General features: G+C 46.0%; 7 protein-coding genes across 9 annotated transcripts; 2 read left to right on the forward strand and 5 right to left on the reverse strand.

Annotated features, from left to right (window-relative positions):
- Positions 1-1,463: 1,463 nt before the first annotated feature.
- LOC306758189 (potassium voltage-gated channel subfamily V member 2) lies at positions 1,464-7,242 on the reverse strand (the record flags this gene model as incomplete). The annotated part of the gene is made up of 4 exons (XM_079243420.1): positions 1,464-1,781; positions 3,708-3,833; positions 5,970-6,603; positions 6,698-7,242. 4 exons carry the CDS (start codon positions 7,240-7,242, stop codon positions 1,464-1,466), a joined length of 1,623 nt encoding a protein of 540 aa, XP_079099546.1.
- A 1,243-nt stretch (positions 7,243-8,485) lies between these two features.
- rps28 (ribosomal protein S28) lies at positions 8,486-11,972 on the forward strand. The gene is made up of 4 exons (XM_079244321.1): positions 8,486-8,562; positions 8,848-8,895; positions 10,107-10,229; positions 11,854-11,972. The coding sequence occupies exons 1-3, from the start codon at positions 8,524-8,526 to the stop codon at positions 10,227-10,229; spliced, it is 210 nt and encodes a 69-aa protein (XP_079100447.1). The 5' UTR covers positions 8,486-8,523; the 3' UTR covers positions 11,854-11,972.
- A 25,039-nt stretch (positions 11,973-37,011) lies between these two features.
- Positions 37,012-43,263, forward strand: angptl4 (angiopoietin-like 4). The gene is made up of 7 exons (XM_079244102.1): positions 37,012-37,718; positions 39,320-39,430; positions 39,517-39,601; positions 41,205-41,318; positions 41,394-41,489; positions 41,984-42,268; positions 42,379-43,263. Exons 1-7 carry the CDS (start codon positions 37,194-37,196, stop codon positions 42,558-42,560), a joined length of 1,398 nt encoding a protein of 465 aa, XP_079100228.1. The 5' UTR covers positions 37,012-37,193; the 3' UTR covers positions 42,561-43,263.
- Positions 43,264-48,199: 4,936 nt separating this feature from the next.
- Positions 48,200-74,247, reverse strand: LOC306758858 (dipeptidyl peptidase 9). Of its 3 annotated transcripts, none has more exons than XM_079244277.1 (21): positions 74,110-74,247; positions 71,274-71,364; positions 70,588-70,826; positions 70,382-70,494; positions 70,054-70,227; positions 67,235-67,403; positions 67,046-67,156; positions 66,849-66,977; positions 66,722-66,783; positions 66,543-66,643; positions 64,810-64,987; positions 64,529-64,688; positions 64,355-64,434; positions 63,054-63,206; positions 55,208-55,343; positions 54,788-54,933; positions 54,566-54,712; positions 54,335-54,487; positions 53,120-53,262; positions 49,921-50,032; positions 48,200-48,944 (listed from the first exon to the last, which is right to left on the reverse strand). In XM_079244277.1, exons 2-21 carry the CDS (start codon positions 71,327-71,329, stop codon positions 48,852-48,854), a joined length of 2,655 nt encoding a protein of 884 aa, XP_079100403.1. In that variant the 5' UTR covers positions 71,330-71,364; positions 74,110-74,247; the 3' UTR covers positions 48,200-48,851. The 3 variants fall into 3 exon arrangements, with proteins under 3 accessions (XP_079100403.1, XP_079100402.1, XP_079100404.1); XM_079244276.1 differs by having other exon boundaries at positions 67,235-67,406; XM_079244278.1 differs by lacking the exons at positions 71,274-71,364; positions 74,110-74,247 and adding an exon at positions 71,023-71,169 and having other exon boundaries at positions 67,235-67,406.
- Positions 74,248-74,724: 477 nt separating this feature from the next.
- On the reverse strand, positions 74,725-77,800 carry rps15 (ribosomal protein S15). The gene is made up of 4 exons (XM_079244314.1): positions 77,760-77,800; positions 77,331-77,416; positions 75,906-76,140; positions 74,725-74,888 (listed from the first exon to the last, which is right to left on the reverse strand). The coding sequence occupies exons 1-4, from the start codon at positions 77,760-77,762 to the stop codon at positions 74,775-74,777; spliced, it is 438 nt and encodes a 145-aa protein (XP_079100440.1). The 5' UTR covers positions 77,763-77,800; the 3' UTR covers positions 74,725-74,774.
- A 7,114-nt stretch (positions 77,801-84,914) lies between these two features.
- On the reverse strand, positions 84,915-98,794 carry cnn2 (calponin 2). Its single transcript, XM_079243345.1, has 7 exons — positions 98,614-98,794; positions 96,355-96,476; positions 96,213-96,279; positions 89,094-89,231; positions 88,907-89,023; positions 86,580-86,726; positions 84,915-86,429 (listed from the first exon to the last, which is right to left on the reverse strand). The coding sequence occupies exons 1-7, from the start codon at positions 98,671-98,673 to the stop codon at positions 86,124-86,126; spliced, it is 957 nt and encodes a 318-aa protein (XP_079099471.1). The 5' UTR covers positions 98,674-98,794; the 3' UTR covers positions 84,915-86,123.
- A 5,243-nt stretch (positions 98,795-104,037) lies between these two features.
- On the reverse strand, positions 104,038-107,583 carry crsp7 (cofactor required for Sp1 transcriptional activation, subunit 7). The gene is made up of 3 exons (XM_079244156.1): positions 107,313-107,583; positions 106,313-106,387; positions 104,038-106,222 (listed from the first exon to the last, which is right to left on the reverse strand). The coding sequence occupies exons 1-3, from the start codon at positions 107,382-107,384 to the stop codon at positions 104,579-104,581; spliced, it is 1,791 nt and encodes a 596-aa protein (XP_079100282.1). The 5' UTR covers positions 107,385-107,583; the 3' UTR covers positions 104,038-104,578.
- Between the last annotated feature and the right edge of the window lie 12,168 nt (positions 107,584-119,751).

Below are 119,751 nucleotides of genomic sequence, written 5' to 3' on the forward strand. Positions count from 1 at the left end.
TTTCTCTTCACCAGAAGGACAAAGATCAGTCCAGTTGCTGCAGGCGTCCGTCGTCCCATTTAAAAACCATTTTATTTGCCTTAATGTGGCCTTTAGCAAAAGCAAGGCAGCAGCAAACAGAGCCGTGTTAAACAGAAAGGGAAACTATCAAACCAGGGCGTGTGGCCAGCATGGCGTTTTTGGGTTTGATGGGGGGGGGCATTTTCCTCCTTTAATCGTCAGAGGCAAGTGACAGGTTAAGCTACGAATGTGCCCTGTGAACACATATGTTACTAATGGTCTGAAAGGCGTTGAGTTTGCTGCTGCATGCATGACCGCAGCACCCCTCCCAATCCTTCCATCCAGCAGATCTACTCCACATCAAAGGAAAAGCATCGTCTGCTTAAGCAGCCGGTAAGTCCTTAAAAAGGACCTGATTGACTGCAGCTGATCTGATTTTCTGCTACTGAAATAGCTCAGAGCATGAGTGACTTTTACCCAGACAGGAAGTGCAGGAGCAAATCCCAGTAATCCCAGGAAACGAAATTAAACTGTAGAGCTCCTGATTGCAGTTCATCCACCCCTTTGGTTTCATTCGTTCCCATGACGACAATTCAGGCCCAAAAAGAAAGTATGATGCATGTGATGTAGACAAGCTTTGGAAATGACTGGACTGTGAAGACAATGACTAAACCAGCACTACCAGTCCGTTTCAATGTTTTACATGTTTAACGTGTAGAATAAACTGGTCATTCCCAGTAATTCCCACACCAACCAGTTCGTTTCCATGTTTTATGTGTTTAACATGTAGAATAAACTGGTCATTCCCATTAATTCCCACACCAACCAGTCCGTTTCCATGTTTTTCATGTTTAACGTGAAGAATAAACTGGTCATTCCCAGTAATTCCCACACCAACCAGTCCGTTTCCATGTTTTTCATGTTTAACGTGAAGAATAAACTGGTCATTCCCAGTAATTCCCACACCAATCAGTCCGTTTCCATGTTTTTCATGTTTAACGTGAAGAATAAACTGGTCATTCCCAGTAATTCCCACACCAACCAGTCCGTTTCCATGTTTTTCATGTTTAACGTGAAGAATAAACTGGTCATTCCCAGTAATTCCCACACCAATCAGTCCGTTTCCATGTTTTTCATGTTTAATGTGTAGAATAAACTGGTCATTCCCAGTAATTCCCACACCAACCAGTCCGTTTCCATGTTTTTTGTGTTTAATGTGTAGAATAAACTGGTCATTCCCAGTAATTCCTACAGGAGGTGCTCAGGTTTCCTCAGGTTTCCTGTGAGGAGGGAATCATCACCCTGGCACGCAAGCAGCTTGGCCTGCAGAGCTGATGCTTCTCTCCGCTGCCTTCCCTTCCAGACCAGGCTGAGACTGGGAGGCAGACTGGGTCTTCCACTTTCCAGATCCATGCGTGATAAGGCTATTTGGTGTTAGCGAGGTTCCAGCCACTCAGCTCCGCTCAGTCTTCTGCTTCATGGTTCGTTTGTCTTCCTCCAGGTCGATAATGTATCTCATCGTCGGAGTCTTCCGGCTGAGGCTCAAAGCATTTGTCAAACTTGCGCCTGAGACGTTTCCTGAGCTGGAAGGTGCGCACGGTGTTTGAGCATGTGTACTCCTGCTCTTTCAGCTTGGCGTAGTAGTCAGAGAACTTGTTGAACAGAATTGAAATGGGCATGCCGTTCAGGATTATCCCGAAAGAGATGCAGCCAAATGCGACGCAGCGACCGAGGTAGGAGATGGGGACCACGTCTCCGTATCCCACAGTGGAGATGCTCACCTGCAGGGACAAAGAGAAGGAAGCAGCTCACGCCAAGTTGTTTAAAAGCTGAGAACAACATTTACAAATGTTCCTTTTTCTGCACAGCTTAATTAGAGTTCAGTCATAAAAGCTGGAGTAGGTAATGTCGAGGAGCTAGCTAGATGTGAAAGTAGTGCACTGTCTTGGCTCCTCCCCCTCTATTGTCCCTCCCCGCATTGGCCCCTCCCCCAGTCTTGGCCCCTCCCCCTCTCGTTCTGCTCCTTGCGTGATCCGAGGCTTTTTTATTCGCACCTTTTTCCACCAACGATTTTCTCTTTCTCGGCTGCTTAGCGGGAGGAGGCAAATAAACCGAGCCAGGTCGGGAAATCCTTCCTGTATTTTCTCAGCCATGTTTGCCTTCAGAGTTTCTTATTCACTACTTTGTATTTTCATTGAATGCCAGACCCCTTTGCACACTGTGGTCAGCAACCAGAGGAGCCTGTTCAGTGACAGGCTGCTGCTTCCGAAGTGTAGAACCAACAGGATTATAAGCTCCTGGCTCCATCACGCCATCACACCCTGCAGCTCCTGACTTGTGGAGATGAGGACATGAAGGACATAGAGGACAGAGAGTGTAGAGGCCATTTATGTGGTTTTGTTTTCTTTTATGAGAAATGGTTGTTATACGAGTTAAATTATTTTTTTGTATTATATTTTAGTATATTACACAGATAGATTTTTATTTAAAGTTTGTTATTAGTTTTTTGATGAGTGTGAGAATGGTGAGGGAAGACAGGTAATTTATGTCATGTATGACTTACTGTACCAGCCTTTTCCACGTCACTTTCAGGTGTTTTGTTGGTTTTTGTTAACTGAAACAAATATATAATGATCCATCTGAATTTAAATTTTTTGTTTAAAGAAAAATAAATTATTTGTAATTTTCTAAATTCTAATTCTAATTCTAAATTATTTTATTTGAGTTTTGGAAGTGCGTACAGAAATCTGACAGTCCACGCTGCCACCGCCTGTAAAACTAACATGGAAAAGGCTGGTTTATAGAGGACATAAAGAATATAGACCAGTGTTTTTCAACCACTGTGCCATGGTACACTAGTGTGCCGTGAGAGATTATCAGGTGTGCCCTGAAAAATGACCCAATTTCACCTAATTGGACTAAAAAGCAATTCTGTGTTCATCCAAACAGGCCCCAGTGAAAGATAATAAAATTCCATCTTCTTGTGTTTATCTGATTTCTATTCAAGAGGCTTTGACAAGATGGACTTTATATTAATAATATGGACTTAAAAAAACATATATATTTTGGTTTGTGGTGTGCCTTGGGATTTTTCAGTGAGAAAAAGTGGCCTTGGCTCAAAAAAGGTTGAAAAACACTGATATCGGGGACATAAAGAACACAGAGTATAGATGCAGAAGAGAAGGGGGACTAGTACGTCAGTTGTTTATTTGTGCATTTTATTATTGTTTCTTTAATTTGCTTACTATCACTTATTATTATTTTTACTTGTTTACTTTTTTATCTGCATGTTACTTTTCTTTTTGTTGCTGGAAATGTTTAATTCCCTGATGGAGTCATCCCACAGGGATGAATCAGGTCAAGTCTAAACAGAACTACACATGAAGGTTGATTCCAGTTGTTGTCATGAGTTCACAGCCTCCCACTTCCCACAGAAGAAGAAGGAGAAGAAGAAGAAGAAGAAGAAAAGGAGAGCTGGGCATGACTGGTTTGGACTTTAGCGCTTTTGTCTCAGCGTGAGAAAACAGGCGACACACGTCCTTAATCCCTGATCGGCAAACACTGCAGTGCTGATCATATGATAGGAATGTCAGACATGTAACGAGGTCGTATAAAATCACATGTTTGGGAATAATAACCACTTAGTTATGCTAAAAAAAGAGTAAAAAGTATGTCGAGACATCCTGTTACACCAGAGCCGTACTCACCGCAGCCCACCACCAGGCATCTGGGATGCTGCTGAAGGGGGTCCCGGGCTGATCCACCTCCACAGAGTGCATCAGGGCGGAGAAGGTGAAGATCCCCATGGCGATGAACAAAAACAAGCAGCACACCTGCAGTGTTACAGCAGAGAATACGGTCATGTTTTCTGAGAAATCGGATCTTTTTCTCTGCTTTTCTGACCATCTGTTGGCTTCATGAATGTTTTAAGCTTCATTACAAAACATCCGAGATGGTTCTGGGTAAATGATGAAACGTGTTAATCAGTAATCTGTTCAGCAAACTGCTTGACGAGTTGGAGCGTAGTTTTACGTTCATCTGACAGGATTTCACAGAAGAAGAAGAATCATCGCTATAAAAACCCCATCAGCTGGAATAAACTGATAGAAACAGTTTGTCTAAAAGTAAATCTTGACTTCAAGCTCATGGCGTTCATGTTACGTGGCCACGTGAGGTCCCACGGCTCGCCTGGAGCAGGTTGCTGTCCTCTACTGCCCTCCACACCAGCCGGGGGTGATAACATACAGTATAGGTGCCAGTAAACAAGACGAAGAAGAAGCAGTGATGTCTGACCGCGTCACTGACAGAGTTGTGTATAGAAGGGAAGAACAAAAGAGGTTATTTCGTGCTGCAGTGCGTCCTCAGCTTGCAGTAATGGTTAGTGGAGATGATGTGCTGGTGGAGCCTCATAAAGTCCTGACGTTCCACCTCAGGAGGGGACGGTTTAGTACGATAAACTCTGGTCTGTGTTTCATTTCCATGGCAACCACATCCTTACCTGACAGGCAGGGAATCAGCCGGATAGCGATAGATGAGTCAGCTATGTAACAGCCTGATGTCATAGTGGCATGACGCCATCTGTGATTTCTCAGGAAAAAAAAACACGACCCAGAACCAGAGGAGGAGGATGGACGTCCGGCAGGTCGTCTTCTGTCTTCTTCCCTACATTTGTGTGTAAACATGTAAATGTTCCGGATTTATTTTGATTGCCGAGTCACACAGGAAGTCATGATGGTTTTCTACCAATCAGAGGATAGCAGTGGGTCAAGTCCCGCCCCTTTCTGCATGAGGGGAGGACTCCAATCCAAGGAATGGAAAAAAAAAATCCAGGTCCAGGCACTCAAAGTGGTCAGAATTAAAAGGCCTTCATTAAAAAATGGGCAAGAATCATAAAAATACACTAACATGTATTGGCTTAAGCCTTCCTCAGGGTGTATAATATACATATACCATATGTACCATATTAAAAATAAAGGCCTTTTAATTCTGACCACTTTGAGTGCCTGGACCTGGATTTTTTTTTTCCATCCCTTGGATTAGAGTACTCCTCTCATGCTTAAGCAATCCCTTCCATGAGCACCAGTGTTTGAGGGATACCTGCAGTGTACCTGCCATCTCCTTTTACCCCCCTTTATGTCGGTGAGATCAGGACCTCAAAAATGTGTCCCTAAAGAGTAGGACCGGTTGGACCATAAATAAAGTTTTTGGCCAACCTGTCCCACGCCAACCTGTAACCTTACAAAACTAACCCCGTCTATACCAGTCTGTCCCATACCAACCCATCTTGTACAAACTGTTCCATACTATCTTGTCCTGACCTGTACCAACAGTTCCCATACCAACCAGTCTCATACCAACCGTTCCCGTACCAATCCATCCTTTACCAGCCCATCTAGAACCAACCTGTGCCATACTGACTGAGACCTGTTGGTGGAAATGGGGCTTATTAGTTGTGAAAGACTCCAAGCCTGCAGATGATTGGATCTAAACTAATCGCAGCAACATCTGGTGGCCACCTAAAGCCAAAGCAACCTCTCAGGAGGAGGAAACAGTAGTTTGTCACTCTGAGTTGAGTGGTTTACTATAAAAAAAAATTAACAAAATTTTGTCTTAGAAAACTTTTTGTTTCAGTTGGCCAAATTCTGAACAACTGTACTTGTACTCATTAAAACTAGGTTTTTACTAACTGACTACATTAATCAAAATATGGTTTGAGAAAAGTAATAAATTTGGCAGTAACATATCAGTCAATTTTTTAAGCTGATTAAAAGCATCAGATTATGCCAGTATATAGTAATGCTGAACCTCCATTAGATCTGTACTGTTGGATCTAAGTTCACGGTGATGCAACAATTCCCATTTTGTTGATGCTTCATGAATGAAACAGATGAAGCAGATGAACCAGGAAGGAAGCAGATCCTCCAGCTATGCAGACGTTGTTGTCAGTGTAATTGTGTTTCTTTCCATACCTGCTCAGAGCACTGGCGGATGGTAAAGCCGAACGCCCTCATACCGGTGGAGTGACGGGCAAGTTTCAAAATACGGAAGATGCGCATCAATTTGACCACTTTGAGCACCTTGCTGACTTTACTGACTCTGGACATGGCCTTCAGGTCTTCCTGTGCACTTGCATCTTCTAAATCTATGACAAAAGTCTCAAACATGATCTGTATGAAGTAGGGCATTACAGCCACCAAATCAACAAAGTTGAGGGCGCTCTTGACGAAATGTTTGATATTGGACGTGGTGACCAACCGCAGAAAATATTCCAAAGTAAAAAAGAGGATGGAAGCAACCTCCACCCACTCCATGCAGGGTTTGCCAGCAAACTTGTACTCTCTAAGCTCCTTGACTGTGTTCATTGTCATGGCAACAATAGAGATGAGGACGAAGAGACTGGAAAACACTGCAAAGGCTTTGGCCGACAGAGAGGAGTATGGATTCTCCATCAGGTCCCACAGGGCTTTGCGAAAGTCTCCAAGAAACATGGTCTTGTAACTTTCATTGTCATGGTGAGGTTTAATCTCTTCTAGCAGCTCCTGGTTAACTTTCAGCTGGTCTCTTATATCATCCAGTTTCTCCTCAAACAGAATGCGACAGCATCTAAGACGGAGAAAGTGATACAATACGTGATTTTCAAGAGTCTAAAGCACACAAATATCAAGAGGTAATAGAGTACTGAGTATCTAGAGCATACCTTGGAGTGTCCTTCAGTTGGAGTCCCCAGAACGACATCTCTTCCTCAAAGCTGACAGGACAGAGACTGTCCATCACCCAGAGGACACTGCTGCAGTAGAAGTGAAATATGTAGTGGAAAAACATTGGGTCCCTGTCGAAGAAGAACTCGTTGTTCTGGACGTTGTAATCGTCACAGAGTGTCTGGCGCTTAACTGGATCGTCACAGAGAGCAAGAATTCCAATCCTGGTTTTTGGGTATCGAAGGGCAAGATGTTTGGGGATGTGAAACACCTTTCCACCAATATTCAGGTTGACAATGTTTGATTTCATCGGGTTTAGTGCATCTTTGACCTTTGGTGCCACTTTGACCTGCTCCTTTTTGTTATCAGGAGTGTCAAGGTTATCCATTGAAGTCCAAGGTTTTACTGAGCTGTCTTGTGAAAAGGGGAATTCAGGAATTTCTTCTTCAATACTCTGTGAGAAGCTCATATCCCGTTTAATGCTCTCAAAAAGGCTGGAACGGCGTTTCACCAGTTGTTTCATCCTGGGCTTAACGGTCGTCATTGTGCTAGCCCCTCAGTAGACCAGTCAGGAGAAAAGTTTTGTAACAAAGTTTGGAATGCGTCAGCAAAAATCTATAAAAGCAAAAATATTCCACAAGACTTTCATTTTCCTGAATATTTTCCTCTAAAAGAATTGTGCCTTGAGTTTGAATAAGAATAAAGAAAGTGATACAGACCTTTTCAGTCAGGGCGCAAGAAGATCAGCTGCATGAGTTAGGGATTCAGTCCCTTCTCTGATTCTCTAATCCTATTGCTGTTCTTTCTGTCCCAACTCAAGTTAAAAATACTGTTCACAAGGATTAGTGCTGTGATTTAAGGCTTTGAGCTCTTAGAGAGCAAGACGGGCAGAGAGAGTGGTGTGATGACAGAACTACACTGCTAATGAGGTTATGGATAACTTTCACACCAGCTGTTCATACTAACACTGCACATAGATTTACAGATAGATCCAGATGACTGTTGGTTTGCTGTCAGGAAAGATGATTGTTAGTTTTAATTTTTTTTTTTTGTAACATGGGACATTTTTTTTACCATTTCTAAACCCTTTTGTTATTTTTAAAATTCGGTCAGATTGTATTTTCTCGTGACCAACTTTTTTCTTTTAACAGATTATTAAACAAAGAAAACCAGATTCAAAATAGCAACCTCATCCCCTGCTGCTGAAGTCAAATAGTTGATAATAATCATGTATGAGATAAATTCATGGAGGTTTCCAGTGTGTAGCTACTTATTAAAATTTTCTGTAGTAAAAAAAAAAATATATATATATATATTAATAAGATAAATACGGAATAGTTTTCAAACAAAGGCGGGCCAAATAAAGTTTGTATTCTCACCACTAAGAATTGGGATTTTAAAAAAGGGAGGTATTAACAAACAGCTGCTAAAAAGTTTAAAATAAGCTACTAAAGTATGCATACATCTATATTTTGTAAACATGCCAGTGTGGTCGAGTAGATTAAATTGAAAACGACTGTAAATTCAGTTTATGAGTCACAGTCAGAAGTGGTTTAAGCCCCTTTCCCCCCCGCCCCACAGCGTCACAGATGGTACGTCTCAATTCACCGGAAAAGGAAATTAATATAAAACTTTTTTTTTTTTTACTGTTTTTTAATTTTTTTCGCTAATAAAGTCTTCTTTAAAGCAACATTATGTTTTAATTGTCATTTTAAAATATGTTCAGATTGAAAAATATATCAAACTTTGTGAAATACCGCGATATCAGCCGCCATATTTGCGGTCGGCGCACCACGTGACTTCCTTTCCCGTCTAGCCTGACAACATGGACGCCAGCCGCGTGCAGCCGATCAAGCTTGCCAGAGTAAGAAAACCTATCAGACTGCCAAATTAACCTTCTGGAAATGCATGAACAGTTATATTATCAAATAATGTTTGAAATGGGAATTAGCTTTTAGGTTAAATGAACGTATTTGCGCGTGAAAGTGAACATCTGTTTGGCTCGCGGTTCCAACATGGAGGCCTGTTCACGCCACCAGTCTGGCGGATAGATCCTGATCGTTGTGTCTGGTTTTAATCTTTCCCTCCTCGCAGTTACAGGTAGATCCATCAGAAGAGACTGAGTTAAACATGTCGGTTTTCTGTGCAGGTCACCAAGGTGCTGGGAAGAACTGGTTCCCAGGGACAATGTACACAGGTATGCCAGCATCCAGGATCTTTACCATCATTTCTTTATTCCATGTTACTTCAACTGAGACAGAAATGTTGGCAGTTTTAATCTCCTCAAGCTTTTAATTGTTCTGTTGAAGTGGTTAAATGTAAATTACCTGTAACTCTTGGTTCTTCACCTCCTGGTGAAATAAAAATAAATAAAAACCTCAACGTTAATTTTTCTGTTTAGTTGTTTAGATTTGTCTGCATATTAACTCAAAAAAGAGATTTAGCTTCCAGAACTGTGCCTGTGATTCTAGTGTTGAAGTAAAACCAGATAAATCCCCTCTAATATCTAGTTAAGGAGTGGTACACTCCAGTCCTACCCTGCAGGTTTTCATCTCCATGCTCCAAAACACCTGAACAGGTTGGATCCATTTGGGTTGAATCAGGTGTGTTTGAGCATGGAAACAACAAAAACCTGCTGGATACCGGCTGGAGTTTGACACCCCTGCTCTAGAGGATGTTTTCCACTGCTGTTTCAGCTGATTCTTCTACTAAACTCCTTTCAGGCAACTTTCCATAAAGAGAAATTCTCCTCAAATGTAGAGTCGATGTTTGTCTGTAGAGCTGGTTATTTTCTGCTCAGTTACCACTTGATCGCAAATTTCAGATTTTTGTTTTTGCTTCAAGCTGATTTTTTTTTTTTTAAAAAGCTTTTCATGGGAATAATACAGATCTAGGTTTGTGATTAACCCTTTATGGGGCAAGAAACTATTTCTGATCACTTTGTTTCCTTTCATATTCAGCATAAAAATATATTTTTGTTAATGTAGCAACAGAATGGAGGTCTTGGTTCATATCAGGACAATTTTAGGTTAAAATTTCTAATTTAAAGGCATTTCATTGAGTGCCATATAGGTGCAGACATCTAACCAGGTTATTTTAATATAAAAGGTTTCAGTTTATATTTGTGCTATATTTTATTACAACTTATGAAAAAAAAAATTTTTTTTTAATGAAGGTTTAATGATAATCTTATATAGTTTGTAGATCTTTTTGGGCCCTTATCAAGTCGTGGGGCCTTTAGATCTTCCTAACTTATATCCCCCATATGGCGCCTCTGAGTTACCAAAAGATGATTCAGTTCCGAGTTGAGACTGATGCAGCAGCTGTGAACGTGTCTGAACGTTGGTCATGAAAGGGATGAAATATGGTGAAATAAAGCCGTGGTTTTTGTGTCCTGCTTGCTTCCAGGTCCGTGTTGAGTTCATGGACGACAGCAACCGCTCCATCATCAGGAACGTGAAGGGCCCAGTCAGAGAAGGAGACGTGCTGACGCTCCTGGAGTCTGAAAGAGAAGCCAGGAGGCTGCGATAGGTGAGAGGAGTTGGTCTGCACACCGTTCAGTCAGCAAACATCGCCTCTTAACACGGCAGATGGGACAGAACGTGGTTCTGTCTTCAAAATGCAACTTTTTTACAGAGTTAATACTTGAAAATGCAAAACCAAAGAAAGTCTTGGTGCTGTAGGAACATGGTGGAGCTCTGAGGGTCTTACTACCCCCGTTTTGGTGGGAATCTCTGGATGTGAACCTGTTACTGCTCAAAGAGCTCAGATGTGACTTAAAAGTTCTGAATTTGGCATTTAAAAGTATTTGCAGCAATCCAGTTATTTATTGTTAAGTCAAAGTAAACTGGTCAGATACGCTGAACTGGGAAGAAGCAGCCTGAAACTGGGAGCATCGTGCTGTATGTTGGTAAACAGCAGAGTCACAGATGTTCAGCTGTAAGGAGAAGTCGATGCTACGATGACATTATTCTGTTTGTGGGACATTTAAACTGGACGCTGTGGTTCGTTCATGTGAAATGATGGGAAGTAAATCCACCAGCGGCGGTGCGTAAACGCCGGCGTGCCGTCCTGGTCTGATGTCTGCATGCGGCGCCGTCTGGCTGCGACGGCGTGATTTTGTCCCGATTCGATTTAAATTGCGATTCTCACGATTCCTTGATATTGCTGATTTTCGTAGATAAGACAAAAAAAAATGTACAAAACTTTTGTCATTTTTTTCTTGATTTTAATGAGGAAAAAACAACCCAGTATCCATCATCCTGCTGCTTTAATGCCCAAAAGACAAAAAGATCAATAAAGACCTTTTTTTTTTAAAAAAGTGTTAGAAGCGTTTGGTAAAGCGGGACGTCTCCGTCGTGGTTCAGACGCTTCTCTAGGTTTGTTTTGAGATGTTTGTGGAATAAAAACTGGTCTGAGAGAATCTGGATCTTAGCTTCGGCCCTCTCTACACGGCTGGAACACGGATGTAAGATCGGTGCCGAGGGTCGCTCCAACACACGACATGAAGTCGATCCAGTTTGGCTTCGTGTTGAAGCATGTAAAGTCGGCCGGTTTATCCCTGATGATGCGCGACGTAGTTTAACGTGGACAATCTGCACAGAGTCGTACACAGCAGTGTGAGTATTTCTGTGTGTGTCATGGTGTGTATAACCGCCTGAGGAGGTGAGCGCCGCGTCACCTGACAGGACTGTCCCTCAGCGCCACACGCAGACAGGAATACGGTGGCCTGTTTGGTTCATTATTGAGCTAGCAGCAGCTCAGAGGTTCATCCTGGAGGTGGATTAGACCTTCACCGCCACCTGGGATGATGTCACCGTCTGCAGAACGGTCCTGGAGATCTGCTGTCCTGCAGCGTTGATGCAGCTCTCCTCCAACACGCCCCCCCCCCCCCCCCCCCCCCCCCCCAACGGCTGTGCAGAGGCCTGGAACCAGACCGTCGTCTGATCCGGTGTGTTGGAGCTGCAAGCTGCAGGACCGGATCTGAACAGTCCGTTTAGATTCCATCTTCTCCGTCCTGAAACCAGCCAGGTGTTGTAGCCAGTTTTACGAACCCAGTTTGTCCCCCGGAGCCGGAGACGTCTGCGAGGTTCGCCGTAGCAGCAGGAGGCGACGACAGGCTGCTTGTTTCTGACGCGTCGTTCTGTCTCCACAGTTCCAGCTGAAGCTGAGCTGTTGATCCAGCGGCGGGGAGAAGAGGACGTCCGGGTCTCGCTCACAGTGGACAACACGTCTCGTGTGCTGATGTTGTGGAATAAAGTTGTTTTGAAATGAGTTCGACTGCTTGTTTTTATTCCTCCTCACACGAGTTGATGGAGATTATTCCCGTAAGAGTCGATCTGATACAAGGCGGACCTCCATCAGATACCCGACGTCCCTCTTCCACCACCAGGACCAGCAGTGTGTAACTCTGTGATGGTCATGTGACCCTCCAGCTGGTCTACGGAGGTTTTCCAGCGTTTCTATCCGTCCAGGAGGTCTACAATCCAGACACAACATGTAGTGTTTATTCAGAGACTCTAGATGGTAAATCCACCATTATTTATCACATCTTCATCACCATCACTACCATGTTGCTAAGAGACCTCTATTTTCACCTGGACATGATGATGAAGACACTTCCTGTCAGACTTTCCACCAATCAGAGAGCTTAAACTGACGGTAACGTCCAATCAGGAGCAGCCAAAGATCAACAAGTGATGAGAAAAGCAGGAAAATAATGATCCTCTATGGCTGGAATAAAGCCAGGAAGAGGTTTGGGATGCAGCTGAGGTGGAGGTGCTGCAGTGAGGAGAGCAGGTACGAAACGATTCAGCAGGTTTATCACAGGAACGGCGACACATCTGGACTTTTCATGTTGATCCACTGAGGAGGGAGAAGTTTTCATATGGGACTGACAGATAACCTGCATGCCTTCTGCAGAGAGGAGAGTTTCCAGGTGGTTTCCAGATCATGCTGTGATAAAGATGAAGTTGTGGAAGGTTTGGACCTCATGTCCAAGCTGCAGCTGCACGCCGCGTCCAGCAGGAGGCAGCAGCGAGCTTTCACTTCCAACAGGTCCTCGACAATAAACTACAGCAGCAACATCCACAACTTCACACATTCAGTAAGCACAGAGGAGCCGCGTTGCCATGGCAACACGTGGTGCAACCCGCTCCAGCTTCCATCAGCTGGTTTCCTTCATATCTCCTGATCCTGGAGGCAGTTTTTCCTTTTCATCAGCGGCCTCGGTGGATAAAACCAGTCAGAAACCAGTCAGTTCTTCAGTCTGGGAACCAGCCCAGTATGATCTCCAGTATTTCAGTTTATAACAAAGGAAAAGCTTCATCCGTCAGTTCTGGTTCCTAAATCCAGACTGGGATCCGGTTCTGCTTCTTGAAACCAGACTGGGATCCGGTTCTGGTTTCCAAATCCAGACCGGGATCCGGTTCTGGTTCCCAAATCCAGACTGGGATCCGGTTCTGCTTCTTGAAACCAGACTGGGATCCGGTTCTGGTTTCCAAATCCAGACTGGGATCCGGTTCTGCTTCTTGAATCCAGACTGGGATCCGGTTCTGCTTCTTGAAACCAGACTGGGATCCGGTTCTGCTTCTTGAATCCAGACTGGGATCCGGTTCTGCTTCTTGAAACCAGACTGGGATCCGGTTCTGCCTCCCAAAGCCAGACCGGGATCCGGTTCTGGTTCCCAAATCCAGACTGGGATCCGGTTCTGCTTCTTGAATCCAGACTGGGATCCGGTTCTGCTTCTTGAAACCAGACTGGGATCCAATTCTTCTTTCTGAAGCCAAACTGAGATTTGGTCCTGGTTCTCACACCCAGACTGGGATCTGAATCTGATTCTTGAAGCCAGACTGGGAACCAGTTCCACAGAGGGGTTCTGATGACTGAAGGTTCTGCTCTAGAACCGACAGGAACCAGCAGTAAAGCTGCACCTCTGACCTTACTGAGGTCAAGCTGTGATCATGATGGGTAAAAGTGTAGAGATTAACGTACCTGATGAGTTTTCATGTTTATTTCCTCATGTTGATCACATTGTTATACATTTTATAACCATTAAGTTCATATTTTCAGCTCAAATAGAACATTTGATCTAAATTATTACGTTTAAATGTTTATGTTCAATATTTACACCAAACAAACCTTATTTAGATTAAATACATTTTTATTTTAGATCTAAATGATAAAACTGATAGAAAATATTTATATCATGAGGAAATGGGAGTTTTCTGGTCGTCCCAGTTTGCTGGTCTGGAAATCTGCAGAGCTTCTGCTGCTTCAGTGTGTCGACCAGCAACCAGAGAGGAAACCTGACACCTGGCGACAAATCCATTCCTGGAAGATGTTTTGTGTTTTAGCTGCAGAGTCAGACATGTTGCTGCGTGTCCGTTGTTCTCAGAGAACGGGAGGCAGATGGTGAAAGAGGAGAGATAAAATCAGATACCAGCTGTATTTAAAGCAATGTGGGGATGAATCTGATAAATGTCAGTTTGGTGTGAAAATGAAAATGTGTCTGCAGAAACGGGACATGTCTGAAACAAAACTTCTGTCTTTCACTGCAGTGGGAATAAAACAGGAAAACGTGGAAGTTCACCTTGTTTTTCAGCTGATTTCACCGTCAACAACAACATATCTGTGTCACCAAGGTCCAATCCTGTCAAACACATTCCACGCCTGCCCCTCCAAACCTGGGGGTGGCATGTGTTTACCCCCCTCCTCCGTCTGCACCTCCTCTCACTCAACCAAAAATACACCAGATAGAAAACCATCCAACCAAGGCTGCTGTCTCCAAGGTCTAACCTCAGCAGGGAAAACAGCAGCGGGAGGGGGCAGGATTACAGAACCATCAAACATCATGTTGCATAAAGTCAACGAGGTTGGAAGAAACGTGTCACGAGGAGAAAAAAGCTCATTTTCTGCCAAATAAACATGAAGCTACCAGGTTCACGCCATCTTCCATGAGCCAGTATCCAGTGGAGGAAGAGCTCAGAGATGGTGGACCCAAGCGGTTAAAAGTGAAGCTAAAACGTGCAGTTCGCCCCTCATCCACTAGGGGCTCCAAACGGGAGCCCATGTTAAAAAGACAGACTTCATAAATAAAAAACTACTGCATAAATAAACAGGGTTATAGCAGAAATAAACATGTTTACTGCAGAAATAAACATGTTTACAGCAGAAATAAACACGTTTACAGCAGAAATAAACATGTTTACAGCAGAAATAAACATGTTTACAGCAGAAATAAACACGTTTACAGCAGAAATAAACATGTTTACAGCAGAAATAAACACGTTTACTGCAGAAATAAACATGTTTACAGCAGAAATAAACACGTTTACAGCAGAAATAAACATGTTTACAGCAGAAATAAACACGTTTACTGCAGAAATAAACATGTTTACAGCAGAAATAAACATGTTTACAGCAGAAATAAACACGTTTACTGCAGAAATAAACATGTTTACAGCAGAAATAAACACGTTTACAGCAGAAATAAACATGTTTACAGCAGAAATAAACACGTTTACTGCAGAAATAAACACGTTTACAGCAGGAATAAACACGTTTACTGCAGAAATAAACACGTTTACAGCAGAAATAAACATGTTTACAGCAGAAATAAACACGTTTACAGCAGAAATAAACACGTTTACTGCAGAAATAAACATGTTTACAGCAGAAATAAACACGTTTACTGCAGAAATAAACATGTTTACAGCAGGAATAAACACGTTTACTGCAGAAATAAACACGTTTACAGCAGAAATAAACATGTTTACAGCAGAAATAAACACGTTTACTGCAGAAATAAACATGTTTACAGCAGAAATAAACACGTTTACTGCAGAAATAAACATGTTTACAGCAGGAATAAACATGTTTACAGCAGAAATAAACACGTTTACAGCAGAAATAAACATGTTTACAGCAGAAATAAACATGTTTACAGCCTGGTACAAAGACATTTTAGGTTTAATAGGTCAGGTTTACCTTCATGACAACTCTAAGGGTGCTACTTAATCTTGAAATTAGGCATAATAGATGTGTGCCCTTCCAACTAACAGGTAGGCCTCTTTTAGCTTGGCAGCTTCAAGTTAGCTCAATTAGCACTTAGCTACAGGCAGCTAGTAGTTGGGATGGTGTCAATCATCCATCCCAACACTCACAGCCCCCCTCTCACTTTCACGTCTTTCCTCCTTTTTGTATTTTTCAAAAGTGACGACACGCTGCGGCTCTGCCAAGTTGGCGACAGTGGGAACCATCCAATGAGCTTCAATTTATCTGAAACATGTAAACCAGCTGCAGAAATATTGTAAAAAAAAAATGTTCAGAGCTGTTATGAACTGATCCGAAGACAGAAACCTTTGCAGACCAGATAATCTTTCAGGGCTCATAGCTCTGAGTCAGACAGGCATGGTGGAGGTGGGGTACTGGTATGGGCTGGTTGTATCACAGATGAGCTCAATGGACCCTTTCAGGACCTCTTCCACACATTCTGATTTATTTTTAGAAGTTTTTATATAAAATATCTTGTCAGGGAGCTTCACTCTCAAACTGCAGGTTTACTGATGGTTCCCAGAGGCTCTAAATGTAGAACGCCAGATGTCCACCATGTTTGTCTACATCACTCCTGAGCTGCGTCCCAGTTCACCGTCTGCAGACGACGTAGGCTCTAGAGTGTCTTACATAGTCATCACACTCCGACGGTGCTTACTGTTAGTGAAATGAGACAGCCGACATATATGAGAATTACCCATAGTGCTCCAGTCCCTTGTTGCCTAGCAACTGCAGATGCAATAGTTATCCAGTTAAAGTGTTCCCATTCTTCCATGAAACAGATGAAAATGTAAAAAATAGAAAGAAAACAGAATAATGACCTTTCTGTGTAGAGTTTGCATGTTCACCCTGTTTTTTCTCCAGGTAGGCTTCTTTCTCCCACCAAAGCCAATGATGGGTTACTTCAATCCCAAACTTGGAGTGTTGGCGCTGGACAAATTTATGAAAGTAGCAATGAGAACCAATAATGATGAATCAATAAGAGACACTTCAGGTACTAAAAAAGAGAAGAAAATATAATGGGTTATATCTGCCGCTGGGCTTGACCAGGTATTGTTCAAGTATCATCTGACATTGGCTTCATTCTTCATAAACATGTTACAGCACCACTGGGGAATTTTCATCCTAAGTAAAGCCCGATTACATCAGAAAGAAACCACCCAGCTATAAATGTAGAGCTGAGATTTTTCACTAAAGCAGAGTACATCTAATAAAAAGATCATCTAATGGTAAACTCCAGCTTCCCTATGAGCCTGGACTGGACCAAGTGGTTAAGAACATGGATGGATGGATGGATGGATGGAAGGATGGATGGATGGATGATGGATGGATGGATAGATGGATACATGGATGATGGATGGGTGGATGGATAGATGGAAGGAAGGATGGACGGATGTGTGGATGGAAGGATGGGTGGATGGATAGATGGATACATGGATGATGGATGGATGGATGGATAGATGGAAGGAAGGATGGGTGGGTGGGTGGATAGATGGATAGATGGATGGATGGATAGATGGATGATGGATGGATAGATGGATGATGGATGGATGGATAGATGGATGATGGATGGATAGATGGATGATGGATGGATAGATGGATGATGGATGGATGGATAGATAGATGGAAGGAAGGATGGACGGATGGGTGGATGTGGGTGGATGGATGGATGGATGGATAGATGGACGGATGGATGGATAGATGGATGATGGATGGATGGATAGATAGATGGAAGGAAGGATGGACGGATGGGTGGATGTGGGTGGATGGATGGATAGATGGATGATGGATGGATGGATAGATAGATGGAAGGAAGGATGGACGGATGGGTGGATGTGGGTGGATGGATAGATAGATGGATTGATGGATGGATGGATAGATGGACGGATGGATGGATAGATGGATGATGGATGGATGGATAGATAGATGGAAGGAAGGATGGACAGATGTGTGGATGGGTAGATGTGGGTGGATGGATAGATGGATGATGGATGGATAGATGGATGATGGATGGAACTTGTGTTGGAGGAAGAAGACTGTATCCTTCAGCAGATGAGGGTTTCTCCAGGTCCTGAACATGTTTATCCAGTGAAGGAAGGACGACATGAAGGTAAAAACCTTCTCAAACGGCAGATTTCCGGTGAACGGAAGCCGCCTGCGTCTCTGAGCCGAGTCAGACTCTGAATGAAGGAAAACCGTCTCTCTCCACACATCCAGGTTTGAGGTTTGTTTCCATGCTGGACCGACGGAGAGCAGCTGTAGCTCAGTTATGAAATACTTTCTGATGATTGTCGGTGTTGGAGCCGTAAACCGAGCAGCTTTTGGACCTTGGTTCTGACATGCTGGGTAACAGGATGTGCAGCAGGAAGGCCACAGATCCTCCGCGGAGAGCAAAGCCTCTGATTTATACACTCTGAACCCAGAGACTTGGGTCACAGCCCAGATATTTTACAAATGGGGCCCACAGGACATAAAAGAAGACGGTCAGCCCAGAGAGGTAACTAGAAGTCGTTCCCGGCCCCTCTGCTGGTTCCTGTCCTCTTTTCTCATGGCCAGTAAAGCATCTGGTTATTGGCCTTTAGTGCACTCAGTCTTTCAGCAGATTATCAGTGTGTCCTGAAGGTAACTGGTCTGTTTGCAGGCCGACTGGTTTCACATTTCACAGTGAGAAAATGAAAAGGAAGAGGGGAAAGTGTTGAAAGGATAGATCAGAACTTCGAAGCGTGCACATCCTTAGGTTTTCCATTTACAAGAGCAACAAGCTGGTTTAGGAGAAAAACAGAGTAAAACGCAAACGGCGTGTACGCGCTGGGCTTTGATGTGAGCTGAAGTGCAGAAGGGGAAGACTACACTGTGCGAAGGTCAGAAAAACAAGTCATTTATTTATTTTTCAAGCCACCGTCTCCTGTGATGCAGGCGACTTGTGAAATATGTCGTGCACAACAGCAGGTGCACCGTCTGCAACAGTTCTTCACATCCAGCTGAAGATGATGAAGGTGTTGTGCAGCAGAACCTGAAACAAACAGCAGAATAATGCCGTCAGTGGCGAACGCAGGAAGGCTGCATTGCGCAGCTGCAGCAGGTATTTTCCAGAGGTGCAGGTATGTGGGGCGCTGCGGGGCAAACCTGATGAGATCAGGCTTGTTTTAAGACTTTAATGGATGAAGCTGGGGAAATTAGCTCCAGGCTGAACCTCATCTTACAAAGATAGCTGGCTGTACATCTGCTTGTCACCACTGCAGAGGAAGGAAAGCTGTTTGAGGTCTGAATATGAGATTAAATCCAACCCTTTCATGTTCTGAACAGTGAAGCAGACATTCCCCGCAGTTCCTTTAATATTCAGTGGTGAACAGTAAAACCAGACCGAGTTTTTTTTTCTCATGACAGGATGTGAACGACGGCGTAAGCTGTCTGCTTTGACCGCAACGTAACAAAACCTCCCTTTAAAAACATTTTCTGTGTGAAAGGTTGTGATGCTGGGTGTGTTTTGCCCGCGCAGGCTGTTATCTGGCATTTCTGCAAGCCTGCATCAGATCAGTGATGTCACTGCAGCACCAATCCATAACATTTCACAATCATTTCATTTTATTTTTCTGCCTAAAATATGAGCTGATTGTGGATGTGATGCAGCAACACATGCAGGAGCTGCAGCTGGTTTAACTGGGAACTGATTGGTAACATAACTGGGTATAAAAGAAGTAAATCTCTCAGATGGAAAGATAGACAGACGTTCAGCAATCTGGGACAAACTGGATGTAAACATTCACAAACATGTTGCTGAGACTTTGAAGATCCATCATCTACAGTGTAGAATATCATCAAAGATTCTGGAGGAATCCCTGTATGCTGGGGAAAAGGCTGGATGATGGAGATCTTCTACATTAAAATCAGACTCAGAAACTTCCTTCACATTTAGCAGATATGACTGCAGAAAGAAACACATGAATACTGACATCTATCTATCTATCTATCTATCTATCTATCTATCTATCTGTCTGTCTATCTATCTGTCTATCTGTCTATCTATCTATCTAAAAAAGCTCCCACATCAGCACAGCTGAGGTTTATTTTTAGCTTGTTATTCATGTTTAAGCAATGTTTGCAGGTCTTTCCAGACCAGTACAGACTGCAGGTCCAGTGTTATTCAGTCCGGTTCTGAAGTTGCACAGATTTCCTCTCTTTGTCCTAGTGTCGTCCGGAAGCTGGATTTACAAACCAGAACGCGGTTTACAGACAGGAAACATGGTTGAGGGAGTTTTTTCCTTCCCACTGTCGCCAGTGTGCTTGCTCAGGATGGGTTTCCTTATATAGGCTGTTATAAATTGGCTTTCTTTATGTTTCCTGTCAGTAAAGCGTCTGGAGATGGCGTTGCCGTGATTTGACACTATATAAATAAAGTTGAATTGAATTGAAGTTGAAAGTTTACAGACAGGAAACATGGTTTACAGATGGAAAAAGGGTTCTTAAAGTAAAATTTACAATGTCAAACAATAAATCAGAATAATAAATATTCTATTGATCCCAGAAGGGAATTGTTGCATTTTTCCTGATGCAGTTTAATACTGACACACAGAAAAAATATAAAAATGAAACTACACATGAAAAGCTCAATAAAAGAACGGAATTAAGAAAATATATATGAAAATAAATAAAACCAAATAAAAAAATTAAAAATATAATTTAAATGACACAACACAAGGTGAATATCTCCAGCATTTACAGTATTTATAAGCGGTTATGGTTTGGAGTTACAGAGTTTGATGGTCACAGGGAGGATTTCCTGTAGTCGTATGGTGGAACAACTAATTATCCAGAAACATCTCCAATCTGCACATCAGACATGACTTTCCAGTGAAATCTCTAAATAAAAAATACTCGTCATAAACAAGAAACACAAGAATGAGATCAGTGAAAGCCAGCAGGTCGACTGCAGCGTGTCTGAAAACTACAAGGCCGTGTAAGAAACTTCAGAGGACATAAAAACTCACATTATTGATCATTCTGATCAGAGGATGTCTTCCTCTTCCAGAACAGCCTCCAGAAACCTTCATCAGGTGCGTTTCCCTCACGCAATGGTGCAAAAACTAAATGTTGCAATTAAAAAAATGCTGATTAAACACCTCTGTTTTGAAAAAACTTCTCAAATATCGCTAAAAAGTTTTTAGGCTCTCACGAGGAAGTTTTTCAGACGTTTCGATATAGAAATATATCGCAAAAGTGTAAAAGAAACAATTTTCATATTCACGTGTCCCTGTACATGACGTGGACGGTCGTGACCAGTTTATTTCCAGTAAAGATGGCGCGGTGCGGAAACGACAGCAGTTTTAGAAAGGAGGGAGAAAAGTTTCAAAAAGACGTTGCAAATTTTCTGCAGCAACTAGAAAACCCCAAAATAACTCTGCGTAGCTACCCTGCATGGGCCGCAGTTCTCGTAGAATCTAATCGACTGAGGCTCATGAACACTGTTCAGTGGAAACACCTGTTATTTCAGTTGTTGGTCAAAAACTTCCATAAATTACTTTTATTTAGCAAAACAACGCAGGTAACGTCCAACACGAAGCTGAATCTACTGAAGCCACTTCCATTCCATTAGGATTTGAGATTAATGTGGATCAAGGCGCTCGCTTGAGATTATCGGGTTTATGGCGTGACCCAACAGATGGATGGGGATCATGGGTTTAGCGCGGGGATCCCCAACCCTGGTCCTGCTGGAACACACCTGACTCTGACTCAGACCAGCTCTGCTCGTGTCTGCTACCTGCCAGACACCGGTCCTGGAGGAGCAGGATTGGGGATCATTGGTTTAGAAGACATGATGACGTCTCCTTTAGACGTCTCAGTGGAGTTTTTGCTGGTTCATCTTGTTGGTTTCGGCTGGTTTTCCTGAGCTGCAGAGAGGTTTGTTAACTTTTAACGGACTGGCTGTTCTCCATTCGCCGCTAAACATTTCCAAGCTGTCATTAATATTTAACGTCTGCACCTGGGCGCGGTGTCAGCCCTGAAACAGTCCTCCAGCTGCTGACTGCTTTCCAGGCGTTTTGTCTCTCGTCAGGAGAGCACAGCTGCTGGGCTACAGTCTCAGGTCAGGACACTTTGACCAGAAATGTTCTCTTCATCGCACCCAAGAGGAATTCTGGAAATCCTTTTTTTTTCCTTTCACATCTCCAAACCATTCAGAAGAAACTGTCTGCCAGGACCCAGATCTTTCCCAGATCTTTCCCAGATCTTTCCCAGATCTTTCCCAGATCAGGCCTCTTTCACAGCCAGAATCCCTCTTCAGTTCCAGAGTCTCCTCCACCCAAACGCCACTAATTAAAACGATGAGGCAACGAATCAGAGGCGTTGTGGTGAGGAACCCACACCCACTGAGTTCCACTGTGGTGAACTCGGTATTCATGCTTGGATGTTGAACATGAGGCCGATTAGTTCATGAGAACTGGGTTAGATAACTGGGGGACACACCGAGGGGCTCATTTCAGAGACGAAAACGGAGCAAAGCTGCGTCCCCTGACACGCTTGGGATTCTTAAAGCTCCAGTTTCTCAGGTTTAGTATATAGATTGAGGTCTCTGGGGTCTGTCAGACGGGTTCTGGAGAACTCGTTTGGCACCTACAGCTGCGTCACTCGTTCAGAATCCCAGATGTTGTGTGTGTGATATATTTACAGCCCCCCCCCAGCATGGGACTCCATGTTGACCGTGGCAACTTCATCTCCAGGGAGATTTCATCCCGTACTTGTACATGTTTAGGAAGACTCGGTGCAGGATTGACCCGCAGCTTTCTGTCAGCGGACGTGTTCAATCGCCGCGGTTTAAAGCAGAGAAAAAAACGTCATTTTCTGATGATCAGCCGCTAAACTTTCCGTTTCCCAAACAAAATGGCCGCTGTTCCTCTGAAAGCAGGTTGGCGAGTTTGGTCCTCAGGTTTTAGAGGTTTCCCTGCTTCAACGCACCTGGTTTAAATGAAGGCAAGCCTGATAGTCGGATGGATCCATTTCTCTGGAACCTGGTGTTTCAGAGCCGGAAACTTCCAGAACCTGCAGGACTACAGGTACATGAACCAAAATGGTTCATGGTGCATGTTGTAGAATATTTAGGCCATTTGGTCAGAAAACAGTATTTTATTTATAAAATAAATTATAAAAAAAAAAAAAAAAACATAAAATGTCAAATATTACTAAATAAAACAGAAACATCAACCTCGGCCTTCAGCAGCAGGACTAAGGGGATGGATCCGGCCCACCAAGCCAGCCGTGGTTCTGGTTCCCTACGCCAGACTGGGAGCACGTTCTAGTACCAGTCTGGGTTCCAGTTCTGCTTTCTAAAGCCAAGCCGGGTTCTGGTTCTGCTTCCTGAGGCCAGACCGGGTTCCGGTTCTGCTTCCTGAGGCCAGACCGGGTTCCGGTTCTGCTTCACAGGAGGACTGAAACAGGATGTTTGTCTGTATTTTACTTTAGTAAATGTTCTGACTGTTTTTATGTCTGTTTCCTTTTAATGATTTTTTTTTTAGTCAAATTTGTGGGAAATTCTTCAAACCAATGAGAAAAGCCTGAATTACATGTTGGGATGCATCATATCCCAGTTTAATGATTGGTTTTCTACTGAATAATACCTGATCAATGTTACATTCCTGATTTTCTTCCTGTCAAAGTGATTGACACCTTGTTGCATAAACTCTGGAATTGTTGATACCATCAGGATTGATACAGCATGATTCCTAAACCAGGACAGAAAGACTGGTGGACAGATGGAAGGTCAAACAGGAGGACGGACAAAACTCATCTTCAGTAGAAAATAAAGAAAATGCATGATGCTGCAAATCAAACCACGATGCTGCAAATCAAACCATGATGCTGCAAATCAAAACATGATGCTGCAAATCAAACCATGATGCTGCAAATCAAAACATGATGCTGCAAATAAAACCATGATGCTGCAAATAAAACCATGATGATGCAAATAAAACCATGATGCTGCAAATCAAACCACGATGCTGCAAATCAAACCATGATGCTGCAAATCAAAACCATGATGATGCAAATAAAACCATGATGCTGCAAATAAAACCATGATGATGCAAATAAAACCATGATGCTGCAAATCAAACCACGATGCTGCAAATCAAACCACGATGCTGCAAATCAAAACCATGATGCTGCAAATAAAACCATGATGCTGCAAATAAAAACCATGATGCTGCAAATCAAAACATGATGCTGCAAATAAAACCATGATGATGCAAATCAAACCATGATGATGCAAATAAAAACCATGATGCTGCAAATCAAAACATGATGCTGCAAATAAAACCATGATGATGCAAATAAAACCATGATGATGCAAATAAAACCATGATGCTGCAAATCAAACCACGATGCTGCAAATAAAAACCATGATGCTGCAAATAAAAACCATGATGCTGCAAATAAAAACCATGATGCTGCAAATAAAAACCATGATGCTGCAAATCAAACCATGATGCTGCAAATCAAACCATGATGCTGCAAATCAAAACATGATGCTGCAAATAAAACCATGATGCTGCAAATAAAAACCATGATGCTGTAAATAAAAACCATGATGCTGCAAATAAAAACCATGATGCTGCAAATCAAACCATGATGCTGCAAATCAAAACATGATGCTGCAAATAAAACCATGATGCTGCAAATCAAACCATGATGCTGCAAATAAAACCATGATGCTGCAAATAAAACCATGATGATGCAAATAAAACCATGATGATGCAAATCAATCCACGATGCTGCAAATCAAACCATGATGCTGCAAATAAAAACCATGATGATGCAAATCAAAACATGATGCTGCAAATAAAACCATGATGCTGCAAATCAAACCACGATGCTGCAAATCAAAACCATGATGCTGCAAATAAAACCATGATGCTGCAAATAAAAACCATGATGCTGCAAATCAAAACATGATGCTGCAAATCAAAACATGATGCTGCAAATCAAAACATGATGCTGCAAATCAAACAACGATGCTGCAAATAAAACCATGATGATGCAAATAAAAACCATGATGCTGCAAATAAAACCATGATGCTGCAAATAAAACCATGATGCTGCAAATAAAAACCATGATGCTGCAAATCAAAACATGATGATGCAAATAAAACCATGATGATGCAAATAAAACCACGATGCTGCAAATCAAACCACGATGCTGCAAATAAAAACCACGATGCTGCAAATAAAAACCATGATGCTGCAAATAAAAACCATGATGCTGCAAATCAAACCATGATGCTGCAAATCAAACCATGATGCTGCAAATCAAAACATGATGCTGCAAATAAAACCATGATGATGCAAATAAAACCATGATGATGCAAATAAAACCATGATGATGCAAATAAAACCATGATGCTGCAAATAAAACCATGATGATGCAAATAAAACCATGATGCTGCAAATCAAACCATGATGCTGCAAATCAAAACCATGATGATGCAAATAAAACCATGATGCTGCAAATAAAACCATGATGATGCAAATAAAACCATGATGCTGCAAATCAAACCACGATGCTGCAAATCAAACCACGATGCTGCAAATCAAAACCATGATGCTGCAAATAAAACCACGATGCTGCAAATCAAACCACGATGCTGCAAATCAAAACCATGATGCTGCAAATAAAACCATGATGCTGCAAATAAAAACCATGATGCTGCAAATCAAAACATGATGCTGCAAATAAAACCATGATGATGCAAATAAAACCATGATGCTGCAAATAAAACCATGATGATGCAAATAAAACCATGATGATGCAAATAAAACCATGATGATGCAAATCAAAACCATGATGCTGCAAATAAAACCATGATGCTGCAAATAAAAACCATGATGCTGCAAATCAAAACATGATGCTGCAAATAAAACCATGATGATGCAAATAAAACCATGATGCTGCAAATAAAACCATGATGATGCAAATAAAACCATGATGCTGCAAATCAAACCACGATGCTGCAAATAAAAACCATGATGCTGCAAATAAAAACCATGATGCTGCAAATAAAAACCATGATGCTGCAAATCAAACCATGATGCTGCAAATCAAACCATGATGCTGCAAATCAAAACATGATGCTGCAAATAAAACCATGATGCTGCAAATAAAAACCATGATGCTGTAAATAAAAACCATGATGCTGCAAATAAAAACCATGATGCTGCAAATCAAACCATGATGCTGCAAATCAAACCATGATGCTGCAAATCAAAACATGATGCTGCAAATAAAACCATGATGATGCAAATCAAACCATGATGCTGCAAATAAAACCATGATGCTGCAAATAAAACCATGATGCTGCAAATAAAACCATGATGATGCAAATAAAACCATGATGCTGCAAATCAATCCACGATGCTGCAAATCAAACCATGATGATGCAAATCAAAACATGATGCTGCAAATAAAACCATGATGCTGCAAATAAAACCACGATGCTGCAAATCAAAACCATGATGCTGCAAATAAAACCATGATGCTGCAAATAAAAACCATGATGCTGCAAATCAAAACATGATGCTGCAAATCAAAACATGATGCTGCAAATCAAAACATGATGCTGCAAATCAAACAACGATGCTGCAAATAAAACCATGATGATGCAAATAAAAACCATGATGCTGCAAATAAAACCATGATGCTGCAAATAAAACCATGATGCTGCAAATAAAAACCATGATGCTGCAAATCAAAACATGATGATGCAAATAAAACCATGATGATGCAAATAAAACCACGATGCTGCAAATCAAACCATGATGCTGCAAATCAAACCACGATGCTGCAAATCAAAACATGATGCTGCAAATAAAACCATGATGATGCAAATAAAACCATGATGATGCAAATAAAACCATGATGCTGCAAATAAAACCATGATGATGCAAATAAAACCATGATGCTGCAAATCAAACCACGATGCTGCAAATCAAACCACGATGCTGCAAATAAAACCATGATGCTGCAAATCAAAACATGATGCTGCAAATAAAACCATGATGCTGCAAATCAAACCACGATGCTGCAAATCAAAACCATGATGCTGCAAATAAAACCATGATGCTGCAAATAAAACCATGATGATGCAAATAAAACCATGATGCTGCAAATCAAAACATGATGCTGCAAATCAAAACATGATGCTGCAAATAAAACCATGATGCTGCAAATCAAACCATGATGCTGCAAATAAAACCATGATGCTGCAAATCAAACCACGATGCTGCAAATCAAACCATGATGCTGCAAATAAAAACCATGATGCTGCAAATCAAAACATGATGCTGCAAATAAAACCATGATGATGCAAATAAAACCATGATGATGCAAATAAAACCATGATGATGCAAATAAAACCATGATGCTGCAAATCAAACCACGATGCTGCAAATAAAAACCATGATGCTGCAAATCAAAACATGATGCTGCAAATAAAACCATGATGATGCAAATAAAACCATGATGATGCAAATAAAACCACGATGCTGCAAATAAAAACCATGATGCTGCAAATAAAAACCATGATGCTGCAAATAAAAACCATGATGCTGCAAATCAAACCACGATGCTGCAAATAAAAACCATGATGCTGCAAATCAAACCATGATGCTGCAAATCAAACCATGATGCTGCAAATAAAAACCATGATGCTGTAAATAAAAACCATGATGCTGCAAATAAAAACCATGATGCTGCAAATCAAACCATGATGATGCAAATCAAACCATGATGCTGCAAATCAAAACATGATGCTGCAAATAAAACCATGATGATGCAAATAAAACCATGATGCTGCAAATCAAACCATGATGCTGCAAATAAAACCATGATGCTGCAAATAAAACCATGATGATGCAAATAAAACCATGATGCTGCAAATCAATCCACGATGCTGCAAATCAAACCATGATGATGCAAATCAAAACATGATGCTGCAAATAAAACCATGATGCTGCAAATAAAACCACGATGCTGCAAATCAAAACCATGATGCTGCAAATAAAACCATGATGCTGCAAATAAAAACCATGATGCTGCAAATCAAAACATGATGCTGCAAATCAAAACATGATGCTGCAAATCAAAACATGATGCTGCAAATCAAACAACGATGCTGCAAATAAAACCATGATGATGCAAATAAAAACCATGATGCTGCAAATAAAACCATGATGCTGCAAATAAAACCATGATGCTGCAAATAAAAACCATGATGCTGCAAATCAAAACATGATGATGCAAATAAAACCATGATGATGCAAATAAAACCACGATGCTGCAAATCAAACCACGATGCTGCAAATAAAAACCACGATGCTGCAAATAAAAACCATGATGCTGCAAATAAAAACCATGATGCTGCAAATAAAAACCATGATGCTGCAAATCAAACCATGATGCTGCAAATCAAACCATGATGCTGCAAATCAAACCATGATGCTGCAAATAAAACCATGATGATGCAAATAAAACCATGATGATGCAAATAAAACCATGATGATGCAAATAAAACCATGATGCTGCAAATAAAACCATGATGATGCAAATAAAACCATGATGCTGCAAATCAAACCACGATGCTGCAAATCAAACCACGATGCTGCAAATAAAACCATGATGCTGCAAATCAAAACATGATGCTGCAAATAAAACCATGATGCTGCAAATCAAACCACGATGCTGCAAATCAAAACCATGATGCTGCAAATAAAACCATGATGCTGCAAATAAAACCATGATGCTGCAAATCAAACCATGATGCTGCAAATCAAAACATGATGCTGCAAATAAAACCATGATGCTGCAAATCAAACCATGATGCTGCAAATCAAACCATGATGCTGCAAATCAAACCACGATGCTGCAAATCAAACCATGATGCTGCAAATAAAAACCATGATGCTGCAAATCAAAACATGATGCTGCAAATAAAACCATGATGATGCAAATAAAACCATGATGATGCAAATAAAACCATGATGATGCAAATAAAACCATGATGCTGCAAATCAAACCACGATGCTGCAAATAAAAACCATGATGCTGCAAATCAAAACATGATGCTGCAAATAAAACCATGATGATGCAAATAAAACCACGATGATGCAAATAAAACCACGATGCTGCAAATAAAAACCATGATGCTGCAAATAAAAACCATGATGCTGCAAATAAAAACCATGATGCTGCAAATCAAACCACGATGCTGCAAATAAAAACCATGATGCTGCAAATCAAAACATGATGCTGCAAATCAAACCATGATGCTGCAAATAAAAACCATGATGCTGCAAATCAAAACATGATGCTGCAAATAAAACCATGATGATGCAAATAAAACCATGATGATGCAAATAAAACCACGATGCTGCAAATAAAAACCATGATGCTGCAAATCAAACCATGATGCTGCAAATAAAAACCATGATGCTGCAAATCAAACCATGATACTGCAAATAAAACCGTGATGCTGCAAAAAAAAAACATGATACTGCAAATAAAACCGTGATGTTGCAAATAAAACCATGATGCTGCAAATAAAACGATAATACCATTTTCTCCACAGCAGTTGTGTGGTTCTGTGTGTCCCGTCCAGAACGTCCAGATTGCGTAATCTGTCCTCATCAGGCGCCATCTTTTATTCGGACCCCGAATTTTCTGTGGTTGGCGTTCTCGGACCGTTCTGTTGGGCTCAGACAGCCAAGGTGACCCACTGCCCACCAGCTGTGATGATCATTCAGCCGAACGGAACCAAGGGACGCACTTGCATAACCACATGGCAGTGTTTCATCGTAGTCTGTCAGGCGGGGGTGCAATGAGAAGACTCGGATTTTCCCGGTGCTGTACATGTCCACGCATGTGGACGCGGGCAGGTGATGTGAGGAATGTAGAAGAGACAATGGTGTGTGTGTGTGTGTGTACGTGCGTGTCATAATGAAAAGAGGGGATGTTTACATTAGTGCAGCTGCACAAACAGGCCAAACAGGCCAACTGGGCCACAGTGGCGAATCTTACATAACCCGTCTTGTGCTTGAAGTTTCATGTTTTATTTTTACCCCAAACAACAGAAATGTGTGTGAACGGCCGGGCTAAGAGGATGACCCCGGTCAGAACAGGACCACGCTGTAGGCTTGACCCGTTTTGGGTTCAGTATGTCGGCCCCGGAGCCGTCGCCGGCAGGGCCCTGGAAGCGGTCCGGCTTCGTTGTGGACCACTGGGAGGCAGCAGCGTCGCTTGCAGACATGGAGGGAAACTGGTTCAGGACGGGACCTGGCAGCGAGCCGGAGAGATGAACCCTGGACTCCAGAGAGGACTTATGATCCATAAAACTGCTTATTGATCAGTCTCCATCTGATCGAAGACGCTGCAGGCAAGTTCTGATGAGGATCATCATCACAGATCATCTTCCTCCTGGTGAATCCAGACCAGAATCTAAAACTCTGCGCACACGTAAAACTGTTGGAGACCAGGATCCACTGGATCCTGAAGAGCTCAGAGTTCCGGGTTTTCCATCAGACTACAGGTCTACTGCTGGTTCCTGGAGGTTCTAAAGCAGAACCATCAGTTATCAGACCCTGCTAGGTGGAGCCAGATCCCAGTCTGGATCCTAGAACCAGAACCAGATCCCAATCTGGGTGCAAGGACCAGAACCAGATCCAAATCTGAGTACTGGAACCAGAACCAGTTCCCGTTTGGGGTGCTAGAACCAGAGCCAGATCCTAGTCTAGGTCCAGGAATCAGAACCAGATCCCAGTCTGGGTCGAGGAACCAGAACTAGATCCCAGTCTGGGTCAAGGAACCAGAACCAGATCCCAGTCTGGGTCAAGGAACCAGAACCAGATCCCAGTCTGGATGCAGGAATCAGGAGCAGATCCCAGTCTGGATGCAGGAATCAGGAGCAGATCCCAGTCTGGATGCAGGAATTAGGAGCAGGTCCCAGTCTGGATGCAGGAATCAGGAGCAGATCCCAGTCTGGATGCAGGAATTAGGAGCAGGTCCCAGTCTGGATGCAGGAATCAGGAGCAGATCCCAGTCTGGATGCAGGAATCAGGAGCAGGTCCCAGTCTGGATGCAGGGATCAGGACCAGATCCAAGTCTGGGTGCTGGAACCAGAACCAGATCTCGGTCTAGGTTGAGGAACCAGAACTAGATCCCAGTCTGAATCCAGGAACCAGAACCAAATCCCGGTTTAGGTCCAGGAACCAGAACCAGATCTTGTTCTGGGTCCTGGAACCAGACCTTCCTCCTTTGCGAGTGAAACAGTTGCTTTTCACGCTGGGCTCTGGCTGCTTAAACACCATCAGTCAGTTCCTTTAACTGAAATATTGGTGGTTTTGACCCAAACCTGCTGTCTTAACTGGACCGATGACTGATTTACTGCCAGTAATCTACTGTGTGATGAAATCCACCTCCCTGTTTGAGATCATATTAGGCTGGCCTACATATCTGACAGATAAATACAAAGTTGTGTCATCTGCATATACTCCATGTTTCAGTATAAGTATAAAATCATTTGTTGTGACTGAAAATAAAAGGGGACTAAGGTGCTACCCTGCGGCACCCCTCAACTCTTCTGTTTCACCACAGGTTAGCTTTGTAGATGTTGTATTGATGAATACTAAGACAGCTTTCTCCCGGCAGACGGTTCAAATCCAGAACAAACTCACTTTTTCAGCTTTTTCAGACTTTTTCAGAAGAAAAATGTAGTTTATGTCAAACAGAAACAAACCAACACCTGAGAACATCCTGCTGACTCATTTCCTTCTCTTCTGAGTCCAGATCTTATGGCACCAGACTTAATCTCAGATTTGTCGAGTTCAGTGAGGAGGAGAAATTCTGACAAACACGAGCAGGAAAACTGTCCAGTAAAAGTCCAGAAAGCCTCTTAAAGGGAGGCAGAGATCATGTCTGTCCATGGGAACCAGCGCTTGGCTGCTCTGGACGCCTCCAGCACCTGTTTTCCTTTTCTTCCTCCTCCTTTCCACCCTGCAACATGACTAAATCTGGGGGCTGTTCTGGGATTTACAGATGTTCTGTGTTTGGAATCTGGGTAAAAGGTCGCCATGCTGGCCAGCGATGGGAGCGGCCGTTTTGGGGAAATGTGGTGAGGTGCAAATCTGATGATCAGAAACATACGGCTTCAGCAGACCAGACGGATTCCCACCGACCTCCAGCGTTTTCACAGACTTTAAATAACTTTCACTGCTCCGTTAAATAACTGTTATGGCATTTTTATCTGCTGGTGATAAAACAAAACAAGCTGCTCAGCCTCCTCATTTAATATTTAATATTTACATTCAAAACTCTTTTAAAACTCATCTTAAACCCATTTTTATTCCTTGGCCTTTAACCCAACGTAAGACAGTTTCCAGTCAGTGTGCTTTAGTTTATTTTATTATTGGTTTTTACTATTTATTCAGTTTGTTTTATTGTTTTATTTCCGTATTCCTCGTATGACCTGTTGTTTTATTTATTTTATTTTATTTGCACTTGAACGGTTTTATTCTGTTTTTATTTCAGCTGATTGTGTACAGCACTTTGTTCATAAAAACAACCAGAGTGGAAACAAAGTGGAGTTGAGTTAAATTTCAAACTGAGACAAATCAGAAGAAAATGTCTGGTCGCATGTTTTTAGTTTCTTTTTTGAAAACTAACAAAGTTTTGTGTGTTACCACCCAAACCAAGACGTAGCAGCTTAAATTAAAGCAGAATGTGCAGTTTAAAGGTTCTTTTATATCCGGTTTGGCTGCTTTGCACATTAAATCTCTCCTGAAATACGTTTGTTTTAGAAGAATATGGTGCAGCAGGATTGCTCTAATCTCGACTAATGTCGATAAAAAGTAGAAATAAATCATTTCTAAGGAGGCTGCAGAGAGTAATGATGATACTTTTCACACGACAAAAATATTCCTGTTGCAGTGTCATTACACTACAACCAGTTAGCAGGACACTGAAACGTGGCTGGAACTGATCTGAATTACAGTAATCTGATTACTGTTTTGGCCAGATATTTATATTAAGTTAACATGAGAAGATTTTTGTCCATTTATGATTAAATGAGCTATTCCAGGTTTGTCTTTCTTCCCTAACGGTGCTCATCCAGCCGTACAGTGCTTCTTCTTGTCCGACTCACTGAGAGGATCCGACTCTCCGGGAGGATCCGACTCTCTGAGAGGATCCGACTCTCCGAGAGGATCCGACTCTCCGGGAGGAAGGATCCGACTCTCTGAGAGGATCCGACTCTCCGAGAGGATCCGACTCTCCGAGAGGAAGGATCCAACTCTCCGGGAGGATCCGACTCTCCGAGAGGATCCGACTCTCCGAGAGGAAGGATCCGACTCTCCGAGAGGATCCGACTCTCCGGGAGGATCCGACTCTCCGAGAGGATCCGACTCTCCGAGAGGATCCGACTCTCCGAGAGGAAGGATCCAACTCTCCGGGAGGATCCGACTCTCCGAGAGGATCCGACTCTCCGAGAGGAAGGATCCAACTCTCCGGGAGGATCCGACTCTCCGAGAGGATCCGACTCTCCGAGAGGATCCGACTCTCCGAGAGGAAGGATCCAACTCTCCGAGAGGATCCGACTCTCCGAGAGGATCCGACTCTCCGGGAGGATCCGACTCTCCGGGAGGATCCGACTCTCCGAGAGGATCCGACTCTCCGAGAGGATCCGACTCTCCGGGAGGATCCGACTCTCCGAGAGGATCCGACTCTCCGGGAGGAAGGATCCGACTCTCCGAGAGGAAGGATCCGACTCTCCAGGAGGATCCGACTCTCCGGGAGGGACCGATTCTGAGCAAACGCAGCAAACAGGGAAATCTTTATTTCACACAGAGTAAACCTCTGTTTGACGCTCCTCCCGGCCAGGTTTAGCACATTCTTCACAGCCGATTTTCCCACCTCAATGACCTTTCACCCAGTCAGGCAGGAGAGGGTTAACCCCGTGGTCTGACCCCCATATCACTGTGGACCAAATCGGCTACTCTTTACCTTGTCAACTTTCCCCTAATTCTCACAGTGGTCCAGCCTGTCAGGAGCAGATCTGACCCCCCGAGTCCCCCCCCCCCCCCACACACACACAAGGGGAACAATCTGCATGTGGAAGAAACGGCTCTTTATCTGCTCTGTGCTGCAGAAATGAGAGGATTATTTTCAGCTCAACATCACAGGAAGCTGCTTGTTGATGAGTCAGAAAAAATATTCCAGGAGTTTCAGGAAGTTCATTATATTTATGCCCTATGATGGACTGAGAGCTGTCCAGGGTGCACCCCCCCCTTAGCCTAAAGACTGCTGGGATAGGCTCCAGCTTCCCTACGACCCTTATTGGACCAAGCGGTTAGGATGATGAATGAATGATTCTTTTTTGTTATTTATTCATTTATTTATTTATTTTCTATATAATAATTATTATTATTATATTATCATTATTATCATCATCATTATCATAAACATTATTATTATTATTGCTGTTGTTGTTGCCTTTAGCGCTGCAGGTCATTCATTTCTTCTTCTCTTTGTCTTGAAACTGAATAAATTTCTGACAGTAAAAATCTTCTTGGTCCTGCTTGAAGTGAACTTCTGGGATATTTACTTCATGTTTAATGTAAAGATACAGGATGAATCTTTTCATTTCCTTCTTTAAGTGACTGTAATGATTTTAATTTAAGAACAGTAAATAAGTCCAGACCGCCGTCATCTCAACTGCTGTAGAAAACGGAGAAGAAAAGAAGATTTTTCACTTTCTCAGAGAGAACGTCACAAAGAGGCCCTGCATGGTAACTGGTCCCAGTTACAGTATGATTAACAGTTTCACTTCCATAAATCTCTTTTTTCTGACAAGCCTCAGCAGGAGATGCTGTGGTCCTGTCCTGGTGTCTTCATCTGGCGGTGGTCCTGTCCTGGTGTCTTCATCTGGCGGTGGTCCTGTCCTGGTGTCTTCATCTGGCGGTGGTCCTGTCCTGGTGTCTTCATCTGGCGGAGGTCCTGTCCTCGTGTCTTCATCTGGCGGTGGTCCTGTCCTCGTGTCTTCATCTGGCGGTGGTCCTGTCCTGGTGTCTTCATCTGGCGGTGGTCCTGTCCTGGTGTCTTCATCTGGCGGTGGTCCTGTCCTGGTGTCTTCATCTGGCGGTGGTCCTGTCCTCGTGTCTTCATCTGGCGGAGGTCCTGTCCTCGTGTCTTCATCTGGCGGAGGTCCTGTCCTCGTGTCTTCATCTGGCGGAGGTCCTGTCCTGGTGTCTTCATCTGGCGGAGGTCCTGTCCTGGTGTCTTCATCTGGCGGTGGTCCTGTCCTGGTGTCTTCATCTGGCGGTGGTCCTGTCCTGGTGTCTTCATCTGGCGGAGGTCCTGTCCTGGTGTCTTCATCTGGCGGAGGTCCTGTCCTGGTGTCTTCATCTGGCGGAGGTCCTGTCCTGGTGTCTTCATCTGGCGGTGGTCCTGTCCTCGTGTCTTCATCTGGCGGAGGTCCTGTCCTGGTGTCTTCATCTGGCGGTGGTCCTGTCCTGGTGTCTTCATCTGGCGGAGGTCCTGTCCTGGTGTCTTCATCTGGCGGAGGTCCTGTCCTGGTGTCTTCATCTGGCGGTGGTCCTGTCCTGGTGTCTTCATCTGGCGGAGGTCCTGTCCTCGTGTCTTCATCTGGCGGTGGTCCTGTCCTGGTGTCTTCATCTGGCGGTGGTCCTGTCCTGGTGTCTTCATCTGGCGGTGGTCCTGTCCTGGTGTCTTCATCTGGCGGTGGTCCTGTCCTCGTGTCTTCATCTGGCGGTGGTCCTGTCCTGGTGTCTTCATCTGGCGGTGGTCCTGTCCTCGTGTCTTCATCTGGCGGTGGTCCTGTCCTGGTGTCTTCATCTGGCGGTGGTCCTGTCCTGGTGTCTTCATCTGGCGGTGGTCCTGTCCTCGTGTCTTCATCTGGCGGTGGTCCTGTCCTCGTGTCTTCATCTGGCGGTGGTCCTGTCCTGGTGTCTTCATCTGGCGGTGGTCCTGTCCTGGTGTCTTCATCTGGCGGTGGTCCTGTCCTCGTGTCTTCATCTGGCGGTGGTCCTGTCCTGGTGTCTTCATCTGGCGGAGGTCCTGTCCTCGTGTCTTCATCTGGCGGTGGTCCTGTCCTCGTGTCTTCATCTGGCGGTGGTCCTGTCCTCGTGTCTTCATCTGGCGGTGGTCCTGTCCTCGTGTCTTCATCTGGCGGTGGTCCTGTCCTCGTGTCTTCATCTGGCGGAGGTCCTGTCCTCGTGTCTTCATCTGGCGGTGGTCCTGTCCTGGTGTCTTCATCTGGCGGAGGTCCTGTCCTCGTGTCTTCATCTGGCGGTGGTCCTGTCCTCGTGTCTTCATCTGGCGGTGGTCCTGTCCTCGTGTCTTCATCTGGCGGAGGTCCTGTCCTCGTGTCTTCATCTGGCGGTGGTCCTGTCCTGGTGTCTTCATCTGGCGGAGGTCCTGTCCTGGTGTCTTCATCTGGCGGTGGTCCTGTCCTCGTGTCTTCATCTGGCGGTGGTCCTGTCCTGGTGTCTTCATCTGGCGGAGGTCCTGTCCTCGTGTCTTCATCTGGCGGTGGTCCTGTCCTCGTGTCTTCATCTGGCGGAGGTCCTGTCCTCGTGTCTTCATCTGGCGGAGGTCCTGTCCTCGTGTCTTCATCTGGCGGTGGTCCTGTCCTCGTGTCTTCATCTGGCGGAGGTCCTGTCCTGGTGTCTTCATCTGGCGGAGGTCCTGTCCTCGTGTCTTCATCTGGCGGTGGTCCTGTCCTCGTGTCTTCATCTGGCGGTGGTCCTGTCCTCGTGTCTTCATCTGGCGGAGGTCCTGTCCTCGTGTCTTCATCTGGCGGAGGTCCTGTCCTGGTGTCTTCATCTGGCGGAGGTCCTGTCCTCGTGTCTTCATCTGGCGGTGGTCCTGTCCTCGTGTCTTCATCTGGCGGTGGTCCTGTCCTCGTGTCTTCATCTGGCGGTGGTCCTGTCCTGGTGTCTTCATCTGGCGGAGGTCCTGTCCTGGTGTCTTCATCTGGCGGAGGTCCTGTCCTCGTGTCTTCATCTGGCGGAGGTCCTGTCCTCGTGTCTTCATCTGGCGGAGGTCCTGTCCTGGTGTCTTCATCTGGCGGTGGTCCTGTCCTGGTGTCTTCATCTGGCGGTGGTCCTGTCCTCGTGTCTTCATCTGGCGGAGGTCCTGTCCTGGTGTCTTCATCTGGCGGAGGTCCTGTCCTGGTGTCCTGGACAGCTCATGTCTCAGAAAGTCCTCTGATTTGTTTGCGAAGAGTTGGAGGAGGACCAGAAACCTGAGATGAGGCCCCGCCCCCTCAGCTCGGCTGGCCAATGGCAGGCGGGCTGCAGGGCTGAGGGACTATATAAATGTGGATCTGCGGCTGATCCTCCAGGAGCTGAGATCTCGGATCCACGGAGGAAAACCTGATCAGTTCAGCAATGAAGACAGCAGTGGCGAGTGCGACCCTGTGCCTGGTGGTCCTCATGGCCACAGCCTTCCCCCTGGAGAGGAAAGGGGCTTCCGCCTCTGGGGGGGCTGCCAAGGAGAAGCGCGTCCACGCAGCGTGGGATGACGTGAACGTGATCGCCCACGGCCTGCTGCAGCTGGGACAGGGCCTGAAGGAGCATGTGGACAAAACCAAAGTCCAGATGAGGGACATTTTCTCCAAGCTGAAGGTCTTCAACCGCACTGTGAGCGAGCTGGGGAGGGAAAGTCAGCGGCTGCGCGCGGAGGGGGAGGCCCTGAAGGCGCGTGCACAGGGGCTGGAGGAGCGCGAGGGCCAGCTGCTCAACGTCACCGCGGAGCTGCGGGAGAAGGCAGAGGAGGTGCAGCAGGAGAGGAGGACCATGGCGGAGAGGGTGGGCCGGCTGGAGGAGAGGGTGGACAGCATGCTGCAGGGCCACGCCGCGCGGCAGGGCGTGCACGCGGGAGCCAAGAACCATAGCGACATGCACGTCATCCAGGTGAGCGTCATGGGTTTGTGTGGAGGCAGGAGGGGGAAACAAAGTAGAATGAGTTGCGCGTGGGATGCTCGCTGTGTCTCCACGAACACGGGTGGAGACACAGCTGGCAGCCATGCACAGGGCGCGTGCAGTACGTGCAAGGAAAGCCTGCAGACTGCCAGACTAGGCTTCTGCAGGATCCGCGGCCAGAATGGGGAATAATTCCTCCCAGCGGGACAGATCCAGGTCTGCAGAACCAGATCCAGGTCTGCAGAACAGATCCAGGTCTGCAGGACCAGATCCAGGTCTGCAGAACCAGATCCAGGTCTGCAGAACCAGATCCAGGTCTGCAGAACAGATCCAGGTCTGCAGGACCAGATCCAGGTCTGCAGAACCAGATCCAGGTCTGCAGAACCAGATCCAGGTCTGCAGGACCAGATCCAGGTCTGCAGAACCAGATCCAGGTCTGGAGGACAGATCCAGGTCTGCAGAACCAGATCCAGGTCTGCAGGACCAGATCCAGGTCTGCAGAACCAGATCCAGGTCTGGAGGACAGATCCAGGTCTGCAGGACCAGATCCAGGTCTGCAGAACCAGATCCAGGTCTGCAGAACCAGATCCAGGTCTGCAGAACCAGATCCAGGTCTGGAGGACAGATCCAGGTCTGGAGGACAGATCCAGGTCTGCAGAACCAGATCTAGGTCTGCAGGACCAGATCCAGGTCTGCAGAACCAGATCCAGGTCTGCAGAACCAGATCCAGGTCTGCAGAACCAGATCCAGGTCTGGAGGACAGATCCAGGTCTGCAGAACCAGATCCAGGTCTGCAGAACCAGATCCAGGTCTGCAGGACCAGATCCAGGTCTGCAGGACCAGATCCAGGTCTGCAGGACCAGATCCAGGTCTGGAGGACAGATCCAGGTCTGCAGAACCAGATCCAGGTCTGCAGAACCAGATCCAGGTCTGCAGAACCAGATCCAGGTCTGCAGGACCAGATCCAGGTCTGCAGAACCAGATCCAGGTCTGCAGGACCAGATCCAGGTCTGCAGGACCAGATCCAGGTCTGCAGGACAGATCCAGGTCTGCAGGACAGATCCAGGTCTGCAGGACCAGATCCAGGTCTGCAGGACCAGATCCAGGTCTGCAGGACCAGATCCAGGTCTGCAGGACCAGATCCAGGTCTGCAGAACCAGATCCAGGTCTGCAGAACCAGATCCAGGTCTGCAGGACAGATCCAGGTCTGCAGGACCAGATCCAGGTCTGCAGGACCAGATCCAGGTCTGCAGGACCAGATCCAGGTCTGCAGGACCAGATCCAGGTCTGCAGGACCAGATCCAGGTCTGCAGGACCAGATCCAGGTCTGCAGGACCAGATCCAGGTCTGCAGGACCAGATCCAGGTCTGCAGAACAAGAAGACGGTTCCACTCGTGGGAACTCAGTCTTCTACGTTGGGACGGAGAATGTCGTGTTCTGCGTGTCGCATCAGGACCCAGGGCCGGTTGGGAAGGCCAGATGTTGGGCAGTCCGTCCCAGGCGGCTCTTTAGAGTCACAGCTGGATTCTACGTGCCGTCATGGCGCCAAATAATGCGTCTGAAAGCTGAACGTGGTGTCATTTCTCTGTCAGCTGATGCTGGAGACGCAGAGCAGACGCATCGATGATCTGATGGAGCGGATCAGACTTCAGCAGGAGAAGCTGGACAAGCAGAACGTGCGCATCCGGACCCTGCAGAGCCAAGTAAGCGCCGCTTCTTACACATTCTGGGAAGTCTCGTCTTTCTGCTTCCTCCTGTTTCTGACATTTAAAGTGTGCGTCCTCCTCAGATCCAGCAGACCAGACAGCGGCCCCCGTGGCTGAGCAGCACGGCGGGGCCCACGCAGGGCGCCGAGCAACACGACTCTCCAGTCGGTGAGTACATCTGCAGTCTTTAAAAAATCCTCTCCTGACACCGACTTAAGTCGATTGTACAAAATCTGACGCCAAACGTGGGGAACCATCTGCTGAGGGAGGCCAGAAAGAAGCTTAAATCAGCAACAATTAAAATCTGTTGGAGCTTCTCTCAGCGAGGCGCCAGGAATAGCATCAGGTTCTGCAAAGCCATGAACATCCTCCAGCATCAGCACGCAGGCTGCAGGAAAACGTGCCTCAGGCTGGCTGGTCTGCATCAGGCTGCTCACATCTGACCAGTATCAACCAGTATGACTGCCTGCACTGCACTGGGTCCAGACCAGTTCTCCCAACACATTTCAGCCCCTGTTGTAACCCTTTCCTCCCCACAGAGTTCCGAGAGGAGAATGAAGTCAATAGCTCCCAAAAATCCCACATTAAGTCAGTTCCAGTGAGATTAAACCAGTAAAGTGTTGGGAAGGAGACGGTTGGGTTGCTGGGTGAGGACTGGGGGAGGACTGGGGGAGGACTGGGGGAGGACTGGGGGAGGACTGGGGGAGAGGTGAACACCTCTGAGGCAACAGTTGTTCAGTCAGCCGTGAAAATCCCAGTAATGCCACAAAGCTGTGACATCAGCAGGGCTTTGGGATGGAGAGGAGGGAAAAGAAGGAACTTCTCTGGCCAGTGTTCAACTGGGAGAAAGTTCACTGGTTTCCAGGTTTCACCAGCCTGACAAGCCGTGTGTGTGGAGGTGTGTGTGAGGACACACACACACACATCTCAGATGTTGTGTTTCTGCAGATAACCTCCAAGTCTGAGCTGAGATTGGGTAGAAATGGGGAGAAAAGTGGTCTAAATGTGGACTCTGCAGACCCCCCCCCCCCCCCCCCCCCCCCCCCCCCCTCTGGCCACGTCCCATTTCTCTGTTTGTGTAAAACAAACATTGGGAGTAACCTTTCCCCTACATCAGTCAGTCAGACGTCCCCCCTCCGTAGACCTCTTCTCCTCCCCCATCCTCCGTCTTTCTCATTGTGATGATGAGGAAGTGTGCCAAAGTTCAGGAGGACCCCCGACTCAGACCCCCCCCAACGACCCGCTACAGAACACCCCGAGTCAGAAAGATAGTTAAAGGATTACCAGGAGAGCTGCTTAAAGGCCCGTCCAAGCGGCTGTGGAGCCTCCCCCATGTGGAGCCCCTGCTATGCGGACCCCCCCTCCCCCCCCATGTGGAGCCCCCGCTATGTGTCATTCCTGGCTCTGAGCTCCCCCCATCCCCCTCCTCCACAGCAGCACTCCCCATGCATGCAGCAGCCACGCAGCGCTACGTCACCAGCTGGCTGCTGCACACGTGAGGGAGGTGTGACGAGCTGAATGGAAAGGGGATCACAGACGTGGAGAGGGGGGGGGGTTAGGAATGTAAAGGGTCACAGTGTGGAGCTCCATTGCTTGGAAGCGGAGCAGCTGGAAGAGGGAATTCTGCTTGGGAACTGGGAGAAAGGTCAGGTCCAGAGCCAGGACAGCCGAGGACCTGATGGAGGGTTCAGCTTCGCTGCTGGGGAGGGAAAGTCTGGCTGTGTTGATGGGGGCTCCTTCTCTAACGCGGTCTCCTCCCACCTCCTTCCAGACATGGCGGCGGACTGCCACCAGCTGTTTCTGCGAGGCGAGACCACCAGCGGGGTCTACACCATCCAGCCGGCGGACTCCGAGCCCTTCAGCGTCTTCTGCGAGATGACGGCCGGTAAGCCAAGACTCACGTCTGCTTGTCGCTCCGCAGGAACTTGTTTTCTGATCCGCCGCTCGTCTTTGTCTCCAGATGGAGGTTGGACAGTCGTCCAACGGCGCCAGGACGGCTCAGTGGACTTTGACCAGCTGTGGTCGGCTTACGAGAGCGGCTTTGGCAGCCTGAGCGGTAAATGCACTTCAGTTTTATGTGGAGCGAGCCGCTCGGTCCAGGGTCAGAACGAGGGGCGGGGAGTCCAATGGAAAAATCTGGATTCTTTTTAGCTTCATAATTTTAAAATAATTTTTTTTTTTAAATGAATAAAAATAATCCATTATACTTTGTCATTTTTATTGTTTTTATTGGTCTTTTTACTCGTCTTCTTGGACATTATAGCAGCAGAATAATCTGACTACTGGGTTGTTTTTTCCTGATTGAAATCAAGAAAAATGACGAGCAAAAGAAAGTTTTATACATTTATTTTGTTTTTAATTAACAAAAATCTGCAGTATTGAAGAATTGTGAGAATCTCAATTTAAATGGAATCTGGACAAAAGCGTATCGTCACAGCTGTAGTCAGAACCGTCCTTTAGTTTCACCCACAAACGCCCACCGCTGATGAAAAGACGAGGCCACGGCAGACACGGGATGAACAGTTTTCTCCTCTCTTTCCGTTTGTCCAGGAGAATTCTGGTTGGGGCTGGAAAACATCCACGCCATCACTAAAGATGGCGGCTACATCCTGGACATCAAGCTCTCGGACTGGGCAGATGATTCCGCTTCCATCCAGCTTCCTTTCCAGCTGGGCGGGAAAGAAACCAAGTATCTGCTCCTGATGCAGGACGCCGGACCTTTCAGCACCCTGGAGAGCTCCCTGGGGCTGGACGTCGCCTCCGGTCTGCCCTTCTCCACCCGCGACCAGGACAACGACCGGAAGGTGGACATCAACTGTGCCAAGCACCTGTCAGGTGAGTAACCACTCGCTGCTGATCCCTCCCGGTCCGGCAGCACGCCAGATCCGGCAGCACGCCAGATCCGGCAGCACGCCAGGCGCTAACCAGATCTTCCGTCCTTCCAGGCGGCTGGTGGTTCAGCAACTGCGGTCACTCCAACCTGAATGGCAGATACTTCCAGAGCCCGCCTCCCAAACAGCGGCACCAGAGGAAGCAGGGCATCTTCTGGAAGACCTGGAGGGGCCGCTACTATCCTCTGAAGTCCAGCTCCATGATGATCGCTCCGGCTGCAATCATCAAGTCCTAAAGACAGCTTGGAGACAGGAAACAGACTCTGGAGGGTTTGGTTTCCACGGCAGGACACCTCCCGAGTCCTGCCAGAGCAAGTCTCGTCCTGCCGCCTTCACTCTGAGTCGTGAAGCATTTCCAGCGAGTTGAGACTCGGCGTGAGGCGGCGGGCTGAGCGGCGCGGGAGTTCAGACCAGCAGAGTCCACGCTGGACAAGCCGGCTGAGAACGTCTCTGCAGCCTGAGATCAATCCAAGCAAAACGAATCATTTTCCTTCCGAGAAGTTTGGTGTGAAGCTGCAAACTGGGCAGACGCTGGTCATACTGGTTTTTCTCCCAGCAAAGTTAAAAGCAACTATTCTTCACTGCCTTTTATTTTCTAGTGGAGACGACATTCAGTCATATTGACTCTTTGTAAGATTAAAACACTTTTGTACATAATATTTGAAGAAAACTTGTGTTCAGAAACATAACTTCCTGCTCTGCTGTAAAATAGTTTTTGTCTGTCACTTCACTGTAGATGTTCCTATTTAAGAAGCTATATATGTATATCAATATCTAGATGTAAATACCTGTGTATGTACATATACATATATATATATACATATATATATATATATATATATTTCTGCTGCGTTCTGTTTGTAATTTATATATATTTTGTTTTTATAAGAAGAAACCACATTTGGCCGTAATGAGCCAATAAAACTGATTTACACAAAAGTCTATCGTCTGTTTTATGCACCGGAAAGTTTGTCTGCAGCAACGTCTCACCTTCCTCTAAACAATGAGGTGATAAGTTCCTCTGCAACCATTAGACATACATATGGAGTCTCACATCCATCCATTTTCTGAACCACTTGTTCCAGTTTAGGGTCAGTGGGAGCTGGAGTCGGTCCCAGCAATCACTGGGTGGGAGGCGGGTGTCCCTGGACTGGTCTCCAGTCCATCGCACCGCATGGAGGAGTAAACATCAGCACATGCTTTACTGGTGAAGAGTAAATAAAATGGCAAAAAAACTGAGGATAAATACATATTATCTCCGATCAGTAGAATAAATTGACAGTTTTGAATTCAGGAGGTCCAGGAGAGGTCCCTGAAATCAATTTATCACCCAGTTAGGAGGTTTTAGCAAAGGAAGAATAAAATGACAATAAATTTGCAACAAAGAGAGACAAACTCGCTGCGAGGTGTTAAAAACTGAATGGAAGCAGCTGAAGCTGTCTGCAAAGATCAACCAGAGAGAACAGGAAACTCCTTCCTGGCTTTTAATGTTGGGTGAAATCGTGGCGAAAGCTGCGTGTTTTTACTTTCTTTGGCCACGCTCAGCTCAGCTCTCGTGTTAGAGGCTTCATCTGATTAGTCATATTACCTGGAAGCAACCTTCACTGGCTTTAAGGTGTCAGCTTTGATTTTCCCTCCAACACTTGGCGGCTTCGTGTCCGGCTTACAGGTAATCTGGTTCAGACAGCTGATCTGATGAGGCGTGCGCTCAGAGGCCTCATCCTGCAGCCAGGAGTTAGAAGACATGCCCAATGTTTTACAGGGAGCATGTTTCCACCTCACGCCTAAAGACCAGTTTAAAACTGAGCCACCAGTCAGGTGAGAAGCTAACTGTTAGCTCAGCACGCTGAGGGCAGGAATGTCGTCCCATTCCGGTCTGATGCAGGATTCCAGCTGCTTCCATGATGCTCCAGATGTTTTGCACTGGTGAAAGGTGTGGACTGACGGCAGACCAGTTCTCTGGTGCATCCATGCCGTTGTGATGGATGCAGTTCAGCATCGTCTTGCTGAAATTTGCAAAGCCAAGCTGGACGATCCCTGTCCTCTTTAGTCTGCAGGACACGCCGTCCATGCTTTTTCCTCCAGGTTTACCTCAGAACATTGAAAACAAACTTTGGTCCAGAGAAGTCGGCGTGTTTCTTTGCATGGTGGAGCTTTCACCTACCTGTGCATACAGAGATTCCTCCAGATTCTCTTCTTATGCTCTGTAAATGATGGGATCTTCAGTTTTGGGAATGTTTAAATGCAGTTTGTCTCAGATTGGTGAAGCGCTGTCCTTCTTTCTATCTGAGAGACTTTTCTACTCTGAAACACAAATACAGGGAGTACTCTGTGTGTACAGGTAACTATACTGCTAAAAACAATAAAGGGAACACCTAAACAACACGATGTAACTCCAAGTCAACCAGACTTCTGTGAAATCAAACTGTCCACTTAGGAAGCAACACTGACTGACAATCAGTTCCACCTGCTGTTGTGCAAATGGAACAGACAACAGGTGGAAATTATAGGCAACTGGCAAAACACACCCAATAAAGGAGTGGTTCTGCAGGTGGTGACCACAGACCACTTCTCAGTTCCGATGCTTTCTGGCTGATGTTTTGATCTGAATGCTGGCGGTGCTTTCACTCTAGTGGTAGCATGAGACGGAGTCTACAACCCACACAAGTGGCTCAGGTAGTGCAGCTCATCCAGGATGGCACATCAATGCCAGCTGTGGCAAGAAGGTTTGCTGTGTCTGTCAGCGTAATGTCCAGAGCATGGAGGCGCTACTAGGAGACAGGCCAGTACATCAGGAGACGTGGAGGAGGCCGTGGGAGGACAACAACCCAGCAGCAGGACCGCTACCTCCTTCTTTGTGCAAGGAGGAACAATTCAACTTTATTTATATAGCGTCAAATCACGGCAATGCCATCTCAAGACGCTTTACAGACAGAGAAAAAAAATACAATGAAATGCCAATTCATAACAGCCTATATAAGGAAACCAACAGATTGAGTTGGAGGTCCAACTCAATCTCCCATCCTGAGCAAGCACACAGGCGACAGTCGGGGGGGGGTAAAATAGAGAGATAAAGAGAAAAAGAAAGAAGCTCAGTGTATCAGGAAATGTCCCTCAGCAGTCTAAACCTATAGCAGCATAACTAAGGGATGCTAACCATCCCTAGCTATAGGACTTATCAAAAAGATAAGTCTTCAGCCTAGTCTTAAAGGTGGGGAGGGTGTCTGCTTCCCTAACACTAACTGGGAGCTTATTCCATAAGAGAGGGGCCTGATAACCAAAGGCTCTGCCTCCTGCTCGGCTCTTTGAGACTCTAGGAACCACAAGTAAGCCTGCAGTCTGCGAACGAAGTACTCTGCCTGGTATATAAGGAACTATGAGGTCTTTGATATATAGTGGTGCCTGGTTGTGGAGGGCTTTATATGTAAGGAGAAGGATTTTAAATTCTATTCTAGATTCAACAGGCAGCCAACGAAGAGAGGCTAAAACTGGAGAAATATGATCTCTCCTGCTGGTTCTGGTCAGGACTCTGGCTGCAGAATTCTGGATCAGCTGAAGGGTTTTCAGGGCATATTTAGGACAGCCCAGTAATAGAGAGTTACAGTAATCTAGTCTCGAAGTAACAAAAGCGTGAACCAGTTTTTCTGCATCACTCCGAGACAGAATGTCCCTAATTTTGGCTATATTACGTAAATGAAAGAAGGCTGTTTTAGTAACCTGCTTAATATGTGGGCAAGACACTGGACACTTTGGTGAAACTATCTGGCTTTTATGGACATTTTGTTTCATGTCCAAACTGCTGGTGTTTTCCCTACGTGGGTCCCACATGGTCCCCAAGTGGGCACGGGCCCTTGGGTCTGTGCCCATAATGCCCATTGGATAATCTGGCCTTGCTGTTAATGTACAACATTCTGTGTAAAAGTTTATATTTGATTTTGAACAAATGTCTCAAATTTCACACCTTTTTTTTTTTTGTTTTATTTTCTACGTTTGGTGTTGCTGTTTCTGCAGACGTTGTGGGTACGCCAGGGTCAGAGTTGGCATGGAGGTAGGGACGTTTTACCTCCAAGTCGTGTTTTATAAATCCCAGAAGTGGACTAGAACTGGCGTAAGCCGGGTTTTGTGACACAGCTTTCAGTGTGAAACAAACCACACATGCAGAGTCCAGCGGGTCGCGAAAGGAGCCAAGGCCACTTCACAACTTCTACCTCCAGGACTGGAACTGCAACATGCAGGGATGGATTATCCTGGAAACACGTCAGTTCTAAACCAGTCACGTTACCGACCCGTTCCCAGTTAAACCGGTCACGTTACCAGTTAAACCGGTCACGTTACCGACCCGTTACCAGTTAAACCGGTCACGTTACCGACCCGTTACCAGTTAAACCGGTCACGTTACCGACCCGTTCCCAGTTAAATCGGTCACGTTACCGACCCGTTCCCAGTTAAATCGGTCACGTTACCGACCCGTTCCCAGTTAAATCGGTCACGTTACCGACCCGTTCCCAGTTAAATCGGTCACGTTACCGACCCGTTCCCAGTTAAATCGGTCACGTTACCGACCCGTTCCCAGTTAAACCGGTCACGTTACAGACCCGTTCCCAGTTAAATCGGTCACGTTACCGACCCGTTCCCAGTTAAACCGGTCACGTTACCGACCCGTTACCAGTTAAATCGGTCACGTTACCGACCCGTTCCCAGTTAAATCGGTCACGTTACCGACCCGTTCCCAGTTAAATCGGTCACGTTACCGACCCGTTCCCAGTTAAATCGGTCACGTTACCGACCCGTTCCCAGTTAAACCGGTCACGTTACCGACCCGTTCCCAGTTAAATCGGTCACGTTACCGACCCGTTCCCAGTTAAACCGGTCACGTTACAGACCCGTTCCCAGTTAAATCGGTCACGTTACCGACCCGTTACCAGTTAAACCGGTCACGTTACCGACCCGTTCCCAGTTAAACCGGTCACGTTACCGACCCGTTCCCAGTTAAATCGGTCACGTTACCGACCCGTTCCCAGTTAAACCGGTCACGTTACCGACCCGTTCCCAGTTAAATCGGTCACGTTACCGACCCGTTCCCAGTTAAATCGGTCACGTAACCGACCCGTTCCCAGTTAAATCGGTCACGTTACAGACCCGTTCCCAGTTAAACCGGTCACGTAACCGACCCGTTCCCAGTTAAACCGGTCACGTTACCGACCCGTTACCAGTTAAACCGGTCACGTTACCAGTTAAACCGGTCACGTTACCGACCCGTTCCAAGTTAAATCGGTCACGTTACCGACCCGTTCCCAGTTAAATCGGTCACGTTACCGACCCGTTCCCAGTTAAACCGGTCACGTTACCGACCCGTTCCCAGTTAAACCGGTCACGTTACAGACCCGTTACCAGTTAAACCGGTCACGTTACAGACCCGTTCCCAGTTAAACCGGTCACGTTACCGACCTGTTCCCAGTTAAATCGGTCATGTTACCGACCTGTTCCCCGTTTAACTGGTTTTCCAGCCTGTCGTTGCTCTGCAGGTTGTCCTGAGTAAACGTTGCGGTTCTCTCCATCCTGAGCCGGGTTCTGTCGGAGGTTTTCCTTCCCACTGTCGCCTTGTGCAGCTCAGGATGAGGAACTGGTTCCCAGTCCAGATTGGATGCAGTCTGTTGGTTTACCTTAACCAGGCCGTTTGTTATGAACTGGCTGGAAGTGGTGTGTGTGTCTGTGCGCGCGCGCGCGTGTGTGTGCGCGTGTGCAGTGTCCTGACATGCCATTGTTGTGAAGTGGCACCGGCGTGGCAGGAATTCTGCAGCAGGTCCATGAAACACACCAGACGTGACGGATTCATACATTTATTCATCATCATGTACAAACTGTATTCCGGTGGTACAAAGCTGTTGTAAGACTCCAGTACTCGCCCTCCTGTTGTCTTTATTGCAGTAAAAAAAGGAAATACCAGCATGATCAAGAGTCAAGAGGTACTTTGGCAAATATAAATTATATATTAAGAAGGCAAGCAGACATCTTGAGCAATGTAATGTGAGGGGAGAAAACGGCGCTAAGTGATCGCCGAGCGCCTTCCATCAACACCCGTTAAAAAAAAAAAAAAAGAATAAAAATCCATAAAAATATTTTATTCTAAACAACACACGTTTAAAACAAGTGGATCAGGAACAGCCTGGATGTTCCTTCACATGCGACCGACTCGCAGCATGTCCGGATGCGTGTTTCCGTGGAGATCAGCTACATGTAGTGTTGGAGCTCATGTGTCTATGTGTCTGTGAAACACATGGGGGGGGGGTTTGGCAAAAGAAAGCACAGAGATGAAGATGCCATGAGTCGATTTGACAGAGCAGAAATATTTCACCACGTCTTCTTCCTGGCTCTGCTGTCAGGGTGAGAAACGTCCACGCTCCGACTGCTGCGCGGACCGAGGGGCGAGCCGGTGGGGGGGGGTACTTTCTTCAGACAGAACAGTGAGACGTAGAGACTGGTGGAGATGGGGGCGCTGCATTCTGGTTGGAGGATGAAGGGAGGTTTCAGAGGTATTGTTGTAGAAAGTGCAGCAGCATTATCTCGTAGTGCTCCCCAGACTCAGGGCAGCGAATACTGTGCCGCTCGTTGGGGTAGACCTGCAGCGTGAGGAGAGGAGGATGTTTACACGTCATGGCCACAAGCAGCCAATCACACAGAAACATGTTTACACGTTCAGGCCATAGACTGTTTATAAAAAGATGGGCGGAGCCTCCGTGACGTCACCCGTAGGTTTCTGAAGAGCTGAATTGAAGCTCGGTGGGCGGTTCCTACCATCACCATCTTGACTGGGGCATGCGTAGCGTCTTGCCAAGAAAATACAAATATGGGCAAAGAGGTGGAGCTGAGAGGGGGGCTGTGAGCGTCATGGTGGACGATTGACATCGAGTGAACTCCAAGCTTTCTGTAGCTAAAAGCTAATTGAGCTAACCCGGAGATAACAGGAGCTAACCAGCTAACAGAGGTAAGCAGGCTAAAGCAGAGTCATGTTGTTAACCGGCTAAAAACCGCGGTTGTTCTACGTTCTTCTGACTTGAAGCGGGAGATCGGGTACCTGTCAATCAAAAGTACACGCCCCTAAATATGCTGAACTTCATGATGAAATTACTTTTAAACGGGCAAGTTAGAAAAAAATTCACTCCCCCTACAGTTGTCATGAAGGTAAACCTGACCTATTAAACCTAAAATGGATTTTTGAACCAGGCTGTAAACATGTTTATTTCTGCTATAAATGTGTTTATTCCTGCTGTAAACGTGTTTATTTCGGCTGTAAACGTGTTTATTCCTGCTGTAAACATGTTTATTTCTGCTGTAAACATGTTTATTTCTGCTGTGAAGTTGGTCTTTTTAACATGGGAGTCTATGGGGATTTGCTCTGTTTTGCAGCCCCTAGTGGATGAAGGGGGAACTGCAGTTTTATCCACTTCCGCATAGGCTTCACTTTTAACCACCGAAGGCTCCGTCCATCTTTCATATACGGTCTATGGTTCAGACCACAACCAGCCAATCACACAGCAGCATGGTGAACATGACATGCTGATGTTTCAGGAGGAGGAAGAAACCTACGACACCAACCTGAAGCTGGTACGGCTTTCCAGCTCGGATTATCTGGGACACCAGGAAGTTGGTGTGGAAAAAGTGCACGTTCTCATCGAGAAAGCCGTGGAGAATCAGGAGACGGTTGGGCCTGCAGAGACAGAGGTTGACACTGCTAGTTAGAGAGGGATGGGAGACCCGAACTCAGACCAGTACTCAGACCAGTACTCTGCAGGTTTTCTGCATTTATCTTTAGTAGACTGGACTCCTGAAACCAGTTAGTTTAGAACCAGTTAGGCCAGAACACTGCTGCTGCAGTCCTCACTAAGACCAGGAACCTGGATCATATAGTAGCAGACCAGGCTCCTGGAACCTGGTCCAAACCCGGTCATTAATCCTGGAAGTACGTGTTAGTTTTAACAGGACAAACGTTTTACATGTTTACTAGAACCAATCAGATGTTTCTGATCCCTAACCAATCATATGGTTCTGATCCCTGACCAATCAGACGTCTCTGATCGCTGACCAATCACGTCTCTGATCCCTGACCAATCAGATGTCTCTGATCCCTAACCAATCAGACGTCTCTGATCCCTGACCAATCAGATGTCTCTGATCCTTAACCAATCAGACGGTTCTGATCCCTAACCAATCAGACGGTTCTGATCCTTAACCAATCAGACGGTTCTGATCCCTAACCAATCAGACGGTTCTGATCCCTAACCAATCAGACGTCTGTGATCCCTGACCAATCAAATGGTTCTGATCGCTAACCAAACAAATGGTTCTGATCCCTAACCAATCAGATGGTTCTGATCCCTAACCAATCAGATGGTTCTGATCTCTAACCAATCAAATTGTTCTGATCTCTAACCAATCAAATGGTTCTGATCCCTAACCAATCAGATGGTTCTGATCCCTAACCAATCAGATGTCTCTGATCCTTAACCAATCAGACGGTTCTGATCCCTAACCAATCAGACGGTTCTGATCCCTAACCAATCAGACGTCTGTGATCCCTGACCAATCAAATGGTTCTGATCGCTAACCAAACAAATGGTTCTGATCCCTAACCAATCAGATGGTTCTGATCTCTAACCAATCAAATGGTTCTGATCTCTAACCAATCAAATGGTTCTGATCCCTAACCAATCAGATGGTTCTGATCCCTAACCAATCAAATGGTTCTGGTCTCTAACCAATCAGACGCCTTGGATCCCTAACCAATCAGACGTCTGTGATCCCTGACCAATCAAATGGTTCTGATCGCTAACCAAACAAATGGTTCTGATCCCTAACCAATCAGATGGTTCTGATCCCTAACCAATCAGATGGTTCTGATCTCTAACCAATCAAATGGTTCTGATCTCTAACCAATCAAATGGTTCTGATCCCTAACCAATCAGACGGTTCTGATCCCTAACCAATCAGACGGTTCTGATCCCTAACCAATCAGACGTCTGTGATCCCTGACCAATCAAATGGTTCTGATCGCTAACCAAACAAATGGTTCTGATCCCTAACCAATCAGATGGTTCTGATCTCTAACCAATCAAATGGTTCTGATCTCTAACCAATCAAATGGTTCTGATCCCTAACCAATCAGATGGTTCTGATCCCTAACCAATCAAATGGTTCTGGTCTCTAACCAATCAGACGCCTTGGATCCCTAACCAATCAGACGCCTCGGATCCCTAACCAATCAAATGGTTCTGATCCCTAACCAATCAGACGTCTCTGATCCCTGACTAATCAGATGTCTCTGGTCCCTAACCAATCAGATGGTTCTGATCCCTAACCAATCAGACGTCTCTGATCCCTGACTAATCAGATGTCTCTGGTCCCTAACCAATCAGATGGTTCTGATCCCTGACCAATCAGATGTCTGATCCCTAACCAATCAGACGGTTCTGATCCCTAACCAATCAGACGGTTCTGATCCCTAACCAATCAGACGGTTCTGATCCCTAACCAATCAGACGGTTCTGATCCCTAACCAATCAGACGGTTCTGATCCCTAACCAATCAAATGGTTCTGATCCCTAACCAATCAGATGGTTCTGATCCCTAACCAATCAAATGGTTCTGGTCTCTAACCAATCAGACGCCTTGGATCCCTAACCAATCAGACGCCTCGGATCCCTAACCAATCAAATGGTTCTGATCCCTAACCAATCAGACGTCTCTGATCCCTGACTAATCAGATGTCTCTGGTCCCTAACCAATCAGATGGTTCTGATCCCTAACCAATCAGACGTCTCTGATCCCTGACTAATCAGATGTCTCTGGTCCCTAACCAATCAGATGGTTCTGATCCCTGACCAATCAGATGTCTGATCCCTAACCAATCAGACGGTTCTGATCCCTAACCAATCAGACGGTTCTGATCCCTAACCAATCAGACGGTTCTGATCCCTAACCAATCAGACGGTTCTGATCCCTAACCAATCAGACGGTTCTGATCCCTAACCAATCAGACGGTTCTGATCCCTAACCAATCAAATGGTTCTGATCCCTAACCAATCAGATGGTTCTGATCCCTAACCAATCAGATGGTTCTGATCCCTAACCAGCTGTCTCTGATCCCTGACCAATCAGAAACGAGGTGACTAAGACTTTACACCAGTGGTTTCCAACTCCGCTCCTGGAGGGCTGCAGTCCTGCAGTTTTTCCATGTATCCCTGCTCCAAAACACCTGAATTAAATTAGTCAGTTATTCTGCAGATTCATTGGCTGTTGGATCCAATTAATGGAAGTCAGGTGTGTTGGAGCAGGGACACATGGAAAACCTGCAGGACAGCGGCCATCTAGGACCAGACACCGTGTAGAAGCACCGCTATGACCGTCTGAGTACGTCCAACACGACTGTCACAGCTTCTGAAAGTCCAAGCTGTCTTTCCAGACATGGAAGGTCTGGTTGTTCCTGCTCCAGCTTGGATTCCAGCCTCGTTCTCTGTGTCATCACATCCAGAAGCTCCCACAACAGTTTAGTGTGTGTGTATGTGTGTGTGTGTGTGTGTTTATACGTGTTGTTAAGTAGCTGTGTTGCGTACTCTGGTGTGTGAAGACGTGTTTTACCTCAATCTGCACTTTGTGCTGCTTTTGGCATGAAAAGTGTTTTAAATAAAGTTTGACTGGTTGCAGATGTGCAGAGCAGCTGTACTTGTTGCGTCACTCAGAAACACAAGGGAAAAACGGTATCTTAGCGTGGTAGTCATGGAGACAGGCATGTACTGACTCGCTGGGCAGCTTGTCCACGTGCAGCGCTACAGATCCTTCCTCGTAGCCCTGCTGGTTGTTCTCAGGCAAGTCCATGTAGCGCTCCGTGTATCCCGTGTCGTAGGCCATCCACACGGTTACTGGGGCGCCGGCGATGGCCAGCTGGGGACGAAGCGTGAACGGTTAATGTCATGATGGGAAGTACGGAACGTCGGGGAGCACTTTCTCACAGTGCCAGCTGCAACAAAGTGCTGAACAGTGAAGACATGCAGGGAGATTATAACAACAGAAGTTGAGGGAATAAAAGATAAAACAATAAAAGCACTCAAAAGTAGAAGAAATTAAAACATTAAAACAATAAAGCAGTACATAAGAGAAAAGCAGAGTCTCAGATCATAAAAATGGGTCTTCAGGCGTGTTTTAAAAGTTGGCAGCGATGTGGCTTCTCTAGTTTCTAGCGGCAGAGAATTCCACAGTTCTGGAGCAGCAGCTGCAAACGATCTGTCCCCTCCCAGCTTCCGCCCAGATCTCGGTACCTCCAGGAGGCGCTGATCAGCTGATCTGAGGCACCGGGCTGGAGAGTATGGGGTGAGCAGCTCAGAGAGGTATGGAGGGGCCAGACCATGTAGGCCAGGGTGCCCAAGTCCAGTCCTGGAGATCTACCATCCTGCAGCCTTTAGATGCAACCCCTGTCCAGCACAGCTGAGTCAAATAGCTGAATTCCTCTTCTGCATGTCATCCAGCTCTGCAGAGGCTGCTAACCAGACACTTATTGGATTCAGGCGTGTTGGAGAAAGGTTGCACCTAAAAACAGCAGGATGGTAGATCTCCAGGACCGGACTTGGACACCCCTGATGTAGGGACTTAAAAACAAATAAAAGAACTTTAAAATGAACTCTAAAATGTACGGGGAGGCAGTGAAGTGATGCTAAAATAGGTGTCATGTGTTCCCTCTTACTTGCTCCAATCAGGAGACGAGCGGCGGCATTTTGGTTGACTTGGAGACGAAAGAGACGACCGGCCGACCCCCAGATAAAGTGCATGTGGAGCGGTTATAAATGACTTCATCTCTGCGAGTTGACAAAGGTTAAAAAAGCTCGACTTTCCCACTGATCAGATCTGCTTCTCTGTCTGCGTCCTCCCGCCACCCTGCAGGCAGCGGCGCGGCACCGACACCTAGTGGCGGGACGGGGCAGCGCACCATGTCTGCAACAGAACCCGTGGAGCGGCTCACCTTGAAGACGTTGGGTCGCTGGATGAGGCCCATGAGGGACAGGAAACCCCCGTAGGACCACCCATGGATGGCGACACGGCTCAGGTCCACAAAGTTGAACTTCTCTGCGACGTACTGCAGCCCCTCCACCTGGTCTTCGATCTCCACCTGACCCTGGATGGTTAAAGGAAGCCGACGTGAGCCGAGCTCCAAGCATCTTATTTTCTGTCATTTCTAGGATTTTAACGGCACCATTTTGTTTTTCAGCGCTCCTTCGAATTCCAGCCCCCTCTGACAGGAACCCCTCCCGTCGATGACGACCACGGCGTAGCCCAGAGAAGCCAGCGTGTTGAGACGCAGGTACTTCATCCCCTTAAAGGAGTTGTTCACCAGTTGCACCTGTAGGCAAACACAGCATGGTGAGGGAGGGGGTCGCACAGAGAGGCGGGCTGCGGCGGGCGCGACGTCACACACCTGCGGGCCGCCGTACACGAACAGAACCGTCGGGTGTTTCCTGCCGGGCTGCAGGCTGTGAGGCTTGTACACCATGCCGTACAGCTGGAAGCCAGACTTCCCCGGAAAGTCGAAGACCTCCGGCGGATTGTAATCTCCGGGGCAACCTGGGAGAGACATGCAGGTGAAGAATCTGCTGAAACTGGGAGGTTAGTCCACCGTCACAGCTCGGTGTTCGATGCCCAGAACTAGTCACAGGATCTGGATCAAACTTTTCCATTTTACCAACCGCTTCCTCCCAGTAAGGGTCGCGGGAAGCTGGAGCCTATCCCAGCAATCACTGGGAGAGAGGCGGCGTGACAAACACCTTGACGTCACGGAGAAAGGCCTGTCAGCGCTGGCGGGACACATTCGGCCCGGTGTGTGCGTGGGATCCGTTACCTGGCGACTCCATCATGCTGGCCCAGAACTCCGGAGCCATGTGAAGCGGATCGTCTTCGCCGTTGGTCAGCTTGTAGAGGTGGACGCAGGGAGGCGTGCTCACGTTGCTGTAGTGGCTGACGAAGAAGTCGAAGTTCTGCGGAGGGAGAGAAGAGAAGCAGCAACGTTAGGATGATGCAGAAACAGGAAGCCAGACTGAGATGGATGATTTGAACCGGACTGGAAAGTTTCTAGATGTGAGGAGAAAAACAATGCGCTCCATCCCGCTTTCCTTCCATGACTTCTGGAGGTCAGAACGGAAACGTTCTGTTCAGTCGGGAAGCAGCTGCTGTGTTTGTATGGAGATGCAGGGAAAAAAAGTGGCTTTTGGTAGTTTTGAGCCGATGTGTGGAGACACTCTGGCTGCTGGTAAACCTGCAGAAAAACAGCAGTTTACCAGCAGAACCAGAACACATACTGGTTTACTGCTCTTTTTATGTAAACTGGGAAGTCGCCGCCTCGTTTTTCTTTCTTAAACATTTTAATTCGTTTCAGTGTGTCTTCACACTTGTCCTCTACACCCAGCATAACACGCAGCAAAACACCCAGTATAACACCCAGTACAACACCCAGTACAACACCCAGTACAACACCCAGTACAACACCCAGTTTAACACCCAGTACAACACCCAGTACAACACCCAGTACAACACCCAACACCCAGTACAACACCCAGTACAACACCCAGTACAACACCCAACACCCAGTACAACACCCAGTAAAACACCCAGTATAACACCCAGTACAACACCCAGTACAACACCCAGTACAACACCCAGTACAACACCCAGTATAACACCCAGTAAAACACCCAGTACAACACCCAGTACAACACCCAGTACAACACCCAGTACAACACTCAGTACAACACCAAACACCCAGTACAACACCCAGTAAAACACCCAGTAAAACACCCAGTACAACACCCAGTAAAACACCCAGTAAAACACCCAGTACAACACCCAGTACAACACCCAGTACAACACCCAGTATAACACCCAGTAAAACACCCAGTTTAACACCCAGTACAACACCCAGTACAACACCCAGTACAACACCCAGTACAACACCCAGTACAACACCCAGTTTAACACCCAGTACAACACCCAGTTTAACACCCAGTTTAACACCCAGTACAACACCCAGTACAACACCCAGTACAACACCCAGTACAACACCCAGTTTAACACCCAGTACAACACCCAGTACAACACCCAGTACAACACCCAGTACAACACCCAGTTTAACACCCAGTACAACACCCAGTACAACACCCAGTTTAACACCCAGTTTAACACCCAGTTTAACACCCAGTACAACACCCAGTACAACACCCAGTTTAACACCCAGTACAACACCCAGTACAACACCCAGTACAACACCCAGTTTAACACCCAGTTTAACACCCAGTACAACACCCAGTTTAACACCCAGTTTAACACCCAGTTTAACACCCAGTTTAACACCCAGTACAACACCCAGTACAACACCCAGTTTAACACCCAGTTTAACACCCAGTACAACACCCAGTACAACACCCAGTACAACACCCAGTTTAACACCCAGTTTAACACCCAGTACAACACCCAGTACAACACCCAGTACAACACCCAGTACAACACCCAGTTTAACACCCAGTTTAACACCCAGTTTAACACCCAGTACAACACCCAGTTTAACACCCAGTTTAACACCCAGTTTAACACCCAGTACAACACCCAGTACAACACCCAGTACAACACCCAGTACAACACCCAGTTTAACACCCAGTACAACACCCAGTACAACACCCAATACAACACCCAGTACAACACCCAGTTTAACACCCAGTACAACACCCAGTACAACACCCAGTTTAACACCCAGTACAACACCCAGTACAACACCCAGTTTAACACCCAGTTTAACACCCAGTACAACACCCAGTTTAACACCCAGTTTAACACCCAGTACAAAACCCAGTTTAACACCCAGTACAACACCCAGTACAACACCCAGTACAACACCCAGTTTAACACCCAGTACAACACCCAGTACAACACCCAGTACAACACCCAGTTTAACACCCAGTTTAACACCCAGTACAACACCCAGTTTAACACCCAGTTTAACACCCAGTACAACACCCAGTACAACACCCAGTACAACACCCAGTACAACACCCAGTTTAACACCCAGTTTAACACCCAGTACAACACCCAGTACAACACCCAGTTTAACACCCAGTACAACACCCAGTTTAACACCCAGTACAACACCCAGTAAAACACCCAGTACAACACCCAGTACAACACCCAGCATAACACCCAGTACAACACCCAGTACAACACCCAGTTTAACACCCAGTACAACACCCAGTACAACACCCAGTACAACACCCAGTTTAACACCCAGTTTAACACCCAGTTTAACACCCAGTACAACACCCAGTACAACACCCAGTTTAACACCCAGTACAACACCCAGTACAACACCCAGTTTAACACCCAGTACAACACCCAGTACAACACCCAGTTTAACACCCAGTACAACACCCAGTACAACACCCAGTACAACACCCAGTATAACACCCAGTATAACACTCAGTATAACACCCAGTACAACACCCAGTTTAACACCCAGTACAACACCCAGTACAACACCCAGTTTAACACCCAGTACAACACCCAGTTTAACACCCAGTACAACACCCAGTACAACACCCAGTTTAACACCCAGTACAACACCCAGTTTAACACCCAGTTTAACACCCAGTTTAACACCCAGTACAACACCCAGTTTAACACCCAGTTTAACACCCAGTACAACACCCAGTACAACACCCAGTACAACACCCAGTTTAACACCCAGTACAACACCCAATACAACACCCAGTACAACACCCAGTACAACACCCAGTTTAACACCCAGTTTAACACCCAGTACAACACCCAGTACAACACCCAGTAAAACACCCAGTACAACACCCAGTACAACACCCAGTACAACACCCAGTTTAACACCCAGTACAACACCCAGTACAACACCCAGTACAACACCCAGTTTAACACCCAGTTTAACACCCAGTACAACACCCAGTACAACACCCAGTACAACACCCAGTTTAACACCCAGTAAAACACCCAGTACAACACCCAGTACAACACCCAGTTTAACACCCAGTTTAACACCCAGTACAACACCCAGTACAACACCCAGTACAACACCCAGTACAACACCCAGTTTAACACCCAGTACAACACCCAGTAAAACACCCAGTACAACACCCAGTACAACACCCAGTTTAACACCCAGTACAACACCCAGTACAACACCCAGTACAACACCCAGTACAACACCCAGTTTAACACCCAGTACAACACCCAGTACAACACCCAGTACAACACCCAGTTTAACACCCAGTACAACACCCAGTACAACACCCAGTTTAACACCCAGTACAACACCCAGTACAACACCCAGTACAACACCCAGTTTAACACCCAGTTTAACACCCAGTTTAACACCCAGTACAACACCCAGTATAACACCCAGTATAACACTCAGTATAACACCCAGTACAACACCCAGTTTAACACCCAGTACAACACCCAGTACAACACCCAGTTTAACACCCAGTTTAACACCCAGTACAACACCCAGTTTAACACCCAGTACAACACCCAGTTTAACACCCAGTTTAACACCCAGTACAACACCCAGTTTAACACCCAGTACAACACCCAGTACAACACCCAGTACAACACCCAGTTTAACACCCAGTTTAACACCCAGTACAACACCCAATACAACACCCAGTACAACACCCAGTACAACACCCAGTTTAACACCCAGTTTAACACCCAGTTTAACACCCAGTACAACACCCAGTTTAACACCCAGTAAAACACCCAGTACAACACCCAGTACAACACCCAGTACAACACCCAGTACAACACCCAATACAACACCCAATACAACACCCAGTACAACACCCAGTACAACACCCAGTAAAACACCCAGTTTAACACCCAGTTTAACACCCAGTTTAACACCCAGTTTAACACCCAGTACAACACCCAGTTTAACACCCAGTTTAACACCCAGTACAACACCCAGTACAACACCCAGTACAACACCCAGTAAAACACCCAGTACAACACCCAGTACAACACCCAGTACAACACCCAGTTTAACACCCAGTACAACACCCAGTACAACACCCAATACAACACCCAATACAACACCCAATACAACACCCAGTACAACACCCAGTTTAACACCCAGTACAACACCCAGTACAACACCCAGTTTAACACCCAGTACAACACCCAGTACAACACCCAGTTTAACACCCAGTTTAACACCCAGTACAACACCCAGTTTAACACCCAGTTTAACACCCAGTACAAAACCCAGTTTAACACCCAGTACAACACCCAGTACAACACCCAGTACAACACCCAGTTTAACACCCAGTACAACACCCAGTACAACACCCAGTTTAACACCCAGTTTAACACCCAGTTTAACACCCAGTACAACACCCAGTTTAACACCCAGTTTAACACCCAGTACAACACCCAGTACAACACCCAGTACAACACCCAGTACAACACCCAGTTTAACACCCAGTTTAACACCCAGTACAACACCCAGTACAACACCCAGTTTAACACCCAGTACAACACCCAGTTTAACACCCAGTACAACACCCAGTAAAACACCCAGTACAACACCCAGTACAACACCCAGCATAACACCCAGTACAACACCCAGTACAACACCCAGTTTAACACCCAGTACAACACCCAGTACAACACCCAGTACAACACCCAGTTTAACACCCAGTTTAACACCCAGTTTAACACCCAGTACAACACCCAGTACAACACCCAGTTTAACACCCAGTACAACACCCAGTACAACACCCAGTTTAACACCCAGTACAACACCCAGTACAACACCCAGTTTAACACCCAGTACAACACCCAGTACAACACCCAGTACAACACCCAGTACAACACCCAGTTTAACACCCAGTTTAACACCCAGTACAACACCCAGTATAACACCCAGTATAACACCCAGTATAACACTCAGTATAACACCCAGTACAACACCCAGTTTAACACCCAGTACAACACCCAGTACAACACCCAGTTTAACACCCAGTACAACACCCAGTTTAACACCCAGTACAACACCCAGTACAACACCCAGTTTAACACCCAGTACAACACCCAGTTTAACACCCAGTTTAACACCCAGTTTAACACCCAGTACAACACCCAGTTTAACACCCAGTTTAACACCCAGTACAACACCCAGTACAACACCCAGTACAACACCCAGTTTAACACCCAGTACAACACCCAATACAACACCCAGTACAACACCCAGTACAACACCCAGTTTAACACCCAGTTTAACACCCAGTACAACACCCAGTTTAACACCCAGTAAAACACCCAGTACAACACCCAGTACAACACCCAATACAACACCCAGTACAACACCCAGTACAACACCCAGTTTAACACCCAGTTTAACACCCAGTACAACACCCAGTATAACACCCAGTACAACACCCAGTTTAACACCCAGTACAACACCCAGTACAACACCCAGTACAACACCCAGTACAACACCCAGTACAACACCCAGTTTAACACCCAGTTTAACACCCAGTACAACACCCAGTACAACACCCAGTACAACACCCAGTACAACACCCAGTTTAACACCCAGTACAACACCCAGTACAACACCCAGTTTAACACCCAGTACAACACCCAGTTTAACACCCAGTACAAAACCCAGTTTAACACCCAGTAAAACACCCAGTACAACACCCAGTTTAACACCCAGTTTAACACCCAGTTTAACACCCAGTACAACACCCAGTTTAACACCCAGTACAACACCCAGTTTAACACCCAGTACAACACCCAGTTTAACACCCAGTTTAACACCCAGTTTAACACCCAGTACAACACCCAGTACAACACCCAGTACAACACCCAGTTTAACACCCAGTACAACACCCAGTACAACACCCAGTTTAACACCCAGTACAACACCCAGTACAACACCCAGTACAACACCCAGTTTAACACCCAGTACAACACCCAGTTTAACACCCAGTACAACACCCAGTATAACACCCAGTATAACACCCAGTTTAACACCCAGTTTAACACCCAGTTTAACACCCAGTTTAACACCCAGTAAAACACCCAGTTTAACACCCAGTACAACACCCAATACAACACCCAGTACAACACCCAGTACAACACCCAGTACAACACCCAGTTTAACACCCAGTACAACACCCAGTTTAACACCCAGTAAAACACCCAGTACAACACCCAGTACAACACCCAGTTTAACACCCAGTTTAACACCCAGTACAACACCCAGTACAACACCCAGTTTAACACCCAGTACAACACCCAGTTTAACACCCAGTACAACACCCAGTACAACACCCAGTACAACACCCAGTTTAACACCCAGTTTAACACCCAGTACAACACCCAGTACAACACCCAGTACAACACCCAGTTTAACACCCAGTACAACACCCAGTAAAACACCCAGTAAAACACCCAGTACAACACCCAGTACAACACCCAGTTTAACACCCAGTTTAACACCCAGTACAACACCCAGTACAACACCCAGTAAAACACCCAGTAAAACACCCAGTACAACACCCAGTACAACACCCAGTAAAACACCCAGTTTAACACCCAGTACAACACCCAGTTTAACACCCAGTACAACACCCAGTACAACACCCAGTTTAACACCCAGTTTAACACCCAGTTTAACACCCAGTACAACACCCAGTACAACACCCAGTACAACACCCAGTACAACACCCAGTTTAACACCCAGTACAACACCCAGTACAACACCCAGTTTAACACCCAGTACAACACCCAGTACAACACCCAGTACAACACCCAGTTTAACACCCAGTTTAACACCCAGTTTAACACCCAGTACAACACCCAGTACAACACCCAGTACAACACCCAGTTTAACACCCAGTTTAACACCCAGTACAACACCCAGTTTAACACCCAGTACAACACCCAGTACAACACCCAGTACAACACCCAGTTTAACACCCAGTTTAACACCCAGTACAACACCCAGTACAACACCCAGTTTAACACCCAGTACAACACCCAGTACAACACCCAGTACAACACCCAGTACAACACCCAGTTTAACACCCAGTTTAACACCCAGTTTAACACCCAGTACAACACCCAGTTTAACACCCAGTTTAACACCCAGTACAACACCCAGTACAACACCCAGTTTAACACCCAGTACAACACCCAGTACAACACCCAGTACAACACCCAGTACAACACCCAGTTTAACACCCAGTACAACACCCAGTTTAACACCCAGTACAACACCCAGTTTAACACCCAGTTTAACACCCAGTACAACACCCAGTTTAACACCCAGTACAACACCCAGTTTAACACCCAGTACAACACCCAGTTTAACACCCAGTTTAACACCATGGCGGTGGCAGTATCATGCTGGTGTTGCTGGTCTTCAGCTGGAACTGAAGTCAAGATGGACGGATTGCTAAAACAATCCCAAAAACCATCCAAAACCTTCAGGCGTCCACTTAAAACCTGCAGAGGATTCTCATCCTGAACAGAAACCCAGAGTCCAGGACCTGAGTCCACTAGAAAACCTGATCCCAAGAGAATCCAGAGGACTGACTGGTTGCAGCTGTGACTGTGTGGAGAAGACGGTGAGTCTGCAGATGTTGGGCGTGGAAACATGTTGGTACCTGGCTAACGGAGCAGCTGTGAGAGAAGCCGGGCTTGGTCAGTCGGACCGTCTCCCCCGGCGACTCGTAGCTGACCACGTACAGGTGGTGCTCCAGAGGCGTGTCCCTGGTTCCCTGGAAATACACCAAGCTGGTGGCCTCGTTGACCCAGATCTAGCAGGAGAGAGAACGCTGCTGTTAGCGCACGCTCATGTTCAGGGAACAAAGAGAAACAACCTGACATGTCTTCACACCGAGAGCTTCTTCCTTCTGCAGCTTCCAGGAGGACCAGCCGCTAGGAGCTACTTTTTACACCTGAAACCTTCACATGAGCCAGAAGTTCAAAAACCTTTTAAAGTTTCACCAATATAGTTCATGAAGGTCACATTACAACCTATTTTTGGAGCAAACTGGTGTGGGTTGGTAGTTTAACCCCCACACAACGTAACACTGGTAGCTGCTCGCAATCCCAAGCCGGGAACTCGGAGAGAAGATTCCAGATTAAAAGACGTCTGCAGGACCACCATCGCTTGTTCTTTCAGTTTCTCATGCAAACAGCAGCAAGTTGTTGTTAACGATAACTATGTTGTTGAAAAATCACATCAATATGTGGTTTATTGATCATAACCACCTAAACTGGCAGCTGTCGTCATGGTGACGTGTGATTTTACATCTGCAGATGCTCGCTGATGGGTTGTTCTGGAGGCGTTTCCTCCCAGCTTGGTGCACCTGGAACACGGACTACCTGGTGATGACGTCACCTACTCTGTAGACGACTTGAACGCACCACGACGCCTCAGAGGCAGAAAACACAGAATCACAGCCTGATTACGGCGATTTACTGGATTTTATGAATAAAAACACCAGTTTAAAGGAAACTACTGGAGAGTTTGACACTTCTGTAGAGTGCAGTTTCCACAGGAACACGACAACGCAGCGTCTGGAAGCTGCATGAAGAATTCAGAACCTGGATGAGGATCGGGGTGATTTCAAGACTTTTTGAGGCCTTTTATTTAAACTTCTGAATTTTAGACATTTTTAGCTTCACAAAAAGGAACCGTGTTCCCAAACAGACGTGTGGACGCATGTTTTCACCGCTGGTCTCCAAGGTAACGACATGCTAACTCTTTTCCAGCTGTAACAGTGAGCGGCGGTTTCGGTGACCACGCTGGTTCATAAACACATTAGTTCACATATTCCAGCAGTTTCAGGCTAAATGCGATGCAGAACTGGAGCAAATGAACTAATCCTCTGATTAACAGGTGACTTCTCATAAGGATCAGGTTTTTCCTGCAGGGCCTCCCCGACTGCCGGCGTTTCACCTTGGAGCCATGTCTTGCCAGCACCTCCCATTCGCCGCTGGTCAGCATCACCTCCTCTTTGATTGCACATTTGAAGTTTCCTGTAAGAATCAACACGCGCTCTGCATTACGGCTGTTAAAAACAGACTTTTCTAAAAGAAGCCTCCTGTTAAACAGTGGCTGCAGATGTCTTACCCTCCAGGTGATGGTAGGGGTCTGACCAGTGGTGGCAGCCGGGCTGGAACTGCGATGTGATCTTATACAGGTGGCTGAAGCCCGTTTTAGACTCGTTCACCCAGATGAACGTAAACTCATCGTCTGTTGTTTGAATGAATGGATAAAATATATCATGAACCTGCATGGAGAGAGACAGAAGGTTGGACTTACTGAGACAGAGCCGGAGAAACCTCACAGCCTTTACAGGGTCTGGTTTTGTTTGGAACTGGACCAGGAGACCACGCTAGCCAGAGACTTACATTGATCCAGACATCAGTCGTCTCCTCGTAGATGATGTAGGGCTGAACGCTGCTGGGCACCGCCTCCAGGTTCTCCTGCCTCACAGCTGGGTCGTCTGTGACGGGAACGAAGAGGGCTGGAGGCAGCAGGACCAGCTGCAGCTTCCTCTGACTGCGATCCAGCAGCACCGCCCAGCCACTGGGACAACACAGAGCAGACGATGCTCACACCACCAAAACACACAAACCCAGTTCCAGAAGCATCGGAGCGCCGCGGAAAATGTAAAGAACTTTTCAGCATTGATGGAGCTTCCCAGATGTGGAAGCTGCCCACGCCATCGGCACTAATGCAACCCCATCCCATCAGAGATGCAGGCTGATAACAAGCTGGATGCTCCCTCTCCTCTTTAGTCTGCAGGACACGCCGTCCATGCTGTCCACAAACTATTCCACATCTTCATCCAGGTTTCCACTCAGAACATTTTAAATGAGCTTTGGTCCAGAGAAGACGGCGTGTTTCTGGATCCTCTTCACGTATGATGGAGCTTTAACTACGGCTGCTCGATTATGATGAAAATTATAATCAGGATTATTTTGACTGAAATTGAGATCTGGATTATTTAACACAATTATCCAGTATTTATAAACAACGCTGCGCGTCGTGGTGTTCTAGACTCTGTGTCGTACATTATAACCGTCTAATGGACGGTTCCGAGTTGTTTAATCTGCTTTTACCGCTTATATAGGAACTATTATACGTTGGCCTGGATGTATGTTTTATACCAAACAACCGCTGTCAGGCTGCAGCGCGTTTCTCTCATTCACCTGTTAAAAGACGGCTGATCTGAACCAGCTGGTTAACGCGTTGCTATGGTAACGCCCCGTAACGGAGGGATGTTACAGTGTTTAACTGGCCGAACTATGTATAGGAAAATAAAGCAGCCAGTTGTCACTGACAATGGTATAAACTATGTTTAGGTGAACTTCCACAACCTACTGCAGTTATTCTACATTGACCTGCAGCCGGAGCCGACTGAGACTGGCCGCCTGGGAGTGCTTTAGGACGGGAGAGGCTCCCGCTGCTCCTTCCTTACAGTAACTGCAGAACAATATGTGCCTTCAAGTCTGTCGCCAAAACACCAGAAAACTCTCTAATAACTCCAGTAAAAGCTGCTAGATTTGTCGCTTTTAACAAAAAAAGTCTCCAGATTTAGCGAGAAAGCATACAGAGATTCCTCCTGATTCTACACCAGAGGAGCCTAAAGTCGCTCCTCGAGGTCCGCTGTCCTGCAGGTTTTCCATGCGTCCCTGTTCCACACACCTGGCTTCCATTAAACGGATCCAGCAGCGACTGAAGTTCTGCATGATGATTAGTGTGAGTCAGGTTTGTTGGAGCAGGGACACATGGAAAACCTGCAGGATTGCGGCCCTCGAAGACCAGAGCTGAAGACCCTTTTCTCCTCTGGAGATGGTGGATCTGAGGAACATCTTTCTGCATGTTTTGGTCCAGTTTGTCTCAGACTGGAGAAGCTCTGTCTCTACCCAGTTATGTCACCGACTGGTTCCCAGTTAATCTGATTAGTTGTCCAATGTTCCTCCACTTTTCCAGCCTTTCGTCGCTCCTGTTCCAGCAGTTTACAGATGTGTTGCTGCATGTTGCTGATGGGAAACTGTCTCGTGTGCTGTTTGTCTTCTACTGGGATGAAAATGACTGGATTCTGGTTTGATGTCTGTGGAGCTGGAACAACACTTACTACGATCCGTCACTCGTCCATCCTACTCGGGCGATGTATTCTGTTCCAGGGAACAGGGAGCTGAACGGGACCAGCAGCTCCTTATCTTGTGTGTAGACGATCTGCAGGAACACAAACAGTTCAGGAACGTTAAAGGAGCAGGAGAAACCCCGATCAGCCAGACAGAACAGGGAACTTACTCTTCCTTGATGGTCGGTCCTGATCTCCGCCAGCTTCAGGGTGGCCCGGGGGTTTTTGCTGCCTGTGAAACCAGCAGAATGAGGCGAGCGTCGGCTTCAGGGAGTAGACAGCTGATGCTGCACTCACCTGTTCGAGGATATCTGTAGGCGTCTGCTTTCCTCTCCTCCAGCGCCGGAGATGGAACATGAATGATTTCTACTTCCGTCTCGTCCACCTCCTCATACAGAAGGTACATGGTTTTCCCTCCGTCCACATCTGAAGGGAAAAACAAGCTGAGAAGAGGATTCTGCAGACGAGGCGGTCGGCTGGTGGCCTCGGCTCACCTTCTGCTGATGAGGGACTCCACCAGTAACCGGTAAAACGGTCAAACTCCTCCTGGATGACAAACGTTGCTACGCCTGCAGACTTGGGATCCTCCTTCACGTTGTCTAAACCTGGAAGGAACACAAGGCGAGGATTTACCCAGCAGGGTCTGAGAGAACCAGAGACCAGACCATTTAACCGTTTCAGACCTTTATGGCAGAAGGTGAGCCTCCTTTCCTCCCCGGTCTTAATGTTGGCGATCCACAGGTCGTTGTTGTTGATGAAGGCTATGAAGTCAGGGTGTCCGGGGCAGATTTTGGGGTCCATGCGGGTGCCTGAGCACTGAGTCTTGATCTCCACAGGCTTCACAGGAGCAGACTGCTAAAACCAAGAACCACAACCGTCCCAAATGATCATCATGAGATCTTTTAAACCTGCTTTTAAAAACTTCTACAAACTGTTCAAGTTTTTACTTAATAAAAAAGAAAAAGATTTAATTTGAGAAACTTCAGACCAGAATTAGGTGAACCGTTCCGCCAGTGCAGGAAGATAGTTCCACCCGCATGAGGAAAACTCTCCAGACTAGAGACCAGTATCTCATAGTAACTCAGACATTCAGTCTCGTTCACATCAAAAAGACCTAAAAACCCGCCGGTCTGTGCTTCTTTCAGTTTTTCTTCCTCAGGAAAATAAGAAAACAAGATGATTCAAGAACTCCCTGCAAGTCCAGTTTCCCATGAAAGATGAGACGGAGCAGGTTCTGGATGCAGAGATGGACCGGCGCCGTCATGCAGCTGATGGCAGGTTCTACAAGCTTAAACGTACGTTTGGTGAGTTTGTTTTTTTTTTTGTTTTTTTTTTTACAAGTCATATGTTTAGATGTTTTTAGTCTTTAAATTTGACCCATTTAGGGGTGTGTCCTTTTGATTGACAGGTATCTGACGTCCAGCAGCAAGAAGGCAGGATGCAGAAAAACCAGTTTTTAGCTGGTTAGCAGTGTGACTTAGCTTTAGCCTGCCTACCTCTGTTAGCTGGTTAGCTCCCATTAGCCTCCATTAGCTCAGTTAGCTCATAGCTACAGGCAGGTAATAGATGTCAATCATCCACCTCCACGCTCACACCCCCCTCAGCTCCACCTCTTCGCCCATTTTAGTGTTTTTCCAGCATGACAGGCCAGATGCTGCCAAGATGGCGACGTTGGGAACCACCCACCAGGTGTCAGTAACATAGACCGTATATGAAAGATGGGCGGAGCCTCTGGCGGTTAAAAGTGAAGTCTATTCGGAAGTGTATAAACCTGCAGTTCCCCCTTCATCCACTAGGGGCTGCAAAACAGAGTGAATCTCCATAGACTCCCATGTTAAAAAGACCAACTTCACAGCAGAAATAAACATGTTTACAGTAGAAATAAACATGTTTACAGCAGAAATAAACATGTTTACAGCAGAAATAAACATGTTTACAGCCTGGTTCAAAAATCCATTTTAGGTTTTATAGGTCAGGTTTACCTTCATGACAACTGTGGGGGGGAGTGAAGTTTTTCTAACTCGCCCGTTTAAAAGTAATTTGATCTCAAAGTTCGGCATATTTAGGGGCGTGTCCTTTTGATTGACAGGTACCCGATCTCCCGCTTCAAGTAAGAAGAATGTAGAACAACCGCGGTTTTTAGCCGGTTAACAACATGACTTAGCTTTAGCCCGCTTACCTCCGTTAGCTGGTTAGCTCGTGTTTTCTCCAGGTTAGCTCGGTTAGCTCTTAGCTACAGAAAGCTTGGAGTTCGCTTGATGTCAATCATTCACCATGACGCTCACAGCCCCCCTCTCAGCTCCACCTCTTTGCCCATATTTGTATTTTCCAGGTGAGACGACATACATGCCCCTGCCAAGATGGCGATGGTAGGAACCGCCCACCGAGCTTCAATTCAGCTCTTCAAGAAACCTACGGGTGACGCCACGCAAGCTCCGCCCACCTTTCATATACAGTCTAGAATTTTTACTTTCCTAAAACGCAACAGGAAGCTGTCCAGCCGCCACTGGTTGGACTCCCAACAACGTGACCAGTTTGTTTACAGACGGTTCGGTTCTACAGATACTTTGTTACAACAGGTCCGACTGGACTGCTGGTCTGTGGCAGGAAGCAGATTTCATCCAGATGTCTGCTTTAGGTTCATTATTACTGATGTGTCCAACAGCAGCTGGAAGTCTAAGCTAGCCAGATGTTGCTCCTGTTTTCTGAAGAAGGATTTGTTTTTATCATGAAGTTTCATGAAGGACCAGGAACAGGACCAGGACCAGGTAAAGAACCAGGAACAGGACCAGGTTCAGGTCCAGGTCCAGGTAAAGGACCAGGTTCAGGTCAAGGACCAAGTCCAGAACCAGGACCAGACCAGGTCGTCTTCCCATCTGGTATCTGAGAGTCTACTCCAGTGTTAACATTTAGAGTCTGTTTGGATTTAGAAGGAATTGACTTTGTTCTCTTATTTATTGGTGTTGCCATGGTAACAGACGGATCGTAGAGACCTGGAGGGATCGTTGATGTGGTTTCATACATTCATCATGTTGGGAAATGAACAAATAGAATAATAATGATGTAAAGAGAATCTATAACCGTGACCTCTCTGGAGGAAGCTAAACCACCTTCATGAACCCGGAACGAACCAGAACCTCCTCCAGGAGAAATCTGCTGACGGTTTGTGGATCTTCCAGCATGATGGAGAACCACGTCACCAAACAGCTTAAAGACCATCAGAGTGTACGAAACACATCTCAGAAAGCCGGACCAAGATAAAACCCAGAAACTGGGACCAACTGGAGGCCCAGAGGAGGCCAGAACCACGTTGGATCGCTCCCAGAAACTGGAGAGTAGTCTGAGTAAATCATAGAAGGTGTGAAGAAGAAATCTGCACTTTCTGCTCAACTTAGATTTTTAGTTTTTACGTCTTTAAGTGTAGAAATATCAAAGTCAGCGCTCTCACCGTACCAGCAGAGCGGCTCTGGTCTGAGCATGAGACAGAAAGGAAGGTACTCACGATGAAGCCGTTGTTTCCTCCGTCCTGACAGTAAAACAGACTGTTACTGGCTTGGAAGAGGAAGAGGCCGCTTTTAGAATGGTAGTCATAGGATGTGATGCCAAACGCACCCAGACGTTTCCGCTCCCTGAGCAGTTCCTCCTCTCGAGAGTAGGCGCCCTGATGCGGCGTCGCCTTCAACACAGCAGGAGGAGACCTTTTAGTCTGACTGCAAGTAGAAAACGCTGGAAAACGCTGACACACAGGCTGTTTCCTTCGTGTATGAGGGGTAGGAAAGATCATGTTGTTATTTATCAGAGCGATTCCTCTGACCCCATTCACCATTTACCTGGAAGTGATCCAGCATCTGTTTCCATGACAACACTAAGAGCGCCTCTTTCCGAACCTTCTTGGGAATTTCTGAGTAGAGTAGTGAGTTCTCTCTGCTTCCGTAAGGCATTCCTGTTTAGCACACGGTGGAAAACAGCCTCAGAAACAAACACCGGCTTGTTGTTTGTTTACACAATGTGAAGGCAACACGTCGCAGCATCTTACCGAGGTAGTACAGCCGGTGGGAGTGGGGTCCGTTCTCATCACTCTTCTGCACAAACTGAAAGTCATGAGGAGCCTTGTTGGAAATCATGCCCGAGTACTTCCTGCTGCAGTGGATTATATCTCGGAGTCCCTCCCAGGAGTGTTTCTCCACAAAGAACTGAGATGGGACGTCCTCCATCTCCACCACCTCCGTGCTGTCCGATAGGCCGTCTATAGCCGTCATGCTCACACTAACACAGCTGGATGGACACATGACACAGAAACAATGACAAACCGCCGTTAAACAGTTAACCTCATCATGATTAGCTCTGACGTCGTAGACCTGAACCACAAAGCATGTATCTATAATCCTGGTTTCTACAGAAAGCTGAAACATGTAAGGTTACTACAGATGTGTCAGAATCAACATGTGTCACTATGTCGGAATAAATTCACCTGAGTAGAACATGTAAATATTATCTCCTGACAGAAAACCAGAAGACAGCAACCCATCCAGGAATGAGTAAAGCAACTAGAAAGGCGTCATCCGTGATGTCTCATGTTTTCTGTTGTGTCTGGTTTGGCTGATGATGTTTGGTAGAGTCTTCTCCTCATCGTGTTCCTGCTGTCTGCAAACATCTGCTGGACAGTAGCAACTCAGCTAAACTAATAAAGCCTAAAAAATGCTTAAAACATGAATACAATACCTTTTCCAGATACCTTCCTTTTTATTACAAAGTTTGACCTTCTTGACTCTATGCATTCACCGGTCAGCACACCTGACTCCTACGCTGTCACCTGCAAAGCACAGCACAGATGTCAATTATCAGACTACAATAGAAATAATAGAAACATGCTTCACAGATAGAAGAAAACAGCAATCATTGCAAACCAGCAGCTGGTTTTACAGGACTGAGGAACGCCACTTACTTTCCAGTATAATCATAGTGGGACAGAGATTAGTGTGAGAGTGGACACCTTTACTGTACTGCATTGTAATTATTGTTGACTGGTCTCAAACTGGTGCTGCTTCAGGAACACCAGCATGCCCAGCAGCTGACACACCCCAAAGCATTTAAAAGAACTGGAAAAGACAGTTTATTTACAAAAGGGAGGAAACCAAACCAACCTGTTATTTTTGTGAAATGAAACTACGTGTTAATTGATCAGGAACCAAACTACGTGTTAGTGGATCCAAACTACGTGTTAGTGGATCAGGAACCAAACTACATGTTAGTTGATCAGGAACCAAACTACATGTTAGTGGATCAGGAACCAAACTACATGTTAGTTGATCAGGAACCAAACTACGTGTTAGTGGATCAGGAACCAAACTACGTGTTAGTGGATCAGGAACCAAACTACGTGTTAGTGGATCAGGAACCAAACTACGTGTTAGTGGATCAGGAACCAAACTACGTGTTAGTGGATCAGGAACCAGACTACGTGGTAGTGGATCAGGAACCAAATTACGTGTTAGTGGATCAGGAACCAAACTACGTGGTAGTGGATCAGGAACCAAATTACGTGTTAGTGGATCAGGAACCAAACTACATGTTAGTTGATCAGGAACCAAACTACGTGTTAGTGGATCAGGAACCAAACTACGTGGAAGTGGATCAGGAACCAAACTACATGTTAGTGGATCAGGAACCAAACTACGTGTTAGTGGATCAGGAACCAAACTACGTGTTAGTGGATCAGGAACCAAACTACGTGTTAGTGGATCAGGAACCAAACTACGTGTTAGTGGATCAGGAACCAAACTACGTGTTAGTGGATCAGGAACCAAACTACGTGTTAGTGGATCAGGAACCAAACTACGTGTTAGTGGATCAGGAACCAAACTACGTGGTAGTGGATCAGGAACCAAACTACGTGTTAGTGGATCAGGAACCAAACTACATGTTAGTGGATCAGGAACCAAACTACATGTTAGTGGATCAGGAACCAAACTACGTGTTAGTGGATCAGGAACCAAACTACGTGGTAGTGGATCAGGAACAGAACTACGTGTTAGTGGATCAGGAACCAAACAACTGTTAGTGGATCTGAAACCAAACTACATGTTAGTGGATCAGGAACCAAACTACGTGTTAGTGGATCAGGAACCAAACTACGTGTTAGTGGATCAGGAACCAAACTACATGTTAGTGGATCAGGAACCAAACTACATGTTAGTGGATCAGGAACCAAACTACGTGTTAGTGGATCAGGAACCAAACTACGTGTTAGTGGATCAGGAACCAAACTACGTGGTAGTGGATCAGGAACCAAACTACGTGGTAGTGGATCAGGAACCAAACTACGTGGTAGTGGATCAGGAACCAAACTACGTGTTAGTGGATCAGGAACCAAACTACGTGTTAGTGGATCAGGAACCAAACTACGTGTTAGTGGATCAGGAACCAAACTACGTGTTAGTGGATCAGGAACCAAACTACGTGTTAGTGGATCAGGAACCAAACTACGTGTTAGTGGATCAGGAACCAAACTACGTGTTAGTGGATCAGGAACCAAACTACGTGTTAGTGGATCAGGAACCAAACTACATATTAGTGGATCAGGAACCAAACTACGTGTTAGTGGATCAGGAACCAAACTACGTGGAAGTGGATCAGGAATTAAACTACATATTAGTGGATCAGGAACCAAACTACATGTTAGTGGATCAGGAACCAAACTACGCGTTAGTGGATCAGGAACCAAACTACACGTTAGTGGATCAGGAACCAAACTACGCGTTAGTGGATCAGGAACCAAACTACGTGTTAGTGGATCAGGAACCAAACTACGTGTTAGTGGATCAGGAACCAAACTACGTGTTAGTGGATCAGGAACCAAACTACGTGTTACTGGATCAGGAACCAAACTACATGGAAGTGGATCAGGAACCAAACTACTGGCTGCATTTAACAATAAATCCCTTCCTGAACACCCAGATTTCACTAAACGTGGCCTTTACCCTTCTTAAATATCAACCAGTCTACACTGACAGAGCTTATTTGGTTCTGTTAGGTACATAGAATTAGGATCTATCATGTCAATGGTGAGGTTAGAGGAAAACTGAAGTGAAATAGTAACATGCCGGTGATGTTAAGGATCTATCATGTCAATGGTGAGGTTAAAGGAAAAGTGATCATATGCCGGTGATATTAAGGATCTATCATGTTAATGGTGAGGTTGGAGGAAAAGTAAAGTGAAACAGTATTATATGCCGGTGATGTTAACAGTTTCACGTTAGCTAGCCTACAATGGATCTTTGTTCTCCAACTCCTCAGTAACACCGGCAAATAATCCCTTTTAAACTACCAGCTTCTCATCGTTGACAGTGATTGGGGAAACTAGTATTAATATGACCGTTTCTGTTTAAATAATCTCGCTTCAGCACATTTTGACAGGACAGCCCTCCTCTGTCATTTTCACTGGAATGCTAACCAGTTAGCAGCGATGCTAAGTAGCGGCAGCTGGCTTCCTTTAAAAGCAGCCGCTCGTTCAAGCGACGCCTTCAAACTACTTTACAAAACTAAATGAGGTACTTACCAATCAGGCCAGTTTCTTTAACCGGGTTACACGCGTTATTAGCTGGGTGTCAAACAGATTTTGCGATTGCTAAAGGTTGAATCCATGGCCCAGAACGGCCACACAAAATACAGCTGGCTTTCAGATGGGAAGAGAAGCGGAACCTTTGTCCTGACTGAATACACCCCGGTACTTTCACACCGGCGCACTACTCAAAGAAGCGGCTCCACCTAGTGACAGCAGCGATAATATCGATGATTTATCGATATTCTCCACCAGTTTCCTAGCGACAGCAGCAATATCTTGGTTTTATCGATATTTTCCATCAGTTTCTGAGTGACAGCAGCGATAATATTGATTTTTTATTGATATTTTCCATCGGTTTTACGAGCCGAATGTTTTACACCAATAGAAAATGTAAAACACTTGTAGGTCTGTCTCAAAACAACTACAGTATTAATTTCCTTTGAAATACAATTATCTTAACATTTACACTAAAATTTCAAATACAGTAATAATGATTGAATCATCTCAAATCTAAAAATATACCCAAAAAACAAGATCCACAGTATGTTACCCCATAAAAATAAACATTTTTGTTTTATTATTGAAAGAAAAAAAAACAGACACGTTAGAGAAACCCAGTTCCTTATTTTATTTTTATTTCTACAAAGAACACAGCCATTCTACTTCAGAGGGATGAAACGGGAAGAATGTGTGGCTCCAATACCAGGACGACCGTGCTTGACTGGCTTGTATGTGATGGAAAACTCTCCCAAGTAGTGACCACACATCTCGGGCTGTGGAGAGAAAAATCACTTGTATTAATCAAGCAGACTGAGAAGGTCGATCAGACGCTTAAAGTCAATGACGCCGGAGTAAATCATGTACCATCAGATTTTAATTCAACAAAACCAACACTAATACCAAAGTCCAGGGAATGGTTCGTGTCTAGCCTTTAATGGACAGCAGTAGAGGAGAGCGCACATGTACCTAAAACTAGGAGCCAGAGGGAGTTAAGTGTCTGGTAATAAATATGTAGATGCAGACAATGTGTTTGGTGAGAATACATTTCTGTAGAGCATCCTCTACTAACATCCATACCTGTGTTAATCTCATTGCTTAATGACTTGAAGGCTTTTCATTTCTTTGCAGAGTATTTTACAGAAACACTAAAGTTTTACTTCCATCCATGTAATAACGCATCTGCATCTTACTGGTTTCTGACATCATGTCCCTGGATCAGGAATCTACATGACTGATGGAAAAATCCTGTAATTCTGATATTGTGAGCATCTGTACAGGACACATGGTTGGAATCTCAGCTGCAGAAGTTACGTCATACTTCAAAGTGTCTCTGGAATGAGAACAACTAGAAAAGGACAATCTAACCCCCTGCAGGAGACTGTCGTCATAAACCTCTAGAACTCTGGGGGTCTGACACCACGAAAGATTTTTAACAACCATGTTTTACTACAGAATGACAAACGTTGAAGATTCTCAGACTTCCCCCAGTTTAAACCTGCTGTCAGACGTGCTTATGGGAGATGTGGGATGGTGCTGGTGCTTTCCTGCATCGTAAACTTTAACCTCTAGTTAGGATCTCTCTAGTGTGTTGTTCTGTGTGACTGCCGCTCGTCTGTTCATGCAGCTACATTGGCCATGAGCAAAGTGAACAAGAAACATGAAAGGCTGAAAGTTTACAGCAATTATGTCACATATTAAACAAGAAGTACAGAAGCAAAAACAAAAGCCTGCAATAAGCCAAAACTCTAAAACAGAATGATCTCCATCCCAACGGACCACCAGCAGCTTACCTTGATTTCAACCTGGTTGAAAGTTTTGCCGTTGTACACTCCAACCATGGACCCGACCATCTCAGGCAGGATCACCATGTCCCTCAGGTGGGTCTTCACCACCTCGGGTTTCTCCATGGGAGGAGCCTCCTTCTTGGCCTTGCGGAGACGCTTGAGGAGGGTCTGCTGCTTGCGGCGCAGGCCACGGTTCAGCCTCCTCCTCTGGCGAGCACAATACAGCTGCATGAGCTGCTCGCTGCAGAAGCAGAAGACAGTCATGTTAACCAGTGGAGTCATACATACCAACCTCCTGCTCATGAGGAAAGTCACATCTGCTAACATATGGTCTACTGTCCAGTAGGTCTGGGCGATTAATCGGGTTTTAATCTCAGTACGATCTGGGTTTCCAACAATGATAAAAATAAAAGGGTGTGATTATTTTTCTCTCTGCAGTTTCCTCTCCTGCTGTCTTCAGCTGCTAATCGAGCGTCTCTGGCGTTGCAGCGCTGTGCTGTAAACTCCTCCCACAGCCACTTTGCTTTCATTCAGACACTGTTGCCAACTTGGAGACTTTCTCGCTAAATCTGGAGACTTTTTTTGTTAAAAGCGACAAATCCAGCAGCTTTTACTGGAGCTATTAGAGACTTTTCTGGTGTTTTGGCGACTGACTTGAAGGCACATATTGTTCTGCAGTTACTGTAAGGAAGGAGCAGCGGGAGCCTCTCCCGTCCTAAAGCACTCCCAGGCGGCCAGTCTCAGTCGGCTCCGGCTGCAGGTCAATGTAGAATAACTGCAGTAGGTTGTGGAAGTTCACCTAAACATAGTTTATACCATTGTCAGTGAGAACTGGCTGCTTTATTTTCGTATAAACACACGTAGTTCTGATTAACCAGCTGGTTCAGATCAGCTGTCTTTTATCAGGTGAATGAGAGAAACGCACTGGAGCCTGACCGCGGTTGTTTGGCATAAAATCTACATCCAGGCTAACGTAAAATAGTTTGTATAATTTAGTATTTTTACCAAATGTTTTAAAAAAGAAATACAACTTAGTTATAAAATGTTTCCTGTGTGTGACCATGATGGTAAAAGCAGATTAAACAACTCAGAACTGTGCATTAAAAGGTTATAATGCACGACGCACAGCGTTGTTTAATCCTTATATTTATTCAGTTTACATCAGTATTTGCACTTTGTCCAGACAAAGCTTCACGTTGTTTGTTTTCTAAAATCTGTGGAATACTAAAGACATTGTTTAAAAGTCAAAAGTTTAATGTTAAACAAATTCATGTTAAGGATAAAAGGATAATCTGTGAAATAATTCGAGATTTCAATTTCAGTCCAAATAATCATGATTATAATTTTTGTCGTAATCGAGCAGCCCTGCTGTCCAGCATGTTTACTGTCAGTGACGACTACACCCCCAGTTGTGCTTTCTGTGAGACTCACTAAGACATGTCCAGAAGCTGGTCCAGGTCCACACCTCTGTAGGTGAACTTCCTGAAGGTCCGTTTCTTCTTGATCTCTGTGTCCGCCTGGAAGACATGGCCGGTTAGCATTCACATTATGTCACCAAAAAATAAAACATTTCTAAAAATGATTGCGAGATTGAAACGGCGTTACAAACACACAGTCCACGTTCAACTACATCTCTTAATGAAACACTGGTTTAGCTTAGCCACGAACGGCCTTTACAGAGGCTAAAACCGAGCTAATAAACCATGTTTATCTGTTATTATCAGCATAAATTTTCATCTGATTGGCTAGTACACATTAATAACTGCTGAATGGTGTTAATAAGAGTCCGATGTAGCCACTTGGCAGCTCAGATGGCAGGAGATTGCAGTTTAAAAAGCACTAGCTTGTAGTAACACCTACCATCTTGCCTGATGATCCGCTGGAAAAGAACGGCCCGAAGTCTCGTTAGGCCTGATATCGCGAGACTTCGGAGGTCGTCTTCCGGCGTAATTCCCCACTATGAACAGCAGGGACCGCAGTTTCACCGCTGGGCCAGTGGTGGGTTTTCATAAACAGTTAAAAAAAAACTAGAAGAAAAAAAAAAAGTTTTTTTTAAAAACATATTTGAACACACAGACATCATATATACGTAGACGCCGCATTGTATCACGCCGCCTATACGAGCTGACGTCTCATCGCGCCGCCATCTTGGATGGGTCTCCCATGCGCCTCCAATGCATTTATTTTTAAGGTGTAGGTCCAACCACAACAATAACTTCACGGATTTTTACCTGTTTTTCCTCACAGTTTGGTTTGTTACAAAGGGCAGAGATATTGTTATGATACAGATCACTGTAAAACATTAAAAAACAACGTGCTTTTAAGTTAAAATATTTTGATAAGTCCAATAGTTAGCTATCTAACTATCCCTTAGTTATGCTGCGATAGGTTTAGACTGCTGAGGGACATTTCCTAGTACACAAGGGCTGCTAACTTTCCAAAAACCTTGGAGTAAGACAATCCAAATTTTGCTGTGTACAGAACAGCAACACATTAGACCCAGGATGTTTCTTTTTTTTTTTTTTTTTTTTTTTTTTTTTTTTTTTTTTTTTTTTTGTCTTGTCCAGCATTTAGACAAGCAGAATGATGGTCTGGATGTTCTGCTGAGCAAATTTTCTCTGCCAAGGGAAGCTTTATAGATATAATGATCCCCTTGACTTTCTGAATTTTTATTTTATTTCTATGTTTATTTTGTATTGTTGTTTGAATTGTAGAGTTTGTACTGCTGGACCAGAGAGGACAGACGAAAGACAGAAAGAGAAAGGAGAAGAAACACCTCATAAGAAAAGGGAAAGAGATAAAGGGAGAGAAAAGGGAGAGAAAAAAACAACAACTAAAAAATAACCCAAAAACAAAAAGAAAGAAAACAACCTACAGATGTATACATATACACATACAGGCACACACATACATATACACACACATACACACGCATACATACACATACATATACACACATAATATATATATATACACAAATATATACATATGTACACATATACATATACACATACATACATTTACACACACACCTCTATGCACACACATACACACACATACATACGTACAAACATATACGCACTTGCCAGTATGAACACATATACATACACATACAAGCCAACTTTAGATCATAGTAACTAAACTATGAATCTAAAAAGTGAAATATAAATGAGAAACAAACAGAAATGAGAAAACTAGCTGCTGTTAGTGAATAAAACTGCGTGACGACTCGGTGACTGTGTCACATGCAGAACATGCAGAGTGGAACGTGTTCCGGAAAAGGTGATCATGCCAGTGTGACCCCTCCCACACAAAGGCAAGAGGCACGCCAGGAGGACCCCCGAGACCCGGGCCATCGGCAGCCATCCCCAGGCGCAGACCCCAACCGCCCCACCCCGGAGCCAGCCATGCACCGACCCAGGAGGAGGCAGAGGGGGGTCCCAGCCAGAGTCCCCCGCAGTCAGGGGGAACAGGCCCCAGCAGGCCCGGACCAGCGAGGACCGGCCCCGCCGGGCACCGGCCACCCAGGGCAGACAGAGCGCGGGCCCCACGGCCCCAAGAGCCCAGAAGCAACCCCCCACCCCCGCAGGCAGAGGGCCCAGCCCACACCGACGGAGGGCCGGGATCCCCAGACCGCCACCGAGCGGCAGCCAGGCCGCACCCCAGTTCACCAGCAGCGCTCCCCGAGCACCAAGACCCTCCACGCACGCACACACACAAACACACACACACATACGCACACACACACACACGCACACATACGCACACACGCACACACACACACACACACACACATGCACACACCCACCTACCCACACGCATCCACACTTCCTCCTTAAACACACCCTATCCACCCATTCTCTTACACACGCTCAAACTCACACTCTCCTACCCCCGTTCTTTATACACACACACCCCCTCACACACACATCCCTGCTCCCTCTATAATCACCCATTCTTCCATACACGCATACCCCACTCTACACACACACACACACACCTCCCTACACCCCTCTATCCACATTCACACTCCTCATTGTACACCCACCCCATCACTTCCCTGTACCACCAACATAACCCCACATACGCACCCCCACCCATCTGCATACACCCCCCCTTCCTCCTATCCCAGCGGCCATCCACTTTCCTAAATTCTTTCACCCTGATCCCCCCACCCCCCCTCTACCCTAACATTCAGTCACCACTTCATCCATTGGCTCCTGCACGCCCTCACCTTTCTTTCCCAACGTGTCCCCTGTGAGATACCCCCGGGGGAGCAGGGGATAGGAGGGCCCCGATCAGGGCCCCACAACTACCCCCCACCCCTGTCAACGCCCCCCCACCACTCCACACATGCAGCCGATCCAGCACCACCCAGGGCCAGCAGCAGTCCCACCCCCGCCAGGCCAGCCCAGACCCAGGCCCCCTGAACAGCACCACTCCCCCGCCCAAACCCCCCCGGCACAGCCCCGGAAATAGGGGCGTGGCAGGACCCCATTGTCACCCCCTCCCTCCCAGCTTATGAATGATTGTGAAGTGTGTGTTGTTTGCAATTAATATTGGGAAGAAGTAACCACATCATGTTGGGAGCGGGACCACCAAAGCAGCCCCGCCCACCGCACACTGCATGGCCCGCCCCCCAAAATATGTCCATGTGTTGTCAGGATGTTTCATTTTATGTAGGTTTAATAATAAAATATAGCACTCAGAAGTAACATGTATACCTATATATACATATATATATACATATATATATACATATATATATACATATATTTACATATATATATATATATATATATATATATATATATATAGAGAGAGAGAGAGAGAGAGAGAGAGAGAGAGAGAGAGAGAGAGAGAGAGAGATAGTGTTGCATTTCCAGTCCAGTTTGTTGTCCAGCTGAACTCCAAGATACTTGTATTCCTCCACCACCTCCACCTCCTCTCCCAGGATGGAAACAGTGCTTTGTTTATTCTTCTTCCTCCTGAAGTCAACAATCATCTCTTTTGTTTTGCTGCTATTTAATATGAGATGATTGTCACCGCACCATTTAACAAACTGACTGACCAGTTCTCTGTACTCTGCTTCTTGTCCATCCCTGATATATATATATCAGGGATGGACAATATATATATATGTATATATATATATACAAATATATATATACATATATATATATATATATATATATATATATATATATATATATAAATACATATATATATATATATATATATATATATATATATATATATATATATATATATATATATATATATATATATATATATACACATATATACATATATATGTATATGTGTATATATATATATATATATATATATATATATATATATATATATATATACATACACAAATTATGTATGTATATATATATGTGTGTGTGTGTGTGTGTGTGTGTATTAGTGTTAATTTAGGTTTATTTTTTTCTTTGTTAAATGTAATGTCTTCTCCCCACTTGTTGTCTCATGATTGTCCTTTGTGCAGTACATTAAATCCTTCAGCGCTCTGCTTCGTTACTCATATATGAAGCTTTGCTTTTTTTCTACTTCTACTTTTTAATCCTGTGTTGCCTCTACTGGGTTCTTGGAGTGCAGGAATAATTCTAATAATAATATCATCATAATTCTAACAATTCGCTTGCATTCAGGAGATTATTCACTGTGTTATTATTATTTATCAACCAATTATGTGGAAAAGTGTTTTTTTAGTGTGTAATATTTACGCGTTGTTCCACAAAAGAGTTTTGTGGGGAAACTACGTTGACGCTGCAGCAAAACTCGACAGCGGAGACCCATCCAATATGGCGGCGACGCTGGTTCACTCTCCAGCGCTCAATGAGGCGTCTACGTATATTTGATGTCTATGTTTGAACACTACAAAGTAATGTCTAAAAGTAAGAGTAGCAACTAGGGACAGAATTCCTTGCTAATTATTGATGGGTAAGGTTTTATGTGGGTTTTGAGGGTACTGAGCCTACTGAGTGCTGATAACTGGTCCAACCAGATTTTACTTATTATAAAAAGATCCAATTAAAAAAAGAAAAGATTATATTCATTTTCCATCATTGGCAATGTACTGATCTGATTGAAACCACTTTGCTAGTCTATTGCTGTTTGCATGTTGCATATCTTCTATAAGTCTGTTGTGGAGAGTGCAGTCAGCTTTGCAGCATCTGCTGGGGTAGTAGCATCAGAACCAGAGACTTGAAGAGAATCAACAAACTGATCCAGAAAGCTGCTTCTGTGCTTGGAGTAACTCTGGAGCCGCTGGAGCTGATTGTCCAAAGAAGAATGCTGCACAAGCTGATGAAGATGATGGCGGATTCTTCACACCCTCTCCACAACACAGTGATGAAACAACAAAGTGTGTTCAGTGAGAGGCTTCTTCAGGTCCGATGTAAGACTGAAAGATACAGAAGATCATTCCTGCCAGCAGCCATCAGCCTCCGGAACAAGACCTCCTCTAGTTATTATTATCTACTGCAATACTGAAGTTCCCTTTGGGGATTAATAAAGTATTTTTCATTTCATTTCACTGAGATTGGATTGATGAGGAAACTGCACTATGAAGAGGCTTACCTGATGCACCAGGCTGCTTGAATCCTGCAAACTTCAGCTGAAGTAAAGGCCTTTCACAAGTGAGCAAACCACATTTCATGCAGGTGAAAGATTATCCTACAATCAGAAAAACAGAAAACTTTATGATTGGTGACAACATGATAGTTCAAACTGTGAACTCATAGATGATCCATCTTCCTCCACAACTCCCAAATTATTATTGTATTGAAAATATAAATATTAATAAGCCACACACTTATTAGGACTTTATTTACCCTAATGTGTGGTGATTATACCGTTTCTACCTGTAGCTTGTTCCACAGAACATCAGGACCACGTGTGGAATAATGAGAAAATGTTCTTTAGTTCAAACAGCTGATGAGGATTTCCCTCAGACCATCCAGCCCACCTGGAGGAAGATCGGGTCAAAGCAGAGGAAGAGCCTTGTTCCATCACACACCATCCACAGCGTCACCACCTGCTGAACCAGGATCACCATGGAAACCTGCATCAGATCTACAATCCAGTTACGTCAAACGTCACTTCAGACATTACTGAGCAGAAACAAGCTGCGTGAGGACCTGGTCCAGAGTCCACTTCTCTGGACTGGGAGCCACCTGGGATGGACCATCACACACTTCTTCTGGTTCTGATGGAGGTTTTCCTTCCGGTTCTGGTCCTTACAGAGCAGACGAGGCCAAAGTCGGTCGCTGAGTGCCGCCGTCCTGCAGGCTTTCCACAAATTCCTGCTTCAACACATCCAAGCCAAATTAAACGGATACAACAGCCTATGAAGTTCTGTCAGGTGTGTTTGAGCAGGGATACATGGAAAACCAGCAGGATTGTGGCCTTCAAAGACCGGAGCGGGACACTCATTGTTTGGATGGTTTTTATCAGTGTTTTTCAGCCTTTTTTGAGCCAAGGACACTTTTTTCTCACTGAAAAATCCCAAAGAACGCCACAAACCAAAATGTTTTGTTTTTTAAAGTCCATATTATTAACAAAGTCCATCTTGTCAAAGCATGTTGAACAGAAATCAGATAAAAACAAGAAGAAGGAATTTTATTATCTTTCACTGGGGCCTGTTTTAATGAACACAGAGCTGCTTTTTAGACCAATCAGGTGAAACTGGGTTATTTTTCAGGACACACCGGATGATCTCTCACGGCACAGTGGTGGAAAAACACTGGTTTATATGAACAGTTCTAATAAACAGGACTGATGTGGATCAGAACCCCTTTAATCGCCATGTTTGCACAAACAAAACAAGGAGTTTGACTCCGGAAGGTTTTTCTCCTCGTTCTTACAATGAAAACGATAAATAAGCAGAGAATAAAAAGAGAGAAAAACTCAAATAAATAAGTATAAATGCAAAGTAAAAATGAAATAAGAATTATAATAGTAATATAAATGCAACAATGAATGTGGTATTCTCCAGTTATTTACATGCTTTTCACACCGTATTTGACAGTAATTACAGGTTGAGGTTACACAGATGTGCGACGGCCTGGAGGAGGAAACTGTTCCTGTATCTACTGGTTTTTAAGTGCAGAGCTCCAACAGATGGGAGAACAGTGTGTGTGCAGGGTGTGAGGGCCCAGGACAGATAGGGATATGTGTGGAGGGCAGGTCGAGTCTGATTATCCTCTCTGCAGACCTGATAGTCCAGTTTGGTGTTGGATCCGAACTGGACTGGAAGTGCAGCGTACGGACTGGATGATGGCGGTGTAGAACGTGATCCGCAGCTCTCATGGCAGGTTAAACTTTCTGTGCTGTCGCAGAACGTCCGACCTCTGCTGCGCCTGTTTCCTTACAGAGTCTATGTGCAGAGACCCCTTCAGGTCCCAGGAGACAGTGGTTCCCAGCGGCATCGGGGGGACTTATCACATGGTGGATCTAGTTTAAGGAACTGTATTTAACTGCTCTGTAGCTGTAAATATAAACAACTGTATAAATAAAGTTAAACTGAATATCCTGTACGAGTAAACCATCCTTCAGATCCTCAGTCCTGGTCGTGGAGGGCCGGTCTCCTGCCGGTTTTCCATACGACCCTGCAGTAACACACCTGTCTCAGACTCAGACAAGCTCTGCTAAATACATCAAGAACATCAAGTGTGTTGCAGCAGGGATACTTGGAAAACCGGCAGGACACCGGCCCTCGACGACCGAAGGATGGTTTACTCGTACAGGATTTTCCGTTTAACACTGCCCTGCTTTACTTTTTATCACCGTTGCTGTGAAGAAGGACCAACACTGTTTAGTTTAACTACATGGAAAATCTCAGCTGTGGTTTGCTGTTTGGACCAGTTAGCACCAGTTTGGACCAGATTACCTGCAAATATCAGCGCCCAGAAATGTTCCAGAAAATGACTGAACCGGTTGACGGGACATCTAGCGGTTAAAATAAGCACTGCAGACACAGTAAACACATAATGCGTACATTTTTTATTAAACCGTTTCACATATTTAATTTTTCCCTGTTGGTGTAACTATTCCCAAAGGAAAATAATAATATAAAAAAAAAAGAAAGCATAGTCCAATATGAAATGCTATTCTGTGTACAAAACAGCCCCCCTTCAGATCCTAAACATGTGCATAAATAACATCATACATGATGAAATAGAACATCAGGACTGATTCACAGATCAACGTTTCAGAATGATTCGTTTTAACATTGTTCACAGACCACAAGCAGAGAAACGGGAGGAAATTTCCAGTATTAATTCATTGGAATGTAGAAAACAGGAGTATTTTATCCACTCTTCCTCCTCCTCAGTCCAAAGAACACACACCTCCTCCTCCCTCCAGTTGGACTGGTTATGCAAACAAAGCAACTATTTCCTTTATTACACACACACACAAAGACAGTTTAAGGAAAAACATGTTTTGTTCAAACAAAATCCAGATTGTTCGCTTATCAGCCTGAAAAACGACACGTCCACGAGAAATACTGAGGGAATGAAGACGCCGTTCATCACACACACACACACACACACACACACACACACACACACACACACACACACACACACACACACACACACACACACACAGACGACAGAAACACAGTGATGTTAAAGCAACATGTAAAAAGGAGGAGGGGAAAAAAACTGCCTGGGCTTCGATTTCCCTTCATGCAACAAACACCTGCAGGGGAAGAGAAGACTGAAAGAGTGATGACAAGGTGGAGAAAGGGCGGGGCATAAGCAGAGAAAAGGCGGGGCATAAGCAGAGAAAGGGCGGGGCAAAAAGCAGATAAAGGGCGGAGGAAACTAAAGGGTGGGGAAATGCTAAGGAAGGGCGGAGCCAGGTCATAAAGGGGGCGTGGAAAAGTGAATGGGTGGAGCAAAGGCGGGGCTTTGGCACATATATTCTAAAAGAAAAAAAGAAAAAAAAAAAGCCAGTCTGTGATTGACAGCTAGCAGAGCCAAACATCTGGCTTCTGTGGTCACTTTAAATAGAAAGATGAGAAGAAGAAAAGCAGTTTGATATGTTTTCCAACGCTTCTGCTCGCTCAGGACGCCGTTTCATACAACACTAAAAGGGATATGCCCTAAAAAGCGGAGCTGCATCATCCTATGGATATAAAAACAAACCTCCTTCCTGCCTTCAGGCTTCCTAACGCCTCACCCCCACCGCTCAGTAATCTGTCCCGTCCTCCCGGTACACCTGCTCCTCCTCCTGGTAACCTTGGTAACCCTCATCCTGGTAATCGGGAATGTAGTCGCGGCCGCTGCCCGCCCCGTTCTGGTCCTCTGGGACCTCTCCGGCTTTCGGACAGTACTTGGCGTCGTAGATCTGCCGTCCCAGCCCAAAGTTCTGGCCGCTCTGATTGGCTCCCTGGCTGTAGCCCATCTGCAGAGACATGGTGCTGTTGTCGCACTTGTCCGTGCCCAGCTTCTGGTCGTAAATGGCCCGCCTCGTCCCGGGAGCCGTCATCCCCGCCTGCAGGGCAAAGACCGACAAACATCGTTAAGGAAACATGATGCTGGTTTACAGCAGAAGCACTGGGAACGATGGGAACGATGGACCCTGCAGCTTCTTTCCACTGCAGTCCCAAAACAACAGATTTACTGGGAATTTTCCCTCCAGTACCTGACTCGCTCCCTTGTTGGTCCCCATCTGCAGACTGATGGTTGTGTTGTCCATGGGAGGCTGGATTTGAACTTTGGGGTCGTATAGATGCCTTCTGGTGCCGTAAGCGTTCATACCTGCCTGACTGGCACACTTATTGGTCCCCATCTGCAGACAGAAGCAAAAGGGAACTCAAGCGGTGACATTCTGAAACAATGTGCTGGTTGTTTAGAGAAATCACGTGTTGATCCAGTAAAACCAGGAAAATACGACCGACACACACCCAGTTGTGCTGCTGTTGTTCCTGGCAGCAGAAGTAATAACAGGATTAAGCAGCAGCGAGAACAATGAGCAGCTCCCACACCGACGCTTGTACAGAGACATTTGTTGTTGTTTTTTTTTAAACCTTGCTAGAAATTTACTATCTGGATATAAAATCTCAGTTTATCTTTAACATGAAGCTTTTGTTCGGTCAGGAGGCTGAACAGTAGAGCCGGCCGAGTCTAACCGATCCAACATGGCAGGAAGTAGGGTTGGGCGATATGACCTTTTAGTAATATCCCAATATTTTTATGACATGTCACGATATATATCTCGATACTTACCTTAGCTTTGAATTAATGCTTTGGTGCATACAATCACATCAGTAAGATGATTTTGTGTCTACATTAAAACATAATTGTTCATACTGCATCAAGATATGCTGATTTTAAACATTTATGCCAAAAGGATGAAATTGTAACGAAGCAAACTGATCAAAACCGCATTTATTGAACAGTTAAAGCAGCGGCAGAAACATGTCATTTTAAAACAAAATAAAGTGACTTTTCATGATGTGATAAATGCAATGTATGAAAATATAAATATAAATACAAGTGCACATTTTGTGCAGTGCATAACAGCAGTAAGAAATAAAATGATAAATAAACTAAAGTTCTTTCTTGTATATTTGAGCTGCAACAATAAAAATGCACAGATTTTCAAAAAACAGGAAAATGAAAATTAGCTGCCTGATAAAGTTCACAACATTTCTGGGGGAGGGGGGAGGGGTGTTCTTCTTGTGGCATAAATCAAAAGTTAAAAAAAAGTCGCATTTTGTGCATGGTGTGTTGTACCGTTGTGCCAACAACAATCGTACTGGTTGTTCATTGCATACGACAGTTGTTTGGTCAACATCCTCTCTCCGGTATCCAAACCACCGCCAGATGAAGGATCCTGTACTATTTTTCTTCTGAACAAATTCTTCCTCCATTTTCTGTAACTCACGCTGCTACTGGAGTTCTCTGCTAGAAAAGCTGCTACAAGCTGCCACTCATGACGTAGCACGTAGCTCACGTTATGTACGTAACTAGGTGCGCTTGCTTTAACTCTCTGTGCAAAGCGGTGCAGAGAGTTGAAGAGAAGGGAGAAAACTAAAAACAACTGTGTGACAACAAGATACTCGAATATGACGAATATAGACATTTTCTATTTCCCACAGCGGACTAGCCACCATATCTCGAGTACATTCGATATATCGCCCAGCCCTCGAAGGAAGTGTCGCTGCCTGCGTCTTTTATTCAGAATGTTTCACCTCATCCGCCTCACCGCGACGCCTTATAAAGATCATTTCAGCAGGATTGTTCCACAACCGTGGAATTTGGGGTAAAAATATTGTTTTTCACCAAGTTCCATCCATTTCTGCTGCATTTAGGCCGTGAAACTCCATTTCTGCTTCCTTACGTACGCAGTGTGGTCATCCATTACAAACGTTATACGCCGCCATGGTCATACTTTCATGTTGCCATGGTTGTTAAGTCCGTTCCTCCTCTAGGGGGCAGTGATGGGTTCTGAGTTCACATCCTGACAACGGTTGGAAGCGGTAATGAGCCGCTGTAAAGTTGTTCATAAACATCTAAAAACACCAGAAGAAGATGTTCTCGACTTCTTCTGCGTGTTTGTCAGGCGATCTTTTCATGGTTTCTGCGCCGTCTTCTTCCTATGGTTATTTAACTCAGCACTGCCCCCGGTGGTTTACGGTGGTATTGTTCCGTTTTTCTGTGTAAAGTGACATATGGCTAAGCTCCTGGAAAAACAGACCAAATTATGAACAAAACCGAAGCAGAATATGGGATAAAACCTTTGTACGTCTGGTTTCCAGCAGCAACAGCAGGACCGTTAACGAGCAGCGTTTTACCATAAACCGGACGCACCATGGAGAACATACTGGTGAATCTGTCACCAGTAAGGTCAGAGAGGACAGATGCAGGTCTGCTCATTACTAAACATGTCAGATAATTAAGCTGCAGATCTGTACGTAACATTTCACAACAAGTGAACACTAGAATAAATAATAAAAGGCTTCCTACCTGCAGTCCAATCACACACTGTCCAGCCTTCATCTTCTCCTCATCAAACATCCTCTCCTGCTTGTCGGCGTACTTCACTCCGATGTCCACCCGTGACTGGCAGCCCTTGGTCTTGGCCTGGCAGAGAAACCGCACGTTAAGCTTGGCCGCAGCCAGACGGCAACCAGAGTGCCCGTCGGGGACTCACCATGCTGGCGAGAGCAAGCAGCGTCGTCTGGACCTGCGTCATGTTGCCGTTCTCAAACAGGTCGTTGGCTTCGAAGATGTCATGAGGCTTTAGGCCGTACGTCGTGGTGGCTTTGATGAAGTTCGTCAGGTTCTCCAGCTAAAATCACAACAAACTGGTTTACAAACATCACACGGACATTTTCCTGCCACGGAGCGGATTCATCAGCAGCGATGAAATGCGGTAAGACATCATAACGCATCATAACACAGCATGCCGCATATGGATGCAGCATGGCGCATCTGGATGCATCATAACGCAGCATGACGCATCATAACGCAGCATGACGCATCATAACGCAGCATGACGCAGCATGACGCATCTTGACGCATCACGACGCAGCATGACGCATCTTGACGCATCACGATGCAGGATGACGCATCTGGATGCAGGATGACGCATCTGGATGCATCATAACGCATCATGACGCATCTGGATGCATCATAACGCAGCATGACGCATCACAATGCAGCATGACGCATCACAATGCAGCATGACGCATCACAATGCAGCATGACGCATCTTGACGCAGCATGACGCATCACAATGCAGCATGACGCATCTTGACGCAGCATGACGCATCACAATGCAGCATGACGCATCACAATGCAGCATGACGCATCATAACGCAGCATGACGCATCATAATGCAGCATGACGCATCACAATGCAGCATGACGCATCTTGACGCAGCATGACGCATCACAATGCAGCATGACGCATCATAACGCAGCATGACGCATCATAATGCAGCATGACGCATCATAATGCAGCATGACGCATCATAATGCAGCATGACGCATCTTGACGCAGCATGACGCATCTGGATGCATCATAACGCAGCATGACGCATCACAATGCAGCATGACGCATCATAACGCAGCATGACGCATCATAACGCAGCATGACGCATCACAATGCAGCATGACGCATCTTGACGCATCACAATGCAGCATGACGCATCTTGTTGCATCACAATGCAGCATGACGCATCACAATGCAGCATGACGCATCTTGTTGCATCATAATGCAGCATGGCGCATCTTGACGCATCATAATGCAGCATGGCGCATCTTGACGCAGCATGACGCATCATAATGCAGCATGACGCATCATAACGCAGCATGACGCATCATAATGCAGCATGACGCATCATAACGCAGCATGACGCATCATAACGCAGCATGACGCATCATAACGCAGCATGACGCATCATAACGCAGCATGACGCATCATAACGCAGCATGACGCATCTTGATGCAGCACGACGCATCTTGACGCATCATATTGCAGCACGACGCATCTTGATGCAGCACGGCGCATCTTGATGCATCATGATGCAGCACGACGCATCTGGATGCATCATGACGCAGCACGACGCATCTGGATGCATCATGACGCAGCACGACGCATCTGGATGCATCATGACGCAGCACGACGCATCTTGACGCATCATAACGCAGCACGACGCATCTGGACGCATCATAACGCAGCACGACGCATCTGGACGCATCATAACGCATCTTAACGCAGCATGACGCATCTTAATGCAGCATGACGCATCTTGATGCATCATAATGCAGCACGACGCATCTTGATGCATCATAATGCAGCACGACGCATCTTGACGCATCATAATGCAGCACGACGCATCTGGACGCATCATAATGCAGCACGACGCATCTGGACGCATCATAACGCAGCACGACGCATCTGGACGCATCATAACGCAGCATGACGCATCTTAATGCAGCATGACGCATCATAATGCAGCATGACGCATCATAACGCATCTTGATGCAGCACGACACATCTTGACGCATCATATTGCAGCATGACGCATCTTGATGCATCATAATGCAGCATGACGCATCTTGATGCATCATAATGCAGCATGACGCATCATAATATAGCATGACGCATCTTGTTGCATCATAATGCAGCATGACACATCTTGATGCATCATAATGCAGCATGACGCATCATAATGCAGCATGACGCATCATAATGCAGCAGATCTCCAGATCTCCACTGACCCCTCGCACACCCTGCACTCTCACTACACCCTGTTACCTTCAGGGCGCAGGTACAGGTCTCTCCCTCTGAGAACAGAGAGGGCCACTTCCACCTTCCTTCCCACCTCTATCCGTCTGTTAAATGGTTGATGGCTATGGCAGACAGTTCTATTTATGACTGTGTATGGCATATTGGTGTCAATTGTTGTTTTTAACTTATTAATTAACTGACATGTTGAGTTGTGTGTGTGGACATGTCTATTTTATTTGTCATGGTTGTGCTCTACCCGCAAATGAAGTTCCTAACGGATAAATAAAGTGAATTTGAATGCAACATGACGCATCTTGATGCATCTTGATGCATCATAACGCAGCATGACGCAGCACGACGCAGCATGACGCAGCATGACGCAGCACGACGCAGCACGACGCAGCATGACGCATCATAACGCAGCATGACGCATCATGACGCAGCATGACGCAGCACGACGCAGCACGACGCAGCATGACGCAGCACGACGCAGCATGACGCATCACAACGCAGCATGACGCATCACAACGCAGCATGACGCATCACAACGCAGCATGACGCATCATAACGCAGCATGACGCATCATAACGCAGCATGACGCATCATAACGCAGCATGACGCATCACAATGCAGCATGACGCATCACAATGCAGCATGACGCATCACAATGCAGCATGACGCATCACAATGCAGCATGACGTATCATAACGCATCATAATGCAGCATGACGCATCACAATGCAGCATGACGCATCACAATGCAGCATGACGTATCATAACGCATCATAATGCAGCATGACGCATCACAATGCAGCATGACGCATCACAATGCAGCATGACGCATCATAATGCAGCATGACGCATCATAATGCAGCATGACGCATCACAATGCAGCATGACGCATCTTGATGCATCATAATGCAGCATGACGCATCATAATGCAGCATGACGCATCATAATGCAGCATGACGCATCATAATGCAGCATGACGCATCATAATGCAGCATGACGCATCTTGACGCATCATAATGCAGCATGACGCATCATAATGCAGCATGACGCATCTTGACGCATCATAATGCAGCATGACGCATCTTGACGCATCATAATGCAGCATGACGCATCTTGATGCATCATAATGCAGCATGACGCATCATAATGCAGCATGACGCATCATAATGCAGCATGACGCATCTTGACGCATCATAATGCAGCATGACGCATCATAATGCAGCATGACGCATCATAATGCAGCATGACGCATCATAATGCAGCATGACGCATCACAATGCAGCATGACGCATCACAATGCAGCATGACGCATCATAACGCATCATAATGCAGCATGACGCATCATAATGCAGCATGACGCATCATAATGCAGCATGACGCATCTTGACGCATCATAATGCAGCATGACGCATCACGACGCAGCATGACGCAGCATGACGCATCACAACGCAGCATGACGCATCACAACGCAGCATGACGCAGCATAACGCAGCATGACGCATCATAACGCAGCATGACGCATCATAACGCAGCATGACGCATCATAACGCAGCATGACGCATCATAATGCAGCATGACGCATCATAATGCAGCATGACGCATCATAATGCAGCATGACGCATCACAATGCAGCATGACGCATCATAACGCATCATAATGCAGCATGACGCATCATAATGCAGCATGACGCATCTTGATGCATCATAATGCAGCATGACGCATCATAATGCAGCATGACGCATCATAATGCAGCATGACGCATCATAATGCAGCATGACGCATCATAATGCAGCATGACGCATCATAATGCAGCATGACGCATCTTGACGCATCATGACGCAGCATGACGCATCACGACGCAGCATGACGCATCACAATGCAGCATGACGCAGCATAATGCAGCATGACGCAGCATAACGCAGCATGACGCATCATAATGCAGCATGACGCATCATAATGCAGCATGACGCATCTTGACGCATCATAATGCAGCATGACGCATCTTGATGCATCATAACGCATCACAATGCAGCATGACGCATCATAATGCAGCATGACGCATCATAATGCAGCATGACGCATCATAATGCAGCATGACGCATCATAATGCAGCATGACGCATCTTGATGCATCATGACGCATCATAACGCATCATGACGCATCACGACGCAGCATGACGCATCATAATGCAGCATGACGCAGCATAACGCAGCATGACGCATCATAATGCAGCATAACGCAGCATGACGCATCATAATGCAGCATGACGCATCTTGATGCATCATGACGCATCATAACGCAGCATGACGCATCACGACGCAGCATGACGCATCACGACGCAGCATGACGCATCATAATGCAGCATGACGCATCTTGACGCATCATGACGCAGCATGACGCATCACGACGCAGCATGACGCATCATAATGCAGCATAACGCAGCATGACGCATCATAATGCAGCATGACGCATCTTGATGCATCATAATGCATCTTGATGCATCATAATGCAGCATGACGCATCATAATGCAGCATGACGCATCATAATGCATCATAATGCAGCATGACGCATCTTGACGCATCATAATGCAGCATGACGCATCTTGATGCATCATAACGCATCACAATGCAGCATGACGCATCATAATGCAGCATGACGCATCATAATGCAGCATGACGCATCATAATGCAGCATGACGCATCTTGATGCATCATAATGCAGCATGACGCATCTTGATGCATCATGACGCATCATAACGCATCTTGATGCATCATGACGCATCATAACGCAGCATGACGCATCATAACGCAGCATGACGCATCACGACGCATCATAATGCAGCATGACGCAGCATAACGCAGCATGACGCATCATAATGCAGCATAACGCAGCATGACGCATAATAATGCAGCATGACGCATCTTGATGCATCATAATGCAGCATGACGCATCATAATGCAGCATGACGCATCATAATGCAGCATGACGCATCATAATGCAGCATGACGCATCTTGACGCATCATGACGCAGCATGACGCATCACGACGCAGCATGACGCATCACAATGCAGCATGACGCAGCATAATGCAGCATGACGCAGCATAACGCAGCATGACGCATCATAATGCAGCATGACGCATCATAATGCAGCATGACGCATCTTGACGCATCATAATGCAGCATGACGCATCTTGATGCAGCATGACGCATCATAATGCAGCATGACGCATCATAATGCAGCATGACGCATCATAATGCAGCATGACGCATCTTGATGCATCATGACGCATCTTGATGCATCATGACGCATCATAACGCAGCATGACGCATCATGACGCATCACGACGCAGCATGACGCATCATAATGCAGCATGACGCAGCATAACGCAGCATGACGCAGCATAACGCAGCATGACGCATCATAATGCAGCATGACGCATCTTGATGCATCATAATGCAGCATGACGCATCTTGATGCATCATAATGCAGCATGACGCATCTTGATGCATCATGACGCATCTTGATGCATCATGACGCATCATAACGCAGCATGACGCATCACGACGCAGCATGACGCATCATAATGCAGCATGACGCAGCATAACGCAGCATGACGCATCATAATGCAGCATAACGCAGCATGACGCATCTTGATGCATCATAATGCAGCATGACGCATCTTGATGCATCATGACGCATCATAACGCAGCATGACGCATCACGACGCAGCATGACGCATCTTGACGCATCATGACGCAGCATGACGCATCACGACGCAGCATGACGCATCATAATGCAGCATGACGCAGCATAACGCAGCATGACGCATCATAATGCAGCATGACGCATCTTGATGCATCATAATGCAGCATGACGCATCATAATGCAGCATGACGCATCTTGACGCATCATAATGCATCTTGACGCATCATAATGCATCTTGACGCATCATAATGCAGCATGACGCATCTTGACGCATCATAATGCAGCATGACGCATCTTGATGCATCATAACGCATCACAATGCAGCATGACGCATCATAATGCAGCATGACGCATCATAATGCAGCATGACGCATCTTGATGCATCATGACGCATCATAACGCAGCATGACGCATCACGACGCAGCATGACGCAGCATAACGCAGCATGACGCAGCATGACGCAGCATAACGCAGCATGACGCATCATAATGCAGCATAACGCAGCATGACGCATCATAATGCAGCATGACGCTTCTTGATGCATCATAATGCAGCATGACGCATCATAATGCAGCATGACGCATCTTGACGCATCATAATGCAGCATGACGCATCTTGACGCATCATAATGCAGCATGACGCATCTTGACGCATCATAATGCAGCATGACGCATCTTGACGCATCATAATGCAGCATGACGCATCTTGATGCAGCATGACGCATCTTGATGCAGCATGACGCATCTTGATGCAGCATGACGCATCTTGATGCAGCATGACGCATCACAATGCAGCATGACGCATCACAATGCAGCATGACGCATCACAATGCAGCATGACGCATCATAACGCAGCATGACGCATCATAATGCAGCATGACGCATCACAATGCAGCATGACGCATCACAATGCAGCATGACGCATCATAATGCAGCATAACGCATCATAACGCAGCATGACGCATCATAATGCAGCATGACGCATCATAACGCAGCATGACGCATCATAATGCAGCATGACGCATCATGACGCATCATAATGCAGCATGACGCATCATAACGCAGCATGACGCATCATAACGCAGCATGACGCATCATAATGCAGCATGACGCAGCATGACGCATCATAACGCAGCATGACGCATCATAATGCAGCATGACGCATCTTGACGCATCATAATGCAGCATGACGCATCTTGATGCATCATAACGCAGCATGACGCATCATAACGTCACCATCCTGTTGCAGAACTCTGACTGCAGGTATCATTAGGCCACGCCCCCCAGCAGCTAAAAGAGGACTCGTCCTCGGCTCACCTGGTGCCAGTTCAGTGCAGACTTGTTGATCTTCTTCACAGATCCCGGCTGGAGTTTGTTGATGAGTCTGTGGAAACAAGAGGCAGAATATTGAGAGGTGCGTCAGAAACGCTTGGCGACGCTCGCTGCTTCCTCGACTTACTCGCACAAAATCACTCCATTCTTCAGGCCTTTCTGGAAGTCTGGGCCGATGGCGGTGCCGGTGATATCCTCGATCCAGATCCGCAGCTCCTCTTCCTTCTGAGGGTCGTACTTTTGTGCAATCTGGTTGGAAAGAACAGGTCAGAGGTCACATGTGTTGCAGCAGGGACTGGCTGGAGTGAAAGCACTCTGTTAGCAGCGGTGAAGGAAAGCTCTGTCCAGCGCTCGCTGCAACACCCCCAACTACAGAGAAACGTTCATTTAGTCGTGCAGGCCAGGTTCCTCTGCCGACAGAGGGCCTTTTGTCTCGCGTGGTCCTCGTAAATAAAAAGGAAAGGTGACACGGACGCCACCACACACACATAAACCCATTTCCTGTTTTATAAATTGTTAAAGTCTCTCCACAGACACAGGAAACACGCTGGCGGTGTGAAAGGGGCTTCAACGTCTCCGCTCTCCTTCAGACGACCCGAGTCAAGGACGCCGGCGTGACAGTGAAGCATTGTGGTCATGTAAACAGCAGGCGTGTCGTCGTGCAACAGCAGAGGTGGAGCACAAACACCACTTCTCCTTGGTTATGTGTTGCTGAGCCGCATGCAGGCTCTCAGGCCAAACCGAGCCGAGCCGAGCCAAGCCAGGCGTATACTTAGAAGCAGGCTGAGAGCAGCTCACAGCTGCTTGTACTCAAGGAATCTCTGCCTTCTAATTAAATCTGCTTCATTCAGCATCTCAAACAGAAAAGCTGGTTATTTTAATGACAAACAATCCGGCTGCTGAAGGAACTCAGACCCCGCCGCCGGACTGGCGACCCAGACCCCGCCGCCGGACTGGCGACCCAGACCAGCAGCCGGTCCGGATCACACCTTCACACATTGAAAACCAGAGCATGAGGATGGAAGCAGGAAATACCGCCGAGTCTCCCCGAAGCAGCCCAGAAGGAAATGTGCAGGACTTTTTCCTGCATCCCCGACCCCTTCCCACCCATCCACCAGCAGATCCAGACAACGTGGAGCGGGATGGAACTAAATCATGTTTAATAGTTTAAAGTCTGAGGAAACTTCAGTCATGGAAAGTGAAATTAGGAAACGTTGAACGAAGGCGACTTTTCTCTGCAGGTTGGGGGGGCACCGGGGTCAGGATGGGATCCTGGCACCTCTGCAGGGTCAGGATGGGATCCTGGCACCTCTGCAGGGTCAGGAAGGGATCCCGGCACCTCTGCAGGGTCAGGATGGGATCCTGGCACCTCTGCAGGGTCAGGATGGGATCCTGGCACCTCTGCAGGGTCAGGATGGGATCCCGGCACCTCTGCAGGGTCAGGAAGGGATCCCGGCACCTCTGCAGGGTCAGGATGGGATCCTGGCACCTCTGCAGGGTCAGGATGGGATCCTGGCACCTCTGCAGGGTCAAGAAGGGATCCCGGCACCTCTGCAGGGTCAGGATGGGATCCTGGCACCTCTGCAGGGTCAAGAAGGGATCCCGGCACCTCTGCAGGGTCAGGATGGGATCCTGGCACCTCTGCAGGGTCAGGATGGGATCCCGGCACCTCTGCAGGGTCAGGAAGGGATCCTGGCACCTCTGCAGGGTCAAGAAGGGATCCCGGCACCACCTCTGGGATTCTCCCTGGTTCAAGAGGCCCAACCCCCCCTCATCCTCCCCAAACTGAGTCCCAGATGTCTGAAATCAGTTTCACTGGGGCCTCTGCTGGGATTTTACTGCGGTCTGGAGGAGAAATGAGCGGCTGCAGTAGAGAAGTTAAAGCCATGCAGAGGGGAAGTGGGAGATTTTCAGCTGAAAAAGTGAGACAGGCGCGAGGAGGAGCAGAAAGTCCGACATTCCGCTTTAGGTGCGGGTTTAGGGTGCGGGGCAGCAGCTGGCTGGAAACGGGGCAACTGGAGCTTTTTCTGCCACAGCGACACTTTCCTGCCAAGAGGGGCGACGCCCATGAGGACTAACCTGAGTCTCGTGCACCAAGAAAACCCTCAAATGCAACGTCACCGCGTAAAATCACATTTTACTCAACATTTTTACCACAATAAATTATTTTAGAAAAGTAAAAACATTAATTCAATAGGGGGGAAAAAAAACAAACAAAAAAAACTTTTCGGTCTTTGTCTTTGCATCAAGCTCCTCTGTTTCACCTTGGCACGCGCGTCAAAATGGAGGCCAGGTGAAACGGATACGAAAAAAAACTATATAAATGGAGATAAAAGGCATGAAAAAAAAAGTTTTCTTTGCTTGGTGTGAAGATGTCAAGTCCTACCTTGTTTTTTACTTCCGCTGACAAGCCATAAGCTGGACCTTTGTTGAAAGACGCCATCATTAAAACTTTCGGGAATTTTTGTCTGTTTGGAATAAAAGCGACGCAAAGACTTGTTGAATAGAAATCTCCGCGTAATTATCCTGAACTTTCTCTTCCAATGAGACCTCGGAGAGAAGTGAATACTTCCTCTCTGTCTGACGGCGGCCAATTAAAACGCTCCCACGGTCCCAGCCAAAGAGTAGCGACGCCGGTCGAGATGGTTCCCTGCGTCGGGCTGCTGGTTCGCCGATGCAATGGCCGCCAGAGCGCGGAGGATGCGTCTTATAGGAGGGAAACCAGGGCGGAAAAGAATGCAAAAGCCTTATGAATATGCAAAACCTCAGTCAGTAGCTCTGTGAACTTCATTACGCTAATCAGCAAGGCTGACGATCACATTTATGTCTTTAAAGGTTGTAAAACTGAACTACAAATATAATCACTTTTAACATTTAAATGAGGTAAAATGAAGAATTACTTATTTACAATGAATGAGACAAGAAGCACTAATTCAGTTTGAGGCATAAACTAAGCAGCTTCTTGTGACAATAAATAAATAAATAGAACAATATTTAAGAAAAATACAAAAATGAAATAATTTCAATAAAGATGGTTAGTACGCTCAAAAACACAGTTTCATGCTGTTTTTGTACAATGGAGGGTCGTAGAAAGTCAAAGACAAGTCAGTAGTGGTCTGAAGTGGGAAAATGTTCCACATTTTAAAAGGAAAAGGAAATAAACTGGTTGCTTGTTGAGGCTGGTGTTTCTTCAGGTTTCCAAACACACCCAACTTGCCACGCACATACATCACACTGAGCATTAAAATGTGTGAATTTAGACCCTTTAAATTCTGCTTCCGCCTCCATAAAGACTCAGGCCGACCCTGAATTTAGCTCCTGTAAGCAGTTAATGAATATTTGTGTGAGAGATTTGGAGTCCCATCAGATATGAAGAGATGTTGTATTTATATACAGATCCTGAAACAACAGACGCTATAGTTTGTTTTGTTTTGAAGAGTGATGACTTCTGAAGTTTAAACTGAGCATCAGAATGAGGAAGATTCATGGTTCCGATGAAGAGGACAAGTCGGTACTAGAAGGGTCCCGATGAAGAGGACAAGTCGGTACTAGAAGGGTCCCGATGAAGAGGACGAGTCGGTACCAGAAGTGTCCCGATGAAGAGGACGAGTCGGTACCAGAAGGGTCCCGATGAAGAGGACGAGTCGGTACCAGAAGGGTCCCGATGAAGAGGACGAGTCGGTACCAGAAGTGTCCCGATGAAGAGGACGAGTCGGTACTAGAAGGGTCCCGATGAAGAGGACGAGTCGGTACCAGAAGTGTCCCGATGAAGAGGACGAGTCGGTACCAGAAGTGTCCCGATGAAGAGGACGAGTCGGTACCAGAAGTGTCCCGATGAAGAGGACGAGTCGGTACCAGAAGTGTCCCGATGAAGAGGACGAGTCGGTACCAGAAGGGTCCCGATGAAGAGGACGAGTCGGTACCAGAAGGGTCCCGATGAAGAGGACGAGTCGGTACCAGAAGGGTCCCGATGAAGAGGACGAGTCGGTACTAGAAGTGTCCCGATGAAGAGGACGAGTCGGTACTAGAAGTGTCCCGATGAAGAGGACGAGTCGGTACTAGAAGTGTCCCGATGAAGAGGACGAGTCGGTACTAGAAGGGTCCCGATGAAGAGGACGAGTCGGTACTAGAAGTGTCCCGATGAAGAGGACGAGTCGGTACTAGAAGGGTCCCGATGAAGAGGACGAGTCGGTACTAGAAGTGTCCCGATGAAGAGGACGAGTCGGTACTAGAAGGGTCCCGATGAAGAGGACGAGTCGGTACTAGAAGGGTCCCGATGAAGAGGACGAGTCGGTACTAGAAGGGTCCCGATGAAGAGGACGAGTCGGTACTAGAAGTGTCCCGATGAAGAGGACGAGTCGGTACTAGAAGGGTCCCGATGAAGAGGACGAGTCGGTACTAGAAGGGTCCCGATGAAGAGGACGAGTCGGTACTAGAAGGGTCCCGATGAAGAGGACGAGTCGGTACTAGAAGTGTCCCGATGAAGAGGACGAGTCGGTACTAGAAGTGTCCCGATGAAGAGGACGAGTCGGTACTAGAAGGGTCCCGATGAAGAGGACGAGTCGGTACTAGAAGGGTCCCGATGAAGAGGACGAGTCGGTACTAGAAGTGTCCCGATGAAGAGGACGAGTCGGTACTAGAAGTGTACCGATGAAGCTTGTATCGCTGGAACTCACATTGAATCTTTCTGCTCTGTTAAAATCAGCCGAAACATTTCCATTTTTATTCATTTGACTTTTTGTAAATGTATTTAGTTGAATTTATTCCGCTTTTAATATTTTTCTGTTTTATTTGTTGTTTTCTTGTTATGACACAAGTGCTGTATAAATACCTTACTATACAAGTCAGAGAAATCCGTTTTTTGTTTTGTTTTTTGCCAAAGCTGGGTTGGAATATTTTTACATTTATAAAACTAAAACAGAAACATCTTAAAGTGGTCTCATAAAACTAAAAAAATCCTGAACTTTTCTTTTTCGGTTCTGTGAATACGTTGGAAGAGGTGGAGATGATCCTCTTGCTCCTCCAGGTACTCTTTGGTTGACACCATGTCAATCGACCACATACTCCTCCTCCTCTTCCTCCTGCTACTCTTCCTCTGCTCGCGATTTATATCAAAAAGTCCTTATATGGAAGGAAACTTCCCAGATTCCTGCGGGGTGGGCGTGAAACACCCCGCATTCCAGACAAACTGTCGCACTTTTCTTACTCAACCTAAAAAAGTTATTATAGTCCTGGAGCAGCGCGAGCTACTGCGGTGATGTCATGTCGTTGTGAGGAGTTCACCATTATGTCCAGATTTATCTGGAATGCCAACACATCTGGGGATGGGGGAGTTCCGGGGTCAGAGGGTCCATGCCTGCTTGTTTTCATTTATCTGGTAGTTTTTCTGAAACAGATTAAATCATTAAACCTTTTGGCTCAAAGAAAAAAAAAAAAAAAAAGTTGAAGTAAAAACCCTGGAAAGCAGGAGGCTGATGACGTCAGCGACTCTGCTGCGAAAGCAGCTGTTTTACTGAATGGGATGACGTCATCCAGGTGTGTACAGCACTGAGTCAGAGTAGACAGGCCCGGGGGGGGGGGGGGAGCGTCAGCTGACTGAGTCATGATGGGATGAAGTCACGTCGACGTCTTCAGGACCGACGCCGTGACGCGATGACACAGCGGCTGCAGGTCTGGGATGGACATGGTCAGCAGCAACACTCAGGTAGGCTGTGCTGGTTAAACCGGGCCATGCTGGGAATAAGGGGTCTGAACTGGGACCAGAACCCCAGAAGACCTTCTCTGGAAACACTGGAGATGTTAGTGTGGGAAAATCCCAGTAAACACTCAGACCAGCAGCCTGAAATCCCAGTTCCTCCTCGTTCTGATGCCCAGTTTGAACTCCAGCGTGTCTACATGCCGACGTGTGATTGGCTGGTTGGATACCGAGCAGGTGGAGGTGATGAAGAGGACGGTGAGCATCTGCTGATGCTAATGAGAAGATTGATAAGTTTTAAAGTTAAAACTATGACACACTGATAAACCCCACGCCCCCTAATCAGACCGCACACTGCTGCTTCACACACACACACACAAACACACACACACACGTCGACCTAAAACACTGTGAAATCCACCAAACTGAAGATTCAGACATTTTATTTTTCAAACAATTGAGATGTTAAACACTGAACAAATAAAGATGCCCCGCCCCCCACCTGCCCGCCCCCCAGTCTGAACTGCAGGAAGAGATTTTTAACCAGCGGCAGCGTTGTGTCCTTTATTGCCAGCTTCGCCAACATGAAACAGTGCGTTTACCAAGCAGCTCCTTGCTGGCCCGGTCGACACGACACCACGTCCACTGCGGCCGTGGAGCAAGGCACATCGGTAGCAACAAACGGAGGGATGAAGGCTGCCATCTGGATTCAGGTCAGACAGAAACGATGGCGTTGCATATGAACAGAAATCAAATTTACGCATCAGCTGCTCAGACCCTCATGGCTTCCTCTCCGTCTGCTATATATTCTTCCTGACCGTCAGCCTGTCGGCGGTCACACCGCTCTACATTCAACACCGCTGCAGGTAAGGCCGCAGAACTCCACGAGGCAAACCAGGTTAAAGGGAACAGAAGTTCTGAACGTTTCGGCTCTCAGCTTCAGACTGCCCGAGTCTGGAATCTGGAACGTCAGCAACCAAAACCACTGAGAGTCGCCTCCTCATGAGGCTCCGCATGGGGGTCGGCTCCGCTCGGCAAGGGGGTCGGCTCCGCTCGGCAAGGGGGTCGGCTCCGCTCCGCATGGGGGTCGGCTCCGCTCCGCATGGGGGTCGGCTCCGCTCCCGCATGGGGGTCGGCTCCGCTCCGCATGGGGGTCGGCTCCGCTCCGCATGGGGGTCGGCTCCGCTCTGCATGAGGGTCGGCTCCCGCATGAGGGTCGGCTCCGCTCCGCATGGGGGTCGGCTCCGCTCCGCATGGGGGTCGGCTCCGCTCCGCATGGGGGTCGGCTCCGCTCCGCATGGGGGTCGGCTCCGCTCCGCATGAGGGTCGGCTCCGCTCCCGCATGAGGGTCAGCTCCGCTCCCGCATGAGGGTCGGCTCCGCTCTGCATGAGGGTCGGCTCCGCTCTGCATGAGGGTCGGCTCCGCTCCGCATGAGGGTCGGCTCCGCTCTGCATGAGGGTCGGCTCCCGCATGGGGGTCGGCTCCGCTCTGCATGAGGGTCGGCTCCCGCATGAGGGTCGGCTCCCGCATGGGGGTCGGCTCCGCTCCGCATGGGGGTCGGCTCCGCTCCGCATGGGGGTCGGCTCCGCTCCGCATGAGGGTCGGCTCCGCTCCGCATGGGGGTCGGCTCCGCTCCGCATGGGGGTCGGCTCCGCTCCGCATGAGGGTCGGCTTCGTTCTGCATGGGGGTCGGCTTCGTTCTGCATGGGGGTCGGCTCCGCTCCGCATGGGGGTCGGCTCCGCTCCGCATGGGGGTCGGCTCCGCTCCGCATGAGGGTCGGCTCCGCTCCGCATGGGGGTCGGCTCCGCTCCGCATGAGGGTCGGCTCCGCTCCGCATGAGGGTCGGCTTCGTTCTGCATGGGGGTCGGCTCCGCTCCGCATGGGGGTCGGCTCCGCTCCGCATGGGGGTCGGCTCCGCTCCGCATGAGGGTCGGCTCCGCTCCGCATGAGGGTCGGCTTCGTTCTGCATGGGGGTCGGCTCCGCGCCGCATGGGGGTCGGCTCCGCTCCGCATGAGGGTCGGCTCCGCTCCGCATGAGGGTCGGCTCCGCTCCGCATGAGGGTCGGCTTCGTTCTGCATGGGGGTCGGCTCCGCGCCGCATGAGGGTCGGCTCCGCTCCGCATGAGGGTCGGCTTCGTTCTGCATGGGGGTCGGCTCCGCTCCGCATGGGGGTCGGCTCCGCTCCGCATGAGGGTCGGCTTCGTTCTGCATGGGGGTCGGCTCCGCGCCGCATGAGGGTCGGCTCCAAACAAACGAAACAAAACAAAAAGCTCCGGTCTGGAGGAACATCCTGTCAGAAATAAATAATCTTTACATGATCGTTTATAATTTAAGTTTCACATGAAGCCTCTGAAGTTCTCCAGCATGGTGCAGCTGAACCGCAGCGCTCCCCCACACCCCCCAGGCTGCCGTAAAAGGCCTGAAATGGGCGCAGTCTGGACGTTTCGGTGTTCCTGCAGGGTTCACGGTGAAAAATCAAACAAACAGCCCTTCATACCACAAACTCTGCTTTCAATCTTTTGTGTTTTAATACCAAAATGTTCATATGATGACAGAAAGAGGCGTGGGGGGGGGTTCGCAGCCCGCTTCTCGCCGGACTCACAGCGGACACACGAAGCGGTCTGGTTTCGGGGGCGCAGCGTGGAAAAGAAACCTCAGTCTAAGCAGACGTACGGCAGGATGTTCAGTTTGCTTTCATCCCCGTGGGGGTCCAGTGATATGCAGTCCGTCCAGTCAAACCAGCTGCCCTTGGTGTCATAGCAACCGTTCACCCCCGGCCAACGCTGCGTATGTATCCTGTCCAAGTCCTGGTCTGTGACGTCGCGGGTCACTCCAGGTAAGTCCCCCACCGAGTTGTCTGTCTGCAAAACGTGTGTTTTCCTCAAATCCTTAATCTCCTGTTCTTCCCTTTTCAGGTATTCTGACATGAAGAAGTGTGCGCTGGGGGCCTGGACCCCCGACGAGGTGAGCACATTGCTCTGAAGGTTCAAGTAGGACTGGATGATTTCGTTCCTCGACAGATCCTTCCAGTTGGTGTGGTGGAAGGGGCTGGGGCCGGGCCCTGGGCTTGGTGTGGCGGCGGGCTGCTGGCCAGTGCCTTCAGCTCTCTGCCTGAACTCTGCCGGGTCAGGGGTGGCGGCCTCCTCAGTCCTAGAAGATTCTTTATGCACCAGAGGTTTAATCTGACCGGTGACCGGGTCGAACGTTAGTCTGCGTTCTTTTAACCGTACGGGTTTAGTTGTGTCCTCTATTTTCTGGCCGTCTAGGTTGACGGCATAGTCTCTCGACCGATACTTCTTCCGTTTGTGCTCCGAGTTGGGAACAGTCATCCCGTCTGGGTAGTCGGTCACGACTCCCTCAAATTTCAGTCTGTGTAACTCGGAGTTGTGTTGGGAAGGGGAGGCTGAGGGTGAGTCCAGTGTAGCGGGTAAGTCATGGGGAGGGCAGTGAGAGGAGGCTTCTGAGGAAGTGGCCGAGTGCGCCGCAGACCTGTGGGACGAGTGCGGCAGCTTCTCGACGCAGGACGCCTGGCTGGGAGAGGACATTGGCTGGGAAAATGACAGCGGAGAGTCTCTGGAAGAAGGACTTGGGACCGGCGTTCCTTTAGCTGCGTATGCCAAAGATCGCTTGGTAACAGAGTCCTGCTTCAGGCTCCTCGGGCTGGAGGAGACGCTGCGGGGACTCCTGGCTTGATAGCAGCCTTCGTCTAGCCTGGCCTGCTGCTGCATCACTGCCACCTTGATCAGAGAGGAAGTGCTGGGTAGCTTGGCCATGCCGGGCGAGCTGGGGCGCGGCTTCACAGCGTTCACTGGAATTCTGTTCACTTTGTCATAATCCAGGTGGTCTAGTCGAGACCTGTCAGGAGAGGGGACTACCTCCTGGTCAGGCACGGGGTCCGGACTGCCCGCAATCCCATTGGTGGGTAGCGGGGAAACAGAATTATCATATGACGCCATCTTGGAGATCTTTTCTGGCAAGTGCACCCCACTGTCTCTGTTCTCAGCCCGGCGCTTGCGGCCGCTTGACTTTTCAGCTTTCGGTGAGTATGTGTTGTGAACATCGTTTCTGATTTTAACTTCCGGGACTCCCTTCCCCAGAACGGAGATGTCAGGGGAAGCGGTGTCCACTCTGCAGGGGTGCGAACTGCCATTGGTCGACCCTGGGGCGCTTACAGGCGCAGCTGGCCCCGGTTCAATCAGTTTCTGCCAGTTTTTCAAGAGTTTTTTAGCGCGTTTTGCAAGGTCTTCATCCTTGGTTTTCTTCCTAACATCATTTATCAACTTTCCAAGCCGAGTTTCCTGAAAAAAAAAAGCACAGAAATGTCACTGCCATGGAAATTACATAAGAAGTTTATGTTCACCAACCATTAATATCACAAATTCTCTTACCTCAAGTGCTTCTTTGGTGATAGGATACTTCTCTAGACAAGCGATTACTTCCAGAACAACCACCATGTTGCATATCTGTGAAGAAGACAGGTTGGACACAAACAAAGTTTAGGACTACCTCCATTTCACAGGAAACCAACAGTGTAGACATTTTAGTGAAACTTCTACTGATAATGTAGAAGGCAGTGTTAATAACATGCTTAGTCAAAGCCCCACAACACCACTAATGATGATTTAACTCCAGCCATAGTTTGTAATCAACTGAGAGCTGGTTAAATCTTCCCAGCAGGATAAGTTCTCCTGGGACACCATTAGCTTATCTGTGTCTCTCAGAAACACAACGAGTTGCAGAGATGATGGCAAAGTGACAACTTTTACTGTCTCCATGTCTCCAAACGTGGCTAACTTCAGCAGAATATCATCTTATAAACTACTAAGAGTGTTGACAGAATTACCTTTATCAGCTAGTTTGGCTGCATTTAGCTTTTAACTCTAAGAAGGACCCGACTATTTCCTAAAACGTCTCTTTAGCATTTCCAGCTAGCACTTAGCTCCGACCTCAGAGTTTGGAAATATTCGGTTAAAAAAACACAACAGACCTGCAGTCATTTAGGGCAGCATATAAATAGTCTGGGAAGGAAATAAACATTTCTTGAGTCAGTGAGTGAATTGTTTTTATTTTTTATTTCGTAAATCTGCTTTGGTGTTGTGGCTAGGTTAGCAGCTAGCAAGCTAAGCAGCGACAGACTCCTGTCTAATCAAGGCAACGCTGTTGCTATGCTAATTAGCCAGCTAGCTGTCAACTCAGAACCTTTTTTTGTCTCAAAGACTTCGACAAGTCGGTGCCAACTAAACCAACTAAACAGTAAAGTGTTTTCTTTTAAAACCATAAAGCAGTGAAGTGGCAGCAGGTGGGCGGACTGCCCTGCCAGGTGTTCCAGACCTGCAGGTAAATAAGCTAACGTTAGCCGGCTAGCCTGCTAGCTCCAGCGGGACTCACGTTGCTCTGGCTGTCAACGGCCTGCAGCAGCCGGTCCCTCATCTGCTGCGGGGTTGCTGGCACCGCTGTCATCGCCTGGTCGGTGGGGTCCGGAGGACGGAGGGAGGAATCCTCCGGAACGAAAGCAGGCGGGGAAATGATGCCTCAGAAGCCGCTTCGGGAAGTCGTGGCGCGCCCGAACAGCATGTTTTCTGTCGCATGTAAGGTAGAAGGTTTAGTTTGACTCACATGGAGGAGGAGATGTGTTGGATCTGCTGGCTCGTGCTGCTGCTACGCCGCTCGCGCACTTCACTACCAGCTGCTGGATCTCTCAAGGGCCTCCTGCTGCATGCTGGGATGCGACGTGTGCGTCATGACGTCAGTACGTAACCAGGTAAACAATGAGCGGCGTTCTTGTTCTTTTATCACAGGAACAAATACAACAGACAGTAGGGACTCAGGCAATAAGCCATGAGTAACAAAACCAGTGAAGCAGATAGCCAATAATGGATACGATTTCATGCATGCAAATTTTAAATGTTCAGATATATTGTTGTCCAGTCCACAGGCCTTATTGTTATTCAGTTTAGAGACAGCAACATGGACCTCTTGAGGAGTGACAATAACCCCCAAGTGGCTTTCTATTTCCCCACCGTTCTTCACATTACTTTTAACACAGTTATACAGATCAGAATAATACTTTTGCCATAGCTGGCAGATATTCTCAGAGCCACTCACCCCACTGATACTAGATGGGATAGTGAATTTACTGCTATTGAGCATTCTGACCTTTTTCCAAAAGTCATGATAGCTATTGCTTTGCAGATTAGATGCAAGACAGCCCGCCCTTAAAGTATTTACCTTCCTCTTGATATATCTAAGAGCATATTTAAACTTGGCATTAGCCCTTTTCTTGGATTCAAACTCAGAACCAGTTCTTGGCCTGCCAGCCAAAACCCAGGCCTTAAATGCCTGCCGTGGTATATTTAAGATAAATTATCTAAAACAGAAACTATATTCATGTCCTGTCCGAGTTGAGTGGGATCCATTTTTATTCATCTTGTTTGTAAATTTACATTCACTGGTACACATGTCTCTTTTAAATATATTTGTATGTCTGTATTTTTATCTTATTTTATTCTCTTCTTCTTCTTTTTGTTTAATGGACCTTAATAAGTCTGAATAAAGAAAGTGAATACATTTATTATCAATTAAATTTTTGTTAAACTGTCCTCACTGCCAAGCTTTTTGTCTCATCTACAAACCCAGTTTTAGTCATCACATCACGGGTTTTATATGGAATTATAAGGACATTTTAACCACAAGGAAATATCTTTTCTGGAATATTGGCTCGAGAAAAATCCCACTGGTAGACATATCTGGTGTTGTCCTGTTAGAATGTAGAACTGTTGTCACATTATGGCAAAGCGTTTGGTGCAAAACCACCTGTTATTTAAACATCAGAGTTAGAAGTTTTCTACCTCCAGTTTCTGCTTTTCCCAAATAAAAACATGTCTGTTGGACAATTGTTTCAGAAAAGAATTGCACTTTCTTCTTAAACCGTTTGGTGGATGATATAATTCAGACAGAAAACTGCCGTCTACACAAAAAACCAAGTTAAAGCCGTTTCTTTCAACATTGTTCATTTATTTCCAGCCAGAAATGATGTCTGAGTTGAACTAAATCGGTCTTTTATTGCAGAAGATATTATTGAAGGTTTTAAATTATTTTCTATAAAACAACCATAAAATACTAACAGAGTCAACCTTATTATTTTACCCATTTTGCCATCTTGTAATTGCATTTTTAATAATAAAAAAAAAAAAATTGGTCATGAATCTATTCTGTCTTGCATTTTTCAATCAATAAAGTTTTTTTAAAAATGTCCTGTGGTCCAGCTGTAGTGCTGGGTGTACGCTGTGCCTGGAGGTGTCCACAGTCGGTCCTTAATGGCTGCTGTCCTGCAGGTTTTCCACGTTTCCCTGCTCCAACACACCTGATTCGAACTTCATCGGCTGTTGGATCCATTTCATTTTAGTCAGGTGAGTTGCAGCAGGAATAAAACCTGCAGGACAGCGGACCTCGGCGACTGACTGGACACCTGTATTATTTTACATTAAATGATTGAAAACATTCATGGAATTTGTTTGTTGATTGCCAACAGACATGAAAAACTGTCAGGAATAAGTAAAAAAAAGTTGTGTTTTAAGTAAAAAAAAAAAGTCCTTACTTATGTTAATAAAAGTGGATTAGTCAGCAGGATGAGTCTGAAGGAGGTGTTGTGGAGCATGTCACCAGCAGATGGAGCCTGCTGAAGCTTGTCAGATCTTCCTGCAGGAGGATCACCGTGAAGACATGCAACATGTTTCCAGCTCCCGTACAACTCCAGAGATGATAAATGCAACCAGATATGTGTCAGTTGTTTCCCAAACAAAGCAAGTTCATTTTGAAATGATAAATCATTTTTACACATGAGCAGAACTCTTTAGATACAGGAAATTAGTTTGGAAATGAACTTTTTTTTTTAAATGTGTCAATTTTTCAAGGTTTCTCCCACATTTCTGGCATCTGAGAGGAATTAAAACATGTTGGAGTTAAATAACAAGTAAAAGATCAGCGTAAACTCACAGCCAGTGGTTTATTTCAGCTCTTTTCTTTTCCTCCAGTTTCTGTTTGATGTCCAGGTTTTTCCTTTCGTGCTGAATCGTTGTAAGCTGCTTGGAAACAGAAAATGTTTCTATTTAAACCATCTAGAAGAAGGAAAGAAAAGCATTTTGTTGCTTTTCGTCATCTCAACAGAGGAAACTGGAGGCTGGATGTCAGGCCGCCTCTCTGGGCTGGAGTGGGACCGCTGACCGGTCCAGGTGTCCTGCAGGGCTCCTAACAGGATGGCTGTTCGGTCAGGCTGTAGGTCTGTGGTCGGCTGCTTCCCAGCTTTCCTTAACATGATGTCACATCGACAGCTGTCCATACGGCTCGGTTTACCTGTCACCACCACCCGACACCAGCTGGAGAAGGTAAGTACGTCTCTACCTGCAACGCAGGAGGCGTCGTGTCATCAGGACGCTTCACGTTTCACTGTGAAACACTGTGGACAGGTGGAGCATCTTCTTCTTCTGCAGCCGTGTCTTTGTAACGCTTCCTCCGCCTGCTTCTTCTACGAACATGCTCAGATGTTCCTGCAGAAGCAGCAGCTGTCAGGTGAACCAGGTCTCCAGGTGTGTGGATCTTACCTGGACAACCCAGCTTCTGTCCATCTGGTCCAGCTCCACAACCACCTCCAAACTCTTCCTGCTGCTTCGCTCGTCTTTCTGCCTTCACTTCTCTGCACAGCTCTGATGAAGCTGAAAGAACCTCAAACTGAGGAGGAACTGGGATTTCAGGCCGCTGGTCTGAGTGTTTACTGGGATTTTCCCACACCAACATCTCCAGTGTTTCCAGAGAAGGTCTGAAGGAGAGAAGAGATCCAGCAGCAGCAGTTGTCTGGACCAGGATGCAGCAGAAGATGGAGAAACTGGTCTGATGAGTCTCCAGTTCAGCTCCACATCCACATGGTAGGATCAGAACCTGCTGGAAACATCATGACAAGATGGATCCATCCTGCCGTCAGGATCACCACTTCAGGCTGCTGCTGCTGCTGGAATGGTGTGGTGGTGGGGGGGTTCTGGTCCCAGTTCAGACCCCTTATTCCCAGCATGGCCCGGTTTAACCAGCACAGCCTACCTGAGTGTTGCTGCTGACCATGTCCATCCCAGACCTGCAGCCGCTGTGTGATGCTTCATGTCAGCTGGAGCAGAACCTCCACCTTGTTCAGTCCATGGAGGTCCGACCCGGTACCAGAAGGTCCAGATGAAGAGGAAGACCCGGTACCAGAAGGTCCAGATGAAGAGGATGACCCGGTACCAGAAGGTCTAGATGAAGAGGACGACCCGGTACCAGAAGGTCCGGATGAAGAGGATGACCCGGTACCAGAAGGTCCAGATGAAGAGGATGACCCGGTACCAGAAGGTCCTGATGAAGAGGAAGACCCGGTACCAGAAGGTCCAGATGAAGAGGAAGACCCGGTACCAGAAGGTCCAGATGAAGAGGAAGACCCGGTACCAGAAGGTCCAGATGAAGAGGACGACCCGGTACCAGAAGGTCCTGATGAAGAGGAAGACCCGGTACCAGAAGGTCCTGATGAAGAGGAAGACCCGGTACCAGAAGGTCCAGATGAAGAGGAAGACCCGGTACCAGAAGGTCCTGATGAAGAGGACGACCCGGTACCAGAAGGTCCTGATGAAGAGGAAGACCCGGTACCAGAAGGTCCAGATGAAGAGGAAGACCCGGTACCAGAAGGTCCAGATGAAGAGGACGACCCGGTACCAGAAGGTCCAGATGAAGAGGACGACCCGGTACCAGAAGGTCCTGATGAAGAGGAAGACCCGGTACCAGAAGGTCCAGATGAAGAGGACGACCCGGTACCAGAAGGTCCTGATGAAGAGGAAGACCCGGTACCAGAAGGTCCAGATGAAGAGGAAGACCCGGTACCAGAAGGTCCAGATGAAGAGGAAGACCCGGTACCAGAAGGTCCAGATGAAGAGGAAGACCCGGTACCAGAAGGTCCAGATGAAGAGGAAGACCCGGTACCAGAAGGTCCAGATGAAGAGGAAGACCCGGTACCAGAAGACATGCAGGTTTCTATGTGAAGCTGCAACATGATCAGGAACTCATCGACCTCCAGACGACCTCCAGACGACCTCCAGGTGGTTTTCCAGCAGAGATCTGAATGCTGGAGGAGGGTGGCGATATGTAATGAAGGATGAACCAGAGATCTTCTGCTCACCTACCGGCCTAACGAACTACTTTCCACTCTTATTTTCTGTTTTTTCAAACATCCTGTTTCCGTCCTAAACGCATCATTTTATTCATGATTTGCAGAGAAACAGAAGCAGAAAAACTTCCTGCGATGGAAAGTTCGCTGCTCTCGTCTCAGCTGCAGGAAATAAAGCTGATACTTTCCAAATGGATGTTTTATAAAAACTTTTCCTTAAAAACGTTATGGCTGTTGATGAGCTGTCCCATAAAGCATCATACCAGCACATTCCAGCCACCAGAAGACGAAAACGCACAAATGATTGTACATATTGATAGAACAACCCTTCCTGACAAAAGAAGGAGGTTAGAAGACGTCTGGAGGGGATTTTCTTATCGCCCTTCTGGCCTTTTAGAAAGACATATAATGTGTTAAACTGAAAATAAATTGTTCCAAAAGGACGTCTCCTTGTTTTAGTGAGGAAAAACATATTTGTTTGACTATTGTGAGCAAAAGTATTTCTGACTTAAAAACATGGACCTAGATGATATATTTTAAATAGGTTTTATTTTAAATATGGTTACTTTTTTTCATGGTGAGGTTGACATTTGCATGGAATCGCTCTGATTAGAAGCTGCTGATGTTGGCTGAGTGTTCGCCCTCCAGCTGTGGAGTGGGTGATAAACTCACCGCAGTCCCAGTCCCACCACTGCGGTGTTTACTACAAAAACCAGCATGTCTTCATTTATTCAGATATATTTATTTATATTAAATTTACAAATAATAAAGCAAAGATACAAAGACAGAAGCACAGGAAACAGATCAGGTGGAGTCCCAGCAGAAGTTCATCTTCATCACGTCTACAGCCGACTCCAAACATTTTGGTCCGAGAAGAGGAAACACAAGTCAACGAGTCGCTTTAAAGGGTCGGCTGAGAAAGCAAAAGCCAAGCGAAGAAAGGGAGCCGTTAGCCGAGCTGTGCTGCACAACTTTGCATATCGTGTAAGCATCATGTGTCCGTGCACCGTGGGAGCGCCGTGCACATCTTCACGCCACTTCTTACCGTTTGGAAAACTAAATACATGGTGGAACATTTTAGCTGCCATTGTGTGAGGCTTAAACCGGTCCTCGAAATGCACATAAAGACTCGTTGCCATGGGCAACCAAGCCAGCGTGTGCGTGACACGCCTCCATCCTCCTGATTGTTTGTTCGGCCTGCATACAGAACGTACTCTGACTTCTCTCCAGTCTGTATGTCCAGTTTTTAGTTAATCTCAATAATAAATCTTTATTTCACAACAATAAAGCTGAAAAGTAAAAACTAAAAAGTTGAAACCAGATGAAAATAAAAAAGTTGAAATGTTTTTTTCTTCCAGGATCATGTAGAAAAACTAGTTCCTGCGTGTTTAACAGGTTCCATGTAAATATGACAAGCTCAGGAAAGATTTTCCAGAAGTCAGAAGGATAAAATCTTCCAGTTTTCCCAGTTTATGGCTGTTTTTAAACTTTGGTTCGATTTCACACCAAAATAACCAGTAAAGCAAAAAGCAAAACCCCATTTCCCATTAAGTCAGGATGCTGCAGGACATAAATCCACCAGTTCTCCCAGTACCAGACAAACAGCATGTCAGAGGATGGAACTGGTGCAAAATATCAGCTGAATCTGATGCAACAAGACATGGAGGAGCTTTTACTGGTTTAACTGGGGACAGGTCAGTAACATAACCGGTTTCACTGGGAACGGGTCAGTAACATAACTGGTTTAACTGGGAACAGGCCCATAACATAGCTGGTTTAACTGGGAACAGGTCAGTAACATAACTGGGTATAAAAGGAGCATTTCAGTCTCCCAGATGGACAGAGTTCCACCATTCAGAAACAAACTGGTCAGAAAAATGTTCCTCAGACTTTGAAGATCCACCATCTAATGTGTTGAACATTGTCAGAAAATTTAGAGAATCAGAAGGAATCTCTGTATGCGCGGAACTAGACTTGATGCTGGAGATCTTCTATATTAAAAGCAGACATGATTCACTGCATGGGCTGAGGAAACTTCCAGAAATCACTGTCTGTGAACAAAGTTCACCCTGAAATGTGGTTTAAAGTTCTATCATGTAAAAAAGATCCAGAAACACCGACATCATTGAAATGTCTTAAAAACAAATAAAATTTAATACCAATTAAAAATTAGATACTTAATGACATCCAAATATCTTCAAGCCATGAGACATTTAACCATTTCATGGAAAATATGATTCAACTTGAATGAGCATTGTCCTGCTGAAATCTACAAGGTGTTCCCTGACAGAGACGTCTGGATGGGACTGATGTAATATTACTGACATGTTCTTTTCGCATTTGCTGATTTTAGAGCTAAATATACTGAACATCACCCTGGACCTACTTTTTACACATGGTAACAGATGCTAAGAATGCTAAACATCACCATGGAGCTGCTTTTTACATAGGCTATCAGATGCAAAGAATTTTAAATGTCCCCATGGAGCTACTTTTTGCAAATTCTAACAGATGCTAAGAATGCTAATTGTCACCATGGAGCTACTTTTTGCAAATTCTAACAGATGCTAAGAATGCTAATTGTCACCATGGAGCTACTTTTTACACATGTGATTTTGCATCAGACTTATAATCAGTTCATATTTTCCATCAACTGATAAAATGTCTTAGTTTCGTCATGTGATTTATGGTTTGTCTTCTACTGGAAAGAAAAGATGGATTCACGAGCTTCTGCTTTTATTTACATTTTGCAGAGACCTGACTTTAATGGATGAAGAAAAATTATCTCTCTGATTTAGCTGACAAGCGGCTTGGAGAAAGGGGAACTTTTGCAAAAGAAACGTTGAAATGAAAGTGCTTTCAGGGCTGGAAATGCATGTGCAGGAGGTCCAAGCCGTTTCTCATGCACTTACTGAAGCTGATAACCTTATGATGATTATAGTCCTGCTGCTGAAACAAAATTATTAATGACGTTTAAACATGGATGTAGTATGCTCTCCTTCCAGTCAGTGTGAAACTAAGCTGAAATCAAACATCACTCCACTCTAAACTGGTCTCTGTAAACTCAGGCGTAAAACCAGTGCATACCTGAACGCTGATGCATAAAAAGGTGACAGTTCCAGGTGAAGCAGCGGTCACAGCTATCTACATGAAAAGCCAGAAAAAGAACCCTCAAAAGATGTGGGTCTCGATATAAAGTCTGGAAGTCCAGCAGAGAACATGGAGCCACAACGACGTATTGCAGCACAGTACTTTCAGTGCATTTTTCTCACTTTGACATCATATCACATTACGCACGAAAAACATTGCTCCTACCATACAGCAACAGGCTATACAAAGCTAGTCTAAAGAGTTCATTTGACATTGTAATAAACTCTGTGGATGCTGCAGAGAGAATAAGCACATAGGGTATAAACAAAGTACCAAGCAACAGCTTCTATATGTGCGTAAAAAGCCTGATCACCAAAATGCTTTTAGGCTTCACTGAGTTACAAACACGTGGCACAAATTCAAAACGAGACAAATGACCATTTCAGGAAAAGAAAGAACATTACATATCCCATTTTAAAAGGAAAACAGCCAAAAAACATAATAAAAATTAAGTCCAGAAATTCATGCAGTCACAAAAAAGTAAAAACAATCTGTAAGCAAAACCCCCCCACAGATTTCTGCTTTAAAACTGGGAGTAAAGGTGAAATATGCTGGTTCAGTCATGTTTATGTTTTTTTTAGAGGGAAATTATGCAAAATAGTTTCCTAGAAAAGTTCTGAACAGCTTTAGTTATAAATATTTTTGCCTTGAAATGTGCTCTGCAGTCTGAGAGCTACAAATAACCCTTAAAACTCCACCATATTTCTTCCAGCACCAGGAGTGGCAGTGTGGAACTGTGATGGTCATGTGACCCTCCAGCTGATCTACGGAGGTTTGCCAGTGTTTCTATCCGTCCAGGAGGTTTACAATCCAGACACAACATGTAGTGTTTATTCAGAGACTCTAGATGGTAAATCCACCATTATTTATCACATCTTCATCACCATCACTACCATGTTGCTAAGAGACCTCCAACTTCACCTGGACATGATGATGAAGACACTTCCTGTCAGACTTTCCACCAATCAGAGAGCTTAAACTGATGGTGACGTCCAATCAGGAGCAGCCAAAGATCAACAAGTGATGAGAAAAGCAGGAAAATAATGATCCTCTATGGCTGGAATAAAGCCAAGAAGACGTTTGGGATGCAGCTGAGGTGGAGGTGCTGCAGTGAGGAGAGCAGGTAGATAGTAGCAGGAAGAAGTGTGTTTATGTGCAAATAATTTGTGTTGTCTGTTTCAGTGTTTCAAGTTAGATGCACTTTAAAGAGGTTCAGAGGCGTCCCACAGGGATCTGCACTCGGCCCACTTCTTTTAACATGAATGATTCCTGGTTTCATTACGCAGCAGTGTGTATCAACATAAACCTGTCTGCATGCTCAAGTCTCACATTTAGCAAAAACTGTCAGAATATTCTGTTAAAAAGTATAAATATGAAAATATTTTCAGTCGTGTTTGTTTCAGTGCCAATAATCTGAAAGCCAAGACATGAGAGAATGATATGCAGATGAGAAAAGGTGTGGTCATTGTAGTTGAATCCTGATTGCTTCGACTGATACATTCATTTTACATCATTTTAGGCTCATAATCTGACAGCTGAGGTTGAAAACATCTGGTTGGAGTTTTAAGGGTCCTTTTAAATAAATTCTCTTTCCTAATTTGTGATTAAATACAATATTTTCTTTATATTTGTCAGGTGTGTAACAGCTGTAACACATGACCAGGTTCATAATGTTCATCACTAGAAAGATAAAATACCAGTTCAGTAAAAACACTTTTAAAAACTATCTCAATAAATCTTATTTCTCTCAAAAATAACCAGAATTGAACTTGTTCATATCTTTTTTTTTTTTCTTTTTCTTTAACAAAGAGGGCAAACAGGTCCAGTTCACCTTAACAGTCAAGGTATGGGAGTGCACGGGGGTCTATAAATGTTCATATATCAGTGTTTTAAAATAAAAATTGTAAAGTGCAATGAGGATAAGAGGAAAGCAGCTATGAACAAATTCAAAGGACAGATTTACCGAAATTAACAAACAACCACTGGAGAGACAAAAAAAGAAGAAAAGGACAGAGACAAAATGAGCGTGACAAGTATAGACATATCCAGTGTCCCTGTCATCCCCTGGAAACAAAGACAGCATTTATAAAACATACAGAGGATGCTGAAGGATGTTTGGTCCTACAGGCTGTTGCACCCACAAATGATGAGGATGATGAGATGCAACAACAAAACTGCACAGATGTGACCTAAATACATTCTCATTGCATCCACAATGCTGTTCTAGTATAGAGGCAGTTCAATTGTCTGGAAAAATATATGTATTTCAACTACTCTGAGGTCACATTTTAAGGAGGAATCTAGGAAAGTTTCTACGGTACGCGGCACACATTAAACTTTCTTCATCTACTGCACCTTAACACCACAGAAAAGATTCAGAAGTAACATGGCACCATCACGGATCGCTCGATAGGGACCCTGAACATCACCTCCACATGTCTGGTCCAGGAAACAATCATTTCATCTGCTGGTTCTGTGAGTTAACCGACATGAACAGTCCATCATTTTCATGGTGAGTTACTTTAACAGACACAGAATATTATTCTTATTTTAGCCTGGAGCGGTACCAACAGAAACCACCGGGGGCAGTGCAACCCGTAAAAAACCGAGAAGAAGAAGCTGTGACGTATTAATGTGCCATTACTGTGCTCCTTATGTCTGAACATCATCATGATCTCCATGAAGCCGACGCCAGAGGTCGGAAGTGAACTCTGAATTCTGCTCTGCCCTCTGGTGGAGGTATCCCCAACAACCTCACCAACATTAGAGACGCATGGGAGCAGGAGAACAGCGATGTTTCACACAGATGCACCTGTTTAAGCAGGTAAAAGGAACATAAAGAGCCTCTGAGGTCGAGCTTCTCAACCAGAGAACGGAGTTCCCTCCAAGCTGGAAAAGTCTTTACAACAGGTGGGGAAGTTTAAAGGTTTAAACTATTCCTGAATACCCTAAAATAGATAAATCATAGTTATTAGGTCTTTCCCACTGTGTGCATTTGAATGAAGAAGTATCACTAACTAAGGGTCTATACCAAGGTCGTAACGCAAGGTCTTATTCTAGTCCCACTTTTTACTTAAATGATCTGCCATTGACCTTCGAAGATGACAGAAAATCCTGATAAATGCAGATGATAGAGTTGTCTACATGCATGGAAATGGTGCAAATCATGTACCTGACAGATGATCAGTTGTGAAATGGCTGAAATAATTTAGTCTTACTCTAAAAATGGCAATAATGTATTTCACCAACACATCCAGCAGGGCCATTCATTCATTCATTCATTTTCCTAACCGCTTAATCCAATTCAGGGTTGTGGGGAAGCTTGAGCTCCATGAAGCCCATCCCAGCAGTCTTAGGGCAAAAGGCAGGGTACACCCTGGACAGCTCGCCAGTCCATCGCAGTCCACCAGGGCCATCCAAACGTAAGTGTCAGCAGAGAAAATGTAGAAAATCTAACCGTTTTCATACGTGGACATCCTACCAGGCCCTCAGCTCAGTTTTAAAAAGCATGTTAAACAGATGACCCACCGGAGGGACAGATCCAGGACTTTTATATATATTCCCTCTGGCATGAAAATGCCCCAGGACAAACTGGAGAATCATTGGGAACTGGGAACAAGCAGCAGAAAAGAGATAAATGGTGGCTGTTATTTGAATGAGTGAAAGACCCCAGCAGGATCTCTGAGGCCCAAAAACTGGCTACATGACCATGAGGATTAGTCTTGTTGCTTTAGGAAAGAACTTTTAATCTAAACATCTTCTCCACCCCAAGCAAGACCAAAGAACTGTTTGAGGTCAACAGGAACGAGATTACAGAGCACACCACTGTCAACATACTTGTGTACTCCTGGTGTTACTAGAGAACTATACCAGAAAGTGCATCAGATCAGATGGAGTTGCTAAATTTGTAGGGTGTAAAAAAGACAATGAACATTGTGAAAAATGTGTGGCCAGTACTTGGTTAAATATGAGAAGACCGCAGTAAAACATTATGAGATCTCGTACACAGGCGGCTGAAATGGGTTTCCTCCGCAGGGTGGCCGGGCTCTCCCTTAGAGATAGGGTGAGGAGCTCGGTGATCCGGGAGGAGATCAGAGTAGAGCCGCTGCTCCTCCGCATCGAGAGGAACCAGTTGAGGTGGCTCGGGCATCTGGTCAGGATGCCTCCTGGACCTCCCTGGTGAGGTGTTCCAGGCACGTCCCTCTGGGAGGAGACCCCGGGGAAGACCCAGGACACGCTGGAGGGATTATATCTTTGGGCAAATGTGGCGGGAAAGAAAGAAGTCTGGGCTTCCCTGCTTAGGCAGCTGCCTCGGCATCCTGACCCCAGATAAGCAGCAGAAAATGGATGAATGGATGGATGGATGGATGAATAGATGGATGGATGAATGGATGGATGGCAGTAAAACGTAGTAGCACTGGTATAAATTCTGTTATATACAAAGCCAGACATTTCTTCTGGTTCTTAAAGCCACAAGAACAAAAGAAACCTCATTTT

This window comes from Telmatherina bonti (assembly GCF_933228915.1).
Source record: "Telmatherina bonti genome assembly, chromosome: 7".
Lineage (NCBI taxonomy): Eukaryota > Metazoa > Chordata > Actinopteri > Atheriniformes > Telmatherinidae > Telmatherina > Telmatherina bonti.

Coding starts and splice junctions, on each gene's coding strand:
- rps15 (XM_079244314.1), bottom strand. Junction 76,141..77,330: donor CAGCTTCTGGACATGTCTTA/GTGAGTCTCACA, acceptor CTGCTTCTGCAG/CGAGCAGCTCATGCAGCTGT. Junction 74,889..75,905: donor TCAACCAGGTTGAAATCAAG/GTAAGCTGCTGG, acceptor TTCTCTCCACAG/CCCGAGATGTGTGGTCACTA.
- rps28 (XM_079244321.1), top strand. CDS start 8,524: ATGGACGCCAGCCGCGTGCAGCCGATCAAGCTTGCCAGA. Junction 8,563..8,847: donor AGCCGATCAAGCTTGCCAGA/GTAAGAAAACCT, acceptor TTTTCTGTGCAG/GTCACCAAGGTGCTGGGAAG. Junction 8,896..10,106: donor CCCAGGGACAATGTACACAG/GTATGCCAGCAT, acceptor GCTTGCTTCCAG/GTCCGTGTTGAGTTCATGGA.
- angptl4 (XM_079244102.1), top strand. CDS start 37,194: ATGAAGACAGCAGTGGCGAGTGCGACCCTGTGCCTGGTGGTCCTCATG. Junction 39,431..39,516: donor TCCGGACCCTGCAGAGCCAA/GTAAGCGCCGCT, acceptor CGTCCTCCTCAG/ATCCAGCAGACCAGACAGCG. Junction 41,490..41,983: donor CGGCTTTGGCAGCCTGAGCG/GTAAATGCACTT, acceptor CCGTTTGTCCAG/GAGAATTCTGGTTGGGGCTG.
- crsp7 (XM_079244156.1), bottom strand. CDS start 107,384: ATGACAGCGGTGCCAGCAACCCCGCAGCAGATGAGGGACCGGCTGCTG. Junction 106,388..107,312: donor CCGTTGACAGCCAGAGCAAC/GTGAGTCCCGCT, acceptor TCTTCTTCACAG/ATATGCAACATGGTGGTTGT. Junction 106,223..106,312: donor TCACCAAAGAAGCACTTGAG/GTAAGAGAATTT, acceptor TTTTTTTTTCAG/GAAACTCGGCTTGGAAAGTT.
- cnn2 (XM_079243345.1), bottom strand. CDS start 98,673: ATGATGGCGTCTTTCAACAAAGGTCCAGCTTATGGCTTGTCAGCGGAA. Junction 89,232..96,212: donor CTGCACTGAACTGGCACCAG/GTGAGCCGAGGA, acceptor TTGTGATTTTAG/CTGGAGAACCTGACGAACTT. Junction 86,430..86,579: donor CCAACAAGGGAGCGAGTCAG/GTACTGGAGGGA, acceptor TTTGCCCTGCAG/GCGGGGATGACGGCTCCCGG.
- LOC306758858 (XM_079244276.1), bottom strand. CDS start 71,329: ATGCATAGAGTCAAGAAGGTCAAACTTTGTAATAAAAAGGAAGGTATC. Junction 70,827..71,273: donor AAGGAAGGTATCTGGAAAAG/GTATTGTATTCA, acceptor GTGTCCATCCAG/CTGTGTTAGTGTGAGCATGA. Junction 64,988..66,542: donor TGGACGAGTGACGGATCGTA/GTAAGTGTTGTT, acceptor GTGTTGTCCCAG/TGGCTGGGCGGTGCTGCTGG.